This window comes from Amborella trichopoda, chromosome 9, assembly GCF_054954075.1.
Source record: "Amborella trichopoda isolate Santa Cruz 75 chromosome 9, AtrichopodaSantaCruz75HAP2 v2.0, whole genome shotgun sequence".
Taxonomy (NCBI): domain Eukaryota; kingdom Viridiplantae; phylum Streptophyta; class Magnoliopsida; order Amborellales; family Amborellaceae; genus Amborella; species Amborella trichopoda.
In genome coordinates this window covers 8,899,162-9,043,340 of record NC_142344.1, presented here as the reverse complement: position 1 = coordinate 9,043,340, position 144,179 = coordinate 8,899,162, and the positions used below count along the sequence as shown (strand labels likewise).

The 144,179-nt window shown below is 35.8% G+C and overlaps 8 protein-coding genes, 2 long non-coding RNA genes and 1 other non-coding gene across 15 annotated transcripts in view; 7 read left to right on the top strand and 4 right to left on the bottom strand.

Moving 5' to 3' along the window:
• LOC105421798 (pentatricopeptide repeat-containing protein CRR2, chloroplastic) overlaps positions 1–2,465 on the top strand; it is a 3,863-nt gene extending 1,398 nt beyond the window's left edge. Inside the window, exon 1 of the mRNA XM_011630623.3 lies at positions 1–2,465. This exon is cut by the window's left edge and continues 1,398 nt beyond it. Coding sequence (XP_011628925.2) covers positions 164–1,993 — 1,830 coding nt within the window. The 5' untranslated portion in view covers positions 1–163 and the 3' untranslated portion in view covers positions 1,994–2,465.
• Positions 2,466–5,472: 3,007 nt separating this feature from the next.
• On the top strand, positions 5,473–5,544 carry TRNAD-GUC (transfer RNA aspartic acid (anticodon GUC)). Its single transcript has one exon. It is a non-coding gene; the product is annotated as a tRNA-Asp (tRNA).
• Positions 5,545–9,226: 3,682 nt separating this feature from the next.
• Positions 9,227–26,716, top strand: LOC18424191 (DNAJ heat shock N-terminal domain-containing protein). 2 transcript variants are annotated; one of them, XM_011630622.3, is made up of 4 exons: positions 9,227–10,115; positions 17,674–17,868; positions 26,118–26,215; positions 26,352–26,716. In XM_011630622.3, the coding sequence occupies exons 1-3, from the start codon at positions 9,423–9,425 to the stop codon at positions 26,136–26,138; spliced, it is 909 nt and encodes a 302-aa protein (XP_011628924.1). In that variant the 5' UTR covers positions 9,227–9,422; the 3' UTR covers positions 26,139–26,215; positions 26,352–26,716. The 2 variants fall into 2 exon arrangements, with proteins under 2 accessions (XP_011628924.1, XP_088703838.1); XM_088847712.1 differs by having other exon boundaries at positions 26,325–26,716.
• Positions 26,717–29,330: 2,614 nt separating this feature from the next.
• On the top strand, positions 29,331–31,928 carry LOC18424190 (serine/threonine protein phosphatase 2A 57 kDa regulatory subunit B' beta isoform). Its single transcript, XM_006828782.2, has 2 exons — positions 29,331–30,742; positions 31,567–31,928. The coding sequence occupies exons 1-2, from the start codon at positions 29,642–29,644 to the stop codon at positions 31,891–31,893; spliced, it is 1,428 nt and encodes a 475-aa protein (XP_006828845.1). The 5' UTR covers positions 29,331–29,641; the 3' UTR covers positions 31,894–31,928.
• Positions 31,929–47,490: 15,562 nt separating this feature from the next.
• Positions 47,491–52,092, bottom strand: LOC18442723 (Big1). The gene is made up of 3 exons (XM_006852935.4): positions 51,786–52,092; positions 48,504–48,586; positions 47,491–48,118 (listed from the first exon to the last, which is right to left on the bottom strand). The coding sequence occupies exons 1-3, from the start codon at positions 52,014–52,016 to the stop codon at positions 47,980–47,982; spliced, it is 453 nt and encodes a 150-aa protein (XP_006852997.3). The 5' UTR covers positions 52,017–52,092; the 3' UTR covers positions 47,491–47,979.
• A 13,270-nt stretch (positions 52,093–65,362) lies between these two features.
• NRPB1 (RNA polymerase II large subunit) lies at positions 65,363–75,012 on the bottom strand. Its single transcript, XM_006828781.4, has 14 exons — positions 74,610–75,012; positions 74,041–74,304; positions 72,605–72,913; positions 72,340–72,498; positions 71,830–71,991; positions 71,527–71,747; positions 71,301–71,442; positions 70,848–71,183; positions 70,421–70,707; positions 70,072–70,330; positions 66,818–69,918; positions 66,632–66,703; positions 66,213–66,248; positions 65,363–66,121 (listed from the first exon to the last, which is right to left on the bottom strand). The coding sequence occupies exons 1-14, from the start codon at positions 74,691–74,693 to the stop codon at positions 66,019–66,021; spliced, it is 5,535 nt and encodes a 1,844-aa protein (XP_006828844.1). The 5' UTR covers positions 74,694–75,012; the 3' UTR covers positions 65,363–66,018.
• An 11,253-nt stretch (positions 75,013–86,265) lies between these two features.
• Positions 86,266–93,380, top strand: LOC105421825 (LYR family of Fe/S cluster biogenesis protein). 2 transcript variants are annotated; one of them, XM_011630765.3, is made up of 3 exons: positions 86,266–86,330; positions 92,656–92,774; positions 92,873–93,380. In XM_011630765.3, the coding sequence occupies exons 2-3, from the start codon at positions 92,669–92,671 to the stop codon at positions 93,013–93,015; spliced, it is 249 nt and encodes an 82-aa protein (XP_011629067.1). In that variant the 5' UTR covers positions 86,266–86,330; positions 92,656–92,668; the 3' UTR covers positions 93,016–93,380. The 2 variants fall into 2 exon arrangements, with proteins under 2 accessions (XP_011629067.1, XP_020517340.1); XM_020661681.2 differs by having other exon boundaries at positions 92,651–92,774.
• On the top strand, positions 86,266–94,951 carry LOC18424188 (methionine-S-oxide reductase). Of its 3 annotated transcripts, none has more exons than XM_011630620.3 (3): positions 86,266–86,330; positions 93,551–93,843; positions 94,346–94,951. In XM_011630620.3, the coding sequence occupies exons 2-3, from the start codon at positions 93,830–93,832 to the stop codon at positions 94,707–94,709; spliced, it is 378 nt and encodes a 125-aa protein (XP_011628922.1). In that variant the 5' UTR covers positions 86,266–86,330; positions 93,551–93,829; the 3' UTR covers positions 94,710–94,951. The 3 variants fall into 3 exon arrangements, with proteins under 3 accessions (XP_011628922.1, XP_020517339.1, XP_088703837.1); XM_020661680.2 differs by having other exon boundaries at positions 86,266–86,467; XM_088847711.1 differs by having other exon boundaries at positions 86,266–86,569.
• An 8,106-nt stretch (positions 94,952–103,057) lies between these two features.
• On the bottom strand, positions 103,058–104,102 carry LOC18424187 (uncharacterized protein At1g76070). The gene has a single exon (XM_006828779.4). It carries the CDS (start codon positions 103,966–103,968, stop codon positions 103,234–103,236), a length of 735 nt encoding a protein of 244 aa, XP_006828842.1. The 5' UTR covers positions 103,969–104,102; the 3' UTR covers positions 103,058–103,233.
• Positions 104,103–116,026: 11,924 nt separating this feature from the next.
• On the top strand, positions 116,027–119,216 carry LOC148780352 (uncharacterized). Its single transcript, XR_016040094.1, has 2 exons — positions 116,027–116,450; positions 117,802–119,216. It is a non-coding gene; the product is annotated as an uncharacterized LOC148780352 (long non-coding RNA).
• Positions 119,217–120,905: 1,689 nt separating this feature from the next.
• LOC148780351 (uncharacterized) lies at positions 120,906–124,303 on the bottom strand. The gene is made up of 2 exons (XR_016041328.1): positions 124,203–124,303; positions 120,906–121,389 (listed from the first exon to the last, which is right to left on the bottom strand). It is a non-coding gene; the product is annotated as an uncharacterized LOC148780351 (long non-coding RNA).
• Positions 124,304–144,179: the final 19,876 nt, after the last annotated feature.

Genomic DNA, 144,179 nt, shown 5'->3' with positions numbered 1-144,179 from the left:
GTTGGTGGTGGTGTTTTGGATTTCATCTATTGAATTGCAGGGAATCGCGCACTCGCTTTGCCACCCTTCGCGATGTTATAATGCATATATTCCCATCATCAGAGAGAAAAAAGACCCCTCTCTCTCTCTGACACACACTGAATAGGTCCATCTCTCTCTCCTGATGGCCTTTGGGGTTTCAATCCGGCTCCCAATTAAACACGGGTTTGTTAGAGGAAGAGCTTTCGGCTATTTTCCTGACAGGGGAAATGGATCCTCCTTCCTTGACTCTTATGAATACTCTCAGTTGTTGCAGAGTTGCAGAGACATAGAAAGCCTCAAAGCGGTCCATGCCCAAGTTGTTACAGCTGGTTATCAGAGCAACATGTATCTCGCAGCCAAATTGATCGAAATATACAGAGATTTCAGTGGCTCCATGGAAGACGGGCGCAAGGTTTTCAATAATACGACAGAGAGAGATTCTCAGTTGTATAACGTATTGATACGAGGCTATACAACCCATGGTTCATATATGGAAGCCATTAGAGCCTATGATGAAATGCAAATGCAAGGGTTGAAGCCAAACCATTTCAGTTTCCCATTTGTGCTCAAGGCCTGCTCAGCCATGGGAGACTTGGAGAAAGGCAAGGAAATTCACAGAGATTCTATGATGGCTGGCATGAATGGTCATACATATGTATGCAATGGGCTTATAGCCATGTACGCAAGGTGTGGAGACCTGACAAATGCTCGTCAAGTCTTTGATGAAATGCCTGAAAGAGATGTTATTAGTTGGAACTCCATGATTGCAGGGTATTGCCAAAATGACCACCCGAAAGAGGCATTGGAGCTCTTTCATGGCATGTTACTTGGATTTAGAGAGGGACTTGATGGGGTAACCTTAGTGGCCATTCTCCCTTCGTTGAGCCAATTATCAGCCTTAGGTCACGGAAGGTGGGCTCATTGCTACGCAATAAAGAATGGCTTCGTGGTTGATGTGGTCTTAGGCACTGCACTGGTAAACATGTATGCCAAATGCGGTAGATTAAGTGTTGCTCGATTAGTGTTTGATCGCATGGCTCAAAGAAATGTGTTTTCTTGGAACGCATTAATAGGAGGTTACGGTGTGTATGGGCTTGCGTCTGATGCATTAGGGACATTCTCTCTCATGCTTAAGGCCAACATTAGCCCCGACGCTATTACTTTTGTTTATGTTTTGTCGGCCTGTGCGCATGCGGGCTTGGTCGACGACGCTCGACAGTGGTTTCGGGCCATGCGCGATGACCACTCGCTCGAGCCATCGGGGGAGCACTATGCGTGCATGGTCGATGCATTGGGGCGTGCTGGCTTGTTCGATGAGGCCATGAGTATCATCAATAGCATGCCCTTTGAACCGGGGGCCGATGTTTGGGGCTCATTGCTTGGTGCTTGTCGTATACACAAGGACGTAAGCCTTGCAGAGATAGCGGCAGAGCGTGTTTTGATGCTTGACCCGTTGAATGCAGGCCGATATGTCCTCGTAGCAAATATATATGCCGCTTCGGGGATGTGGGATGAGGTAGCTAGAGTGAGGACTTTGATGAAAGAGAGAGGAGTTAGGAAGCCTCTAGGGTCCAGCTCGATCGAAGTTAGACATAGGGTCCATACATTTGGAGCCAGAGATGAGTCCCACCCTTTCTCTAACAAAATTTACGAGAAGTTGACATGGTTAGAGGGGGAGCTTAGGGGCATGGGTTATGAGCCAGACGTGAACTCAGTATTGCATGATGTGGGTGAGGAGGAGAAGGGGGAGATGGTGGCTAGGCATAGTGAGAGACTGGCAATTGCCTTTGGCCTTATCTACGCGAGCCCTGGCTCGACAATAAGGGTCACCAAGAACCTTAGGGTATGTGTTGATTGTCATAGTGTGACAAAGATGATATCCAAGCTAGTGGGGCGCGAGATTGTGGTTAGAGACTCGAACCGCTTCCACCACTTCAAAGGTGGGGCGTGCTCGTGTGGCGATTATTGGTGAGGGTTATGTATAGCGGGTTCCTGGTTTGTGTTAAATGTTGGGCATGATTGGAGACAGGCGCCTGTTATAGATGATCGCGAGGCCTGTTGCAATGTATAGGACATGGGCGTTGGCTGCTTGGAATGGACAAGGAATTTCGGTTGCTAGAATGGATGTTGTGGGTGTGACGTGAGACATGGCTCGTTGCATTGTAGGGTCCGAATTCGAGGCATGGAATTGCCTTGGGGAAAATCCGAACTGTTGATTTGGAGACTTAGACTGGCGTTCTGAATTCTGATAAGGATTTGTTCCAAGAGGGATGCAAGAGCAGAGGGGGCAAATAAATTACCTTTTCAACTTGGTTTATAGTTGTCACTTTTATGGGATGAATAATCTTTTGGGGCATGGATGACGGCTCTTGAATTGAAGGGTTGTTGGTTTGAATTCGCTTACATAGATATAACATGTTTACAATGGTTTCATCTGCCGAAAATAGACAAACGTTAAGCTTACTGTTTATATGCTGTAGGAAGCCTATGGTGTTTTGAATCATTGATAAAAAAGAAAAGAAAAGAAGGATTACATAGTTGAAATAAATAAATAAATAAAGAAGGAACCCATAGAAAAGTAAAATGATAGCACGAAAAAAGTGAAAAATAAAATGAAATTCTATAATTGATGGGATGATCAGGACCACTAAGATGACCATGTTATTACAATATTCATGTGGATCATGCTGTTCTTTATTTGTTTAAAGTCACGAGCGGTGATATGAAACATTTATTAACCACATGAAAGATAGCTTGGAGTAAAGGCGAAGCTAATGTTTCATGGAGATTGACTATAATTTTTCATGATATGGGATATCCATGTTATTACAATATTCATGTGGATCATGCTGTTCTTTATTTGTTTAAAGTCACGAGCGGTGATATGAAACATTTATTAACCACATGAAAGATAGCTTGGAGTAAAGGCGAAGCTAATGTTTCATGGAGATTGACTATAATTTTTCATGATATGGGATATCCATGTTATTACAATATTCATGTGGATCATGCTGTTCTTTATTTGTTTAAAGTCACGAGCGGTGATATGAAACATTTATTAACCCCATGAAAGATAGCTTGGAGTAAAGGCGAAGCTAATGTTTCATGGAGATTGACTATAATTTTTCATGATATGGGATATTCTTAAAACTATAGTTGTTGAAATCCGCTATTGCTATCAGGAGGCTAATGCCGAAGCAAAAGGAGTTCACCAATTTTCGTTGGTGATTACTTCCTACCAATGACTTTGTATGTATTTTGTAATTTGTTTTCTTTTAATGGAAATTCTTTAGTCATTTTCAAAAAAAAAAAAAAAACAAGGAACCACATGAACGAGCCAGCATGATAAAATCCTTGATTACAAAAAGTATCCAAACTTCAACAGTAAATAAGCATTCGCCTCAAGCATATGCTACCCATTTGTTGGCTACTAGATGTGTTTCAGTCAGTTTCCATGATGTATGGAGTGCGAGAAAAAGGTGTATAGGTTTAGAACTGACATTTTCTTAGATTTTTCAAAACCAGAAAAACATACATGCATTTTGAGACACCATGCAATATTTCGATCCCCATTAACAGGCTCGAATATTTTGATCCCCATTCTTCTCAGATTCAGGTGCTGAGATTGGGATTTAACTCACCAGAAACTAGCAAACAAAAGGGATGCCTTCTCACTCCCCCATTCAAGGCATTTTCATTATCTCTTACTCAAAGAATCTAGGACCCAGCCATCTCTAGAAGGGCTATATACAACTATGCGTTTTTTGTGTTAAAGCAAGAAGTGTGTTAAAGGAAGAAGGAAGAGAACAAGACTTGCCTTGGAGATACATCAGGAGAGCTTCCAATTTTGGAATTTATGATCATAGGTGAAAGTGAAGAGCAAACAAGGGGGTGTTCATCCCTAACTATCATTAGTCATATTATATCTAGAAAGAGACTTGATTGTTACAACTTCTTAAACAAACATGGGAGCAGCTCCTGCCAGTCCAAGTGATAGATTTAAACACCATAACCAACATCCTAAAAATGTAAGGATAAGCATAGCTTGTTTCATCTCTTATAATCGCAAATGTTATATTATGCATAGTTTATATAAGGACGTGGTTAGCATATGGGCCAAGCCCGAACATGTAGAAATGCAGGCCCCTTAATAAATATATTTTTGAGATGGATTTTTGGACTTTATTTTTAAAGATATGTAATCTCTAACATGGAGATCATGAATATGAATAAATAAATAAATTTTAGAAATTAAAAATAATAACTCTATTAAGAAAATATTTGGACCGTTAGTTTCAATTGTCTTTAGATGGACCACATATTTGCATCCATCTTCAAGATGGATGTTTTATACTTCTAGACCGCATATGTAGAAATACAGTCCAACCCGCATGAAACCATTTTCTTTTATATAATATCATCTTATTTGCTTTTAATGGGCATTAATGTGATTGATATAATAACCAAAGATTGCTTTTGAAGGTAAAATAATGTGCATGTCCAAGAAATGATGTTGGAATATGCTTGTACCAAATGGCATTCATGTGTTTCTAGCATCAATTTTTTCATAGTCTTCGTTTTTTAAGGCCATAGTAAATGATGTTCCATGAACTTGGTTTTAATTCTCTCATGGGCTTCCCTTCTTATTTGGGTGCGGATTGTATAGAGCCTAGGCTATAAATAATCAAATTGGAGCCTACCTTCAAATAGTGTCGAGAAATGTGGTTTTAGTATTGGAAATCTTTTTGATAGCTTTAAAATATATTTACATCTTGATTTATAAAGTTTAAGGATTAAAAAATAGTGTAGATCGAGAAATATATGAAAACTTGAAAATCTTGAAAATTGACGGTCCAAAAATACGATACAAAATACACTATTTTCAAAACTGGAAATCTATTTTTTTCTCATGTCTATGCATCTTGATGTCGAGATGATCAATTTGATGATATTTGGGCATCAAAACAACCTCGGCTAGTGAAATTTATGAGGTAGGCTCGAATTTGATTGTTTAGAGCTGCAACTGTATATAAACTTTTCCCTTCTTATTTTATTAAGGGAAAAATTTATATAAGGTTGCAATCTTAAAATGTAGAATCATAGATGCAAAAAATCTATCAGAAATGTTGTTTTAATGTTGAAAAAATACTCTAATCTATCATCTCGACATCGAGATGTATGAATATGAAAAAAAAGGTTTTTGAGTCCCGAAATAGTGCATCTTGCAACACATTATCTAGACCGTCCATTTTCAAGATTTTCATATATTTATAGATTTACTTAATTTTAACTATTTTTAAAAATTAGAAATTTCTAATTAGGTATGAAAATAGATTTTAAGATAATACTAAGAATTTTTTACAACAAAATTTTAATGTGCGCCTTAATTGGATTGTTTAAGGTTAAGGTTACAAGCTTATACCGCCCTGTTTTATCACAAATAACAAGAGAGTCGTTGTAGTATAGTGGTGAGTATTCCCGCCTGTCACGCGGGTGACCCGGGTTCGATCCCCGGCAACGGCGTTTTTTTAATTTTGATACACCAATAAGGTGGACCTCCTTTCCAAAACTCTTTGTGTAAAGTGGACAGCTCTTCTATTTTGATCATTGAAATCTCCAATAACTAATATTATTATTATTTGGAGGTAGATCCGTGGGGATTACACGACCTTACCTTACCATTTTGAAAAGAGTCCATTTTTTTGAAAGGATTAGTAAGAGTGGAGGCTGTGGCCTTTAACTGGATCAGGTGGACCTACCTCCCTAAAATTTGGACTTCGTAAAGTGGAAGTGGGCTCATGTAGTTTGATCTTTGAAGTCTCCAATAAATATTAATATTATTATTATTATTATTACTTTTGTTGAGGTAGATCGGTGATGATTAAGGCTGTTACCATTTGGAAAAGAGTCAATTTTTTAAAAGAGTTAGTGAGAATCGAGGCCGCGACCTTTAACTGGAGGTCAGGTGGACCTCCCTCTCAAAAATTTGGGCTTTGCTAAAAAGATTTTAAAAATGAATGGATTGGTCATGGGCTCTTGTATTTTGATCTTGAAAAAGTATACCACAAGACTCTTTATCTTTGGTATAAGGTGGTCACAATTGATCTTGACTATTGAATATGAAATTCGATAGCTGCATTTATTTCATTGAACAAGCTTAAAATTTGAAAGAAATTCTCTCAAACTTTGTGACACACCCAAACTATCAAATTTCACATCACATGGTTTAATGTAATTGTGACCTACTTATATCAAAGGTAAATGCTCTTATTGCGGTCTCCAATGTTATTTTTTTTCTTTTAGGTAGACCAATGGAGATTACAAGTACGAGCTCCTTCCAAAATAAATATTGGACCTAAATTTAAAATTACTCTTATAATCTCAACTACTACAATCATGATTTTGAAAAGGATAGAAGTTTTGAATACATATGGTTTTACTCTTTATTTTTAGAACATTTTAAGACCTCTTTTAGATTAACTTATTTCCATGATGTAAATTTTAAACTCTTTTCTTTCTAGATAATCTTGATTTTCTTTCTAGATTCATGATGGTCATGATTCAGATTATCATCCTGTGACAACACTAGAATAAAAATGCATTACCTCCTGATCCTTTTCCATCCATGGCATAACTGATTACCTCACCATAACCTATCATGCTCCCAAACAGAGCATTAACCAAGTAAACAATCCATTGTCATGTTGGGTACATGGGGTCCGGCTCTTGCCTGCTGCAATATCCTATTGGCCTGCCCCTTTTACATTGGGAGATCCTGATCTCTTTATACAAATTTCTTTGCTTGACTGGTTAAGTAGCGAGTTTTATAAGTGAAAAATCCACTTGTGCCCGAGTTTTTACCTTCATATAAAGTTCCTTGCCAAATTTGTATTCGTGTTTTTCAGAAATGGCCATCTAACTGGCATGTCGGTGGTTTTGCAGTGACCAAGTCAGCCACTGAACCGGAGTGCGTCCACGGTTTAGTATCCAACGTCGCTTTGCAGTGACCAAGTCAGCCACTGAACCGGAGTGCGTCCACAGTTTAGTATCCAATGTCTCTTTGCAAGATGGATGGTGGATGTGTTGCCTGTTTAAGAGACAAATTACATGCACACAATTTCCCCATACAATAGGTGGGAACTTGGGATTTAAACTCTTTTCTTTCTAGATAATCTTGATTTTCATTCTAGATTCATGATGGTCATGATTCAGATTATCATCCTGTGATCACACTTGAATAAAAATGCATTATCTCCTGATCCTTTTCCATCCATGGCCTAACTGATTACCTCACCATAACCTATCCTGCTCACAGAGCCTTAACCAAGTAAACAATCCATTGTCATATCGGGTATATGGGCTCGGCCTCCGGCTCTTGCCTGCTGCAATATGCTATTGGCCCGACTCTTTTTAAATTGGGAGATTGGTTAAGCAGTGAGTTTTATAAGTGAAAAACCTACTTGTGCCCGAGTTTTTACCTTCATATAAAGTTCTTTGCCAAATTTGTACTTGTGTTTTCGAAAATGCCACGTCGGTGGTTTTGCAGTGATCAGGTCAGCCACTGAACTGGAGTACGCCCACGGTTTAGTATCCAACGTCTCTTTGCAGGATGGATGGTGGATGTGCTGTCTATTTAAGAAACACATTACATTACATGGACACAATTTCCCCATAAAATAGGTGGGAACTTGGTATATGTCTTTCGTGCAACTCTGCATATTCTGTCCATGGATGGGCCTGAATGTTATACACGTATACATGTGCACAAGCATGTATGGACATGGCAGAGGTTGTTCCCTGGTGACACAGGGAAATTGGGACATAAAATTGTACCAATGGCGTGATTGGCCATATACACGTCAATTCACTTAGCCTCAATATCTATATACACAACCCGGGGATACTCTTATTTGCCCATTGGGTGGCTAGTATTTGCATGGTATTTTGCTTCACAAATCCCTTTATTTGGAGTTGACTATACAAATTGGATGGCTAGACCGCTAGAGGTATTTGTGATCTCTTTGTATTAAGGTAAACGGTCTTGTAGTATCATTAGAGTTTTATCCAAACTATTTGGAGTTGACTACACGAATTATGTTATGCTATTTTGCTTTATCAATGGTCATACGATCAGTAAGACCATGAACTCCATATCTTTTTTCCTTTTTTTTTTTTATCGATGTCATTTTCTTCCCTTTACCTTTTTAAAGCATTCTACTTGAACCACATTGCACTTCCTGATCTATAATGTATTGGGTATGCAATATACATTGCTTGTCCATCTAAGTCTACTTTCCCGCTGCACATTGGAGCCACCCCTAAGTTCAATTGAATATATTCATTCTAATTTATATATTTATTTATCTTGTCACTCATCCATCTCAATATTCTCAGATCTGCTACACTTATATTATAGGTATATAGTTTTTTTACTGCTTAACATTCTATCCCATAAAGCAACGCTGGTCTCATAGCTGTTATCTAAAATTTCTTTTTAGCTTCATTAATATATGACGATCACATAAAACTCGAGTTACACATCTTCACTTTGCCTACTTAGCTTTAATTCTACGTGCAATATTTTCATCATTCTCACCATTTTCTTGGATTATTGACCAAAGATATAAAAAATACTCTCTTTAGGCACTTCTTGGTCATCAATCATGATTATTTTTTTAGTTTTACTCCTGTTATTACTAAACTTACAAGATTGTATCTTATTCAAAATACTTGCGCTCAATATAAAATATAAAATATAAAATATAAAACATTAGATGTATTTTTAAAAGGTGTGGTTTGCATAAAGTTGCAACCTTAAACAATCCAATTAAGACACATCTCTAAATTTTATCATAAAAATAAGTTTGATATAAAAAATTCTTAGGATGTTTAAGAATCTACTTTCATTTTTATTATAAAATTTTAAAATATAAAAATATTCAAATAAAGTAGATCTATAAACACATGAAAATCTTAAAAATAAATGGTCCAAATAATATATTGCAAGATACTATTTCAAAAGTCAAAATCTATTTTTTCTTTTCATATTCATATATCTCGATGTCAAGATGATCAATTAGAGGGTCTTCCAACATCCAAACAACTTACTTTTATGTTGTGGTGCACCTTGAATTCTACATTTTTAAGGTTGAAACCTCATATAAAGTTTCTCCAATTATGGGCAAAATGATAAGAGATATTTACGTGAACGTGCAGGACTGAGGAAGGAGAAGGGACTTGGACAAAGAAAGCACCAAATTTTTTTCCCCTGTTGAAACACACAAGAAAACGGTCATTTACTCATTGCGCGAGGGGAGGGCTAAAGAGAGTTGTCACCGCCACTCTCCTCGAGAGAGAAGATAGGTAGTTGAAGAGAGAGAGAGCAGTTGCAGAGGTCATCAATGGCGGAAATTGAAGAAGATCACTACCTGATGCTGGGCCTGCCCTCGGGCACAGCAGGCGCCAAGCTATCTGAAGCCGAAATTCGCAAGGCTTACAGAGCCAAAGCCCTAACGTCTCACCCCGATAAGCGGCCCAATGACCCCTTAGCGGCTTCCAACTTCCTAAAGATTCAATCTGCCTACGAAATTCTCTTAGATCCCATTGCTCGCAAAGCTTTTGATGACTTGCTTTCCCTAAAGCAGCAGCGGGTAGAGAGAGAAACCCTAACCTCTGCGAAGCGTCGCAAAATGATGGGTGATTTAGCGCAGAGAGAGAAAGCTTTTGCCTCTGAAATGGAGGGTCAAAGAGAGAGAGAGGAGGAGGATAGGGCTAAGAAGAGGCTTCAAGAGGAGATAAGCAGGATTAGGGCAACTCGTGCTACCAAAAACGCCGCCAATTTTGGTGGTGCTGCTAATTCTAGTACTCCTGATAATTCAGAATCTAAATCTTCTGCTAAATTTGGTGATGGGGGTGGTGTGGATAACACCAAGATTTTGAAGGTTTCATGGAACGATTTGGGGGAGGGGTACACAGTGACGAGGCTAAGAGAGGTGTTTGAGAGTTTTGGCAAAGTGGAAGATGTGCTTATCAGGCGTCCTGGGTCTAAGAAGAAGAGGTCAGCCCTTGTTGTTATGGGGTCGAGAGATGAAGTGGTAATAACTCTGCAACTTTTTTTGTTTCTTTCCATCTTTTTCTTTTATTTATTTATCCATTTTCTGTTTATTTTTCTATCAAGAAAGTAGCATGTTCTTCTTCATCACTATACCAGAAGTCTGTCTTCCTGTATAAATTTACACTGTCGGAGTTTTCATTTGTTTGGGATAGATAGGATTCTTCCTTTGGTAGCATGATTCTGGAGAATATTTAGCTTAAGTTAAGGTAACGATAAGGATTTGCTTGTCTACCCCTTTGAGAAATGGGTTCAGGGAGAGCTTTTCACAGTAGACCTGGGAAATGGGACTCGTGCCATCATTGAAATGAGAAATCAATTGATTCCAGCCAATTATCAGGGGAAAAAATAAAATAAAATCCAACTCACTTAAGTGAGCCAAGTTGCTTGGTTACTCATCCAAGTGTGTCTCATGCCTCTTAGACGAGGTCATTTCAGTACCTTGGCAAGAGTTTATTCCAGAAATGCTCCATGTTTGTTGCTTTTGCCTTTTTAATCGTGAGAGTTAAGTGTATAATCTCCATTTTTGTTGCTTTTGCCTTTTCAATCTTTGTGGTTAACTGTATAATTGAGCCAAAGTCGATAGTTAACTGTATATATCTTTTAGCCCTTTTGAATGATAACTATTAACCCTGGTAATAGCAGATTTCCAAGACATGGCATTCTAGAGGTATTTCACGAATTTAAAGAGATGAATGGAGCTTTCGAGAATTTTAGGACCTAAGGTTTAGAGTTTAGGCACTTGGAAGTCCCTTAGCCAAGATAGGGGCGTCTACAACTGGACAGCCCTAACAGAGAGGCAACAGGTTAGGGCTCTCTATGGTGTTTTTAGGGGTTTGGATTGGATACCAAACCCCCCTAATTGAATTATAAAACAATCATATGAATAAAACCTTTTCTAGGGGCTTTTGTATGTGTTGTTGTGTTTGTAACACTTCAAAATTATTTATAAATGAATTTGAAACTTGAAATTGAATTCCTAAAACTTTATAAGCTTGAAATTTGCCCAAAATCCATACAAAATTGTATTAGTAAATAAGTATTCACATAAACCTTCTGCATGCATAAATGCCATTTGGCTCATGACAACAATCTAGATCATATCTAGCAAACAAAGTCACAACTCACAAGAACTCAAAAGACTTGATAAACAAACCTTAAAGCATCTCAAAAAACTGATGAACTCAAAGTGGTAATTGAGTTTGACCATATTTACTCCAAAAAATGGAGTTTGATCATCACCACCAACTACATCTTCATCACCACTAGTAGCTGCTTCTGATTTTGGTGATGATGCCTAGCCATTATCATCAGAGTCAGCCCCTCCTCTACATTGTCCTCTTCCTCCCTGCTCTTCTTTGAGCTAGCCTCCGTCTTCTCATTCTCCTCTCTCTGTGTCCTCTACCTCTTCCTCCGAGATTGAGATCTAGTGGCCTGTATAGGGCTAGAAGGGGTCCAAAATACCTCACAAACTTGGCTTTGGGTCTAGCCCTTTCTAGGGAATGCTTTTTTATCTCCAGCATTGACCAACCACTCTCTGCTATCGTCCCCATTTTTCACCATAATCGGGGTATAATGAACGAAAACAAGGTCATTTCATCTCTTTTGTTTGAGCTTGTTTCGCTTATTTTTATGTACCATTAGATAATATACGAATGCATGATTAGAATTTAGAAAAGCATAATGCAAGTTATGGTTAGTAGGAGACTTGTATAGATGGATAATGAATCGGTTCAAAAAGTATCATCTTGAACATGTTGTAGTACTCACCGCGAAATGAGCTGTCAGTCATATTCATAATCTGCTTAGCCATATGCTGTAAGTGATGGCCCCTTCCCAATGATTTTGCCACCATAAATCTAGATTGTGTAAAAATAAATGGAGTAGATAAGTATATTTGGAAGCCAAATTAGAATATAGAAGTCAGAACAAAGTACTCAAATCACAAATTCAAAGTAAAGAAGTTTTGAAAGTACACTGATAGATCTTGGTCCTCTGTCTTATTGCCAAATCATACCCTACTGAATATCTATACTGAATATCTATGCTTATCCACATCCATTGAAACTTGCTCTTGGACACTTGGATCATGATTGAGTTTCGTGTTGCACAAGTCAATCTCGTCCATGAATTGGCTCTTAGCATCTATCCTATGGTTAATATAGAAATGATTAGGTTGAGATAATACCTGGCTAGGTGTAGAGGCCTCTCCAGTTCTGAGTTGCTTTTTTCTTCTATAATTTTCAAAAAAGGTATTTACTTTCATTGTTGCCAAAGTTCATCTTGATCTCGTCCTTGGCAACCTCCATTTCCCTACACACACACACATACGTACACATATATGCATATCTGCATACACGTGCACATATTTGTGTGTGTTTGCGTGCATGCGCGCGCTCGTGTGTGTCTCATTGCTGTTTCCTTCTCACTATCCACTGACCAAAATACTTTTGCAAATGAGTCAAAAACATCGACGGCATAGCAAAGCCCATTCTAAAAATGACTATTCAAAACAATGTTAATCCCTTCTTTCCTATGGGCCCCCCTTGGACCATTTGTTTTGGGCCCATTCTTCGGACATAAAATATAGCCTTGAGCTTTCCTTTTTGGGCCCCTATGGATTGTAGTGAGAGATTAGAGGTGGCAAATCTAGTCATCCTAGTCCTCACCAACTTGCTCTTTTCGGTAAATTTTCTCATCATGGCCAAGACCTAGCGAACAGGGTACATGCAACAAACTTACAGCAGTATAAATGGAAGTCAAGTAACATGAGTAAATTTAGAACTTTAGTAACTTGACTCAAGGTGTAGTAACTCAAAACTACAAACTTTAGTAACTACAAAAGCCAAGTTTTAACTTGACTCAAATTAGACTACTAAATGTTCACATGAAAAATTGAGTTACCTAGGCGTAGCTATATATAAATTGTGATAGCCTAGCTTTCTTCAATACTATCTCCACCACTTTCCTTTTGCTAGTAGCCTCAATTATGAGGTGTATGCAATGTGCTGCACAAGGTGACCAAAAAAATCACCGCCACTTCACCCTCAACATATTAACTGCAGCATACTGGTTGCAACCATGTTATTGACTAGTGGATCACGAGTACCTCCTTCACCTCTTCCATATGTTGATCCACTAACTTTAAAATAAACTGTGCATCAAGTTCATTATTCTTCTATTTCTCTTAGCATCGTGTATCAGTCATCATAGTGACCCCATACATTCCCCATGCATCCTTGTGGATCTTCAAAAGGTTACTTGTGGAGCTCCACCTTTTTTCTTGAGCTCATAGGTCCCTTGAGGTCATAGGTCCCATTGCTTCCAACATAGCTTGGAAGTTCAAGTTAGCGGGCATTGAATGGAATGCCTACTTGATAGAACCAACGGGCTGCAAACTGAGACACTTCTTAAAGCGTCTTTCTATATGGTGGTTTGCCCTTTTCTCATGCCACAGCCTTGGTATGAGGTGGGGGAAAGTAGAACCTATAGGCCCCCTTGCTTGAGGCCTCTTTTGCCCAAACCCTCTACATACTAAAGCCCCCTTTCTTGGCATATACATCTTTTTCTTCTTGTACTCCATATATATAGACACTCACTATATCATTATATTTCTTTCCTTGCCTCTTATTTCTTCTTTTGGACCCCTTGCAAATGGCCCAACATCTCTCTCCTAACATTATGAGGCACGTAAGTGCATAGGGTTAAATCCCTTCTAATGCCAGTGAGATGTTTTTTAATATATTTATACTGGAAATATGACTCATTTTTACAATATCTACAGACCACCCTGTTCTTGTCATTAGGGTTGGGACATGATCCGTATTTCCAATGTAGATCAACTGTCCTACTTTAACTAGAAGAAGACATGCATCCAAACCTGAAATTGCACACAATTCAAATATGGAATCAAGTCATCCACATTTACTTTAGGACTCTACGATGCGTGCAATCAAATTCAAGTACTGAATAAAGTGACCGACTTTTAGAATATGTGGTCAAATAATCCACTTTAAGAAGATGTGGTAACTAACGTAAAATAATGCAAACAATCAAATTCAAGTACTGAATAAAGTGATTGACTTTTATAATGTGGTCAAATAACCCACTTTAAGAAAATGTGATCACTAAACGTAAAATAATCTTAACCCGATTTCAAGAAGAAGTATTTATTAACTTAAAAATCTAAAACCTAAATTATTGATGCAAGTGCAACAACTCAAAGAATACACTATTTAGCAATTCACAAAAATCAAGCATCTAGTCTAAGATGCAACCGATCAAACCTAAGTAAAGAATCAATAAAGTAACCCAAAGTAGATAAATATTTAATAATCTATAAAATCATTACTATAAAAAATCACAAAACAAAAAAAATGTAATCAGCCAAAAATGTAAGAAAGTTAGCTAATACCACATCAAATTTTAGAAAGCAACCACTCAATTACTGAAAGGGGTAATAGAGTGGAAAAAATCATTTTATTGCCATTTTTCACTCTTTGGACAATTTAATGAGTAAAAAAATTTAAAAATCCATTTTTTTGAGCAATGACTTTTTATTAAGATTGGTTTACCCAATATAAACAAAGTATCAATAAACTCAAACCAACACCTACTCTTAAAGCCAAACTTGAGAAAAAAGCAGAAAAAACAAAAACCAAAAAGGAAAGAAGAATATATCAAACCCATGGTACACAAGTTTCACCAAACCCTAATCCAAATCTTCTAATATACTAATATTTCAAAATCCAATCGGTCTTGGCTCGAATCTATGACCTTTGGTTGCCAAAAGGTGTCTTTTGCAACCACTTGAAGCTAAAATAGTATCGAATTGCTTACTTTTTGATTTTGTAAGAAATCGAAAACAAATGGTGTCTTTTGCAACCACTTGAAGCTAAAATAGTATCGAATTGATTACTTTTTGATTTTGTAAGAAATCAAAAAGTATGGATTTTTTTTCAATCCCGAGAATATTCCAAAAAATCAATATGTTTTTCTCTCTCTCTAAAAGGCTCTAAACTGGTTTTGGTGGGGTGGAACATAGTTACCAGGATCTTCTAAGGAGGGTTTGCTTCCTTTGTTGGATCTCGTTCTGGCGCTCTGAAACATGGATCTCGATTCCGGGTTATTCCTTGATATTAAGGATCTTGATCCTATGTTAATGGGACCCAGATCCCTATATAAAAAATCATCATTTCATGAGTAAGCAGAACCGTGATTCCACCAACATAGAATCGAGTATCTTATGCTTTATGTCTAAGTTTCGGCGTCATATTTTTGGGTTCATATACAATGGAGTATAGATCTTCATTTCTCTATGACCTACAAACTTTCAAAATACCATGATTTCCTGTATATTTACAATTCACAGCTTTACAGACCTTGTGAGTTGTGACTTGTGACTTGTGTCAAGTTTCAAAGAAAGGCAACAAGAGAGGGGAAGGAGAGAGAAGAAAGAAGTTGGGATGAGATACAAAGGGTAGTCATGTTGCGGTTCTATTGAGGAATGAGGTTATGAAAAGTACGATAAATATTCTTGACAATGTTAATTGGAGATAGACTACAACGTTCCCTTAGGAGATTGAAGAAAATAAGAGTCCAAAAAATTTCCCAATGAATGTATCTCTTCACCAGTTGACGAGAGAGCTAGAGGGAGAGAGAAAGAGAGAGATCATTGAGGATACAAGGCTCCATTTTTGCCGAAAGACTTATTAGGTATTACATCACCATATTGGCTTTTAAGTATCACTACTCATTTGTGAAATCTTACTCTACGGATAATAAAAAGTCCAAGAGATTTTCAATGACATGATTCTTGTTTACTTTGATACTTGAGTTTGTCAATTTGGAAAAGTTAAAAATATTGTTAAATGGAACTTGCTCCCAGATTACAATACAATGGATAATTGAACTTCGGGAACCTTGATCCTAACACAGCGGAACACGATCCCATGCTCTAAGGGATCCACTCCCACTCCCTTGCATATATGGCTCTCGATCCCTTAATGACCCCTAAAATTGGGGATCGCGATCCATACATTTGGCCATATACGGAACTAGTTCCCTCGACCACAGAACTTTGAGCTTCCTTGTTCCGTGCTTTCGCTCCCTATGCTAGAGCTTTTTTTGCTCCTGCCCTAGGTAACTATGGGGTTGAATGCCCCCCCCCCCCCCCCCCCCCTTTTAAAGGGGTACAAATGACTTTTTTTTCCTTGGCTGAGTGCTTAAAAGTCCCCCCCCACTGAGTGCATTGAGGCCATCTAGGACAAGTGGGCGCCTAGGTCTGTTTGCTTCCTGCCCTGCCCTGGCTGCCTGGTGGCCAAATTCTCTAACACTGGTGTTCAATGATTTCTATCTTTTGCTGGGCAGGTTTGACTTTAAAGGTCCTTTCATTCCGAGGTTATGTATATGGGGATTTGGGTTTGGATAGTCTAGAATTTTCTCATTCTAGTCCCTTTATCGTGCGCTTTTGAGTGTCATTAGCTGTGTTTGGCTCAGCTTGGTTCAGGCATATGCTGGCTCTGCTGTTTGGCTGGTTGATACCCCAGAGAAGGTTCTTGCTCTGGATCATCTTAACTATAATCCTATATTTTTGTGTCATGTATGGATGATAGATCGACAATTAACTATCATTTATAGATAGGTTTGCAAGAATTACCTTGTAGTTCTATTCTTACCTTGTTCAGCATGAATGAGCTTTATGCTAGCTGCCGACAATTCTTCTAGAATATTGGATCTTTAATGTTTGCTTCTAAGCTGACCTTTTGGAAAATTCGCTCTCTTGCAATCATTTGGATGACCTGAAAGTAGAGGGAGATCATGCCTTTGATGGAAATTGGAGACCATAACATGCACACGAAGAAATTATCAGGGATGCACTCACCTCATGGGCATTCGGAAGAAATTTTGATGTATTAGTGGTCTGCATTTATTTTGACACCATTTCTAGGGCATCGTCCCACTCCTAAGATCCATTGATAACCCTGGAGACACTTAGAAGTGTTGAAGTTCTTTTGAAGGCTTTTGCAACACCTTAGACTAGAATTATGGACTTAACAATTCCATAATTGTGACTTTTGATCACATACTTTGTTGGTCAATAAGTCAACTGACCCATGACCGACTAGCAAAATAAGTGGAGAAGGATTATTCAAGGTAAAATTTTAGAGTTTCTTCTGATAAGCTTCTTCTTAAAATCATATGGTACATTCAAACTCCTTTTTCTTAAAAAATGAAAGTCTTTTTTTTTTCAAGTAGTTTTGAAGATCATACCTTTAATACATTTTTTAATCAATTGGAGTGTTTTCCAAAACCCGAGGTTTTAAACGGAGTTTTACTAACTGTGCTTCTAAGTTTTACATTACGTCTTCTCTATTATAGGGCGGTAGTTGTAGCCTGTTTGCATCATTGACTTGTTTGTTTGTTTACTTGCACTTACATCTTTATTAAAGAATCTCTATTTGGTAATGTGCCAAGCTTTTCTGATTGAGCTCCTTATTATGCTGGCAAACTTAACTGATCAGAGTTATTCCAATTTCCAGATTGCTGCAACACGAAGTGCGTGTGGGGATCTCTCAAACCCTTTACTTGTGCTTCCTCTTTGTCCTACTGCAACTAGCTCGTCTGACACTTTCCAGAGCAAACAAGTTGCGCCTGACAATCATCCAGAACTCCATAACATTGTTGGAGCTGGGTATCACGCATATGAAGATTCAATTCTCCAGAAGCTGCAGAAGGTATGGAATGTTGCAATATAAACTTATAGCTGTTTACAATGTAAATCATTGCTCATATCAATGCAAAGCATTTGGTTCAGAAAATTTTATTAAATTTGTTTTTCATATTTTCTTTGTGCGATATGCATGCTATTGTGGTTTGTCATTTTGCCTGTTTCTGTGGTAGAGACAATTTATAGCAAAGAATGAAGACTTTGGGGCCGAAGAACTCTTATGGCTATTGGAAAATAGAATCCTAGAACCATCTGACCTAATAAATTTTGGACGCATATTTTGACAACGTTTATCCTGTCTTTTTGTTGCCACCCTCTATTTCTTTGTTGATTTTGTGCATAGAACATTGCCACTTGTTCCCAATGTTTGTGAACGTATATAGTTCTTTGGCATTTGTTTACTTAAATGACATGCTAAGTAGTGATAGTATCAATGATAGTATTAATGAGAATGCTTGTTTAGGTGGTGGTTGGTTACCTTTTAGTGCTAAAATCTTGGTGCTAACTCCCAATTCGCAAATTGAACTACACAAACTTTCTTGTACTCCTCAATTAGTCTATTGACCCCTGTATGAAGGGTACTCCTCTTCTTTTTGATAAGTAATAACTTCAAATTCATATTAGAATTCAACTTGATCTGACCCCAACAGTAATAGGGTCCCTCATTATTATCTTTTTCGCCATACAGCCAGGGTTTGCATGGGAAACCTCCCCCTTGTATTAATCTGAAGAGAAAAAACAGAATGTACATTAGGCCCGAGTCTATGAAATCTGTTGTTTATAGTCCAGCTGTGAGTATGAATTAAAGAGTTCAAGTTTCTATGACGTGCTACTGATTTTCATTTCACTTCTTTGCTGCCAAACTTTACTTCAATTCTTCATCCATGTTTTGCTGCCATTTCCGCCATCCATTGCTTTCCAAGTATACTTTGCTATTTCTGTGCTAATAGCATACATTTGAAGCATGTTCATTTTCCTGTTGGTGTGATACATTGAATTTTGTTACACATTGTGCTAACTGTACATTTGCCATACTATGTGTGGAGCTCGATATTTCTTCTTTAGTGGAATGCCTGTATCTCCTTGTTTATCCTGATGGCATATATAAGCTCTCACTTCTTTCATGCTATACTGCTATGTTGCTATATCATCCTGTGTATTGTCATTCTCCTCTGCTTGTTCTTATTATCTCCTTTGTGTAATGTACCGTTCAAGTACTGCATCATGGACTTTGTCGGGCATGTAGGTCTTGTTTTGCAACATGGTTTTAAAATGCGTCCGCATATGGCTCTGCATCAGAACTGACTGCAAATGCGCTTTTGATCTATGTGGCCGCATATGCGCCGCATCGTAGCCGCATCCCGCATCACACCGCATCGCATCGCATCCCCTTCTGCCGAATTTTTTTTCAATTTTGCCCCTCGGGAGGGGCAAAATGGTCTTTTTGACCATCCAAAAATGGGGGAAACTGTTTGGGGGGTATTAAACCCCCTAAACGGTGATTTCCAGCCATGGCTTTTTTGCATCAAATCAAGGGAAGAAAAATTTGGCGGAAATTTATTTTTCATTCAAATCTTCGATTTGGCGGTCGTTTGATACTTGGCTGTTGATTTGATGCTTTTGATTGTTAACTTGGGGATGTTAGGGTGAATTTGTGATAAGAAATTGGGGTTTTAGAGGCCGTAAAGAAATCGAGCACTGCTTCACAGAGTCGGTAACTTTTTATTCCTTTTTGTACAGTAATACTGTAATACTTATTTTTGGGTCAATGTCTTCTTCCCAATCTTCTAGTAATAAAGATCCGGCTTGGAAATATGCTAAACTAAAAAATCCGAAAGATAGAAATTGTGTGATATGCTTACTCTGTGGAAATACTTATATGGGTGGTATTTTTCAACAAAAAGAGCACTTAGCTGGAATTTATGGGAATGTAAGAGCATGCCCACAAGCTATAGATGATATAAAAAAGGAGATTAGAGAATATTTGGATAGATTGAAAAAAGATAAAGAGAAGAAAAAAAATGAAAAGAAAAGAATTTTTGGGGTTTTGGAGCCCGGAAGTGGTTTGCACAGGCCTGCAGTGATATTTTGGTGGGGTAATGGTGATTGGGCCTCCTCTTTAAGCTCATATCATGAGCTTAAATGGTCCAATCATGAGTTCAGATCTGGATCTGAGCATGGTTGGTGTCGAGGATGACTGAAACGTGAACCCAATCCAGCCGGAATATTCTCATCTTGGCTGGAAAACCTGCTGTATTGTTCTGGCCCTGTTTTCATTGCTGAAATCTCTGATTCTTGCTGGTTTTCTGCCACTTTTTTTCTTTTTCAGGGAGAGGCCATTTTGGAGATCGTTTGCCTGATATTTCTTGTCACTTTCGTCAGTTTCAGCATCTGAATGTTCTCTATTGGATCGCTGTCCCTGTTCTGCAGATCCTTTGATTCACACCTTTCTTGAAGGCCTACTAGATATTCATATCTTGAACCTGAAATAATTTCTGCTGTGCGCAAATGTTTTGCTAGCTCAGTTTTGCTTTACCTTTTCTCTCAACCACTCTCCATTCCTGCCTACGAACCTCCAGCTGTTGTTTAACAACAGCCATACTTTGCTTGGATTAATGCTTGTTCTCCAGCCCATATTGTTGGCAATATGGCCTAATCAAGTACAGTTAGCACATGGTTCCAAAATGAACTTGCATTTGATGGCCGAAGCATTAACCAACCACCATCTCTTAAGTTGTCTATTAGCTATTAGGGATCTCTGAAGTGGATTTTTATCCTCCATGCTTACTCGAGAGTATTCCAACTGTCTGCGGTCCTTTGTTGAAATATCATGGGGAAGGGCTTCTCTGCTGCAACTTGACCTCGGGATGAAATCCTCAAATAATAATGAGGTAAATGAATCCGTTCTGGGATGGTGCTAAGGGCTGATATTTCTGGTAATTTTGTACCATTCCATCTCTCTTAATGTATGCATTGGCAATCTATGCACCAGGGTCTTTCCTCAAGGACTTCAATTAAATCTTCCTTATGTTCAAACCAGAACAGGATGCGATCCTTGCCCATTCGCCTGATATGTAATCTCCTTCTGGGTAACCAAATAGATCCAATGCTTTGAGTGGCATAGTGCCATTAGGGTTTGAAGCCCAAAAAGTATCCAATGAAACTTGGTTTGTATTTTTGTTTTGCTGTGCATACGTCTTCCTTTTCAAGGCTTACCATGAGTTTCCCATTAATATTTTGACTCTGGGTAAGAGATATTTGAGTTTCCCATTAATATTTTATGACTCTTGGTAAGAGATATTTGGGAAGCCCAGCAGGTTGTATTCAGCTTCTACACCACTGAAAAAATTATTTCGATGCTCTATGTTGATGACAAGCGTGGCATCTAAGGCCTGTTCTTCCTTAATGATGCACGACTCTATATTCTCAGGTAGGATGTGGAAAGAGGATAGCTTGTTTGAGAGAGGGTTTGGAGGAATTGATGATGGCAGGGATATGGTATTAGTGGTGGAGGAAGGTCTTGGTGGATGCTCAAGGGAGATGGGGTTGAGGTGGGGGTGGAGGTGGAGAATGGTGATCGAGGTTAGGGGTTTGGATTGAGTGGCTCACCCCAATTCTGATGTTATTAAATGAAGTGGCATCTTGGTTATGTTGCAGTTCAACTTCATTAAAACTTGCTTTTAGGGGGTATCGAAGCACCCATAGGACCATAACTCCATTTTGCCTGAAGCACCCATAAGATCACCACTCGATTTTCCCCTCATCTCGGAGACTATAAATCTTCTCGTTTCAAAACAGTATATTTGGCAATTTTCTTTCTATTACGAGGGAAATATTTTACAAGGTCTTGTACGAGCCAAAAGTAGTTATGTGCATGTTGTGGGGTAGTTCTGTAATTCTCTGTATGTTGTATTTTTGTATGTTTCTTTGGTTGTATGTATGTATACAGTGACATTTATATATAAATAAATAAGAAAATACTATCTCATTAATTTTTTTGAGTATTTTATCACAACTTGCTCATGGAATCAGAGAAATTAAAGGGAAAGTTCTATAGGATGGCTGTTAAACTATGCATAAGAAATAAGAAAATAGTATTTCATTAATTTTTTTGAGTATTTTTTCACAACTTACTCATGGAATTAGAGAATTTGAAGGGGGAGTTCTATCGGATGGCTGTAAGACTAGCCTTGCTTTATGGTACAGAATGTTGTGCAGTTGAGAAACAACATATCTATAGAATGGTTATAGCTGAGATGAGGATGTTGAGATGGATGAGTGGCAAGACAAGGAATGATAGAATTCGAAATGAATAAATTTGAGGAAACTTAGGGGGTAGCTCCAATAGGCTATAAAATGAAGGAAAGTAGAAGTAGGTGGTCTGGTAAGTGCAATGTCGGTCTAAAACAACACCAATTAGGAGGGATGATTTGGTTCAAGCAAAAGGCTTTAAAAGGGCAAGGGGAAAGGCCCCAAAAGACATGGATAGAAGTAGTAAGAAAATATATGGTGACCTATAGTCTGACTGAGGGAATAACCCTTGATAGAGTGGAATAACAACACATGATTTTTGTAGTTGACCCCAAATAGTAGGGATAAGGTTCGGATGATGATGATGATAATGACGACTCATGGAATTAGAGCTATCTTAGAATTTAAAGGTCTTATTTCTCCTTGGAGAGAGTACTTTTTGAAAAACAAATAACTCTTTGCGATTCCTCTAGCGTCCCAGTTGGAGTCGGGGTTACAAGATGAATTCCCAACCATTGATTTCCAGACATAATGAAGCAAGGATGTATGAGCTCTTTTTCCAGGATCTTCTGTTTGAACTTATTTTAATCCAAGCTTTTTTTCCAAGATCTTTTGTTTAAACTTATTTTTATCTTAACAATATTTATGTTATATATGCTTCTTACTATGCATCTTTTTCGTCTTTCTAGTTGTCTCTCATTTTTTCCTCTGCCTCAGAGCAGAATTGCAAGGGAGCTTCAATCATCTCATTCCTTAATGGTGTCTAATCTTGTGAAGGTAGGTATAATTAGGAAGGATTCAGGTCTTGTTCAGGTCTTGGGTGATTTCCACACCATGTTGGATGCTTATGTATTGAATTGTATATTGTGTTTTGTTTTTAGATCATCATCATGATCGTCAAAGCCTTTTCCCAACTAATTGGAGTCGGCAACATGAATCCTGGTTAGTAATTCTGCTCTATTAAAGGCCAAACCCTCAGTGAGGCCATAAGTTCCCATATATTTCTCACTACTTCCAACTATGTCGTTTGGGATCTACCCCTTTGTTCGTTTTGATCCTTCCACTTGAACTAACTCGCACCTTCTAGCAGGTGTTGTACTGGATTTGCACCACACATGGCCAGCCAACCTAAATCTACTCTCTCTCATTTTATCGCCTATTGGTGCCGCACCTAAATTTTCCCAAATATATTCCTTTCAAATTCTATACCTTCTTGTCTTGCCACCCATCCATCTCAATATCCTCATATCCGCTACACTCATTTTATAGAGCATATTGTTTTTTGTCCGCCCAACATTCCGCCCCATAGAACAAAGCTGGTCTCACAATTGTCTTATAGAATTTGCCCTTCAGGTTCATTGGTATGCAGCGATCACATAAAATTCCGGTTGCACATCTCCACTTCGTCCACCCAGCTCTAATTCCATGTGCGACATCTTTTTCAATTTCTCATTTTTCCTGGATTATCATCCCAAGATATCGAAAGTGCGCTCTTTTTAGTATTCCCTAGCCATCAATCTTAACTATTTCCTCATCTCTACTCCTGTTATTACTAAACTTGCATTCCATATACTATGTCTTAGTCTTGTTAATTTTAAAACCTTTAAATTCTAGAGCATCCTTCCAAAGTTCTAACTTTGTGTTGATGTCGTTTCATATCTCATAGATCACCACTATGTCATCTGCGAACAACATGCCACCATGGTACCTCATCTTGTAGGTGCCTAATTAAGTCGTCCATAACTAATTAGGAAGGTGTATAACCTTGTGACAGTAGGTTTAATTAGGAAGGGTTCAAGTCTTAGGTGTTATCCGCCCATGTTAGATGCGTCTATACTAAATTGTATATCATAGTTTGTTTATTGTTTACAAAAATAAGAAGTCGCTGCTCGCTAGTATTTTATACTGAGCACTTTATACAGGCAATCTACTTGTTATGAAGGTGGATGTTAAATCTTTTTGGGAGTTTCTAGATTGTGCTGGAGTGGCTACATTTGGAATGCTAGAATTTATTGAAATTACAATCCTTTTTTGATGAGTGAAGTTAGCTACTTTGAGAAAAGGACGTGAAAGAGAAAACAAAGGGAAGAATTCAAAGAATCCATAAATAAATGAGTGGTAAAACTCAAAATGGAATGTTGGGGTTTTAACTTCTGAACATGATAAATTAGATTGCATCCATAGTGATTGATTAAGGGTGACAGGCCTTATGTTATTTATTCTTATATATGTTAATGGTTTTTACTTTTCAGTGGGCTTTGCGGTTTTTTTGTTGCATTTTTATAAAGGGGAAATTATAGATACCCCCCCTCCCCCAATTTCAACTTTCTACACATCCTACCCCCAATATTTTTTCTGCTATACCCTAAACCCCAACACTATTTTTCCTTGTATTTACCCCCCAATCAAATAGTCAAAGCATTTTGAAACCAAAATGCCCCTTTTTTTTCTCTTTTTTTTCTTTTTCAACTTATTTTTTTATATTTCTCTCTCAAACTCTCTTTCTCTCTCCACCCGTTTCTCTCTCCATTTCTCTTTCTCTCCACCCGTTTCTCTCTCCATTTCTCTTTCTCTCTCCACCCGTTTCTCTCTCTATTTCTCTTCTCTTTCCACCCGTTTCTCTCTCCATTTTTCTTTCTCTCTCTAACCTCCCTCACTCTTTCTCTCTCTATCCTCCCTCATTCTTTCTCTCTCTACCTTCCCTCACTGTTTCTCTCTATCTTTCTCTCTACCCTCCCTCACTCTTTTTCTCTCTCTACCCTCCCTCATTCTTTCTCTCTCTACTACTCACGTACCCATAATGCGGTCCAGCATAAGGGTGTGCCGGACTGCATTATGGGTATTTGAAAGTTACTGGAATCCAATGCAGTCCGGCACATTTTTGTGTTGAACCGAATTTTTTTTTGCGGTACGACACGTTTTGTGCTGGACCGCAAATATTTTTTTGGTTCGGCACAAAAACGTGTCGGACGGCATTATGGGCATGTGAGTGGTAGAGAGAGAAAGAATGAGGGAGGGTAGAGAGAGATAGAGAGCAAGTGAGGGAAGGTAGAGAGAGAGAAATGAGTAGAGAGAGGATGGGTGGAGAGAGGTAGAGAGAAAGTAAGAGAGGGTCACGTGTCTAAAACGACAGAGAAAAAAGGGTAAGGGAAGGAAAAATGGTATTTTGGTCTCAAAATGCTTTGACTATTTGATTGGGGGGTGTTGGGGGTGGGGAAGGAGGGGGGGGGGGGGGGGGGGGGGGTAAATACAAGGAAGTATAGTGTTGGGGTTTAGAGTATAATACAAAAGTATTGGGGGGTAAGATTTGTAGAAAGTTGAAATATTAGGGGGGGGTGGGGGTATAATTTTTCTTTTTAAGAAAATCTGCCAAGTTTTGGTATTCTATACTATAATTTGTCCTCCATAGTTGTACTTTAGAAATAGGATCTTGAGATAGATGAGTGGCAAAACAAGAACGGATAGAATTTGAAATGAATACATTCGGGAGAATTTAGATGTGGCTCCAATAAGTGATGAGATGAGAGAGTAGATTTAGGTGGGCTGGTCAATATAACACTTGTTAGGAGAAGCGAGTTGGTTCAAGTGGCAGGCTTAAAAAGGGAAAGGGGTCAGATTAAAAAAGATATGATTGGAAGTAGTGAGAAATTATAGTGGGACTTGTGCCCTCACTAAAGATATAGCCCTTGAGAGAGCAGAATGGTGGACCAGGATTCGTATACCCGTTTCCAAATAGTTGGAAAAAGCTTTAATGGTGGTGATGATGATGATGATTTTTGTCCTTTAGAATTGCTTTGATTAAGTGCGCATGCAGCTAGCACTGAAAATAAATGCATCTCTGTGTACATATTTTCCTTATTTGGGAGTTGTGCTAGGTTTTCTCATATGGAGTTACTTTATTATTATTCTTGCTAAATTTTTCACATGTTATCCACCATAATTAGTTGTACTTTTACTGAGTTGGGCTCACGATGTTCATGATGCTTTCATCTATTTGTTAAACAGGCAGCCCAAAGGAAGAAGTGATGTGCAAACATAAGAGGCATATTCGAAGACCATTATCCCACCCCCAGTTTATAATCAAGCTTATGATATGGTCAGAGGTAATTATACCTCGGAGCTAAACCCCTATTTCCTTGACATTGTTCCGCTATGAATTAGTATCGATACTATTTGTTATTATTATTGTGATGCCATGAAAATCTGTTTTAGATGACTATTGAGCAATTTGGTGGACAGGCGTCTTTACTGTGTCTCTGGCCATTTTGCTTAAAAAGTTGAGGTTTTGTAATTGAAGGGGAGGAAAAGAGTTACGTGCCATGATGTTGGAGATGTTTTATAGCACACCCACAAGGAATGCTTGGATGAGTTGCATTAGATGCAAGTAATGGGCCACCGCCTCAGCATGCCAATGAAACATTACATCTCCTGTGTAAGATGTATATGCATGCCCTTGAAAGTTAACAAGATACTTGATCATTCAAAGAATTCCTTACGTATAGTGTTCGACCTTTGTTTTACTTGATTTGTTATGACTGTACATGAAAATGAAGTCTATGATATACTTGTGAAATCATGAAGGTGTTGATTCTTGTGTTGCTTCATTCTATCATTTCATTCCGAGCATTGTGCACACCACTCAGTTGAATTACAGAGTTTTGCCAGAGGTAGTTATCGATTACCCAAACGGAAAAAAAAGGGCTTTGCAAGGGATAGTTGAGTAGTTTTAGTGAAGTGGAAGGCTTTTGGCTCATGCTATTAAAAATTTAAAATTAATGGTGTTTTGTCTATCACCTGATTTTGGTGGGTGTGAGTTTGAAGTATGCTTTGCCGCTCTGACTTTATGCTGATATTTCATATGCCTAACATGTGTATTGGACCTTCACAGCCAAAACTATTATTGTAACTTCTTTGTGGCTGATTGAAATTTCATAATTAAAGTTAAACATGGATTTTCAAGCCATCGTTGACATTGGAACTAAGCTTTCCAACAAAAGTCTGGTGTACTTCGAGTACAAAATGGGCACTTTATACAAACCTCACCCTTTAAATAATTGAGCGGATGAGAGAAATGTTTCTTATAAGGGGATACTTTTGTTTTAAAATATATCACTTTTTGATTTGGAAGGTAGCTGCAAAAATAAGTAGTTTGGGGTTAGTATTGTGGTGCGTATGCCTAATCTAATATTTGAGAAATTTTGTTTTGGATTTTATATCGTAACAGTGACGTAGCTTCAACCACTCGATTTTAAATCTAACGGTTAATGATGATTGCGACCTTCTTCTATTAAAAATGAATAGTCTCATTGTATACATTTCCAAATTTTAATGGCAAGATCCCGAGATCAATTACAACAACATTGATTTAAAGATTGTTTCAATACGAAACTTGGGATTCTAGTGAACTGACCTCCTTTATATACAATTCAAGCAAATAGGCATTATATTGCAGATAAATCACAAAATAGTTACCAATCTAAAAATAGAAAAATGAAAATAGAAAAATAGAAAGTCAAAAGAGCAATATATGGCGTAGCAAGAATCAATAGTTTAGACATCTATGCAACACAACGAAGGGATGCGAGAATACGAAGCTCAGACTAGATCTAAATCCAAAGTGAATATTCTGCATATGCCTTAAGAAGGTTGTTTGAATACAATTTTTTTCTACTCTGCACTTATGAAGGACTATTTTCTGATACTATCTGTAAAAACATAGCATATTTTCTGATATCATGAAAAATTATATAGCTTTGAGATGAAAATTGAAAACAATTAAAAACTGACGACATGAGCGGGCTAGGGCATGAAGAAAGAGAGCAACAAAAGAAAGAGAGAGAGAGAGAGAGAGAGGCCGGTCACATAGAAATAAAAGTGGGGGAGAGGGGTTCTGTGTACACCCATGGGGTGGGCTGAAATTTTCTTAAAAAACCAGGGAAAAACATCAAAATGTGGAGTACCATAATTCTCCATGTTTCGAGATTTTACCCTTTCCCAAACTGGGTAAAGCACTGGCAACTCAAAAAACAGGGTGTTCTTTTCTGTTTTCTCAGTTACCAAAACAATGCTTAGGACAATAAAATTTTGGTCTTAAGTTCGATGATTTACATTCAAGTGGTCGTCGTAGTGATGCTAGCAACTAGCTGACCCAAATAGTTGGGATAAAGCTCGAATGATGATGATGGTCGTTGTTGTGGTGATGCTGCATAGCTAACTTCTAGCCTTCCATGTTTAGTCAATTTATTAAAATTTGAGATTAAAATTTGACTGTACATGGGCGCATAAATATTTCCATGTTCTCTAGAAAAATGTGCACCGCATGTGTCTAATAGATTATGAGCTCTCTACCAATACTTATAATGCTTTTGAACTCTTCCAAAACGCAGACTAAGCACATAAATTAGAATATAAAAGTACATCTGCGGTCAAGAAACGGGCTGTAGGCAATGGCAATCAAGGTGGTGGGTGGCACAACTAGCTATTAGAGTTTTACTCTCACGAGGTCCAAATTATACACTAAATTGAATATGCTCAGGGTCCACCATCTTAGCACAATGTGATTTATCTATTCATTTAACTAAGCAGATACATTAGGTTGTAGAAATGGAAGAGGATAGTGACTTGAGAGAGAGAGAGAGCAGAATGAGTATATTTTCTTATGCCATAGGGTCTCATTTGAAGCTAAGATTTTCCATAGAAGAATTGGTGATTTGTGTCTTATGTCTATGCATGTGGGTGGAGAAAGTGTGTTCTCTCTCTAGTGTTTATATATATATATATATATATATATAGAGGAAAAGTTTTAAAAACGCTTATAGGCGAAAATGAATAGTATTTTACGCCACATGTCTGTGGCGGTTTATTGAACGAATTTACAACAGACGATGTGTGGTCCGTGGCAATTCTACGTGTTTTTTGATTGCCACAGACATACTAGGTCTATGGCGGTCTCTAATCCTCGCCATCCAAAAAAATCAGATGGCACCGAGCCTATGGGCAAAAATACAGTTCATTTTTACCCATAAACATTGCGCAGTGGCTTCCATATAAACCATATATATATATATATATATATATATATATATATATATATATATATATATATATATATATATATATATATATATATATATATATATATATAGGCAGAGGGAGAGAGAATGTTTTGTACCTTTTTCCAAAAGAACAAGATAGCCATTTTTTTTTTCCAACAAGAAGGTGGTTGCATGAAACCGGCCGTAGTAGTATTTTATGATTGAGGCGGCCAAGTGTCATAGCTTAAAATATGCCATCCTCCCAACCTGTACCATGGCTGTTGTGAGCCACAACCAGCCATGCAGATACCCTTGTAATCCCCGATCTAAACCCATGAAACCATCGAAGCCACCATGCACTTTGGATTCTCATCCATAATGGAGAAAAGAGAAAACTAAAATCTTTAAGATAGAGAGAATAAAACAACAAATTCTAACACTTGGAGAGCCTAGGCTCAGAGAAAGAGAGACAGAGAGACCCAGTATTGCATAGCCATGGGAGCTCAGACTAAGGCCGCAAAAGCTTCCCCTAGTCCCAGCCCAAGCCCCAACAAGCAATCCACAACTCTCAAATACCTCTTCACACTAGACTCTCCCTCTAACAAATGCACCACCCTCATAAACAACCCAACTCTCCATCACCATCTCTCCAGAAAACCAGACCTCGACCCCATAACTGCCGAGCTCATCACAAAGATCAGCTTTTGCAACTTTGCCTTCACATTCACTGACCCATTTGAGTCCCCAACCCAACAAGACCTCAAGCGCCAAAAGCTCTGTGAGATTTTAGACTACCTTAGAGCGACCTCCAAAGACAAGCACCCTTATCCTGACTCAGTTCTCTCTGCATTTTTCTCCATGTTTTCTTCAAATATTTTCCGATCATTACCGCCTCCACCACCCACTGCAAGAGAGGCACCGGACCCTGACCAAGAGCCCGAGCTCATGCCCATTGAACCCATGTGGACCCACCTCCAACTTGTGTATGATATCCTCCTTAAGCTTGTTGTGTCACCACAAATTGAGCCCAAGGCAGTGAGGCACCACATGAATGAGGCCTTTGTCCTAAAGCTCCTCAACTTGTTTAAGGCTGAGGATCCCCGAGAGAGGGAGAGCTTGAAGAACGTGTTCCACAGGATTTACTCGAGGTTCACGTTCTATCGATCATTCATGAGGAAAAGTATGAGTGATGTGTTCTTGCACACTGTGTTCGAGGGGGAGAGGCACCCTGGTATAGGAGACTTGCTAGAGATATGGGGGAGCATCATCAATGGCTTTAGTTTACCACTAAAGGATGAACACAGGCTCTTCTTAATGAGGGTTCTTGTGCCCTTGCATAAGCCAAAGGGCTTGCCTATCTATCACAGGCAACTTGCTTATTGTGTGAGCCAGTTTGTCATTAAGGAGCCTGGGCTTGGGGGTAGTTTGATTAAGGGGATCCTCAAGTATTGGCCCCTCACCAATTGTCAAAAGGAAGTCCTCCTTATTGGGGAGATAGAAGAGTTGGTTGAGCACACAGACCCTGGCGAGCTCCGAAAGCTGGGGTCCTCTCTGTGTTCACAGGTTGCAAAATGCATGAATAGTTGGAATTCTCAGGTGTGTAAGGTGTTTTAGCCATCTAACTGATCATTTTTCCTTTTTGTTTGGAGCTTCTGATAATGAGATTGGATATATAAGCACTATTCAATTAGATTCTATTAGAAATTAAGCTATGCATATTTGTGCCAAAGAAGTACCAGAACAGGCAGATGACCTCTAGGGAAGCCCTAGCAATAAAATCACACTGCAAGGACAGATAAGGAGAGGAAACAACACTCAAAGTCAGACCACATCGTATTTATAATTTTTGAAATTTAAGTAGTAATATCAAAAATATCAAAAGAAAGTACTTTGAATTTTTGTCATTTGTAATTGTCCTGCATATTAATATTAGTTAAAAAATATTATGAACAGACTTTTGAATTATATGTTTTATAGGCATGGCAAGGATCTCGGTCGATCTACCCATAAAAAAAACCCATAAGTAATAACCTCACAACCAATAAAGAAAATAATAACTTTGGGGAAAAAAAAATGGTAATAACCTCATAAAAAATCAAGACAGATTTTAGGAACTTTTGTTCTTTTCTTGTTTTTTTCTGAGAAAAAAGTATTTAGAAAATTAATTTTTCAAGATGAATGTTTAATTTTATTTCCACATTTATCTTTTTCTAAAATCCTTTTATTATTTATTTTATGTCCTTTAGAAAATCAAAACATTTGAAAATCACCTAAAAAATTCCAGAGAACAACAGGTCACTGTGTTTAACCCATGTTTAACATAAATGAGCCTAGGAGCATTGTTCCTCTTTACACAGTTGAAAAGGTTTAGCAAATTTACAGCATCAAGAAGGAAATGGACAATGGGGATTTTTGTGCAGGTAGCAGAAAGGGCATTGTGTGTGTGGAACAATGAGGCATTTGTGAATGTGGTCTCTACGACAATGGAATGTGCATGGCCAACTATGGTAGATGCCCTTGAGAAGAACTTGAAGTGGCATTGGAGCAAAACGGTCCGGCAACTAACAATGAGCGTGAAAATGATGCTAGAGGAGATGGAACCCGTGCTGTACATGGAATGCTTGGAAGGATCAGGCAAGAGGGCAGCTATGGCAAATGAGGAGGATATGAGGAGGAAAGAGAAGTGGGAGAGGCTTGAAATTGCAGCAGCCAATTCCCTACAGCCATGTATATGTGTATCCCAATGATAGTCAAAGTTAAATACCTCATTCAATTTCAATCATCATGAATAGCTACTTGTAAACAGGTGTGCAGGTTCAATACTTCGATAAATTGATACAATACTTTTAGAAAATGATACAAAATCACATAAAAGGTTGAGTGTTAAGGACACAAAGCTCTATAGAAAGATATCCTCGCTTCTAACTCCAAATCCTCCTATTCACCCTCTTACGAGGGAACAAAGATTCTCTCGAACTCCATAATACGAACCGATGGAACAATAGCAAGAAGCCTCCTAAACCGAGGACAGTATGCCACTTTGGGCCACTTTGTAGTAGGATCCTGAGCAGATGTCCCCGTCCAAGGAGAGGCTAAAACCTAAGAAAAATACTGATGTCAGGGGCAGTTTTAACTGCAGAATACAGATACTCTTGCACTACAAAATACTTTTTTCTTTTGCAGTTATAAGTTGAGGAACCAGATACATCAAGTTGCTCATAGAGTATGGACAAACATAGAGGTGTTTGGACAAAGACCTTCAAATGCCCTAAAATCAGGTTTACTCCCGGTCTCCGATACACCATATGAATGCAAATGACCAAAACATCACTTGTAGGTTGTGAGCAAATGCTACAATAGCAATGGAAGCCTATAACTGATACCCAAAAAAAAAAAAAAACCGCAGCAAATATTTCATACACCACCAAATGCACAAATATTATCAATACCCACACAGATTTGCCAATTGAATTTGGAGAATGCATAAGACGAAATGCAAGTCTACACCTTTGGGGGGGACTACGCATAAAAGTGCTGGTCCTGAACCTGTCTTTCAAAAACTGTGTAACGCATCACGTCTTTAAGAGGATATCTACCATGGATCAAATCCAACTTTCTACCACTTCAAAACATAAAGCTCTCACAAACAGGAACTGTGCACCACCCCTTGTGATACATGCTGCCTTCATCTTATCTGGGAAGATGAACAAAAAGGAACTTTCCCAAAATGTCTCCAATAGGGAGGGTACCACCCCACATCATTCCAAACCAACCACCACCACCACCACCCCCCACCACCACCTCTCCTTGTACTCAAAAGAATATACTATCTTCTTTGTTTCACTATCCAATTCAGCAATTTCTCTACAAGTCCTTTAGAAACCTACACCTCCTACCACTACCACCATGACACGCGTCTTTTACTTTCAACTTGATACTGCATTACCAGGATCTTCTTAAAATGGGTAACAAAGTACAATTCTCAAAATTTGGGGCTCATTTGTTATTGAAAAATGACTTGAAGCTTCAGATTTCCATGCTCTTTCCAATCTAATCCATGGAAAGTAGCCGGGGCCCACTCCTTGAATCCCCAAAGAAACTTAAGCTTTTAAACAAAAAACTTTTGTCATTTTAGTTACTCATCAGAAAGAACATTATTACTACTAAACTGTGAGTAATCACCTCGAACTGTTACATTTTATTCTTTTTTTTTTTCTGGAATCAGTAACTTTTTATTCTTTGATTACCCTGGTAAATAACAAGGCCATGTTAAGCTGGTCAACCAGCAATTTCCTAGAAGCCACTTTAATACACCTGGATTCTTTCTTGTGAAACACCATTACTCTGAAAGATTCAATCATCAGCTCAGAGGCAGAAAAGTGTCTTGATCATTAGCAATATGAATAAATAATACTCTAGGGTTCAGTTCAGCAAGTATATCTAATTTGTTCTTGTCACATGTTATTATATATTCAATCAATCTTATAACTCACAGGTTAGATGTGTTGGTACAGCGACTTTGGTATTTGCTTGCTTTCTGGTGCTGCTTGACCTTAAATCCTGGAACCAGTCGGAGTATTGGTTTGGACAGTTCAACAATTTCATCAAGACCCATCAAACCAATGTAATCAATGATGGAGATCATTCAACTAGTCCTAGTTTTCTTCTTTTTTTTTCGGGGGGGGGTGGGGAATCAGGTTATCTTTCTCCTATTTTAACTTTTTTCTTCTTTTTTGGTGGGATGTGGTCAGATTTGAATAGAGGAGAGTGGCTACTCTAAAGTTTGATGGGTGGTCTGGTCTTGTAAATGCTAATCAACCGACAATTATGAGAAAAGGTTCCCTAGGTTATTTGCTTTTCTTATTTGACTTCTCTATTCAAATAAGAGAAGTCATCCTTGAGATATCCAAGTCATCATTTATATCAAAAGCATATCGCGGAATTAGTGCTACTGTTTCATAGCATATTGCATGATAGATACACACAAGCAACAAAAATTAACTCAATGGATGCTATTTGAAGTTTGAAGAACATTACAGTTTACCAACATTTAACAATAAAATAAGTCAAATCTTCTATAATTTCCCATAGTTGTTCAAAGGCTGGAGACTAATCGAATATGAGAAATACAATTGAAAAGTATTTAAAGTATCAAAGAAAATAAATGCTTATTTTCAATAATTGACATGAATTGGAACTTAAAGAACAATGTTCTGTTTGAGTTGAGAAAAGCAAATGGAACTGAAATATCAATATAGCATTCTGTTTTACAATAAACACAAAATTATCTAGCAGTTCATATGATGATTATCCTGTCCTCTAATTTGAACCAGTTAGATTACAAATAACAAATGTACATGGGCTATACATATTGTGAATCTCCACATGAACTGGTGGCTTCGATATAGGTCCTCTCCACATGAACCGGTGGCTTCCATATAGGTCCTCTCCACATGAACCGGTGGCTTCAATAAAGGTCCTCTCCACATGATACTGCTGGCTTTAATATAGGTCCTAGTCCCAGAAGCCATGGCACCCACCAAGTTTTGTACAACAACACATCACCTCTAAGGCACGACAATTACATACTGCCATTAGCTCCAGTCATCTCTGCCCCATATTCCCCTCCGGATTAAGATTAACATATAATGAACAAAAAGGCCATAAAAATGCAAGCCTAAAATTCAGAACAAAATGCTCAATTTTTCACGCATGACAAAACTATAGAGTTGATCAACAAAGCCGTTTTCTACCATCATTTCCACAAATTTCTCATGTTTCTTTATCTCACCGGCGTCGCTGCTGCTCTAGCACCATCTCGCACGTACGTAAAGTAAGCCTCAAACTTGTTTCTTTCATCATCTTCTTAAAAATTTATAGCCTTAATCTCAAACAAGGTGGAAGCCAAAAACTCTATACATGTTCATATCGTTCAGTTTATCCGGCCTTTAAAAGTCCTAATGGGGGCGCATGAGCATTCTATAAATATGAGGCCTAATTTAGAACATATAAGATTGGATGGGTCTATGTAGCTTCCAAAAGGTGGTACGCCCCACCCATAGGGACCACCAAAGGGTGGCATGCCCCACCTATAATATATACCCATAGGATATATTAAAATAAAAAATAAAATATATAATTTTTTTATTTAAAGATTTGATAGGAATAGATCTAAAAAAGGGAGGATAAGGCTTTAGCTTATCTCTTTAAAGCTTGATGGTGGATCAAGGAGATAGATGCCTCAAATCTTTCGGCCCACAAGTCTCCCTAGATCAGATCGACGGTCAAGATTTGACCCAACGAATTGAGGTTTCTCATAAGTCTCCTTAGATCGACGGTCTAGATTTGACCCAACGAATTAAGGCAAATCCCAATACATAGAAAATCTATAAAGAGAGGCTCTCCCACCTCATAAAATCTCTACACCTATATTCTCTTCTCTCTCTAAGGGTTTATCTCTCTTATAGGTCGCACACCCCACCTAGGGCTTCAAGATATGTGGCACACTCAAGTAATCTCTCTCTCGTTTTCAGTTTCTAAACTGCACACCCAAGCTAAGGCTAGCTTGTGGTGGTTTGATTTTTGGGTAGTAAAGGGGATGATCCCTTTGCTAACAGATCTCTCCCTCGTTTTTTATCTATCTCTCGTCTCTCCAAAGATCAAGCCAACTGGTAGCACGCCCCACCTAGGGCTTCAATATAGGAAGTACGCCCAAGTAATCTCTCTCAAGCTAAGAGAGCATGCCCAAGTTATCTCTCTCTCGTTTCTAGTTTTTAGATGGCACACCCAAGCTAAAGTTATCTTGTGGTAGTTTGATTTTTTGGTAGCAAAGAGGAGGATCACTTTGCTAGTAGATCTCTCATCTTTCTTGATCTAACTTTTATATCTCCAAAGATCAAGCGAAAGGGACTTGAGGCCTTTTATGATTGGTTCTAAATTACCTTCTTTTACAAAAATCACTGCTAAATTATTCATTATTTGTCACACCCCAAGAATTTACAATACTGTTATTCCTGAGATGTGACAGGCAAAACCGATATACATCTATTGATAGGATAAATTTACAGTGGTGAGGTCTTACAAAGTAAATAAAGAAAGCTAGCACAACAACAGTATCTTCCAAGGTTGATCTTGACTAGCACTCAAAATGAATCCGCAGTTATCCTGAAAAATGTTTACCATAGTTTGATGAGTTTGGCTACTCAGTAAGTGATCATCATAATTCTAAAAATAATTATGATTGAAAGATATCAATATTTTCCAAAATGAGATCTATTAACAGAAATGCATCAACAGTTTCACTTTCAATAAATGCATAATTAAGTATAATTCGAGTACTTGAAATGCTTATAACACTTTTAACGGCAGTACATAATTCAAAGGATTTCATAAAATACCCTACTGGCGTCCCAAGTAGGTCACCTATATACCCCATCAGCGTCCTGATGGGTCCACTTAATCCCTATCGGCGTCCCAGATAGGTCCACTTAATCCCTGCAGGTCCACTTATACCTCACCGGCGTACCGGATGAGTCCACTTAATCCCTACCGGCGTCCCAGATAGGTCCACTTATACCTCACCGGCGAACCGGATGAGTCCACTTGCATACTTAAATTATTTCTAAATCTCTTTAAACATTCGAAAGCAGCAATATCATGTACTCAATATATCACTGAAATCATTAATATGAATTTCGCTGAAACCATTAATAACAGTCACTTTCAATAACATTTCTAAAATAACCAATCAAATATTTTGGGCTCAAATTTAGAAAGGTGGCAGTTCGTAAAGACGTTATAGCATAATTGCCAATTTAATATATATAGAAAAACTCTTATAGAAATTCAAGAATACGGAATTATCACAATCTATGAGATATCAATTCACAAATAAACATTTCACAACAATACTATAATCAATTGCAAAAATGCCAATTTTTTTTTTAAGATAATAAGGCAGTCATTTGCACATGAATTTTACAATGTCTAAATATTCAAAACAGTAGAAAGAAATATCACAATTTTACTAAAAGCAGAAATATCACATTTATTTCTAACAATAGACGAGAAAAATAAATAAATTTATTTTTCTAATTTATAGCATTCAAAATTTCTAACATAGATAAAATATCACAATTTTTATTAAAAAGATTAATTTTCAAGATAATGAGGTCACGTGCGCATAAAATTTATCGCGCCTAAAATTCATGATAATAAGCAGAAATAAGTATTTCATTTCATTTTTTAAAAAGAATGGATTATTTTTCGAGACAATGGGGTCACTTACACACAAAACTTATAAAATAAAGATCCTAGACGGAAATATCACTATTTATTAAAAATAGACTATTTTTCAGAAAGACGATGTCACTTACACACAAAACTTATAAAATGAAGATCCTGGACGGAAATATCACTATTTATTAGAAATAGACTATTTTTCAGAAAGACGATGTCACTTACACACAAAACTTATAAAATAAAGATCCTGGACGGAAATATCACTATTTATTAAAAATAGACTATTTTTCAGAAAGACGATGTCACTTACACACAAAACTTATAAAATAAAGATCCTGGACGGAAATATCACTATTTATTAAAAATAGACTATTTTTCAGAAAGACGATGTCACTTACACACAAAACTTATAAAATAAAGATCCTGGATGGAAATATCACTATTTATTAAAAATAGACTAATTTTCGGGAAGACGATGTCACTTACCTAAAATATTTGAGAAGGAGCTTCCGATAAAAATTCGGCTAGGGAGAGGAGTTCACTGTGTTTCGACCGGAGCGAGAGAGATCTCAAAATTTTCTAGGGTGGGAGTGCTCACCTCCCCTATTTAAATTCTTATAACGTATTATTATAATATTTTACTACGCTCTACCTCATACCTGAGGTGTCGCGTTAAGCGTCTGCTTTTAACATACGAAAACCACGTCCGCTAAAGGACGTGGCCAGCTGCAAGCAGCAGGAGGCAAAAGCAGGCAAAAGCAAAAGTTTAAACCAAAGTAAAAGTTTTGAAAATAGTGATGGTCCCTAAGGACCATCATACTCAATCAGACCATCACCTATTAAAAGCATCTTTTCTCCTTTTTTTTTTTTTTTTTTTGAAATTTTAGGATTGTTACATTCTTCCCCCCTTAAAGAAATTTAGTCCTCTAAATTTGTGTACCTGATTACTGAAAAAGATAGGGGTATTTTTCTCTGATTTCGTCTTCTCGTTCCCAAGTCGACTCTTCTCTTGAATGGTACTGCCATAATACACGGACCAAAGGAATCTCCTTGTTACGCAACACTTGCACCCTTCTATCCAGTATCAAAATTGGCTGCTCAATGAAGGATAGGTCCTTCCTGATCGGTAAAGGTTCATATTTTAAGATATGGGACGGGTCGGGCTGATATTTTCGTAGTGAAGATACATGAAAGACATTATGGACATTTGCCAATTCGGGTGGTAAGGCAAGTCTATAAGCGACACCTCCGATTCTTTCCAGGATTTCAAATGGTCCGATGTAACGTGGGCTCAACTTTCCTTTCTTGCCGAATCTCATAATACCCTTTATTGGTGAGATTTTTAGGAAAACTCGATCACCTTCCTCAAATTCAAGATCTCTCCTTCGGTTATCGGTATAACTCTTTTGCCGACACTGAGCTGTCCTGAGCCTTTCACGAATTAATGTTATTTTATCTGTGGTTATCTGGACAATTTTGGGCCCCAAAAGCTTTCTTTCACCAACCTCGTCCCAACATATGGGTGACCTGCATTTCCTTCCATACAGGGCTTCATATGGTGCCATCTGAATACTGGCTTGGAAGCTATTGTTATAAGCAAACTCAATCAGGGGTAAATGGTCATCCCAGCTTCCTGTAAGGTCAATAACACAGGCCCTCAGCATATCTTCCAAGGTTTGGACGGTCCTCTCCGATTGTCTATCAGTTTGGGGGTGAAAGGCAGTACTAAAGGTGAGTCTCGTCCCCATGGCTGACTGTTGTCTAGCCCAAAATTTAGAAGTAAACTGAGAATCCCTGTCCGATACAATACTGACAGGAACTCTATGCAACCGCACTATTTCCTTAATGTACAGCTGAGCCAGTCGATCCAAAGTGTACGTCGTGCGAATCGGTAGAAAGTGGGCAGCTTTGGTTAACCGGTCCACAATGACCCAAATGCTATCATGTCCTGAATTTGTTCTAGGCAAGCCAGAGACAAAATCCATAAAGATGTGCTCCCATTTCCATTCTGGCACCGGTAAACGCTGCAACAACCCAGCGGGCCTTTGATGTTCAGCTTTTACTTGCTGGCATGTTAGGCATTTAGACACAAATAGTGCTACCTCTTTTTTCATATTATTCCACCAAAAGGTTTTCTTCAGGTCTTGATACATTTTAATACTTCCGGGATGTATTGTATAACGAGAATGATGTGCTTCTTCTAAGATAGCTTTTTTTACACTCTCATCCTTCGGGACACAAACCCGACTTTTGAATCTTAGCAAATCCTCACTACATATAGAGAATTCATCTCTCTTTCCTTGCTTCACCTCTTCTATAATTGTTATAAGCTGATGGTCTTTCTTTTGTGCCAATCGAATCTGTTGGATTAATTGGGGTTCCGCCTTAATATTGGCAATCATACTTACCACACCATTAATGGACGGAGTTGGATGCCAATCCACTATTTCCTCTAACAATCGCATTTCTTGGATCATTAGATGAGCTAAAACTCCCGTAGATTTTCTACTTAGAGCGTCGGCCACAATGTTAGCTTTTCCTGAATAATAATGGATTGTACAATCCTAATCTTTTAAGAAATCCATCCATCTTATCTGCCGCATATTTAAATCCTTCTGAGAGAAAAGGTATTTCAAACTCTTATGATCCGTGTATATTACGAATTGCTCACCATATAGATAATGCCTCCATATTTTCAAAGCGAATACTATTGCAGCTAGCTCCAAATCATGAATTGGATATTTTTCCTCATATTCTTTCAACTGTCTGGATGCATATGCCACTACTTTCCCATATTGCATTAATACACAGCCTAAACCTTTATGTAAAGCATCACTATAAATCACAAATCCCCCACTCCCTTCAGGAATAGTTAAAATAAGTGCTGAAGTTAATCGAACTTTTAGTTCTTGAAAACTCTCCTCACATTCACTTGTCGACTCAAATTTGACATTTTTCTGTGTCAATCGAGTCAATGGGATTGCGATTCGAGAAAATCCTTCTACAAATTTTCTGTAATATCCTGCCAATCGCAAAAAGCTTCGAACTTCAGTCCCATTACTTGGTTGTTTCCAATTAACAACGGCTTCAACCTTTGAAGGATCAACTGATAGACCTTCTTTTGATATGACATGTCCTAAAAATGTCACTTGTTCAAGCCAAAATTCACATTTACTAAGTTTGGCATACAATTTCTTTTCTCTTAATATTTGCAATACCATTCTTATATGCTGCTCATGTTCTTTCTGATTCTTGGAATAAATTAAAATATCATCGATGAATACCACAATAAATTTATCCAAAAAGGGGCCTAAAGATTCGATTCATCAAATCCATAAATGCAGCCGGTGCATTAGTTAATCCAAAAGACATAGCTAAAAATTCATAATGGCCATACCTTGTTCTGAAAGCTGTCTTGAGTATATCTTTACTTTTAATATTAAGCTGATGGTATCCAGATCTAAGATAAAATTTTGAAAACACTTGTGATCCTTGTAATTGATCAAATAAATCATCAATTCTAGGTAATGGATACTTATTTTTCATTGTCACTTGGTTCAACTGTCTATAATCAGTACACAATCTCATAGTCCCATCTCTCTTTTTGACAAACAGTACTGGAGCACCCTAAGGTGACACACTGGGCCTGATAAAACCTTTATCTAATAATTCTTCCAATTGTTGTTTCAGTTCTTTAAGTTCTGCAGGAGCCATTCTGTAAGGTGCCTTAGAAGTTGGTGCTACCCCTGGCAATAATTCAATGGAGAATTCAATTTCCCTGTCAGACGGTAATCCTGGCAATTCTTCAGGAAAAACGTCGGGAAATTCTTGGATAAACGGAGTGGTATCCAAATTTATTTCTTCCTTCCTATCTTCTTTGATATATGCAAGAAAGCCTTGACACCCTTTTTGAAGGAGGCGATTAGCTCGAATACAAGAGATTAAATATGATGGGGAGTCTTCTTTGACACCATTGAAGTAAAATACTGATTGATTCGGAATACTAAAAGTAACAATTTTCTTATAACAATCAATACTTGCATGGTATGCAGAAAGCCAATCCATGCCTTAGATTACATCAAAATCTTGAATTTCCAAGAGTATCAAATCAACCAACAGTTCCTTTTCTTCTATCTTTATTACACATGATTTGTATATTATATTGGTGTTAATTGAATCTCCCATCGGTGTGGCTACCTCTAGAATGTATTCTAATTGTTCTAGTTCTACCTTTAAGTGGCATGCAAAGTGTTGTGACACAAATGAATGAGTAGATCCAGGATCAATCAAAACATGAGCTACTTTTTGGAAGATAGTAAGAGTACCTTGGATCACTGATTTTGAGGCCTGAGCGTCTTGCTCGGTAATCGCAAATACTCTTCCCTTCATCTGAGGCTTTGGAGCTATCTCTCCCTGCTTTGGAAGCTGTTGTGTCTGTAAGCTAGGACATTATTTAATCTGGTGTCCCAATTTTCCACATTTAAAACAGGCTCTGGTATTCCAATAACAAGGGCTTGATCCATGATTTTTCCCACATTTTCTACATGGTTCTATTGGGTTTTGAAATGGCGAGGGCCTTGGCTTCTTGTTTGGCCTTTCAAACTGTTGTCGATTAGATGATGTAGGTCTAACATGACTGTTCTGATTTTTCGTCTTTTGGCAATCTTCAAAATCGTTTTCGACAATTTGGGCGCGATCCACTATTTCAGCATAAGTTCTTAATTTCAAGACTGATATTCTGCTTCTAATAGCTGGCCTGAGACCCCTTTCAAATTTCTTCACCTTTCTTGCCTCATTGTTAATCATATGTGGTGCAAACCTGGCCAATTCAGTAAACTTGGCCTCGTACTGTGCTACTGTCCTATTTCCTTGGATTAATTCTAGAAATTCCATTTCTTTTTGGTCTCAAATAAAATTTGGGAAATATTTTTCATTAAATGCCTCTAGAAATACTTCCCAAGTCAAGGTTTTATTTTCTTTGACCAATACTCCTTTTCCCATTCGCCACCAGTGTTGTGCCTCACCTTCTAACATAAAAACTGCCAAGGCCAGCTTCCTATCATCAGGACATTCTATAACCTCGAATATTTTTTCCAATTGCATAATCCATCCCTCGGCTTCCAGTGGGTTCACAGCACCCTTAAAAGAAGGTGGGTTTAATTTCTTAAATTGTTCGATATTGCTCCCACCATTTCCTGTAACTGACTGCCTGGGTGGATTGTTGTTTTTCATCTGATGTTGCATTAGAGCAACCATATTTTTCAAGGCTTTGGGAATTCCTTCCATATTGGCTTCAGCTATTCTAGATCTTAACTTTATCCCGATCTGTACACACTATAAATGTGTTTTTTTAAGTACATTCTTTTTAAATTTCTTAAGGATCTTAAACCTATTGCTCTGATACCATAATTGTCACACCCCAAGAATTTACAATATTGTTATTCCTGAGATGTGACAGGAAAAATATATATACATCTATTGATAGGATAAATTTACAGTGGCGAGATCTTACAAAGTAAATAAAGAAAGCTAGCACAACAACAGTATCTTCCGAGGTTGATCTTGACTAGCACTCAAAATGAATCCGCAGTTATCCTGAAAAATGTTTACCATAGTTTGATGAGTTTGGCTACTCAGTAAGTGATCATCATAATTCTAAAAATAATTATGATTGAAAGATATCAATATTTTCCAAAATGAGATCTATTAACAGAAATGCATCAACAGTTTCACTTTCAATAAATGCATAATTAAGTATAATCCGAATACTTGAAATGCTTATAACACTTTTAACGGCAGTACATAATTCAAAGGATTTCATAAAATACCCTACTGGCGTCCCAAGTAGGTCACCTATATACCCCATCAGCGTCCTGATGGGTCCACTTAATCCCTATCGACGTCCCAGATAGGTCCACTTAATCCCTGCAGGTCCACTTATACCTCACCGGCGTACCGGATGAGTCCATTTAATCCTTACCGGCGTCCCAGATAGGTCCACTTATACCTCACCGGCGAACCGGATGAGTCCACTTGCATACTTAAATTATTTCTAAATCTCTTTAAACATTCAAAAGCAGCAATATCCTGTACTCAATATATCACTGAAATCATTAATATGAATTTCACTGAAACCATTAATAACAGTCACTTTCAATAACATTTCTAAAATGACCAATCAAATATTTTGGGCTCAAATTTAGAAACGTAGCAGTTCGTAAAGACGTTCTAGCATAATTGCCAATTTAATATATATAGAAAAACTCTTATAGAAATTTAAGAATACGGAATTATCACAATTTATGGGATATCAATTCACAAATAAACATTTCACAACAATACTATAATCAATTGCAAAAATGTCAATTTTTTTTAAAAAATAATAAGGCAGTCATTTGCACATGAATTTTACAATGTCTAAATATTCAAAACAGTAGAAAGAAATATCACAATTTTACTAAAAGCAGAAATATCACATTTATTTCTAACAATAGACAAGAAAAATAAATAAATTTATTTTTCTAATTTACAACATTCAAAATTTCTAACATAGATAAAATATCACAATTTTTATTAAAAAGATTATTTTTCAAGATAATGAGGTCACGTGCGCATAAAATTTATCGCGCTTAAAATTCATGATAATAAGCAGAAATAAGTATTTCATTTCATTTTTTTAAAAAGAATGGATTATTTTTTGAGACAATGGGGTCACTTACACACAAAACTTATAAAATAAAGATCCTGGACGGAAATATCACTATTTATTAAAAATAGACTATTTTTCAGAAAGACGATGTCACTTACACACAAAACTTATAAAATAAAGATCCTGGACGGAAATATCACTATTTATTAAAAATAGACTAATTTTCGGGAAGACGATGTCACTTACTTAAAATATTTGAGAAGGAGCTTCCGATAAAAATTCGGCTAGGGAGAGGAGTTCACTGTGTTTCGACCGGAGAGAGAGAGATCTCAAAATTTTCTAGGGTGGGAGTGCTCACTTCCCCTATTTAAATTCTTATAACGTATTATTATAATATTTTATTACGCTCTACCTCATACCTGAGGTGTCGCGTTAAGCGTCTGCTTTTAACATACGAAAACCACGTCCGCTAAAAGACGTGGCCAGCTGCAAGCAGCAGGAGGCAAAAGCAGGCAAAAGCAAAAGTTTAAACCAAAGTAAAAGTTTTGAAAATAGTGATGGTCCCCAAGGACCATCATACTCAATCAGACCATCACCTATTAAAAGCATCTTTTCTCCTTTTTTTTTTTTTTTTTTTTTTGAAATTTTAGGATTGTTGCATTATTTCTTGAATGAATTAGTGAAAAAGTCACCACTATTATACTTATATTAAAGTGGTTTATCATCTGAAGTTTGCTACATATAGAAATCTATTTATATAAAATAACAATAATTATTTTCCTTTTCCATTTTAAAACACCAATATATTAGTTGATAGCCTGTAGACCCCTGCGAATTAAAGTATCAAATTATCTAAAGATATCCATCATCCTATTCAACATTGAGACTGTTATTTTTTAAGCTTTGCTTCATTGGACTACTACTTGAATATATATAGTAAAAATAAAAAATAAAAAATAAAAAATTGTCTCTATTCAAAATTAGGAACCATAAACAAGCAAGGACATTTTGTTCATTCTCCTATTTAAGCAAACCGAGACAAATCAGTAAAATACCCTTGATGGCCGTTAGCTTTTTTTTTTTTTGGTAGTTACCAATGGTTATTTAGGATTAGCAACACAAAAATCGCCTTTTTATTGTAAGTAATTATTCCATATTGCTAGTATGAACATCCAAAGGGTATTTTGTCATTTGTTCAAGCCACTCAAGCGAGGTTAAATTACCAAAATGTATTCTCTTGTAATGGTTTCCAATTCTAAATAAAAGCACTTTGGTTATTCTGAACTGCAAGTTTAGTAATAATAGCAGTAGAGACGAGCAAGTAGTTAAGATTGACATTAAAAAAATACAAAAAGAGTGCACTTTTGATATCTTGGGTCAATAATCTAGAAAAATATAAAGACTGGGAAAAATGTTATGCATAGAATTAGAGCTAGGTGTGCGACGTGGAGATGTATAACCATAATTTATTGATGCATACCAATAAAGCTGAAGAGGAACTTCTATAGTACAACTGTAAGGCCACCTTTGCTTTATGGGGCGGAATGTTAGATGGTCAAAAAACAACATACCCATAAGATGAGTGTAGCTGAAATTGATGAGTGGTGAGACAAAGATGGATAAAATTTGAAATGAATATATTTGTGAGAACTTTGGTGTGGCTGCAATAGATAATAAGATAAGAGAAAGTAGACTTAAGTGAACTGGTCATATGCAGCAGAGACGCAATACAACACCTGCTACGAAGTGCGAGTTGATTTAAATACAAGGCTAAAAAAAGGCAATGGGTAAACCCAAAAAGACATGGTTGAAAGTAGTGAAAAAAAAGACATGGGGAGACCCTTGATAGCATAGAAAGACGGACTAATATTCATATAGCCAACCTCAAGTAGTTGGAAAAGGGCTCTAATGATGATTTTTCTAAGAAACCCATGGTTGAAATGAAACTTGAAATTAACTCTCTCAATATTTAAATAAAATAATATGCAAGATTTAATAATTTTGTAAAATAATGTGACCCTTTAATCACTATTTACATTTTATAGTCTTTCTTCTTTGTAGTCCCTTTTTTCTTGCTTTTCTCCGGGTTCCATGAATCTCTGGAATAAAATGAACGTTGTGACATCTTTGTGGAAGACGCTAAGCTTAAGTAGCATTTGAACCCAGTGAGAGTTATGATTTAGTGGATTTCTTGTTATTGAGGAAAATATTTACGAGCAGTTTTATTTAGTGAGAGTTATGATTTAGTGGATCTCTTGTTATTGAGGAAAATATGTATGAGCACTTTACTTTAGGTTCTTGTGCCCCAAAATCATCACCACCTTAAATAAAAAACATTGAGGTTTTTATGGATGGACACTTTTTATGTTCGCATATTACCATTTGATGTCATTTTTTCCAAAAACTACAATGACCACCCTTCCCTGCAGCTTTTTATTATTTTTTTATTTTTTAAATTGGCCTCGTATCTGGTTTTAACAATACCAGACAGGAGGCTTAAGACAAATGACGCATTTGTCAAGTAATGTCAAGCTAGAGTGGTGTTTGGTATTTTCAGTATCGGATAGCTGCTTGCAGCCCTTCAAAAAGCAAATGTGCCCATTCATGCGCCCATTTCATTCTTGTTCTCCTTAAAATCTCAACCAAAATGCCTCAAATTTGTTCCGAAATACTGGTAATTTATTCCATTACCAAAGTCCTATTGAAATGTTGAAATATTTTATTGTTTAAGTTAGGTTTTAGGATCAACTATTAGGTTTCTTAACCCCCAAACCCCAAATCCGTAATTACTTGTATTTTTTTTCAAAATAATACACAATTATTATACATTTGTGTAATTTTTTTGAGGATTGGACCAACTATTAAAGCCCTAGAGTTTGATTCAATAGGTACAAAAATGATGACAAATTAAAAACATTGAATCCAACAAGGAGATGAAAACTATTTGATTAGCACCTTATAGATGGCCGCTCCGCAGAGAGAGAGCTCTGGATAGAGAGAAATAGATAGAGAGATAGAAAAGAAGAAATAATGGGAAAAGGGCTGGATGGGGTTTTGGGGCATTTGAACAGATATCCGGTATCATGAAGACCAGACACGTTAGAATATAAGTTCGACTACACACGAGTAATGTCTGGTATAACTAATACTAGACAACCAAATAACAAAAATTATGATATACCAAACGCCAGACTGTATAAAGTAGCCCCTCTTGTCTTGGATAGTAATTATCCGATAAGAGGGTAATTTAGGAATAAATAAATAAATAAAAAATAAAAAGTGCCGCATAAGATAGAGCGCTTCTCGTAATTTTTTTAAAAAGTTACATCAACTTGTAATAAAAAGGATAATGGTGTCCATACATAAAACGCTCTAAAACATTTTGTGACCTTGCGCCCAGCGAAAATATTAAAATGTTGTTAAAGGGCTGTTTAATCACAGATACACTGAGTGAGAGAGTCCAAGTAAAAAACTTCATTCACTCCAAATACGTATGTTACATACATCGCCTCTTCTAGATTGTTCAATAACGCAAAACGTGTCTCTACAAATAGAGATTCTATTACTAACTACATACACAAATACATGATACGATACACAAATACATGATACTAGAATGGATTGGGGCTTTGGTGATAGTATTGTTGAGTCTCGTGATGAAGTCTCTAACTCCATTCTCATCAAAAAACAGGGATCTAAATCCCCATTTACTTGCTATTTTTTAAAATACTTACCTAAAAAACATGAGCACACAAACACAACCAAACATATTGAAAGAGAAAAAAAACATGAGCACACAAACACAAACAAACATACTAAGAGAGAGAGAGACTCTTAGACTCAGTGAACGCGCAGGAAAGAGGCCGGGGAATGTAAGGGGGAGTAGCACCAGAATTTGCGGGGCGTAAGTGTTCACATATTGAGAGAGAGAGAGACTTAAGACTCAGTGAACGTGAAGGAAAGAGGCCTGGGATGGAAGGGGGGAGTAGCAGCACCAGAATTGGGGGACATAAGAGTTCTTTGGAGGATCCATGTATTGAAGTGGAGGCTGATTCAAATACGCAAAACGGCTCCTGGTCCACCTGACATTCATATGCAAACACGAACATAAATCCATCTGGTGGCAATGGGACATTCAAATGCAAACACGTACATAAATCCATCAGGTGGCAATGGGGTGGGGTCGAGCCATCAACCTGTCTGGATTCAAATATTGGACCCATTATTTGATTCGGGTTAAGTTTAGTTTCAAATGCATTATATACCTTATCAGGTTGGGTCAATCCGGTTTGGATCTAGATTGACCCAACCTAATGATTATATATATTATTATTATTATTATTTCTATAATATAAATGATTTAATAATAAAATTAAAATTTAGTTATATAGATCCAAACCTGACCCGATCGCTTGCTCACTCTGTCTCTTAGGTAAAATGACCTTGGATAATCAGACAATGACTTACCAGTCCTTAATCCCAACCACTTGTTTGGGGTTGTTGTTGATCATGGAATCCAAAGATTCCTCAAAATGCTTGTACTCTTCCTCCTGCACACCCTCAACACGTCATTAATAGAACATATGGTTTTTAACTTTGTTTGAGTTAACGTATAAATGAGTCACCTTTTAAAAATCTACTTTTGAGATGGATTTTTTAATTTAATTTTAAAATATACGTAAGACATCATGAATATGAAACAATAAAATAAAATTTGAAAATTAAAAATAATAGTTCTATTAAAAAAACATTTGGATAGTTAGTTTCAATTGTTTTTAGATGAACCACCTATTTGTATTTATCTTTAAGATGGATGTGTTATACCTTGGACCGCATATAGTCATGCATGAAACAATTTTCCATTTTTTAAAAGCGAAAGATCTCATGCTCCTGAGGGAGCAAACCATCTATTTAATCTCTTGACAAAACCTAATCTAGGAGTATCTATAGGACCCCAAACTTTCGGGAATCTCATCAACCCATGCACAATACTTAATAAAAAAAAACTTTCCAAATTGCATTATCTGTAGGCTTAAAAAAAATAATGCCTCAAGCTTGAAAGAGGCGATTCAAGATTGAATAAAAACTATCTAATATTTTAAGGTGCGTTTTGTATAGAGCTGTTGAGAAATGTGGTTTCAATATTGGAAATCTGTATGATAGCCTTAAAATATATTTTTATTTTTAATTATAAAATTTAATACTTAAAAAATCGTATAAATCAAACATATCTATGAAATCTTGAAAATTTACAGTCAAAAAATGCGTTACAAGATGCACTATTTCTAAAGCTTGAAATCCATTTTTTTTTCTCATATCAATGCATCTTGATATCGAGATGATCAATTTGAGGATATTTGAGCATGGAAACAACCTGTTCTAGTGAAATTTCCGTTTCACCAACCAGTCAAGGGGTCGAACCTCCAAACCAACCTAGTTTTCATAAGTTTTGGAAGGAACTAGATTTCAATTTTTAAAACTTAATTTTATTAAAATCCTATTTTAGAAGGGGTTCATATAAAACGAGTGCAGTTGCGGGACCGTGACAAAAAAACAGAACCTCTCAGCCATCCATTGCTGTCATCTAGCAGATGAGTTGATGTGTTTTTTTGTTTTTCTGTTTTTTTTTTTTCTCTTTTTTTTTTGGTTATACGTACATCTCCCCGCGACGTTTTTTTTTTTCAAGTTGCCCGACACTTTTTTTTTTCTAAGTTGCCGAAAGCGCTTTATATATATATAGGATATTCTAAACTTCACAACCTTTCAAATTACAAAGGTTCAAGATAAAGAGAGCCGTGAAAGGTGGATTTATTAATTTTGTTGTGTATTTTTTTTTAAAAAAGTTATTTTTGTAGGGTAAATATAGAAATAGTACTATAAAACAAAGGATTTTTGTCATTTCCATAAGAGATAAAATTGAAATTTCAACTAAGGACAATGACACTCTAACTTTCAAAATGTCATTGTATTTTTGTTAAAATTTCAAATTTGCCTTCGTTTAATAATAGAGTGATCTATTTAAATAATTTATAATAAAAAAATAATGATTGTTTTGATAAATATACCCTTCACAACCCTTTCTAACTTGAATCTTTGTATTTTGAGGGGCTGTTAACTCTAGACAAACCCAATATATATAAATAATAATAATGATCTTATGAGACCCTCCACAGCTATGTGTGTAGGACCCCAAAGGATCACCATTAAATTTGGCACAAATCTCTAAAAAAATTATTACATGGGGGTGGGATTTGAGTTTTTTAAATGTCTGTGCCAAATTTAATTGTGATCCTTTAGAGTCCTACATGGTATGAGAGGGTATCATAGGATCATTACTCATATATATATATATATATATGGAAAAAGCTGATATTTGCTCATATAAACATATGGCTCAGCGGTCCAAATTGAATCTTAGCCAATCTGACATTCACTACCTCATTTCGTGTTTGAATTTTAATTTCATTTCTACAAATCTAAATCACTTGAAAATTTGGGCATGTAAATTTCTCATCAAGGCATACCTAATAAAATTAAAAAAATTATTGGCAAAAAAATAAATGACCAAAATACCCCAAAAATGATTCAGGGGTATTTTGGTCAATTTATTTCATATAAAATATTTTTTTGATATTTTTCAAAGATTTAAATATTATTTATAAACACACTCCTAAAATTTCAAGTGATTTGGATTTATAGAAAAAAAAAATTAAAATTCAAACACTACTAAACATCCATGATCGTCATATCGGCCCAGATTCAATCTGAGCCGTTGGGTTCATATGTTTAAGTGGGCTAATCCCAGCTCTTTCATCTATATATATATATATATATATATATATATATATATATATATATATATATAAAAGTTGGTTTTATATATATATGATAAAATTTCCTGTGGCGTTTTTTTTTTTCTTAAGTTGCCCGACGATTTTTTTTTCCATTCTAACTTGCCCTTTTGTCTAACAATATCAATATCAAATATATGATAAACCCTGCACGCTTCTTAAATGCATTGTGGTTAAATTAAAGAAGGGGACGCACTACGTGGGGATTATAGTACAAATTTACTCCCTCAGTAAAAAGACCAACTTGGGATGACTTTTATTAATTTAAAATTTTAGAACTACCTAATTATCACAAGATGATTATTTTCAGAAGTTAATATTTTAAATTCAAAATAATCCTCCCCAAATAGGTAAAAACCATCCCAAATAGTTATTTTTACAGAGGGAATAAACTTATATTGTACTCCGCCAGGAGTGCGTCCCCTTCTTTAATTTAACCACAATGTATTTAAGGACCATGTGCGTTTATCTCTAGTGTTGTTATTATCAGACTGGAAGGCAACTTAAAAAAATAAATAAAGTGTCACGGGAGAGGTGTGGTCCTGATAATTTTCGAAAGAAATAACATTAAATGATAATAAAAGAACACAAAATATAATAATATGTAAAAAGCTATTTTTTGTGGGCAGTTCAATGGGGAGGAGTTTTCTACCTTTAGTAGGAATGTAACTCAAAATATTGTATTTTTTATTTATATCATATAACTTGCACTTATTAAGTACTTCTCTTTAAAAAAAATTAATTGTAGCAAAATTTCATACTTTATCTATTTGAATAAAAAGTTTATCATTTGGAAGAAGAAACTAAAAGAATTTTATTCCAAAACTCTGGACCAGAAACTCTAAATCCACCCATTCCAATTGTTTTCTAGAGAGAGAAAGGAGATACGGTTTCTCACCATCAAGGTACGCGCCTTAATCCGAGCAGCTGCCTTCATGGCGGCCATAAGGTGCTCTTCTTCTAGCATTCTCTTCCTTCTCCAAAACCTCTCAATCTCAGCCCTTGTTATGCTCACTCCAACGGTGGATTTCGCAGCCTTTCCCGGAAAAATCTTATCATAGTCCTTTTTTTCCAACATTCCGCCGAAATTCTTAGTCACAGGCTTCACAAGCATGGTCCAAACAAACATTCAAAAGAGATGGTAGCTTTGTAGGAAGAAGAAGAATAACAAGTTGAACAAAGAGCGCCTTGCCTTGCCTCGTGATTAAGAATTCTCTCTCTCTCTTCCCTTATCTACTACTCTAACCTACCGTTCAATCTAACAGCAGTTGATGATGCATGCACGTCCATATCATTTCCTCTAACTACCCACCTCATTTACTTACTCCCACCCATCGTTCATAAAAATAGGCGGGTCGACCCGGGCCTTTCTGGGTTATTTGGACTGGCTGTACCCGGCTTTGGTGGTCAAGCTCGGGATCCTAAAAAACTATCAAAAAAGTTTATTAAAAAATCCAATAATAAAAAAAAAATTTCTTTCTAATGTACTTTTTTAATTGGAAAGTATTTTACCCAGGAATATTCATTTTTACATTTTCCTGTCTTAAAAACATTTTCGCAAATTATTGATCATCGACATTAGAGCTTTTTTCCAACTATTTGTGTTCGGCTATATGATTCTTAATTCACCATTCTGCTCTAGTAAGAATCATGCTCTCAGTGAGGCCATAAATCTTCATATTTTTTCTCACTATTTCTAAGTTCCAATCATGTCTTTTTGGATCTCTGACCCTTTTTGAGCCTTCCACTTGAACCAACTCGTATTTCCTAACAGGTGTTGTACTAGGTCTGCAGTGCACATGTTTAACCCAACTAAGTATACATTCTCTCATCTTATCGTCTATTGGAGTCCCCTAATCACGAATTAAAATTTCAAATTTTATTTTATTTAAATGCACGTGTTTAATTTCACTTTAAACACAATTTTTTTTTTTTTTTTTTTTTTGAGATTATTTGTATTTTTTTGGTTTTTTAACACTTTTTAGCTTGCCCGATATACCTGCCCGACTTGATCAAGGTTTCTCGGACCTAGTCGGCCTGGCCCAAGGCCAGGAACCGTGCCAAGTCATGGTTTCCTACACTGGTCCCACCAGGACATTTGAGAAGGACGGACACTTCGAAACAAGTTAAATTTTCTATAGTCCGTGGATTAGCTTACGGACAAAATGATAGGGGATAATATACCATGATCGTTGCCGTTCATGCAATTTGCTTGATGAATGGATTGCATGATGAGAGAGACGGATCTCTATTTCGTGGCCGTACATTCATTGATCGGATGGTGGAGGGACCATAAAGCATAGGCTTTTGATCACATTATTCCATCCTACAGTATGCCTCCAGCCTACTCGTCCAAAAGCCAAGGTTCATTATAAAAATAAAAAAAAGAAATTTTTTTTATAGAACCCCAACTCCTCGTATTATTCACGATAGACTCTCATTTTGTTTTTCTTTCAAGCGGCATAAAAAAATCTCCAAAATTTTTACCGTACCTCTCGTCTTTTATCTCCTTCTTTTATTGACTTTTGATCATAAAAATTAATTCCAATATATCTTTTTATACCATTTCAATCCAAAAAAAATTTTAACTCTCTTTTTTCCTTTCCACTTATTAAAAAAAAAAATTGAGTTGAAATAGTAATAATAGATGATGGGATAAAATGAAATCTTTAAGGGTTCATTAAAAAAAAATTTGAGTTGAAATGATGATAAAGAGATGAACTCGTAAGGCGAAATCTTTAGGAATTTCATTAAAAATAAAATTGAGTTGAAATGATGATAAGAGATAAAAAAGTAATGTGAAATATTTTAGATTTCTTTGTACCGCTTGAAAGAAAAACGGGAGAGCCTACAATGAAATAATATGATGAATTAAAAGTCTGAGTGAAATTTTCCCCAAAAAAGTGGCACGGTCCGAATCAGCCAATCCGGGTCCTTCCTGCTTCCTTAAAAGGGTCGTGCCTCGACCCGTTTTTTAGGCTCATCTATTTCACCAATGGTTTAAAAAACGGATCGGTGACCCGGATAGGGCACCCAAAAAACCGATCCGGATCTGCGAATCGACGATTCGGATCGGGAATCGGGTGAATCGGTCAGAATAAAGCTTAAAAAAAATCCGAAAAAATTATTAAAATTCATTATAAATATTGTTTTTTAGGAATTCAATAAGAAATGAGGGTACTCCATTAAATTTTCATGTTTTTGAATGAATATGCGAATATTGATATGTTCTTTCCCTGCATAAACCGCCATTCAGCATTTAATTTACATCACACAAAAGGATAAACATAGAATTATCATGAAATAAGTATATCAACATACATGGACTACAATAAAGCATAAAATTAGTAACATATGATCTAAAAATAAAATGATAGACGACGTTATTGTTCTTCTTGGTCACGCTGGTGCCATTGATTGAATTCGTTTAACAATTCATTGATTCGATCTAAAAATGAATCATCGATATTAGCAGGCGTCTGACTATTCCCAAATCCTTGAGTGTTAGTGTTTTGTTGTGTTCCCAATCTAAAATCCCCGAAGCTTGTTGTAACAATCCTAAAATTTCAAAAAAAAAAAAACAAAGGGGAAATGATGCTTTTAATAGGTGATGGTCTGATTGAGTATGATGGTCCTTGGGGACCATCACTATTTTCAAAACTTTTACTTTGGTTTAACTTTTGCTTTGCCTGCTTTTGCCTTTGCCTGTTGCTTTTGCTTTTTGCTGCCTGCTGCTCGCCACGTCCTTTAGCGGACGTCGTTTTCGTATGTTAAAAGCAGACGCTTAACGCGACACCTCAGGTATGAGGTAGAGCGTAATAAAATATTATAATAATATGTTATAAGAATTTAAATAGGGGAGGTGAGCACTCCCACTCTAGAAAATTTTAAGATCTCTCTCTCTCTGGTCGAAACACAGTGAACTTCTCTCTCGAACCGAATTTTTTTATCGGAAGCTCCCTCTCAAATAATTGTGGGTAAGTGACATCGTCTTTCTGAATTCTGAAAAATAGTCTATTTTTAATAAATAGTGATATTTTTGTCTAGGATCTTTATTTTATCAGTTTTGTGTGTAAGTGACCTCATTGTCTCGAAAAATAATCCATTCTTTTTAAAAATAAAATGAAATAATTATTTCTGCTTATTATCATGAATTTTAGGAGCGATAAATTTTATGCGCACGTGACCTCATTATCTTGAAACATAATCTTTTTAGTAAAATTGTGATATTTTATCTATGTTAGAAATTTTGAATGCTGTAAATTAGAAAAATAAATTTATTTATTTTTCTTGTCTATTGTTAGAAATAAATGTGATATTTTTGCTTTTAGTAAAATTGTGATATTTCTTTCTACTGTTTTGAATATTTAGACAATGTAAAATTCATGTGCAAATGACTGTCTTATTATTTAAAAATTGACATTTTTGCAATTGATTATAGTATTGTTGTGAAATGTTTATTTGTGGATTGATATCCCATAAATTGTGGTAATTCCATATTCTTGAATTTCTATAAGAGTTTTTCTATACATATTAAATAGGAAATTATGCTAGAATGCCTTTACAAACTGCTACCTTTCTAAATTTGAGCCCAAAATATTTGATTGGTTATTTTTGAAATGTTATAGAGAGTGACTGTTATTAATGGTTTAAGTGAAATTCATATTAATGATTTCAGTGATATGTTGAGTACATGATATTGCTGCTTTCGAATGTTTAAAGAGATTTAGAAATAATTTAAGTATGCAAGTGGACTCATCCGGTTCGCCGGTGAGGTATAAGTGGACGTATCTGGGACGCCGGTAGGGATTAAGTGGACTCATCCGGTACGCCGGTGAGGTATAAGTGGACCTGCAGGGATTAAGTGGACCTATCTGGGACGACGATAGGGATTAAGTGGACCCATCAGGACGCTGATGGGGTATATAGGTGACCTACTTGGGACGCCAATAGGGTATTTTGTGAAATCCTTTGAATTATGTACTGCAGTTAAGAGTGTTAGAAGCATTTCAATTACTCGGATTATACTTAATTATGCATTTATTGAAAGTGAAACTGTTGATGCATTTCTGTTAATAGATCTCATTTTGGAAAATATTGATATCTTTCAACCATAATTATTTTTTAGGATTATGATGATCACTTACTGAGTAGCCAAACTCATCAAACTATGGTAAACATTTTTTCAGGATAACTACGGATTCATTTTGAGTGCTAGTCAAGATCAACCTTGGAAGATACTGTTGTTGTGCTAGCTTTCTTTATTTACTATGTAAGACCTCGCCACCGTAAATTTGTCCTATCAATAGATGTATATATGTTTTGTCTGTCACATCTCAGGAATAACAGTACTGTAAATTCTTGGGGTGTGACAATTATGGTATCAGAGCAATAAGTTTAAGATCCTTAGGAAATTTAAAAAGAATGTACTTAAAATCATATTTATTGTGTGTACAGACCGAGATAAAGTTAAGATCCAGAATAGCTGAAGCCAATATGGAAGGAATTCCCAAAGCCTTGAAAAATATGGTTGCTCTAATGCAACATCAGATGGAAAACAACAATCCACCCAGGCAGTCAGTTACAGGAAATGGTGGGAGCAATATTGAACAATTTAAAAAATTAAACCCACCTTCTTTTAAGGGTGCTGTAAACCCACTGGAAGCCGAGGGATGGATTATGCAATTGGAAAAAATATTCGAGGTTATGGAATGTCCTGCTGATAGGAAGGTGGCATTGGCAGTTTTTATGTTAGAAGGTGAGGCACAACACTGGTGGCGAATGACCAATACTCCATAAAACCTTGACTTGGGAAGTATTTCTAGAGGCATTTAATGAAAAATATTTCCCAGATTTTATTCGAGACAAAAAAGAAATGGAATTTCTAGAATTAATCCAAGGAAATAGGACAGTAGCACAGTACGAGGCCAAGTTTACTGAATTGGCCAGGTTTGCACCACATATGATTAACAATGAGGCAAGAAAGGTGAAGAAATTTGAAAGGGGTCTCAGGCCAGCTATTAGAAGCAGAATATCAGTCTTGAAATTAAGAACTTATGCTGAAATAGTGGATCGTGCCCAAATTGTCGAAAAAGATTTTGAAGATTACCAAAAGACGAAAAATCAGAACAGTCATGTTAGATATACATCATCTAATCGACAACAGTTTGAAAGGCCAAACAAGAAGCCAAGGCCCTCGCCATTTCAAAACCCAATAGAACCATGTAGAAAATGTGGGAAAAATCATGGATCAAGCCCTTGTTATTGGAATACCGGAGCCTGTTTTAAATGTGAAAAATTGGGACACCAAATTAAACAATGTCCTAGCTTACAGACACAACAGCTTCCAAAACAGGGAGAGATAGCTCCAAAGCCTCAGATGAAGGGAAGAGTATTTGCGATTACCGATCAAGACTCTCAGGCCTCAAAATCAGTGATCCAAGGTACTCTTACTATCTTCCAAAAAGTAGCTCATGTTTTGATTGATCCTGGATCTACTCATTCATTTGTGTCACAACACTTTGCATGCTACTTAAAGGTAGAACCAGAACAATTAGAATACATTCTAGAGGTAGCCACACCGATGGGAGATTCAATTAACACCAATATAATGTACAAATCATGTGTAATAAAGATAGAAGAAAAGGAACTGTTGCTTGATTTAATACTCCTGGAAATTCAAGATTTTGATGTAATCTTAGGCATGGATTGGCTTTCAGCATACCATGCAAGTATTGATTGTTATAAGAAAATTGTTACCTTTAGTATTCCGAATCAACCAGTATTTTACTTTAATGGTGTCAAAGAAGACTCCCCATCATATTTAATCTCTTGTATTCGAGCTAATCGCCTCCTTCGAAAAGGGTGTCAAGGCTTTCTTGCCTATATCAAAGAAGATAAGAAGGAAAAAATAAATTTGGATACCACTCCGGTTATCCGAGAATTTCCCGACATTTTTCCTGAAGAATTGCCAGGATTACCGCCTGACAGGGAAATTGAATTCTCCATTGACTTATTGCCAGGGGTAGCACCAATTTCTAAAGCACCTTACAGAATGGCTCTTGCAGAACTTAAAGAACTGAAACAACAATTGGAAGAATTATTAGATAAAGGTTTTATCAGGCCCAGTGTGTCTCCTTGGGGTGCTCCAGTACTGTTTGTCAAAAAGAGAGATGGGACTATGAGATTGTGTATTGATTATAGACAGTTGAACCAAGTGACAGTGAAAAATAAGTATCCATTACCTAGGATTGATGATTTATTTGATCAATTACAAGGATCACAAGTGTTTTAAAAAATTGATCTTAGATCTGGATACCATCAGCTTAAGATTAAAAGTGAAGATGTACTCAAGACAGCTTTCAGAACAAGGTATGGCCATTATGAATTTTTAGTCATGCCTTTTGGATTAACCAATGCACCAGCTGCATTTATGAATTTGATGAATCGGATCTTTAAGCCCTTTTTGGATAAATTTATTGTGGTATTCATCGATGATATTTTAATTTATTCCAAGAATCAGAAGGAACATGAGCAGCATGTAAGAATGGTATTGCAAATATTAAGAGAAAAGAAATTGTATGCCAAACTTAGTAAATGTGAATTTTGGCTTGAACAAGTGACATTTTTAGGACATGTCATATCAAAGGAAGGTCTATCAGTTGATCCTTCAAAGGTTGAAGCCGTTGTTAATTGGAAACAACCAAGTAATGTGACTGAAGTTCGAAGCTTTTTGGGATTGGCAGGATATTACAGAAAATTTGTAGAAGGATTTTCTCGAATCGTAATCCCATTGACTCGATTGACACAGAAAAATGTCAAATTTGAGTCGACAAGTGAATGTGAGGAGAGTTTTCAAGAACTAAAATTTCGATTAACTTCAGCACCTATTTTAACTATTCCTGAGGGGAGTGGGGGATTTGTGATTTGTAGTGATGCTTCACATAAAGGTTTGGGCTGTGTATTAATGCAATATGGGAAAGTAGTGGCATATGCATCCAGACAGTTGAAAGAATATGAGAAAAAATATCCAATTCATGATTTGGAGCTAGCTGCAATAGTATTCGCTTTGAAAATATGGAGGCATTATCTATATGGTGAGCAATTCGTAATATACACGGATCATAAAAGTTTGAAATACCTTTTCTCTCAGAAGGATTTAAATATGCGACAGATAAGATGGATGGATTTCTTAAAAGATTATGATTGTACAATCCATTATCATTCAGGAAAAGCTAACGTTGTGGCCGACGCTCTAAGTAGAAAATCTACGGGGGTCTTAGTTCATCTAATGATCCAAGAAATGCGACTGTTAGAGGAAATAGTGGATTGGCATCCAACTCCGTCCATTAATGGTGTGGTAAGTATGATTGTCAATATTAAGGCGGAACCCCAATTAATCCAACAGATTCGATTGGCACAAAAGAAAGACCTTCAGCTTATAACAATTATAGAAGAGGTGAAGCAAGGAAAGAGAGATGAATTCTCTATATGTAGTAAGGATTTGCTAAGATTCAAAAGTCGGGTTTGTGTCCCGAATGATGAGAGTGTAAAGAAAGCTATCTTAGAAGAAGCACATCATTCTCGTTATACGATACATCCCGGAAGTATTAAAATGTATCAGGACCTGAAGAAAACCTTTTGGTGGAATAATATGAAAAAAGAGGTAGCACTATTTGTGTCTAAATGCCTAACATGCCAGCAAGTAAAAGCTGAACATCAAAGGCCCGCTGGGTTGTTACAACCTTTACCGGTGCCAGAATGGAAATGGGAGCACATCTCTATGGATTTTGTCTCTAGCTTGCCTAGAACAAATTCAGGACATGATAGCATTTGGGTCATTGTGGACCGGTTAACCAAAGCTGCCCACTTTCTACCGATTCGCACGACGTACACTTTAGATCGACTGGCTCAGCTGTACATTAAGGAAATAGTGCGGCTGCATGGAGTTCCTGTCAGTATTGTATCGGACAGGGATACTCGGTTTATTTCTAAATTTTGGGCTAGACAACAGTCAGCCATGGGGACGAGACTCACCTTTAGTACTGCCTTTCACCCCCAAACTGATGGACAATCGGAGAGGACCATCCAAACTTTGGAAGATATGCTGAGGGCCTGTGTTATTGACCTTACAGGAAGCTGGGATGACCATTTACCCCTGATTGAGTTTGCTTATAATAATAGCTTCCAAGCCAGTATTCAAATGGCACCATATGAAGCCCTGTATGGAAGGAAATGCAGGTCACCCATATGTTGGGACGAGGTTGGTGAAAGAAAGCTTTTGGAGCCCGAAATTGTCCAGATAACCACAGATAAAATAGCATTAATTTGTGAAAGGCTCAGGACAGCTCAGTGTCGGCAAAAGAGTTATGCCGATAACCGAAAGAGAGATCTTGAATTTGAGAAAAGTGATCGAGTTTTCCTACAAATCTCACCAATAAAGGGCATTATGAGATTCGGCAAGAAAGGAAAGTTGAGCCCACGTTACAGCGGACCATTTGAAATCCTGAAAAGAATCGGAGGTGTCGCTTATAGACTTGCCTTACCACCTGAATTGGCAAATGTCCATAATGTCTTTCATGTATCTTCACTACGAAAATATCAGCCCGACCCATCCCATATCTTAAAAAATGAACCTTTACCGATCAGGAAGGACCTATCCTTCATTGAGCAGCCAATTTTGATACTGCATAGAAGGGTGCAAGTGTTGCGTAACAAGGAGATTCCTTTAGTCCGTGTATTATGGCAGTACCATTCAAGAGAAGAGTCGACTTGGAAACGAGAAGACGAAATCAGAGAAAAATACCCCTATCTTTTCCAGTAATCAGATACACATTTAGAGGACTAAATTTCTTTAAGGGGGGAAGAATGTAACAATCCTAAAATTTAAAAAAAAAAAAAAAAAGGGGAAATGATGCTTTTAATAAGTGATAGTCTGATTGAGTATGATGGTCCTTGGGGACCATCACTATTTTCAAAACTTTTACTTTGGTTTAACTTTTGCTTTGCCTTTGCCTTTGCGTGTTGCTTTGCTTCTTGCTGCCTGCTGCTCGCCACGTCCTTTAGCGGACGTGGTTTTCATATGTTAAAAGCAGACGCTTAACGCGACACCTCAGGTATGAGGTAGAGCGTAATAAAATATTATAATAATATGTTATAAGAATTTAAATAGGGGAGGTGAGCACTCCCACTTTAGAAAATTTTAAGATCTCTCTCTCTGGTCGAAACACAGTGAACTTCTCCCTCGAACCGAATTTTTTTATCGGAAGCTCCCTCTCAAATAATTGTGGGTAAGTGACATCGTCTTTCTGAATTCTGAAAAATAGTCTATTTTTAATAAATAGTGATATTTTTGTCTAGGATCTTTATTTTATCAGTTTTGTGTGTAAGTGACCTCATTGTCTCGAAAAATAATCCATTCTTTTTAAAAATAAAATGAAATAATTATTTCTGCTTATTATTATGAATTTTAGGCGCGATAAATTTTATGCGCACGTGACCTCATTATCTTGAAAAATAATCTTTTTAGTAAAATTGTGATATTTTATCTATGTTAGAAATTTTGAATGCTGTAAATTAGAAAAATAAATTTATTTATTTTTCTTGTCTATTGTTAGAAATAAATGTGATATTTTTGCTTTTAGTAAAATTGTGATATTTCTTTCTACTGTTTTGAATATTTAGACAATGTAAAATTCATGTGCAAATGACTGCCTTATTATTTAAAAATTGACATTTTTGCAATTGATTATAGTATTGTTGTGAAATGTTTATTTGTGGATTGATATCCCATAAATTGTGGTAATTCCATATTCTTGAATTTCTATAAGAGTTTTTCTATACATATTAAATAGGCAATTATGCTAGAATGCCTTTACAAACTGCTACCTTTCTAAATTTGAGCCCAAAATATTTAATTGGTTATTTTTGAAATGTTATAGAGAGTGACTGTTATTAATGGTTTAAGTGAAATTCATATTAATGATTTCAGTGATATGTTGAGTACATGATATTGCTGCTTTCGAATGTTTAAAGAGATTTAGAAATAATTTAAGTATGCAAGTGGACTCATCCGGTTCGCCGGTGAGGTATAAGTGGACGTATCTGGGACGCCGGTAGGGATTAAGTGGACTCATCCGGTACGCCGGTGAGGTATAAGTGGACCTGCAGGGATTAAGTGGACCTATCTGGGACGACGATAGGGATTAAGTGGACTCATCAGGACGCTGATGGGGTATATAGGTGACCTACTTGGGACGCCAATAGGGTATTTTGTGAAATCCTTTGAATTATGTACTGCCGTTAAGAGTGTTATAAGCATTTCAATTACTCGGATTATACTTAATTATGCATTTATTGAAAGTGAAACTGTTGCTGCATTTCTGTTAATAGATCTCATTTTGGAAAATATTGATATCTTTCAACCATAATTATTTTTTAGGATTATGATGATCACTTATTGAGTAGCCAAACTCATCAAACTATGGTAAACATTTTTTCAGGATAACTACGGATTCATTTTGAGTGCTAGTCAAGATCAACCTTGGAAGATACTGTTGTTGTGCTAGCTTTCTTTATTTACTATGTAAGACCTCGCCACTGTAAATTTGTCCTATCAATAGATGTATATATGTTTTATCTGTCACATCTCAGGAATAACAGTACTGTAAATTCTTGGGGTGTGACACTTGTCCATCCTTCATGCTCACTTGCACTGTCGTGCTCATCCCTACACTGTTGTTGTTAGGACTCGATATGTGAATAATATTGCTGGGATCACAATCATCATCTCTCTCATTTTCTCTTTGAATAATATGGATTAAAAAAAAAATTAACAAATTTTCAAAAAAATCGATCATGGATTAAAAAAAAAAAAGCACAAATTTTCAAAAAATTCTATCATGGATTACAAAAAAAAATTCGATCCTGGGATTAAAAAAAAAAAATCACAAATTTTCAAAAAAATTCTATCATGGATTACAAAAAAAAATTCGATCATAAATTAAAAAAAAAAAATCACAAATTTTCAAAAAATTCAATCATGGATTACAAAAAATTCGATCATGGATTACATAAAATTCGATCATGGATTACATAAAATTCGATCATTGATTACAAAAAAAGAAAAAGCATAAAAAAACAAAAAATTCCATCGTGGATTACAAAAAAAGAAAAAAACAATTCGATCATGGATTAAAAAAAATTCAATCATGGATTACAAAAAATTCTATCATGGGTTACAAAAAAAAAAAAAAAAACAAAAAATTCGATCATGGATTACAAGAAAAAAAAACAAACGTTTCGATCTTGGATAACAAAAAATTCGATCATGGATTACAAAAAATTCTATCATGGATTACAAAAAATTCGATCATGGATTACATAAAATTCGATCATGGATTACATAAAATTCGATCATGGATTACAAAAAAAAACAAACAGAAAAAAACAAAAAATTTGATCGTGGATTACAAAAAAAGAAAAAAACAATTCGATCATGGATTACAAAAAATTCAATCATGGATTACAAAAAACTCTATCATGGGTTCCAAAAAAAAACAAAAAACAAAATATTCGATTATGGATTACAAAAAAAAACAAACATTTCGATCATGGATTACAAAACATTCGATCATGGATTACAAAAATTCTATCATGGGTTACAAAAAAAAAACAAAAAACAAAAATTCGATCATGGATTACAAAAAATTATATCATGGGTTACAAAAACAAAAAATTCGATCATGGATTATTAAAAAAAAAAAAAAACAATTCGATCATGGATTACAAAAAAATCGATCAAGTAGAATCGTCCAGTTCTCTCTAGAACCGAACGATTCCCGTTTTTTTCGCCGATTCGATCCGTCCATGACGATTCCCGAATCGAACCGGGCGAATCCTGTTCGACTCGACGTTTTTTTAAACACTGTATTTCACTGTTTTTTAGGCTCATCTATTTCATTGTTTGGAATCGGGCGATTCTGAGCAAAAATTTGACTCGATTATCAGAGAATCAATTATTATCGTGTTTTTCATTGTTCATGAAATTTTTGGAACCCCTGCAGGGTCGAATCATTGTTTCTCTCTCATCGCATAAAACCAGAAATTTCACCTCAAATTGCAAATTTCTCGAATTTCTCATGAAACCTTAGAGCAACAAGGCCCTGTAGAGAGAGATTTTTCTCCAATATCATTAAAAGTCACTTTCGAAAATCCTAATCATCATCAAGCTACTTTTGATCGGCTGAAACCAATGGTTTAAAAAACGGATCGGTGACCAGGATCGAGCTTCCAAAAAATCGATCCGGATCGGCGAATCGACTATCCGGATCGGAAATCAGGTGAATCGGTCCGAATAAAGCTTAAAAAAAATTCGAAAAAATTATTAAAATTCATTATAAATATTGTTTTTTAGGAATTCAATAAAAAATGAGGGTACTCCATTAAGAATTTTCATGTTTTTGAATGAATATGCGAATATTGATATATTATTTCCCTGCATGAACCGCCATTCAGCATTTAATTTACAGTATTTCGTGCTCATCCCTACACTGTTGCTGTTGGGACTCGATATGTGAATAATATGGCTGGGATAGGGTGGCCTCAGAATCATCATCTCTCTCATTTTCTCTTTGAATAATATGGATTAAAAAAAAAAAATAACAAATTTTCAAAAAAATCAATCATGGATTACATAAAATTTGATCATGGATTACATAAAATTCGATCATGGATTACATAAAATTCGATCATGGATTACAAAAAAAAAAAAACAAAAAAAAACAAAAAATTCAATCGTGGATTTCAAAAAAAGAAGAAAACAGTTCGATCATGGATTACAAAAAATTCAATCATGGATTACAAAAAACTCTATCATGGGTTACAAAAAAAACAAAAAACAAAAAATTCAATCATGGATTACAAAAAAAAAAACAAACATTTCGATCATGGATTACAAAAAAAAAACAAACATTTCGATCATGTATTACAAAACATTCGATCATGGATTACAAAAAATTCTATCATGGGTTACAAAAAAAAAAAAAAAGAAGAAAAAAAGCGATCATGGATTACAAAAAAAGAAAACAAACATTTCGATCATGGATTACAAAAAATTCTATTATGGGTTACAAAAAACCAAAAAATTCGATCGTGGATTACAAAAAAACAAAAACAATTCGATCATGGATTACAAAAAAATCGATCAAGTATTACAAAAAAATCTATCATGGATTACAACAAAAAAAAAAAAAAATAAATAAATCCGTACGGACTCGCCCGATTCACTGTTCGGACTCGCCGATTCCGTACAGTGAATCGGCGAATCACTGTACCGAATCGTCCGGTTCCCTCTAGAACCGGACGATTTCCGATTTTTCAACCGATCCGGTCCCTTTTTGCGAATTCCGAGTCGAACCGGGCGAATCCGATTCGACTCGACGTTTTTTAAAACGCTGGCTGAAACCATTGGAAATGTTTCCAAAGACTTGAAGCCGTTTCTCCAATTATATTCGAACCAAGTACACAAAAGCCTCAAACAAATCTACAACCTTGAGAAGCTTCAATTCCGAGAATTGAGAAAAACAGTGATGACAGAGTAACCATTTCAGGGCTTTCTGGTCAAATATTAGACAATATTCTCCCCCACTGGTTGAAGAGAGAAAAGTTCCTAGAAAAAGAGGTCTTGCAACTTTGAAAATCCTATCCGAGTTGATCCACCCTATAGATCCGTATCAAAGCACTAGATTGCCGATCCCATTCGGTCTGAATAACTGATCTGAAATGAAGTATCACGCCTCTAAAAATGTCAACTTCAAAGAATACAACCACAAAAAATATAGCCTAAAAGAGGCGCTCTAGCGTATCACCAACTACAACTTCCTCGCTTTTGCTTCAGAGAATGTCAGGCCTTCACAAAATTACAGTGGCACTGAGCAGAGTCTCTAGGGAAAAACATATCAAGCTCTCTCCATCTGTCTCAATAAAATACAGCATCGAACAAGGTAATCCATACAAATTGTTGTATATTTGTCAAGACATAGTCCTAAACGAGCTTCTTCTTCCCCTTGCACAGTCTCTTCACCAGATCAGTAGCAACGAAGCTGGAAACAAGGTTTCCTCCCCCATAGGCATTATCTAGTGCTCCCATCATCCTGGTTGCTGAACTGAGGCGTGTATTGGCTCGTGGATGATGGAGAGTAACCAGGGGACGTTGGCGAGTAACCCTGACTTGGACTGAAACCCAAAAAGACCAAGTTAATAAGCAAATTATAAATAAAACAGATAAGTAGTGCTTACTGCTCAGAAAGGGATTGATTAATGGCACCTGTAATTTGGAGAACTTGGGCTGTACTCAGGAGGGCTGCATTGAAATATAACCATATAGATCAGTAAATAACTAAGTAACAAACATCGGCCTCAGTTAAATGCTAAGTTTTATCCTTTTCAAGTGGAGAGTTGGGAGGTTAGTGTTTTCTCTCCTTTTGCCTGTTTGTAATTAGGCAGATCTCATGATTTATCTCACTTGAATTTGGTCACAACCAATCCCACAGTTTTCCTTTTTTTTAATAAAAACCTTCCAATACCAGAAAAATGATACACGTCAAACAACTATGAATAAATATCAAAATATATACTCTAATTGACATGCAACAATTACGGGCAAAGATGCACTTGCCTACTACAAGAAGAAACTATCTCAACATGACAGAATAAAGAAATCTTATGCAGTATAGAGCCCATTACCTGCTAGGGCTATATGATGGACTTGGCGGGGAGTATGATGGAGATGTTGGTGAATATGAGGGTGAAGTTGGGCTACAACAGGGAAAACAATAGTTAGTAACACCTAAGACATCATTTCATGAAACAAATAAGGGAATTTGAAAGAAACCAAAATCATGAGAATACCCGTGGGTTATTTGTGTTTACCTGTAGTTTGGAGATGTTTGGCTGTAAGGACTGGAAGGAGACATTCTTGGACTGCTTGGAGAATAAACAAGAGAGGGACTATACTTCGCCGAAGGGGGATTGTAACTCGGAGAAGTTGGGCTATAGCTTCGGGAGGTCGGACTATAGCTTGGCGATGTAGGGCTATAACCAGGAGAAGTGGGGCTATAAGCAGGTGAAGTGGGACTATATGAAGGTGAGGTTGGGCTATAGGAAGGTGAGGTTGGGCTATAGGAAGGTGATGTAGGGCTATAGGAAGGTGAAGTTGGGCTATAAGAAGGCGAGGTTGGGCTATAAGCAGGCGAAGTTGGGCTGTAGGCTGGCGAGGTAGGGCTATAGGCTGGAGAGGTAGGGCTATAAACCGGAGACGTAGGACTATAGGCCGGAGATGTAGGACTATAGCTCGGTGAGGTGGGGCTATAGCTAGGGGATGTGGGGCTATAGCTTGGTGACGTGGGGCTATAACTCGGTGAAGTGGGAGAATAAGATGGGCTTGTGGGAGAATAAGCAGGAGAAGTTGGGCTATAGCCAGGAGAGCTAGGGCTATACGTAGGCGAGGTTGGGCTGTAACCGGGGGATGTGGGGCTATACCCTGGAGATGTGGGGCTATAGCCAGGAGATGTGGGACTATATCCTGGAGATGATGGACTGTAGCCTGGTGATGAAGGGCTATATCCTGGTGATGATGATGGTGAGAATGCCATACCACCCACATAAGGAGAGAATTGGGCATCAGTTATTGGTGAGGATCGCATGTTTGGACTGAGAAGATAAGGTGACATCATGCCTTCATGATATGGGGTCCCTGTCATGGGTGAGCGAGATGGCGTCATGCCAAAATCCATGCCTTCCATGTAGCTAGGAAGCTGGAGTTCAATGGCTTGTTGAAGCATCTGATCGTTCAGATACAACGCGCAATCTCCAGTTCCAATGGGAGCAAGCTGCCCAAGCATGATATTTTCAGTCACACCCCTCAAATGGTCAGCCTCTGCATATACTGCAGCATCCAAAAGGATATCCACAGTCTCTTCAAATGAGCATCTCATCATGGGGCCTGTATCATTTCGGTTAATGCCATGACGGGTTATGGCCATCAAATGGCCACGATATGTCATGGTGTCACAAAGAATGGCAAGATGCCTATAGTTCACATAAGACCCATCAAATGATATCACAACCCGAAGCTCATCCAATAGAGCTCTCCTCACTGCCTCAATTCCAAGAACTTGAATCACTTCGATCAAGTGGTTACTTGTGGTCCTTGTGGCATCAACTTCCTCATTGCACATAACAGCCAAGAGATTGACCCCTTCAGTGTCAAGCATCCACTCTATCTCAGGCTTAAACCCTTCATTTTCATCAAATTTGTTGATTTTACCGGACTTGATGAACACCTTGTTAATGTCAGGTATGCCACGGAGTGCCATTTCAGTGAGCATGTTGCTCTCAATCTTCTTGAGGAAGACATCATCCTCAGAGGACTCATCTTGGAGCTCCCCTTTTGGGGCCTCATCATTCATGATGCGGATTCGTAGAATGAGCTTTTCAGCATTGTCATCATTGAAGATACAGGTTAAATCATCATCAAATTCGAGATTAATCTTCTCTGCAATGTCTGCCATGCTCAATTTCTTATCCACCATCATTTCTCGGTTCAATTCTATACGGAGCAACCAAGGCGAGATTTTCTCTGGGGCGACCTCTTCATCAGGCATTTCATAGTAAGACCTCACGAAATCAACATCCTCTTCAATAATAGTGCTCATGGGGTCAGGATCATACCAAACTTCTGTTGCCTCAGTCACACTGCGAAGCGTGGTGTATTCTAAAGCACACTGAACGTTCTTGGCTTTCTCCTTGGTTTTGTTGACTTCATGCTTTAGGTAAACTGATAATGATGGAGTTTTAATTTTCTTAGCGACATTTATGATTTCCCTCAACCTCGGAACACCAAGTGTGACATTCTTTGCACTCACACCAGCATAGTGGAAGGTGTTCAGGGTCATCTGCGTAGCAGGTTCACCAATGGACTGAGCGGCGACACAACCAATCATCTCACCTGGTGCCACCAGAGACTGCAAGAATCTAGACTCTATCTCACCAATAACCCAATCAAAAGCTTCACGAGTGAGCCTATATTCTTTCAATACACGCTTGCTAGCAAAAGTACTACGAAGGAGTATGTTGAAAAAGAGTGTAGCATTCTTTTGAGCCTCTATACTCATCAGGTCATCACCTGGAACAACTTTAAGTCTTTCCTGAAGCTTATCAACTGCTTCCACAATCTCCATTGGGTGCATATCAGAAGGTCTTCTTAAATCAACCTTAAACATTTTCTGAGCATTCCAAATCAGCCTCTTGAGATTCACAGGCATGGGCCAAGAGTTATCACCAGTAGTGGTGATCTCAGTGCCCAACTGGTGCCTGTCAGCTTCTAGCTTCTGGACTTCAGCATCAAACACATTTTGGAACTCCCGGATGGTTTTCAAATCTTCAACATGCTCAGGCAACATATAGCTTGGGCTCCAGTTCTCTTGGTCAATCTCATACTTATAGACATTTTCAAACTCAGCTCTCTTCATTTTCAATGAATCAAGCTTCTGAGACTCAATCCAAACAGCATCCATACCATCCTCCCCATAAAGAAATTGGATGACATCTCCCAAGGAGTTCCTCACAGTTCCATCATATTTAACCATAATATCCTCCATAGCCTTTACAAGCCGCCTCTGTATATACCCAGTCTCAGAAGTTTTCACAGCAGTGTCTATTAGACCTTCTCTACCACCCATGGCATGGAAAAAGAACTCTTGGGGGGTAAGACCACGAAGGTATGAATTCTCCACAAAGCCACGACTTTCAGGACCATAATCATCTTTTGTAAAATGGGGTAGTGTGCGGTCATTGAATCCAAACGGGATCCGCTTTCCCTCGACATTTTGCTGCCCCACACAAGCAGTCATCTGTGAAATGTTGATGAAACTTCCTTTCGAACCTGCTGTGACCATAGCTTTCAGGTTGTTACTCTCAGATAAACTCTTCTGGGCACTGCTACCAGCATCATCACGAGCCTTATTTAACACCTGCAAAAATCGAGAAAGCAAGTTAAGTTTTTCTTCTTTTCTTTGATGCAGTAGGTATAATTCTTCTTCTTGTTTTTGGGCAACTAGAAGCTTTGAGATTTTGGATATCCATACAGAAAGCTAACTTTTCCAACATGAAGATATTCAATTTACCTGGTTGACTCTGTTCTCGAATGACTCCATCATAGTTCGCCCAGGTTCAGCCTCCAACTGTTTCTCTTGTGCAGCTTTGATGAGTTCTTTGACTTCATTCTTAGCTTTGGAAATGGTTTCATTGATTTTCTCCATGGTTGCAGCATCGGCAATTGTATCCCCTATACCAATACTGAACGCTTGCTGCAAAAGCCAGTAGTTAACAAGCCACTGTGTATGCCCCAAAAACTTACGGGCTGCATCTGGTCCAACCTCTTCCCTGAATCGTAAGGCAAAAGTTTAGTAACACTTGTGAAAAGGTCTGTGTGTTAAATTACAGTTCATAAGTAAATTATGAAACCAGGCCTACCAGATAACATGAATAAGACTTCCAGATGATGTCCCAAGAGTCTTCTTGCAAAGAGTTCCAGAAAGAAGCTCCCCTCTTTCTATTCGAACACAGGTATCCCCAGGAGTTATAAAGCCCGATTCTGATTCTGAGTGCCATGCTGAGTACCTTATCAGATTAATCTGTTTGGGAATGATAAGATTGAATACTTGCTTCCCAGTCCAAAGAGGTCTTGGCTTCAAAATAGCTGGAGCAGGTATTTTCCCATCAAAATCCTCCCACCACATTAGAATGTTCATGAAGACATCCTGCCAGGAAACAGAAAATTTTTTTTGTCATATCTGGCCTTAATTATAGTAACCCAAAATATACCTACAAATTATAAGACTACTACAGCCCGTTGAGGCACATAAACACAATAAAGAGAGAGAATTTATGATTTTGTTACCTTTTCGATAAAGGTATCCCTTTTGGTGATCTTCCTACATCCCAAGAGTGTATCTTGGACAATGCCCATCACTGGCCGATTAGATTGAGGGGAGACTATGCATTTTGGAACCATCATCAACTCAAGCACTTCTGCTCTCGTTTCAAATGACTGAGGGACATGCATATTCATTTCATCTCCATCGAAATCAGCATTATATGGTGAAGTCACAGACAGGTTCAAGCGAAAAGTCGAGTATGGCATGATTTTGATTCTATGACCCATAATGGACATTTTGTGCAAGCTGGGTTGCCTGTTAAAGAGCACAAAATCTCCATCGTTCAAGTGCCTCTCCACCTGCCAAATGCGTAGTTATATAAGCACAACTTATAAATAGAAATAGCAAAAAAAAAAAAAACAGCTAAAAAAGGACCATGATTTTAAAAGAAAAAAAGAGAGCTAAAAAGAAAACACCTTGTATCCCAACTCAAGATGGTGATCACCGCTCTTTTTCAAGTAACGGAGATCCAGCCTCTGGCCATCTTCCCTTATAATGTACTTGGCACCAGTTTTGCCAGGAGGGGGATGAGGCCCATATTCTACAAGCTCTTTCAATCTGTACGATAAGCTAGTTACTAACTGGAGCTCAAGCAATCATATAAATGAAAATAAAACAGAGAGCAGCAAAGATATCCAGTACCTCTCTATGTTATATGGGGTGACTGTTTCTGGATATGTTAAGTTGAGCGCAATACTCCAAGGCACTCCAAGTTCGTCAATGTTAATTGTTGGATCAGGCGTTATGACTGTCCGCGCTGAAAAATCAACACGCTTTCCCATCAAATTACCCCTGATACGCCCTTCTTTGGCCTTCAACCTGCTGCATATAGATTTGATGGGACGCCCAGATCGCTGTGTGGCCTGAAGGGCACAACAGAAAAAGTCTGAGGCTATACAAATGTTAATTTCCATAAAAAACAGAATGATCGCATGACATGCCTACCCTGGGCTGCCCAGGGAGCTCATTGTCAAAGTATGTAGCAACGTGGAACTGCAATAGCTGAGCAAATTCAGAGATAATATGCGCTGGGGCTCCATTTTTTTCCTGCCGTTTAAGATTCTCATTGTGTCTAATGACCATAGCTAGCTGATGAGTAAGATCATCCTGAGAAAAGGAACCAAACTTCAGTAACTTCAAACAAATTCAGTCAAAATATGAAACAAAGAAGCTTGAGCAATGTAAAACATAAGAAATTCAACAATAAACCAATAGAAGTCGCCACAAGTTCGATTGAAATGACCAAAAGCCGCATCATTTTCCATATGAATATCCCATTCCAGTTGCTATTAAACCCAAGGGAGCCAGAAAAACAGTAAAATAGCTTACTTTTAATACAAGTAACGGGAATCCTAAGAATTGGCAAAGTTCCATCATATGAAGAATATAAGTTATTCTAGTTCTGTTTTCAAACAAGCAAAGGTAGTTTCTAAAACGTTCACACAAGAAGCTCACCTCACTCCGTGATGAGGTATCCATCATTACAGAAGGTCTCACAGGAGGAGGAGGGATCGGCATAACTTGTAAAATCATCCAATCTGGACGGGCGTATTTGGGATTCAAGCCTAATAATTGGCAGTCTTCATCAGTTATCCTCTTAAGAACATTTAGAACCTGCACAATGCAAGCAAATTAGTAATTACATATCAAAAGAACATGCATATAAAAAGAAAAATGATTATGATGAAGTATATGCAAGACAGAGAAGAAGAAGCATTACTTTTTCTGCAGCAAGCTGCTGCTTCCTCTCAACTGGCTCAGGAAGCATTTGTTCCTGTTCATCATTTTTCTTGCGTGGAAGCTTGTATTCAGCAACCATTTTCATACCTTCAATAGTTATTTTTGGCTGTTGTGCACCACAACCTCCATGTCTCTTCTTCTTCACCACCTCCTCCGAATCTTGAGCTTGGTCCTCATCAATGTCATCACCACCTTCACATTTTGTTTTGTTCTTACAACAATCCAAAACCTTCTTGAGTCTAGTTTTAGGGTTTCTTATCTTCAGTGCCTGTTTGAATCTATGGTCCTCCTGACCCAGGGAGATTTCACAATTGAATGAGAAAACTTGCACATAGAATTAGAAAAAAAGAGATCATCCATGTTATACCGATAAAAATCTTATAACAGATTATAGAAGCAAGAAACACTCATTACAATTTCTGAAAGACAAAAAATATAAAGCCAAGTAAGGGCATGATGAGAAAAGAAATATACAATGCATGAAGAGGAGGAGGAGGAGGAGCAGGGGGGTTGGGGGGGTGGTGAAAGAAGTGACTCATAAGGAACAAAGAAATGAGACATATAAGTGTGCAAAAAAGTTTATTGTTCCTTTGAAATCAGCTGAAGAATTTCAATGACTGACACAAATGCCTTATTTGGACTTGAGTAAACTCGAAATCACTTTAGAAATCTGATTTATGATATAAGAGTTATAATTGGCCTTATCTCTTGGTACACAGACCCAACAAGGGCACTAGATTCAGTTAGACTAGTTATAGTATATGGATATCCCATCGAGATGAATGGATTCCATTGAAACCTAAATAGACACTGACGCCTTTTGTTTTCTGCTTTCTCATCCAAGATAACACCCCTTGAATGTTAAAAAGTAGGTGCTTCACGTACGTGATACATTACTACAGCATTTAAGAAAATTGCTAATGTTACTAAGAATAATAACGCATTTTTCTGCCATTTCCATAGGGTAGATAATAGGGCAATCAATTCACTTGTGTACCTAAAAAAAGTTCTAGAATAGTATGGAAATCTGATTACGATCAATTCTATCTTTTATTTTGATTGCTAGCTATCAATTCTTCATGTTTCCTTCTCTGAATTGGTGTAAAGAGCAACTTGCTTTTATTGCAATCTTCAATGACATATCCAAGATGAACCTCCAAAAGCTCCACAGAGATTGTTGCCCCAAAATACCAGTAAACAACACCCAAAAACTAATGCACTACATTGTTGATATAACAGTAATCCACAGAGATTGGTCAAACCCAGTATCAAATACACTCGAACCAACGTCACTCGAATACCAACAACTTAAACCCCAACATTAACATTAAGACTCATGAATCTCCACAACAATAATTCTCAAGAGCTAAGCAACATATCCAGCGAGCATGGAGTTAATAATGTAAGGCATAGTACCTCATCGGCAAGTATACGAGAGCAATTGAAACAGACACAGCGCATAATGCTAAGAACAGTCTTGAGAAAGCCAATATGAAACATGGGTTTCGCAAGCTCTAGATGCCCAAAGTGACCAGGGCATTCTGCCATGTTTGCTGTGCAAGTATCACACTTCATCTTTCGGTCAATGGTGCCAAGCCTAGGGTCACTTAGACCGCTGGGCTTTGGCTTCCCCCTCTCCATTGTCTCACTGTGCTGTATTTCCACCACCGACATATTTCTCTGCAAGAAACCCAAAAAGAAAACCAGAAATCCATAAATCATCATAGAAACCCTCAAATCCTCACAGTTGCAGAGAACCAAAGAAACCCAAATCAATATAAAAACCAAAAGAAACCTATAATTTTCCAGAAACAAAGGGAACTATGAAACTATGACGGAGATGGTTCACAAGACTTGCGCTTTCAACCAAATTCCATAAATCATAGAAAATTCAACCAAATTTCATGATCAGCTATACGGACACTAGAATTTCCTGAATTGCAGAGAACATAGAAACTTCAACAGGGATAGGTAATAGAGCTTACGATCTCTTCAGGGCTGAGGATGCCAAACTGCACCACCCTCACCTTTGCGACCTCAGCCGGTGAATAAGGGAATCGCATATCCATGGTGAAACGTTTGAAAAAAACAAAACAAAACTCTGAATGGAAAAAAGTATTCTTGAGAGAGAAACTAACAGTTCAGCAAGGTAGACTGGTTTCAAGAGATGTGCTCCTTTATTGATGAAAAACCCTAATTTACGACAAAGAAGAGGAACCAGAGATTGAAAAAAAGTGAAAAGAATTAAGAGTTAGAGAGAGAGTGAAAGCTCGTAGTGCGAGATTACAGAAAAGTTTTGCGTTTTTTTGAATGTTTTTCTTCTAGGCGTTTTAGGGTTCTTTTTAGAGAGAGAGCGGAGGAGAGGCTGTCTGGGCACGCAGGCCACTCAAGGAAAGAAAAGAGAGGGGTTGGGCCTCTATTTATAGACGCAGCAGGGGCAAATGAAACCGAAGTTTCAGCTCTACTTCCAAAATGACTAATATGCCCCTCTCTTTAAAGGTAAAGGATTAAAGGGCGAAACTGCCCTCCATTTTGGGTGTCCGGTTTTTGTTCAATTTTATATGACGATAATATCGTCGAGGGTAAATTTAACCACGAGTTGTGAATTAGAAATGAAAAAAGTTCGTTTCTTTTGGTCCCAGTGGAAAAAGATTACATGGGGTTACAACTTGGGAAATAGGTTACATAGGTGCACCTAAAAAACTACTAGAAAATGTTGTTTTTATGTTGGAACCCTCTCTTGTTAGAATTTAGATTGGAAGAGAAAAAAAAATAAAATAATATTAATGCAAAATTCACCATCCAAAAAAATTCAAGTTGGATTTGCATTTTTTTTATGGCATTTTCCTTCGTCTCCTTCCACCCCTCTTATCCTCTCTCTCAACCTCACTCTCTCTCAACCCTCTCTACTCTACGTCCCTATTGTCTCTCTGATCTATCTCGCCTCTCTGCTCTCTCTCCTATGTCACCTTTATGTTCTTATGACAAAGCCCTCTTTCTCTCTAGTTTTTGTGTTGAGCGAGAAACGAAACTTGAGAGAGAGAGTTGTTGCAAGGATATTGAAACCCTGATCTCTATCTCTCGCCCCTTTTTCCGTCTCCTCACCTCTCTGCACATTGAAGCCCTAACCCTACACTTCACTCTTTCCCATACTTCTCCTCTCCCTCTCCTTACTTTCCCTCACACCCTCTCGGCACTTTCCCTCTCCTCACCTCTCTGCACATTAGGAGCAAGCAAAAGCCCTAATCCCATCCCTTCCCTCATTGAAGAAATCAAGTCAAGAAGACCAAGCACGAAGTAAGCAGCAAGAACGGGAGGCATATTTGCACTCCTCTCACAAAAATTTGAATTTTTTCAGATGGGCCGTCTCTCACAAACTCATGAATAACAGAAACGCCCTAAACTATTTTCTCTCTCTAAACTTGAATCACGAAACACCAATCACCCCAAATCCCATATCTATGACAACCGTCCATCTTTTGCTCCCAAGCTTCAACACCGAACCCCAAATCCCATATCTGTAAAATGGCTAAGGAAAAAGAGTTGTATGGTTCGAAATGGAAGAAAATGTATGACGAAGAAGAGTTGTAGAAACTAGGATTTGGGCTTTGGCTATAGTGCCATTTTTCTCTTTAGATGTCAGGTGCAACTCATTCCACCACCATGCTTGGCTGCCTACATAACTACAACACCAGCTTTGAGTGAGGCAAGAATTTTCTCTCTCTCTCTCAAATGGAACTAGTAGGACTTGTACGAGGAGAGAACGTATGTTATTGTAAGAGGATTGCAAATATGCCTCCCGTCCACCCGTGCTTCAGCGCCCTGTCCCTCTGCGAAACTCATTTTAATATGTGCACACCATCCAAACAGTCCAACAAACTAATAAAAAAGATGATAATATTTATTAATAAGGTTGAGAAAAATTACAATTTTTTTCAATAGGAAGGTTTTTTATTTGACATCCAAACTGACCCTTAGGAATATTAAAAAAATACTAATTTTTTTAAAAAAATATATGTAAAGACTGGAAATTATTTTAACAATAAATATTTATTTTTATATTTTTCAATTTTGTAGATTATTTTGAAAATATCCCCCTCATAAATTATTTTTTAAAGTCTATTTTTTACTATGTTTTTAACCTCACTTTGAAGTGTTTTGCTTAATCTTACTTTAAATATACAATTTCTTCTTTTTTTAAGATTTTTGATATTTTTTTAACTTTTTTTTTTGTGCTGCTAATGTACTCGGCACTAATCAGCCGAGTTATTTAGACTCCGCCTGAGTAATCGGCTAGGACCATGATCGATTATTTGATCTGAATCGCACTTCCAACACTAATGTCTTGAAACCGTGTCAAATTTACACCATCCAAATAAAATTAATCGTGTAGAATATTACAACATTCTTTCTATATTTAAGGTCGACATTTTATGTAACTCTTATGTATGAGAAATGATCCTATAGGACCTTCCCCCACTCATGTATGTAGGACTCCAAAGGATCACCATTAAATTTGGCACGGATCTATAGAAAAGTCAAGTCTCACACCCATGTAATAACTTTTTTAAAGATTTATACCAATTTTAATTGTGATCCTTAGGGGTCCTATACACATGGGTGGGGGAGGGTTCTATAAAATCATTACTCTTTATGTAAACCTCACGCTTTAGAAATTTCTTTTAGGAAAATTTAATGTTGAATTGTCAAAAATATTCTTTTTTCCTTTTCCAAAATTGCCAAGTTTTGCCTATGATGCATGAGACTCTTAGCCAATGGTTTCAAGCTTGCTAGTGGCTGCCACTTCTTTACACTAAAGTGCCGCCAACTCTACCTTCCTACTCAAGGCATCAGCCACGTAGTTCGTCTGTCAAGGCTTATACTCAAGCACCATATCAAACTCATTAAAAAAATCTTGCCACCGTGCCAGCTTTGGTATGAGTTTCTTCCAAAGGGCAGTTGTATTATTTTATTTTATTTTATTTTTAAAGCACTATAGGGGTTGAAAAATCACCTATCTAGATCCAAAGTATTGGATATGAAAGGTCATTAAGCTGCCTCTCTCAAAAATATCCTGAAAGTCCAATCCTCACTAATTTTCCATTTGTAAAATATATTTTTAGAAAATTATGTACTATAAGACCATTTACTTTTAATACATAAAAGTCACAATCAATCATAGCCATTAGATGTGAAACTCCACGTCTTGAAGTGTCACAAAGTCTGAAGAATTTTGTTTTGAACTCTGTAACCATTCACTGACATATCCTGGGCCCCCCAATTTCACTTTTAGAAGTCAACAAGATTTATGACCTCCTTGCACTAAAAAATAAATGGTCTTATTGTGTGCTTTTCTTTGTAGAAAAAGGTATTATTTTGTATAATTTGATGTTTGTCCTTTATGCTTCATTTTTATTTTTCGGCTATCAATTTGGCCAATCTTGAATATGGTAAGGAGGGAGATTCCAAAACCAATTCCAAATTTTTAAACACTACACAATAGTGGGATTTAATGCGAGAATGTTCTCATTGTATAATTTGATGTTTGTCTTTTATGCTTCATTTTTATTTTTCGGCTATCAATTTGGCCAATCTTGAATATGGTAGGGAGAGAGATTCCAAAACCAATTCCAAATTTTTAAACACTACACAATAGTGGGGTTTAATGCGAGAATGTTCTCATTGCATTGATTTATGTCAAAGTCTTATATGGTCATGCAAGTATATACTCACTAAGAATCTTATTTAGGAGTTCTTCTTAGGACTCCAATTTCGCACATATAACCCTCCCCAATTTGCAGTCCACCTAAGAAAAGAAAGAAAAACGAAAAGCCACATTCCGTATATGCTTAAAAGAAATAATGGCGTCAGATTGAATGAAAGACCATTTAATTTGTTGATAGTTTTATCTATGCCTTTGGAAATTTTAAATTTAATTTTTTAAAAAATTTCTATATATGGTTTTTCTAAAATGGATCCCAAAATTCCGGATTAAGAAATGAACTCTTAAAATATGTTATTTACTCAAGGGAGTAAGTGTGCAATGTGCTCCAGCAAGACATGCTCTTAATTAATTATTATAAAAATTATTAGTTGGCTCTCTTATAGTATTTACATAAAGATTTATATAAGGTCAACCTTGCATTTGTTGAAGCAAGGTGCACTTCAACATCCATCTCGAAGATATGTTATGAGGTTGGAAAACACTCCAATTGATCATCTCAACCTCAAAATATATGAATACAAAGAAAAAAAAGAATAACATCGTAAAAATAATGTATCTTTTAACAAATTATCTAAACAATTTATTTTCAAGATTTTCAAGTGTATATAGATCTGCTCGAACTATATCCTACTTGAACATTTAAATTTTATAAGTATGGATGACAATAGATTTTCAGGCCATTATAAGGTTCCAAACACTGTAACTACATCTCCAAGTAAAATTTAAAGATACGTGTTACTTCTACCGTCTCAACTCAGATGAATAATCTTTGCCTCTTAAAATATTATGAAGTGATATCATGCCAGGAAATTATTGAAAGATTTTGAAAGTAGTTGAATTCATGCAATGCTAGATACCATTTATCACAAAACGCACAGATTGAGTGGAAGCACTCCAACATGATGATGAATTTATTTTGATTGAATCAACTCTTTTGAACTTACCAAATTACTCTATTGCCTATTTACAAGGAGCCAAATGTGATCATAAAGAGGCTTGAAAACATAACAAGGAATTTCCTTGGGAGGTAGGAGTGCTAATGGATTAGGTCGTATCCTGACAAGACTCGACCTAAAAAATAAAAAATCTATATATGTAACTATATTTGAATATATTTCATAAATTGGTGGTCGAAAAAATAGAACAGGACCCAAACCCGAGTAGTACTCGGGTCCAAGATTTGGACCTTGCTCCAGGTCTGATTTTTGAACCCATACCTAGAGCCATATTGGGTCTACCCCTCATGTTCCGTGTCAAGTCTGGGTCCATCGCCACCCCTATTGGAAGGGAGCCGGAGGAAAATATTGAGTGATTGAGATTGTGATATCGTAACTATGGAATGTGATTGATATCACATGCTGTATTTTCTATATATTTGTAGATTGAGATTGATATCACACGTTATATTTCCTATAGTTTTGAATAGTGATTTGGATAGTTTGTTGTACATTCCAAAATTAGGATCACTACAATCTTGGAATTGATTGTGACCAAATTGTATATATTATGTTGTGATACTCAATTGAAACATACATATGATTACGGATTCATAACATGGTGTCAGAGCTATAGCATAATCCTTGATAACCATTGCAAGGTCGCGAGTCCTTGATTGCCATTGCAAGGTCTGTGGCTGATGTTGCAAAGCGCTTGAAATTTCATATCAAAGTTGGGCACATTTTTTATTTCTTGTTCCTGTTGTGGTTTCATTCCTTTGCAAATGGTAGTTGGGGTCAACGTTCAGCACATGAAAACAGAGTATCCAAGCTTAACATCCAACGCGTAGAGAGAGCATAAACTACTCTTGTCATTGCACGTGATTGCCCTCCCTCCTGGTGTGCAACTATTTGCCATTAAAAGTTGACCATTTGCAAGACCTTGGTGTGCAACTATTTACTTACTAGCAAGCATGCCTCTTTATCCTGTGAAGGAGATAGCAAAGTAGGAGAAGAAGAAAGGAAGAGTCTAAATGTCTAGTGTTCTGCTGCTCTTTCTTTGTTTCTCTCTTTAGAAGGTCCAGTTTTTTTTTGTTTGCCACACCTTGCATGAGTTTGTGCAAGCTTTTAGTGCAATATGTGACAGCGGGTTTATGCACAAGTTTGTGCAATCCTGTTGGGTACTTATTGTCGTTTTTTACTTGTAAATTTGTGCAAGTTTTTAACGCAGTTGATGACTGCTAGTATGTGCACAAGTTTGAGCAGTTTTGGGGTAATTACTGCTATCTTTGGTACACGAGCAAGATTTTGGTTACTGTTTTTTTAGTTCCTTACTGTTATTTTTTTGTGCACAAATAAGTTTTGGTGCCAGCTCTTCCATTGATCGAAAAGGATTAGCTCATTCAAATGGCAGGTAGTGGGAATAATGATGCAACGAATGAGAATGTCATAGTCTCTTCACAATTTTATTTACACCATTCTGACAATCCAGGCATCACTTTGGTCACAAACCCTTCAATTGGTGATAATAATTCTACTTGGAGACGAACTATTTTGAAAGCCTTAAATGTAAAAACTAAATTAGGCTTAATTGATGGAACAATATCTGAACCTGAAATTGGCTCTGCTAAGCATGGATTATGGCAACGATACAATGATATGGTCCATTATTGGATTGTGAACACACTTTCGAAACCTCTTTCAAATAGTGTGATTTATATTGAGACGGCGATAGTCGTGTGGCTCAACCTTGAGCAAAGGCTTTCCCAAAGCCATGCACCTCAAAAGTGTGAACTCAAGAGGTGAATAGCTACATTAGAACATGAGCAACACCCACTTGTTGAATATTATTCCATACTTAAAACTTATTGAGATGAACTCGCATCCTACACCACTGATTCCAAGAAAGTAGATGACGAAGAGGAGATGTTATACCAGTTTTTAATGGGGCTTCATTAGTCATTTAAGGCTCCGAAGCCAAATTCTTGTTATGGAACCATTGCCAACTGTTGGTAAAGCCTACTCTATCCTTAATCAAGAAGAGAAGAGGAGGCTTTTGCAAATGACATCGAACACCCTAGATGCGGTGGCTCTTGCAGTTGGCCACCCCTCAAGTTCTCGAGATGCAAGAGGAGCCAAAGCTAAGAGCAAAGAAAAATGTGAACGTTGTGGAGTGATTGGCCACAATAAGGCACGTTGTTTTGAAATTATCGGATATCCACTGAATTGGAACAAGCAGAAACGATTCATGCAAAGGCAAGGAGCGGGTACTTATAATGGGTCACGAGCCACACAAGTCCATGTTGATGCATCTAGTGCGGTGCCTAGTGTTGCCACAACAACTTCTTCTCCTTTCCAGGGAATTACAGCAAAACAATATAGACAACTATTGAGCCTACTTTTAGTTGATTATTCTTCCACCTTTGCCAACCTTGTAGGTACTATCTCTTGTCATGCAAATTCTACATTACCATCTGATACTTGGATTATTGACAGTGGGGCATCTGATCACATGACGCCTCAACTCTTTTCCCTTCTTAACACCAACACACAACTCTCTTACCTTCTTGACACCACTATAGTATCAACCCTGTCACCTGTGAAATTGCTAACTGGACACATATAACCCATCACACACAAAGGAACTATTTACCTAAATTCTTGCTTGAGATTATTTGATGTTTTATGTGTTCCATCATTTAATTTAACTTATTTTCCATTAGCAAATTGACCAAATCGATGAATTGTGCTGCTATTTTTTTCCCAACCTTCTGTGTATTTCAAGACCCTGCCATGAAGAAGCTGATTGGAGTGGGTGAAGTTCGTGATGACTTTACCATCAGCCTTGTCAACTGTTCGAAAGAAAACCCAATCCTATGGCACCATTGATTAGGTCACCATCTATGCAGTGACGTTCTCATTATTCTCATGATTTTGCTAATTTACATTCTTGTTTAAAAAATTGTGAAGTGTGCCATTTGACAAAATAGACAAGGTTGCCTTTTTCCATTAATACCAATAGATGTCACAAACCATTTAAATTGATGTATTGTGATATCTCGGAGGGGAAGGGGAGGGGGTTATAAAACCGCATCTTTTGCAGGGGCACACTACTTTCTTACTATTATCGATAAGCATTCATGTTACACATGGGTTTATTTGATGTGTTATAAGTCCGAAACGACACATTTTTTAAAAACCTTTTGTGCCATGGTAAAACTCAGTTCCAACGTCAGGTTCAACCAATTCGAACTGACAATGGGACTGAGTTCTTGTCTCTAGATATGCAATTTTTGTTTTTTCAAATGCAAGGCATCCATCATCAACGAACTTGTGTCGACGCCCCTCAACAAAATGGGGTGGATGAACGTAAGCACCGTCACTTGTTGGAAGTATCCTGTGCCTTGTGCTTCCAAGCCAACTTACTGTTACAATTTTGGGGAGAATGTGGGCTCACTGCCACATATCTTATAAAAATCTTGCCTACACTTATATTGTCTAGTCGGACCCCTCACGACGTCCTTCTTAGTTCCAAGCCATCCTATACTCAGTTATAGTTATTTGGTTGTCTTTGTTATGCCCACGATCATGTACTTGATAGACACAAATTTGCTCACAGAGCATCTCGTTGTGTTTTCATAGGATATCCTTTTGCACAACGTGGGTACTGCATTCTTGATCTTGAAACCCACAAAATATTCACATCAAGAGATGTGTCTTTTGAAGAGGACATATTCCCTTTTCGTGAATCATCATAACAAGAGCCTGAAGCAACCACAATATTACCTCTATCCATAGCAGACAATGGTACTTTTTAACTTTGAACTTGATTCTGATCCTAATTCGGCTCCTATCACATCTCCTCATGTACCTGCACTAGAACCCCAATAGGAACCATCATTGAATGAACCTAGATGACCCACACGTGTTCATAACATGCCGACACGGTATAAGGATTTTGTTTGCTCTATGGTCCATCCAGAAGTTTCGACAACTTCACCCACGACACAAGGCTCTTCAGCAGGTACTCGTTACCCTCTTTCCAACTTTGTTTCTTACGCTAAATTCGCACCACTACATTTTGCTTTTCTTCAAGCTATATCTTCTCAGGAAGAACCCAGGTCCTTTGCCCAGGTGGTTAAGTTCTCCCATTGGAAAACAACAATAGAAGTTGAAATTGATACATTACAACAAACAGTACTTGGACATTGCAGCCCCTGCCTCATGGTGAGAAGCCCATTGGATGCAAGTGGATATATAAAATTAAATAGAAGGCCGATGGAACCATTGAACGATACAAAGCTTGCCTTGTAGCCAAAGGATATACACAAGTCGAAAGGCTTGACTATCATGAGACATTTGCAGTAGTAGCAAAGTTGGTCATTGTGTGGTGTGTACTTACTCTGGCATCCATCAGAGGATGATCCCTCTATCAGCTTGATGTACACAATGCTCTTTTGTATGGCACTTGCATGAGGAGGTTTACATGCAAATTTCAACGGGTTTGCTCGACAGGGGGAGACTCGAGTTTGTCGACTTAACAAATCTTTATATGGGCTCAAGCAAGCCTCTCGGCAATGGTTTGATAAATTTTCTTCTATTTTGTAATCTAATGGCTTTATTCAATACGTTGCGGATTATTCACTATTCACCTTAACTGCTGAAAAGACTTTCATTGTTCTTCTGGTTCATGTTGATTATATTATCGTCACTGGTAACAATAGCAGATTCATTTTGTTGTTCAAAGGGTTTCTTCACTCCAAATTCCATATCACGGATTTAGAAGGTTTGAAAAAAATTTTGGGCATAGAAGTCGCCCGTTTCCAAAGAGGAATATTTATTGATCAAAGAAAATATGTTCTTGATATTTTGGTCAAAGCTGAACTCACATGTGCAAAACCCGTTGCTTTTCCCATGGACTAACACCTTCAGCTTACTGCCACAGATGGTGATCTCCTTCGGTATCGATGTCTAGTGGGACAACTAATTTATCTCACCATCACAAGGCCTGATATATTATATCCGGTCCATATCCTTAGCCAACTTAGGCATTGTCCTCGTCAACCTCATTACATGGCTGCTCTTTGTGTACTTAGATATCTCAAAGGAACACCTTCATTTTGACTCCTTTTACCATCCAATTCATCGTTCCAATTAATAGCTCACTGTGATTCCAACTGGGGCACCTGCCCCATGACCCGGAGATCGACTACTGGTTATTTTCTTCCCTTGGTACTTGTCCAATTTCATGGAAGACTTAGAATTAACCAACAATATCACGACCTTCGGCTGAAGTTGAGGATCGTGCTATGGCTGTAGCTACATGTGAACTCGTGTAGGTCAAAGCCTTACTTCAGGACCTTGGTGTACCTCACCCTCATCCAATGTGCCTATATTGTGACAACCATGCTGCTCTCCATATTGATTCCAACTTGTGGTTCACAAACGAACTAACCATATCGAACTCAATTACGATCTCATCCGAGAAAAAATCCGTCTAGGCATTCTCAAAACCACTCGTATTTACTAAGCAGCAAGTCGCAGACATTCTCACCAAAGCATTAATTCGCGAGCAATTTCAATATCTTTACAGCAAGTTGGGCGTTACGGATCTTCACGTGCAACTTGAGGGGGAGTATTGGGCGATTGGGATTGTGATATCGTAACTGTGGATTGGGATTGATATCACATGTTGTATTTTCTATATAGTTGTAGATTGAGATTGGTATCACATGTTGTATCTCCTATAGTTTTGGATAGTGATTTGGATAGTTTGTTGCACATTCCAAAATTAAGATCCTTACAATCTTGGAGTTGGTTGTGATCAAGTTATATATATCATGTTGTAATACTCAATTGAAACATACATACAATTTACCAATTCATAACAGACAAAAATTGGTACCGCCTAGTACATTGAAATTTAGTTTTGTGCACCTAAGCAACAAGGTAGTCTTATTATTGGAAGGCTCAAGCATATACTTACCCAAAAAAAGAAGAAGGCTCAAGCATATGAATAAACAATAAAGCCTTAATAACAAGTGGTGTTGGCATGTGTTTCAATATCACCGCAACATCAGAAGCAATTGTTGCAAACCAAAAATCGTGTGGAGAGTTATGGTTTGTTGATCAAAAGTTTCAATTCCCGTTGCAATGCATCTTCATTTTGGAAAGGAATTGATTACTATAAATCTCTTTTGGGAGGTATATCAGAATACTTGTTAGTGATGGAGCCAATTATGCCTTCTGGTCTCACAAGTAGCTTAGAAACACTTCTCTTAAAGTAGTTTTTGAACTTGTATAAAAGAGTTATCATAAAATATAATAAATAGACGGGACAAAAGTTTTATACCGACTGCTAACCTAACATTAATGAAAGAGTATTAGACTATAATTCTATGCACAAAACTCTTATTTCAAGACTAGGCGAAACTGCAACTGGGAATATAAGACTCGAATATAGAAGATCTAGTCATGTAGTGGGTGTGCAATTTATAGCCTTGCAAACTATGCTAGTTCAATGATATATTAGATATTATCCTTTTAATGGGTCTTGAGCATCTCGGAGTTGACGCCTTCGGAAGACTACTGGGTTCGATTATCTGAGAGTTGATGCCTTCGGAACACAAGTACTTTTGGCTCTCGAGGCATCCAAACGGCACCTTAACATTCAAGGATGATAATTCATGGGGAGAGGGAGAAAGAGAGTAGGCAGTAGGACCTAGAAAGATAAACCTCCCCGTTTTTCAACTGCAGATGTAGAATTGCAATTAATTTCTGTATTGAGGGCTTTTTTGTCCAATTTTCAGCCGCCGGCGTTGACCCAGGGGTATTTGTGTCCCTTGAAGAAAAGAAGAGAACCATTCCAGTAATTTCGTGTCTTCTCCACGGGTATCAAAGGAAATTGTGCCCCAACCCTGTTTCTCTCTCTAGACCCAAGGACTTCTCTTTTTTCTCTTTAGCTTCCAACTTCTCGCAACCGTGCTCGAAAAGTTACAGCTCAAGGGAGGGACCCAGGGACCATTTTAGGTTATTTTTATCACCAGGTAAAATTTTGATATCTGCTTTTCTCTCTTATATGGAAAATCAAATTTCTTATTTTTGATTTCATGATACATTTACTAGAGAGAAATTTCATGATTTGTTTAGTTGAGGGAGAAAAAGCTGGGGAGAGAAATGATCAGTGAGTTGTTGTTTGGTATATGTTATTTGTGATTTGGATTTCTAGATGTACATGTCACCCACAAAACAGAAGAAGAGAAAATTAGAAGATAGAAGAAAGAAAGTAGGAACTTTTTTGGAGTGGATTTAAATCAAGAACTGTGAATGAATTTTTAATTTTCTAATTTTTTTTGGCATATTGGGATTTATTTTGCCGGAAAAAAGTGCAGAGTGTTCTGCTAAAAACCAGTTATTTACTTATTTATGCTATGCCTTTCGAAATACAATCATGGAAAATTAAGGAAAATCATGCCAAGTTGCCTGATTTTTTACTTAATTCTAGAAAACCCATCTTGTTTTATTCTATTTCCTCATTATAGAAGAGGTTTAGCTATGTAATTGAGTTAATAGTTAGTTGTTTGCAGACACAAAATGCATTGACACTCAAGGCTTTGTAAATAAACTATTGGTTGTGTGCCTTGATTCCATACTAAGTTAGATGTGTCTCCAATGGCTGGAAAGAAATGGCCTAGAGCTATATGTTTTTCAAAGAATAGAAAGAAATCGGTTGTGTTAAAGAGTTTTGAAAATGGCAGAGCCATCAAACACATGCAATTGCTTGATATTGTTTAGGAAATCATTTATCTGGTGATATAAAGAAAGAATAAATAAGGCATGATAATTTGGGGTTTTGTTATGGACCTTGAACTTCGCAAGAGTTGAACCAGTTCAGTTTTTCTGCTAGACTGTTTGATAAGCTTAAGAGAAGTTTTGCCCTTTTTGATAGGCCTTTATCTGCACTGATTGTTCACGAGTTGTGTATGGTGGAGAAAATCACTCATCACATCTTTTAATGAGATGGTGGACTTAACCTCACAAGGAATTCCATATCCAAACCAATTGCCCCTTTACTGTGATAAACTTATAATGCCTACTAATATGCAAATATTATGATGATGAGAGCAATTTACTTTGAACATTGGATGAGAAAATGCCAGTTTAGTATCATGTGACTAATTGGGTTGCTAATTTTATAATTTAGCCATCTTATGCTGCACATCGTTGGCAGCATCCACTATTTAGACATTATGATACTCTTTATTCACTATAATGACTACTTTTTTCTGCCCAAAGTATACTTTTATAGTTGCATGTGATGTGAATATCTGTGTGGGTTAGTTCCGGCTCCCGAATCCAACACTTATCTCATTCGGAGGCCCTTTTTTTATGGGGAGCGCGATCCTTTTTCTAGGAATCTCGGTCCCTTATTTGTGGGGATCTGGATCCCCCTAATCAAGGAGCTCGATCCCTCTATTCGTGGATCTTGATCCCTGTCATGTAGATGTTTAGGGCGAAGGGAAAATACCTCTACATGGTCTTTATTGATCTAGATAAAACTTATGATAGAGTACCTTGAAATTTGATTTGGTGGGGGTTGAAAAAGAAATCTCTAGCCACTACATCGACTTGGTGAGAGATATGTATGATAAAGCACTAACTAGCATATGAACAATTAGTGGAGATACGAGTGAGTTTTCAGTGATTGTATGTCAACATTAGGGATCGATATTGAGCCCATACCTCTTTGTCTTAGTTATGGACGACTTAACTAGGCACTTAAAAGATGAGGTACCGTGGTGCATGTTGTTCGCAGATGACATAGTTTTGATTGATAAGGCCCGAAACCACGTCAACACAAAGTTAGAACTTTGGAGGGATGCTCTAGACTCTAAAGGTTTGAAAATTAGCCGGTCTAAGACAGAGTATATGGAATACAAATTAAGTAATAATAGGAGTAGAGACGAGGAAGTAGCTAAGATTGACGGTTAGGAAATACAAAAAATAACGCACTTTCGATATCTTGGATCGATAATCTAGGAAAATAGAGAGATTGGGGAGGATTTCGTATATAGAATTAGAGCTGGGTGGGCGAAGTGGAGATGCACAATCGAAATTTTATGTGATCGTCGCATACCAATGAAGCTGAAGGGCAAGTTCTATAAGACAACGGTTTTCTCTATGGGGCGGAATGTTGGGCAGTCAAAAAACAATATGCTCATCATAGAATAAGTGTAGTGGAGATGATGATTTTAAGATGGATGAGTGGCAAGACAAGGAATAGAACTCGAAATGAAGAACATACAATAAGAGTAAAAACCAAAGAAAAATAATTATTACAATTTGAAAAACTAATGTTGTAATAACTTAATGTTCATTAATTCCTTTAAAATTGAAAAATAATTGTTGTTAGTTTATAAAATGATGAGCATAACTGACATTATAACAAACTATGCACCTCTTTCTTTTTGACCTTTGGAAACCATTCTGGTGGCCACAACACCTTGTGTTAATATTTATAATTTATTAAAAAACTAGGATTTTAACATGGAAATAATGTAATAAGCAAATTTGTCATTGCAAATACGAAACAACATTAGAGATTCCAAAAATTGCCTTTTCCTGATCTGCCATTATAGCGCCATAAATATTCACCAAGAGCCACTTAAAATTAGGCAAAGGACTTTCATAGACAATAAACCAAGATCTATCCCTCAATACATGACAAAGGCTATTCAAAAGAGAAGGATCCCACAAAACGGCTTTCTCCGAGCATCTCCCAAGCCCCAAATGTTCCAACGAACAATCTTCATGGAAAACAAAAGACAAACCACATCCAGTGGAAAATTCCTCACCTGCGGACATGGAAAACAACTGGCTAGAATCTTTGTCTCTTTCACTCTCGTCATTGATAATGATGATACCCCCTCCACCTGTGCCAGCCCTCCTGGCAACCACTCTAGAAGAGGAATGAGTGAGTGTACAACACCTAGATAACCTCCACTGATTTCCAAAAGAAACCATCAATGTCTCTCTACTGTTTATCATATGTCACAGACTAATGATGCCTCTGGTGTACCAATATAGTAAAATGGATTACGTAAGGAAAGGTGCTTCTACCAAAGGCCGAAATAAACAGTAAAAATAACAATACCAAAAAAATACTATTTTCCTATGTGAAAGTAAAGAGTCATCGGGCCCCACAACCCTTACAGATTGAGCTTTTTTGAAAGGTCCTTCACCTCTGTTATCACTTCATTGGTTTCAACATGAAGAAAAGCTATTGAAACAGTATAAGGTTCTGCATATAGTTCTAATGCTACAATGAATAATAATGAGAACATGTCATTTTATGTTACCTCGTGCCTAGCTCCATCAGCTTTTAACAATTCAAAATCCACTCTTTTTTTCATCTTTGAAATACTCATATTATTCAAAAGAGAATATTTGAATTTTTTATGTAAAAAGTTTTTCCAAGTAGTCTGTTTTTTGATGGGATCAAGGATATAGTATGTTTCTCTAGAAGCATCTTCATTTCACTTCTCGACACTTGCATGTTATAAATTGTGTGAGCATCATCATGAATAATTCTCAGTTCTCCATTGCTGGAGTGAGTTGTAGCTTGAATTTATGTCAAATTTTCAACAATTTTGCCATGTATTGCATCCTCTAGTGCACCCAATGAGTATTCGATACCACAGTTGTGTGTCGACATGAGAAACTTGCTCCAATTTCTCTTAGGATCAATATGCACTCCATATGTGATGGTGATCCCTTACATACGAAGTTTGAGATCCCATGAATCAGTGTTTCAAAAAAGCGGACCGCAGTGCTTGGGCGGCCACCTAGGCGTTTCTGGGGGCCTAGGCGCATCGCCCAGACCTAGGCGCCCAAAAAAAGTAGATATCCCTGGGTGCCCGGGAACCCGCCTAGGCGAGTGGCCGCCCAGAGGCGGAAATGCCCCTCATTGAGGGTATTTTTAGGTCATTTTTTTAATACTAAAAGTGAAAAATTGTGGGTTTTAGGTTCATTTGAAACCTAAAACCCAATAGAGCCTATTTTTGAGAGAGAAAAAAAAAAATTCTACTAAGCCGCTCGGGTTCTGGGCGTCCGCCTAGGCGCTGAGCGGCCTTGACCCTCCCGACTGCCTTGGTCCTGCCTTGCGTTTTTTGAAACACTGCCATGAATAGTTTATTCAAGATCCACATTACAAAAAGTTCGCGATCTCTACGTGACAGGATCGAGATCCACAAATATAGGGATCAAAATTCACAAATAGAGGGATTGTGCTCCCGAATTAGGGGTATCCAGATCCCTATGAATAAGGGGTCAAGATTTCTGGGAAAAGGATCAAGCTCCCCCAAAAAAAGGGGGTCTGATTGAGATCCCTGGTTTGGAGCGCGAGAGCTGGATTCAAGAGCCAGAACTTATGTCCTATAGGGGTGATCCCGATAATTATGATCGTAGCATCTTAATATGTCCTTCTAAATGTTATTGGTGTTAAAATATGCAATATAAACAAAAAGAGAGAAAACATGTTTGCAACTCTGTGTTTGCAAATTAAATATGCAGATGAAAACTTATATTCCATCCACATTTAACGTTCAATGTAAAGATTTTTTTCTTTTTTTGTTTGCTGATCTATGGTTGCACGTTTAACGGGCAGATCAAACCTCAGGATATCTTTATTCTCGTGATTGTGTTGTAAGCACTGTTTACCTATGTGAGGCCATCCGGCCATCTATTTTGGATTGTTGCTACTCTTGTTGTACTTGTTATCCCAAGCATATTGAAATTAATCCGAACCCTATCTGACATTATATTTGAAGAATACCTTAACACTAGGATTTGGGGGGACTAGCCTTGTGCATCTGCTAATTCGCTTGCACAAGCAACTGGGTAAGATTTGAAAACCATCATCATTAGATCGCTTAAATCCTTAATAGCTTCGGCTAAACTTTGATGACATCTGGATTTTTCATTAGAAAGACAAGGATGATTTTCACATATATACTTTTGTTGGACATTGGATCCCCTTAATAAAGTTTCATGGACATTGGATCTCTGGTCACAAAGAACTGATTCCTTTTGAAAAGGACTTGCAAATGTTTTTCAGGCGAACCTTGTCATAAAGCATGTGTGCATCTCACATGTGGGTTACTGTGAGGCTTGAAAATATGTGGATATGAAATAATTTGACCATTAATTACAACAGCTGTCTCTTAAAGTTTTGTGGCATTTTGATTCATAGAGAGGGAGATTTATAGGTTTTCCTTATTTTCTTGGAAATCTAGTTTGGTAATGTTGAAATTGTTCACCTTACCATTAAGTGTCATATTCTACAGCAATATTTAGTTTGGCTTATTTAAAGAACATTGATTGAAATTTTGAGATGTTTGTCATGGACATGTATGTGGTTAGCGATTAAGGTTAGGGTGAGCAAGGATTTTCAGTTTTGACCATTTATGTGTTGAATAAAATTCCATTTCTGGACTTAGGTTAGCCACGTTAAGTTGGAGGTGATTTCAAATCATTTGCATATTTAAAGATTTTTTTTCCATTTGTAGAAATTTCTGAACTGTTGAAAGGATGATTAAGTCTGTAGAAATTTGATATTCAGACTTCAGCTGGTTGTGGATAATTAAAAGTAGTTGCGGTCAGGTTTATTTTTCCTCCTTGATAAAGAATATACACTCAGTTTCTAGAAATTGATGGCAGGAAGTCCGTAAAATGAATAAATCTAAGCATCCACATAAAGAAATTTGGAACTAATCTTTGTATATCTCATTCGACAGTATAATGAACTGAATTCTTTTTGGGGACATAAAGTTGCCTGAGTGAGATTAATGGAAATGACATCAGATCAATAAAGGCAAGTAATTCATGACGATTTGGATTCTAAAGGAAGTGAATACTCAATGGAAGGGTTGACAAATGCAATGCTAGATTGTTTGCAAAAGGTTTTACATGAAGAAGACATTGATTTCTTTGATAGGATATAACAAAACACTGCTCTATAAGTTTGTTTCTTTGGTGTGACAATTTGAGAGTTTTCTCTGCAGCGATTGCTTTGGTTCAGGATGCCAGTACTTTGGCACTCCGAAAGCTATTTCTGAAATATATTGGGATGAAAAGCATCCATGTTCATCTTTTGTCTAGTGGTTTTTGGTTCGAGTTCGAAAAGAACAAAAAGAAAAACAAAGTTTGGCCCTGAATTTCCCTATGCAAAATCTTTTCTTCACTACTTAAATCTCACAAAACCATGAAAATATATTTCATGGACAGTTCTGAACTGTGGAGGTGTTTTTTTCTCCCAGTTTTTCCCTTTTCACTAGGCTGTGATGAACTCACAATACATATTGTCTAGGGTAGAGAGTCCATTAGTATGGTTCTCCCCTTAGACTTGCAGGCATTCATTGTTCGTGCTCGTGTCTTAAAGCTCTACAGAAGTGCACTAAGGAGTGCTCGTCGAGCACCGGCTCATGCTAGAGGTAGAATATGCAGTATTATTGCCAAAGCATTTTGGATTGGTTTGAGTTCCAATTGCTAAGAGGCCAATTGTCTAAATTGTGAAGTAAAATGTTTGCAGCCGAGCTGGACCAAACAATGAGGCAAGAGATTGAAAAGAACAGGCATTGCAATGATAAGCAGAAAGTTCGGTTTTTGATCAGTGAAGGTTTACAGAGGTTGAAGGAACTGAATGAGATGCTTGATATGCAAGGCCATGGTTGAAGGACGAGTGGATCTTCTAAGTGGAGCTCTTTCCGATGCTTCCTTTCATGGAATTTTGTTGTTGGCATGCGTATGATGAGCGAGAGAGAGAGAGAGAGAGAGAGAGGGAGGGAGGGAGTTTTCGATGTGTCGCATTCTAAGGGAAAGCAACCATCGGTATTTATATGTTAGAGAATCTGTAGCAGTGTTATGTTATACTGTTAGAAAGCAGTTTGAAATAGGTTTATTGAGCAGAAGTTTTGGATGCTTGAAGCTATTGTAGCAATCTAATTGCAGGAATTTCTTGTATGAGGTGTAGTGAAATTGCCGTGAATTTTGTGTACTTTCTTGAACTGAAATGAATTATCTGGTGGAATACCATCCATCAATTTTGGTCTTCCAAATCCCAGTTTTGGGTATAATTTCCACAGTTCATCAATTCATAATTGGTCTGTCTTTCTTTAATTTTGTGGAATTTTCCTTTTGATTTTTGTTTTAATTCTACTTTATTTTTATTATGTCCATATTCCTCTAACCTGCATTCCTTGCTTGGCAGTCAGGAACAAAGTTTGACCTCACCTTCTAAATAAGGCATTTAACCAAAGAATTTGGAGCTTCATGACACCATCCTTTGAGTGACTGGTCGACATTCTGTACTACATGATTGCTGATCTTGAGCTTCATTAGCTATCATATAACCATACAGGCTGTCCAATCCATTTGTCAATAAGGAAGCTCTCTCTCCCATTATTTGTTTAATCTCTCTTCAAGTTCCTCTCCATCCTCGCAGGGCACCAGCTCGGTCTCAGTGTCATCCTTTGCCTGATACCCCTCCATGTCTTTTTACAGGTAATAATGCCATGATATTCGTTTATATCATCATTTTAACTCTCTCTCTCTCTCTCTCTCTCTCTCTCTCTCTCACACACACACACACACACACACACACATGCACACACTAGATTGTTCTACTCAAATTTTTATCGTAAAATTTTGTTATCGTGGATTAGTCCCTCATTTGAGGGAGCTCCATTTATGATATAGTATGTTATGGTGGGGAAACCCTGCCCAGTCAAGTGGCACTCCATATCTATTAATGCCCTCTCATGCGCACATCTATACGCACATGTATGCATGTAATATCTTTTTTTGGGTGGGTAAAATATGTAAGTTCTTCTCTTTTCTTCTTATGGATGAATATGTATATAAGATATAAATACCCTACGTGCCATATCTTAGTGATTAATTTTGTTTTCTTTTTTGGGGTGGGGGGCTGGGGTGGGGGGAGGAGAGAGTAGTTCCCCGTCTTTGCAATTATCTGATTATCATATTTCATTTTTATGGATTACAGTTGTAAGGAATGTGGGGCAAGTGTAAACCTCAACAGCAACAACCTCTTCCCTCCAGATGCTTACTTTGAAGCAGGCAACAAGGGAACTCTTTCCTTCTCTTCAATAGACACATCCAAGTTTAAGCTTGAGCAAGAGGACAAGATCATGCCTTTCTTTGAGACTCTGAATTATTGGGGCATTCAAAGGAAGCGCACCAAGATCAAGTGTTTGGCTTGTGGAAAATTGGTTGGCCATATTTACGACGATGGTCCTCCGCTCACAAACAGCACAGGTCAGTTTGGCATGGGCCCCAGCCAAGTTATCCCTAGGCTGCCTAGGTATAGGTTCAAAACCAAAGCTCTTAAATTGGAGTCGCACATCTAAGGGAAGAGAAGTTGCCTTCACACATGACTTGCTAATTTTTTATCATTTGGAAGACTTTATGTATGTTCTTGTTGATTGGGACAGGGTTCCGTTCTATACTATGACATTGGATTTTTGGTTTAAAACTTGTTTATAGTAGCTTGTGTTGTGTAATGTTTATACCTCTGTATAAATGTGATGTAAGGGGCATGGAACTTTTGATGTAATTTTGAATTTTATTTGATCCTGAGAATGTTAGATCCTACTCTTCCAATGGTTCGATTATATGGTGACTTGATAGTTTACCAGCAAGTAGCCCATATGTATGAAAATATAGAGAGATGGAGAGTGAGAGGGGTTTACTAAGTTTTTAGGGTTTCTTTTCACGGAGCAAAATGGTAATACATGGGATGTTTGGATATGAAGTCGAAAATGAACATTTTTTTTTAAAAAAAGAATGCATGTGGAAAGCTTGGGTCCAATACCCATTCCACATAGCCTGACTAGTCATTTCTTGTGTTGGATTGGGCTTAAAAATTTGGGAGACTCGGACCATTTTGAGGTTTTTCATCTTCGAATCACCAAACTCCTGATCTAGTCCGAGTTGGAATTCTAGATTGGATAGGCAATTTTTGAAACTTTGCTCTAAATGGTTCCTGTTGACTCCAGTTTTAAAATTGGGTTGTGTCATGGTACTCACATGAGCATTTCTTTAAGGTATTTAATCGACACTTGAAAGTCTTATCAATAAGGGGTAAAGTAGAAATTATTGATAGAAAGAAAATTATTTAATAATTATGATGGAGAATGAAATAATCCCTGTAAGTTGTGACATCATATATATGGAGTAATGATTATTTCTTAATCATAAGTAAAATGTTACTAGTTTTTTATAAAAATATTTATCTTATCATTCTTAATGACAAAATATCTTTATTAAAAAAAATTCTATTACAAAACAAGGTGCAATGAGTATAAAACTATATTGAATACATTAAGGAAATACTCATATGTATAACAACCCTAATATAACCCTTTAAAATTTGATATTTGAATCTCATGCTTGATTTTTCTAGTGATAAAGATTGATTACTGACGTTCAAGAATTCCAAAAATATGCTACTTAGGTTTTGTTTGGGACTTTGAAAATTATTTCCTAATATTCTTCCTTCGAATCTCCAATACTTTCCAATGATTGATGATCAAATTGATGAAAAACCATGCCATCATCTCCTTTTTTTACTTTATTTTTGGGAAAAGTCTTCCAACAAAATAAGTAAAACTGATTTTCTACGGATGAATCTTCTTCACTCCCAAGCATCTATTCTCTTGCAAACCCAACGGCCTCTCTCCTACTAGCCCTCAAAATTTTCAAAGAAGCCAAAAGATATTCAGAGTATACTGTCTATTTACTCCCTCAAGTAAACCCCATTGAGGATTAGTTTTAGGACTCCAAATTTTGGGGGTATAACTTCTTTAACAATAGATTAACCTCAATAGAAATACTTTCTAACAACACCCTCTAAGCACGTGAAAAAATTAATGTCTCAAAATTGAATAAAAACCGTCCAATTTTTAGAGGGTGAGATCTAATTGTTAGAAAACTCAAATTGTTATTATTATTTTTATGATAATCATCTAATGATTCTAAAGTGGTTACCAAAATTTCAAATTGAAAAAAAAATCCACCCATGTGGGTCATCTAATTGAGGGAATATAAGAAAACTATGCTCTTGAGGGAGCATAGTATACATACTCTTAAAAAAAATCATTACCCGTGATCTAAAAGGGCCCTTAGTTGCTATGACTAAATTTGAAAAAATAAGGGAAAATAGTGCTCCTTGAATTAACATTCAAAATCCTCCTACATAGGGAACTAACCACCTCAAAAATCCAATTATGAGGTAGGTGAAGGATTTTAATCTCCGACTCATCTTGAATTATGATCCTTCAATTAAGATTTGATTCTGGGCACTAAAAACTTCAACACCCTTAGATTCAGCATTTTTAAACTCGAATTTGGGCCTAGAACAAATGGGCCAAATTTTGAATCAACAATTCAGACTCGACTAAGTCTTTAAGAAATAACAAAGAAATTTTCAGAACCGGTTAGACTTGGCTAGTTCTTGAGACTTTTCTTTTTCTTGATGGAAGTTACTTCATCATCATCATCGCTCAAGTCTTATCTCAATTATTTGGGATCGGCTACAAGAATAATGTTCATTTATTCTTTTCTATTACGTAAGTTTAGAATTCATGATAAGATACGACAAAATTTTACGCTGATTGCGTACCTAACGCAACCCATCTCCTTAACCCATGCTTAGGACGGTTAATGAGAAATTTAAAGTTCTCACCCGTAATAAGTGAAATTACTTCAATTTATTATTAATAAAAGAGGAACACATCTCGTAAAAAGCAAACATAAAAGAAAATCAAGATTCAAAAGAAATACACAAGAATCTCATCCCCAAAACAACCCTTGATTAGCCAGCTCATGAGCACCTCCATTTGCTTCTATATAAACATGTTCCATACATCTTGATGTACTATTTTAAAGATTTAAAATCTTTCGTTTCTCTGTATCCATACATCTTGATGTTGAGATGATTAATTAGATATTTTTCCAACATTAAAACAACAACCTTTTACAAAAGATTTTTGAGGTGTACCTTAATTCTACATTTTACAATGTCAAACTTATACAAATTTTTTTATTTCTATAAATGCTACTAAGATTTTGGAAGTAGGTGGAGTTGCAAAGGTGCAAGGGACAAGATTCCATAGGCCATCTAGTTTATCTTCATGACTGGCACTTGATTTTTTATATGTGTGATATGTTAATGGTGGGTAGAATGTTATGTTGAGGATAACATGTACTTTGATGAATCTCTCTTTGGACTCTGAAATTCTATTTATCATTGTATTTAAATCTACTGATTAGGCCCGTTTGGCTCTTTAGAAAGAACTTTTTGGAAGTTTTAAGAATTTTTTATACCAAAATTGTATTGCATGACAAAGTTTTGTAGGTGCACCTTCCTATCATTGTTTAATAATGCAACTTTATTCTATAGGTACATATTTTTGAACCCTAGAGAATTGAAATTTAGGTTATTTTTAGTTTTAGAGCTTCTAAAAGGTTGCATAAAGAAATAATACAACTAAGCATCAAGAGCTCCAAAGAAGAGCATTAAAACTTCAAAGTTATCCTGGGAATTTTATTTTATTCACTGTAATGAGAAAGCGTAGTTGTGGGAACTATGGGTGTAACACCACGGTCCCACCTTAGGACCTTGATCTTGCGGTTCCTTTAAGAGATCTTAGAGAGCTGAGTTTAGAGAAATAGGGATCTCATTCCCTACAAAATGGATCTCGGTCTATATGTTTGTAGGATCATTCTAGAGAGAGGAGCTATACTATGCATCAAACTACTACTTCTTTGTGTGGTATTATAGATTTCATCATAGTTTACTAGAATTATAGTATTAAAATATTTCAATTTAATATCATAATAAGCCAATTTATAGGGGCTGTCACTTGGAGTGACGGTAAAAGCTCGAGTAACCAGCATAAGAGTGCGGGTTCGAGCTTTTAGAGCAGCCACTTTGTGCATAAGCCAAAGGTTATGACCGTTTCTAGTCCACCCCTCCTGGGACCTTGCTTTGGCGGAAGCTAAGGCGTGGGATAATGGATTGAGCGGGCATTGGCTTGATCCTAATTATATCATATAGCATTAATTGATTTTGTTTTATGTATAGTGCAACTTAGATCCCTCCAAATCAAAACTTCGATCCCAGTAGCTTAAGATCTTGCTCTTAGGTATCCTAATATCTATCTCTTTAACTTATTGAATGTACGGAAGACAATCCTAACCCAAGGAGCTTCTACCCTATAACTGTTTGGCCTTCTCCCAACCCCAAGGAGCTTCTACCTTATAACGGTTCGGCCTTCCCCTAACCAATCCTGCTCTGAAACCGGCTTCCACCTCGAACAACAGTGAGGTTGTATAGAACAACATAATTGAGTCAACTGCGATGAGAAATCGTGGTAGAGAAGCTCTTGTTGAGTTAATGCAATAAGATATCAATTAACCGCAATGTGAATTCCTGGTAGAGGAAAACTTCAAAACTAGGCTAAAACGATCTCCAAATCTGAACAAACACGAACCGACACACGTGCTCAATCTTGACCTAAAGGCACAAGAAGCTCTTGTCGAGGTATGCAATAGGCTCTTGTTCTTTTTGAAGTATTCTAACATCTCCCACTTCACTTTTCACATTAGGAAAATGATGCATTTGTTGGTGTTACACTTTTGAAAGCCTGTTTGTACTGAAAATATTGCCAATAGAGGGTTCAAATTCAAAATAATTGTGGTGAACCATGCCCTCAATAGAGTTGGCAATAGGCCGGTTAGTCCGGGCCTTTGCCCAACCCTAGTCCATGCATGACTGGCCCAGCTCAGGCCTGATCAAAGAGGCTCCAGCCTTGGCTTTGTCCGGGCCGAGCGGGGCCTTTATAGATGAAAAGTGAGGGCAAAAAAAAAAAAGAAAAAAAAAGAAAATTGGGCTCGGCCAGATTGTCGACGCCTTGGCCAAGGCCCAAGGTGATCTGGCCTCGGCCAATGTGGGTTGACCCTGAAGCCGCGTTTTGTAGCATCGATGTGTATGTCATGCATGCCATGTTCAAATGCGGCGAACGTGTTTTTTATTGGTAGGACACCCAAACTTTATCAATTAATTGAGTCTAAGTCAGATGCAACCACAAGTGACTTTTGGGGATTCAACCTAATATCGGCCCTCCTTAAATTGCTAGAAGTTTCAACAGTGGGAGTGGTTTAAATGCACTGAGTACGTCTCCACCGTTGATTCTCTAATGGAGACGAACCATCGTAATCCCTATGAGATGAATCATGGTTTTCTTTGTCCCCATTTAACAAAATGCTGGCCTGATTTGGGTCAATGGAATTATGATGCCTCAATTAATTCACCTTATAAAAGTGCAGCAGCTCTTTCAAAGTCCATCTCAGACACTTCGATAATTTCTCGACTACCACATCTTGAATCTGGATTTTTTTTTTTCTAAATTTTGAACAAGATGATTTTAGACTTATTAAATTGGACCATAATTAATTCTGTTAAAATAATGAGAAATGATCTTATGGGACCCTCCCCCATCCATACCCATGTGTGGAAGATCCCAAAGGATCACTATTAAATTTGACATGGATTTATAGAAAGTCAAGTCTCCACACCCATGTGATATCTTTTTTAGAAATCCGTGCCAACTTTAATGGTGATCATTTGAGGTCTTACATATATGGGTGAGAGAGGGTCTTATAGGATCACTACTATAAAATAATTCATTTTTAATATTTAAATCTATTAAAACTTATATATATATATATATATATATATATATATATATATATATATATATATATATATATATATATATCAAAAAAAGTTTATAAAGAGCCGATGCTCTAAACTATCAAATTAGAGCCCACCTAAAAAATTTTACTAGAAGAGGTTGTTTTGATGCTCAAATATCCTCAAATTGATCATCTCGACATCAAGATGCATGGACCGTGAGAAGAAAAAAAAGGATTTCAAGTTTTGAAAATAGTGCAACTTGTAATGTATTTTTGGACCATCAATTTTCTCAAGTTTTCATAGATCTGCTCGATCTACACTATTTTTTAAGCTTTAAATTTTATAATGAAAGATGAAAATATATTTTAAGGCTATCACAAATATTTTCAGTATGGAAACGACAAGTCTCGGCACTACTTGAAGGTGCACCTTTACGTTGATTGTCTAGAGCCTCAGCTCTATATAAACCGCAAGAGTCGATGTGGAGCATATTTTTTAAGTCTAGATCACATTTTCTTTATCTCCTGTAATTGTGTGATTGTCCTCTATATATAGATGTACTTCTTGATGTAAACATTCATCTAAAAATAGTGAAGATGTAGCCCGTTGGGCTTTGGATCCGTGAACGTAAGGCTTCGGCCTGAACCACGTAAATGTCATGTTCTCTCTTCTTCTCTCTCCACTTTCCATTTTATGCTCCCACAAATTCTAACAAAATAGACATTCAATACTTAATTTTGTCGTGGAAACTAACTAGGAGAGGACTTTCACCCTTGTATGATACAAGACTTTTGGAAGGTTCCTAAGCACTTATTGGAAGGTTCCTAGCAGAGTAATTTTAGTACAATTTGAATTTTGCATCCACAAAAACTAAGATTTGATTGTTAGAAGGTTCCTGGCAAAGTAATTTTAGTACAATTTGGAATTGGAATCCACAAAGACTAAGATTTGATTGAGGTGTACATGGTGGAACCATAAGATTACTTGAAAAATTTAGGATCCACTTTACAGTAAGTAAATCACCAGGTCAGTATTTTTCATGAGCATATATGGATTTTCAACCTTTTCAACCCATAAACTATATTGACTAAAAAGAATTTCTAAATTACATCCTCTATGGGCTTGAGACAAATAATGCCCCAAAATTGGATAGAAACCGTCCAATTTTTTGAAGGGTGAGATCTAAGGTTTTGAATATGTAGTCATCTAGGTGTTTTTAGGTGGTCCCCAAAATTTCAGATAAAAAAAAATCATTTCGAAGGTGAGATCTAAGATTTTGAATATAATCATCTAGTATTTTTTTAGGTGATCCCCAAAATTTCAGATAAAAGAATCTTCAAAAGTTAGTCTTTTGCATGGGAACATGATCATCTAGTTTTTACTCGCTCTTTTATATTTTTGGTAAAAGAATGATCATATACTGAGCACGGTCAGATAAACTATAGGGGAGGATTTTTTCCGATTTGAAATTTTGGTGACCACTTTAGAATCACTAGATGATTATTTTTTCAAAAAAAAAAAACTCAAATTGGGACACTATTTTTATAAGTGCTTAGAGAGTGCAATAAAAAATTCTTTTTATTGAAATTAATCTGTGTTAAGAAGGTTATTCCCCAAAATTTGGAGTCCTAATCCTAAATGGGGTTTTTTTTACTAGAGGGAATAAATGGCCAATCTACTCCTCCCAAGGTGTAGATTCTCTTTTGGGATATATCCTTTGGACCCGGAGTAGATTTTCTTTTGGGATATATACTCTAGACCTGATTTGTGGCCAAGCCCACATGCGTATGTGGGCCTCTGAATAAATTTTTAAGGACATGCAATCTCTAACGTGGAGAAAACAGCCTCTTAATAAATTTTAATACTTAATTTTTAAGGACATGCAATCTCTAACATGGAGAAAACAGTTGTAAAAACAGCCTCTTAATAAATTTTAATACTTAATTTTTAAGGACATGCAATCTCTAACATGGAAAAAACAGTTGTACTGTTAGTTTTCATTGTTTTAGATGAAACACCTACTTGCATCCATCATTAAGATAGATGCTTTAAAATAGATGTTTTACACTTTATGGGCCGCATAGGCAAAAAGAAGGTCAAGCTTGCATGAAACAATTTTCTATATCCTTATACCATTTCTTCTAAAAATAAATAAGGTTGCATTCTTATATAAATTTTTCCACTAAATAAATATAGAAAAGGCATAAATAGATAGACGATAATAAAAGATTAGGTCATCCATTAAAAATGGATATGTTTCCGTAATCTTTCCATACAAGATACAAGATGAGATAAACTCAAATTCTATAAATTTCCCTTCTATTTATATATATTGGGATTTTGATTGATGAAAACAGTACATGCTAAATCAGGGAGAGGGGTGGGTGGGGTCAATTAAATTGGGGATATAATTTTACATTAGAGTATAAAATTCATAATTTTTTGGGTTGGATAAAAATTCATAATTCAGCAACAAACAATGAGAGAGAGATATCATACCAGATTTATGGGAACAGGAACATTAGATTTATTCTTTTTTCTTGGGGTAAGTAACATCAGATTTATTCTGAACTAGAAAATATGACAATTCATAATTCAGCAACTTGAAGAGAGAGGGGTGAGGGGAGAGAGAGAGAGAGATCACACCAGATCTGAAAGAAACAGTAAGATCGGAGAGATTGATTATTAGATACTAGTACATCCAGTTTTCTACTGTTTGCTGGAGAAATCCTAGCCGTCAGATGTCAACAATGGAAAGCTTGGGCACCGTCAAAGAGACATCCGAAACGTCATCCGACATCGGACGGCTAGGGAGGTCCACGAGAGCTAGCATTATATAGCTATTGTGTATGCTGTACAGTACACAGACAAGCCATCCACGGTTCCTTCTCAAAACCGACCGTCGAAATCAAATGGCCGGCGCAACAAATCCAAATCCAAATCCAAACCAGAAACTCTCTACACTAAAGTCTATAAAGAATTCGAAATTATTCAGAATTTTCAACTTCCAAACAAACCTTTCCCTTTACAACAACGCCATTAACAAGTGGAATATCTTTTTCAATGGGGGGCAAACGTAAACCCAATCCAATATTAATTTCCCCTTTCTTTCGATCAAAACAATTTAACCACACGCGAAACCTCTCTCTCTCTCTCTCTAACATTCTCTCTCTTCAATCTTTTGTACGCAGTGTAAGGGGCAGTGGCGGCTCCACCGTTCTTCGTTTCCAAAGATTGACTTCCTTTCTGGGAACCACCGCCGCTCCACCGGCCACCACAATGGGACAAGAAAACGCCACCAAAGGCTCCTCCCGTTCTCGCTCTACCTCCCAACCACTTTCTCTCTCTTCATCCGAGTAATACTCTCTCTCTCCTCCTCCACACTCTTTGTCTCCTCCTCCCTCGTCCACCATCGCCGCCCTCCAGTCAAAGTTGGCCAAACCCGGTGCTTCTCTCCTGCTCGAAAATCTCATCATCTGACCCAGATGAGGCGGAAATGGCTCTGAAGCAGGCGGCGCCGCCTCGATCTTTCGACCACCTTTCTTTCGCTGAAAAATCTTGGACAGCTCTATCCCCTTCTTCTTCGGCTCCTTCATCTCTGGTTGATTCTTCTCGGATTGCTTCTTCTCGGATCGCTTCTTCTCGGATCGCTTCTTCTTGTGCTTGATTTGGCCCATGCATGAGACTTTTGGTGAGGTTGGCTCAAAACGGTGGCTATTGTTGGTGTCGATTTTACGACGAGCTTCTGCTGGAATCATGGAGACTATGGGACCTGAAAATCCTTTTCCGGTATTTGATCTGAGCTTTGAGGAGCTATCCAGGCGTTTTTCGTGGCCTGGACTACAGGGGACTTGCTTGGGTAGGAAGGCGAAGAGGCCACCTCTACGCCCTTTGAAGGCTTTCTCCATGCTTCTTTGTCTCTCTCCCCCTCTTTCTCTCTCTTGGTTTTATCTATCTAGCAAGGGATTTTGTGGGATTTCTTTCTTTAATCTTGCGCCGAAGGCTGAGTTGCAGATTGAAGAAGGGCTCTCTCTCTCTCTAACACACAAGAAACTTTATGGGTTTTCGTATCCCACTTGCTCTCTCTCTAAAACCAGGAATTTTCATGGGTTTCAAGGACTTCTCTCTAGATTGGTGCTCCTCTCTAGATTGGTGCTCTTAGATTCAAGTATTTGGTTTCTCTCTCTAGGAATGGGATTAGATTCAAGTATTTGGTTTCTCTTTCTAGGACCTGGTTTTTTATATAGGATCAGTATTGGGACGCTTTCGTTGTTGTTTTCTTTTTCTAGGAGTTATCTTCCCTTTAGTATTTGGTTTCTCTCTCTAGGACCTGGTTCTTATATAGGATCAGTATGGGGACGCCTCCGTTGTTTTCTCTCTCTAGGAGTTATCTTTTAATATTGGGTTTCTCTCTCTAGGACCTGGTTCTTACATAGGATTAGTATTGATATGCTTACGTTGTTATTTTCTCTCTCTAAAGAGTTATCTTTTTTGGATAGTTTAAACGTGAGACAATGTGCTAGGTGAGATTGCCAGGTCAAAGTGCGACCGGCCACCGGCCTTTAATATTGGCCTGTTCAATTGAAAACTTGAGCAATATAATATGATGTAAAATGAGAGAGTGTTGTGTAGTCCAATGACTACGTTTATTTGGTACTCTTCGGATCTTGTGACTTGCGGTTTGTGATTGATTGGAAGAGGGCCGACGAATGTTGACAGGAGTTTAGCTAATTCCAAGTTCCAACCACCACTTGTGCAACGAGATAACCACCACTTAGTGCAACAAGATGAGTTAGTTTGGACTATTGAAAATCTAACCACGATTACTTCTCATTTTATAGTAATCTCCAGTTTTCAAGATGGTGAAATTTGAGGGGTTTTTCTTATTTTCTTTGTTTGAGAATCTTTTGTTAGACAAGTATAGAAAATTTCGTCATCGAGTTTGGTTTTATTTATTTATTTAACTATTTCAGATCAACTACACAAATCCTGATATGCTGTTTTGTTTTATTAAGGGTCATACCTTCTGTAAGATTATAAGTCTCACATCGTTTTTTCTTACTTTCAACTATGTCCTTTTAGGGTTACCCTTATTCTTTTTTAGCCTTCTACCTAAACCAACTTGTACCTCCTAACATATGTTGTCTTTCTAATTATTTCGGCTAAGCTATACGAATCGTGGTATATTATTTAGCTCTATCAAGACTATTTAAACCAACTCACACCTCTTAACATGTGTTGTTTTTCCAACTATTTCGAATCAGCTACACGAATCCTGATATGTCTTTCTGTTCTATCAATGTCATACTTTCAGTGAGACCATAAATTTCATATATTTTTACTACTTCCAACCATGCCTTTTTTGGCCTATCCTTACTTTTTTTTTAGTCCAACTTGTACCTCCTAATATGTATTGTGCTAGGTCGACGCAACACATGACCAGCTCACCTAAGCCTATTTTCTCTATCTGATCACCTATTAAAGCCATACCAACTACAAAATCTATCCCTTGTTATCTTGTCTCTTATCCATCTGAACATCTTCATTTTAATTACACTCATCCTATGGGTATATTGTTTATTGACCGTTGACCGTCCAATATTCTGCCCCATAAAGCAAAATTGATCTACAAATGTACAAATGATTTATCGTTAAAAATAAAATTCATACAAAGTTTTAGTTACATTTGTTAAAAAAGGAAAAAAAAAATGAAAGTATACAAAAATACCATTTACTTTTAGTACAAAGAGCTCACAATCACTATTTTCCGTTGGATATCATATCGGGTGGTTGCAAGTAAATGGTCTCACAATATACAATATAAAAATAAATAAAATCATATGAATTTTGACTATTTCTATTTTTCAAATTTTCATGCATGATTGACCAGTTTTCTACTTTCTCCCTTTTTTCGGATAATTTTTGTAATAATAGAGGCATTTTGTTATTTGTTCAAACCTTTTTGGATTTGAGTTTCAAAATGAAGAAATCTAACCCATGAATTTTGAATTTTTTTTTTCTTTCGCTTCTAGGTTTTTAAAAGAAAATTTATCAAAATACAGGTCACTTTTCAACTATTTAACATTTTACCTTTTTTCTATTGTTCCAACTCAATATCATGTCATTTTGATATTAAACTAAAACATATAGGTAAAAATATTAAATAGTTAATATCTTATGTGTATTTTGATACATTTATTCTTTTTTAAATTTGAATGTCTCTGATTTTAAACAATTAAATCATTATGCAAACATTTCTGTCTTTTGCCTTCAATTTCACTGAATTAGAAATCCAGCCAATGCAAATGGCCCCATTCAGCCTATCCTAATCGTATACCATAGTTCTTCCACACTCTTATTTTTACCTTTATTTAGACTTTAGAGTTTAGAGTGCATGAGTTCTGAATCTACATTACCGATTAAGATATATTTTATTCAAATTTTAGAGTATAGAATATAATGATAAAACATGATTCGTGCAGCCGACCTCAACGAGTTAAGATAAATGATTTTGCCTTTTTCTTTTCATTCTTTTTCACTATACAAGAAATGAGGTCCTCATATCTACATTCTTTTTTAACCATGTCTTCTCTCTCATCTCCTTCTTCCATGGGGTTGTTACCATATATAAAAAAAAGGTTCACTTAAAAAGATTGCCGTCTCTCTTGAGAAGCTGAGCCCTAACAGAGGGGATATATTAACGAGTAGATACCGGTGAATCAGGATTCCTCTTGTTTCTTATTTAAAGTTAGGTAATCATCATTCTTGCATTTTAGGTGGTTGTTTCGAGCTTTTATTAAGCTTGTTTTAAATGACCCCAACAAAAAATTACAAGGGTGAGAGAGTTCCGCGAAATGACGAGAGGAATTACTTCACATCTGAGAGTCACAGTATAGGCGATCAGAATGGTGGGTGCGACAACATGACTTTTAAAGTTTCATTACTAATAATGTTGATTTTAGTATATATAAAAAAAAGCATCTCTAGATACATGAAACTTACCATATATGTATTTTGCGTATTATGGTATAACATTGTGGTATAAGCTAATTTGAGCGTTTTAAAACTTGGAATTGGGTTTTTGATGGCCACCCAGATCGACCAGACTGGAGATTTGGATCGGCTAGATAATGATCTGGATAAGTCAAACCTGTGGAAAATTGGTTAGTAAATAATAATAATAACATTAAGGGGATACGGGAGTGTGGGAGGCACCTAGATCATCTGCGTATCGGATCCGATCTGGATCGTTGGTTCCCGATAACTAACGCTGGTTTTAAAATTCAGCCCTGACTATTTACTCCAAAGATTTCTATGATGGACTCTCTTAACAGATCTTATATAGAGAGAGAAAACCAAAACTTAATTAGTGAACGCATGACGATTTGCAACGCTACATCCTAAGCCCAAGTCCTACCTCTCAGCAGACTCACCAAGAGAGAGAGAGAGAGGACTGTTGCTTTAACTTGGTCTTTGCTCCACATGCGTAGAGAGAGAGAGAGAGAGAGAGGCCGGCGGTTTAATTGGGCAGGCGAGTAGCATATGGGCATTGGCACGATCCAAGACTACTTCATTGCTTTCGAGGGTTGGGATTTATTGTTATTGTGGAAAAAGGTGTTCTTGAGGCCAATTATTTATGATTATTCAAGGGAAGGCCACAACGTATGCATTAAAGAAATCGTACCTAACCTCATTTCCGCGTTAAAGGAGGACAGGATACAACGGACTGGGTGGGTGTCCAATTCAGTGAACAAAAAAAATTGTTCAGCAAAATATTACAAGAGTAATTTTGGGGGATCTGAAAATGACAGGCCCATTATTTTGTTTGTGGTGACAAGGCTGTATTATTTCCAAATATGAGCTATAACGTATACCTTGACCTTCTTCCATCTTAAATCCGGCTCTTCTTAGGTTAAATTTTTAATGCGTGAAGTATGCATAAGGTGTCTACCTTCTCTTATTGAAGTCTATTATTGAAGTAACTTATGCCTCAAAACTTACTATGTCGAGAATGGGCTTTCCGTCCCACAAAGTCTTCCAATGATATGAAAATATGGTGTTATCCCCAATTATGAAATTTAAAAGTCTATAAATGATCGAGCATATCTATTAACACTTGAAAATGTCTTGCAATGATATTGAAAATATGTTTGTTATTCCCAATTATGAAATTTAAAGGTCCATAAATGATCGAGCATATCTATTAACACTTGAAAATGGACGGTCGAGATAATGTGTTAGAACAGCCCCCCCTTTTATTTATTTATTTATTTCTACGAATCTTGAGGTCGAGATGATCGATTTGAGGGTTTTCCAGCATATAAACAACTTTCACCAGGGGGTTTCTTATGTGCACCTTACTCTTATAGTATAAGGTTGAGACTTTATATAAACTTTTTTCATTTTTAATATACATTGAAGTAGTGTTGGAAAACATGTTGCTTCAAACTTGGCAGGGTTTTAAAAAACATTGATCTGGATCCTAATCACTTGATCTGCCCCACCTTTTATTCTTTATTAAAAAAAATTTAAAAAAATTTTATTCTTTATTAGTCAATTCAGTCAATGAGATCGTTGATATGGACCGCTGAGCTTTGATTCTGACCAGTATTTAAGACGGACGATCTATCCAAGTGATCTATGTTTTCCAAACACTGAGACTAGGAGTTCTTGCCCCGAGTGAACTTGTTGGCATGTGGTCTAAGTCTATGTCCGATTGGAGTTGCCCCGATTCCAAATTTTAGTAGGGAAAAGTATACAATAGGATCATTTATTATTGGTACAATACGATCGCAATTACTTTCAATTTTTTAATGTAAAATCAGGGGTAGTTAGGAGTGTGTTATTGATCAGACTTAAAGTCATAATTTTTTTTTTAAACTTTGTAGCTCAACTCATACCGTTAAATTTCACATATGACGGCAAATAATAAGTATAACCTCCTATACCAAAACTAAATATTCATATAACATACATATGTCACTTATTCAAATAGAGGCCAATGCACCATTACAATATTCAATGCTATAGGTAAAAGAGGTGATCCAGCACCAAGGCCCTGTGTGTAAGACAGTAGTTAGTTCTGAATAATGAGGGGACAAAAGGACAAAAAGCTTAAGAGAGAGAGAACCATTTTTTTAGATCCCAGAGACAGATAGAGATCTGGGATATGGATAAGGTATAGACAAGAGCGATGACAAAATTTGTGTCTCATGGCCTAAATCTCTAAGGGAAGCAAAGGGGTATGGAGGTGAAATTATAAATGTGCAGCCACTCTCGAGTATGGAAGAGAAATTATACATGTACAGCCTTGACTGACAAGCCTTTCAATTCCTTTTCAGGTTTTAGAACTGTATAAACCTCAAACAATAAAAAGTAAGGCTCTCTTTTAAAACTTGTTATGATGCTTTGGAAATCTATTTTCATCGCTGATTATGATTTTAAGCTTAAAAAATAGTGCAAATTGATTAGTTCTATAAGTACTTGGATAATTTTAAAAATAGACGGCCCATATAATGTGTTACAATATGTCCTCTATTTAGGATTTGAATTTTTTTCATATTCACATATCTCGAGATCGAGATAATTAATTTTTTTGGCATGTAAACAACCATATCTAGAGGTTTTTTGGCATGTAAACAACCATTTCTAGTGGGTTTTTAGGTATATCTTTGCTCTAGCTGGCTTTTCATGGATTTTGGAGCTTTTTAACATAATATCATAATTAGATATACTTTTCAAGACTATATATTAGGAAATGTATATAATGAGCCCATTTACTTTTGATACAAGGAGGTCACAATTATTATTGATAGTTGGATTTGAAATTGGGTGGTTGAAAATGTTTTTCATTATTTGAATACAAAACCTAAAATAAAATTTCTTGAATGTTGCACTTTTTTCTCTTAAATTTCACGTCAAGTGGCCAAGTGAATTTGACTTCTTTGTACCAAAACCAAGTGAATTTGACTTCTTTGTACCAAAACCTTGGTTTCGTAATATACAATCCCATGTATTTAAATCACAAGATTCCTGGATCGATTTTGTGTTGGGGTACCCCTTCTGGGATCCCATTAGCTATTGCACCTTTGTATGGGGTGCATAATATACAATGACTTGCTAGGCATGTCATTGAAGTTCTATTTAAGCCCAAAGTAAGGGCCAGGGTTTCTTTAGTGTTCCTCTTTTCCTTTTCAAAAAAGATCGAGTTGAAGAGACTTGTAACCCGAGAGAGAATTTGTCTCTTGGAAGATACTTTAATTCCAATTTTTTAGTAGATTGATTATTATTTTTCGTATGGATATATCTGAAAAGGTGAACCACATAAATCTCGTGTGTATTTTTTTATCTATTAATATTTATTTATTTATATACTTTTCCACTCATACTCACACACAAAACTGTTTGGTGTCTTGTCCTATAAAAGTAAAGGTTATGTTGTGCATATTCGTATATATTGTGAGAAGGCTCGAATAGGTGAGCCCAACTATGAGGTTCTCCACACATGATTATTTGCGAGGGGCATTAATCACATTGGCCCTCTTTTATAAATCACTATTTTTTTTTTATTATTATTAGTTTTCTCATTCTCATCCATCTTTAGCTAGTCATCTCTTCCGCCACCATTCCCCCTTAGGTTTTTTGACCAGCCTCTTGGCGATGCAGCTTTTGTCATTCCTCTGAATCTTGCCCATGATTCCTTAAAAAAAAAAATTTAAAATTTCATATAAAATCCTGTTGATTATACTTGTCAAAAAAAAAAAAAAACTGTTTATTCTGTTAATATTTCTTCGTGATTGATTATTATGATGATGAGAGTAGCGTATACCACCTGACAAATAGTCAATCCCTTTCTTCAAATGGGGTTTGTCAATCTTGTTGAGAAGGTGTTTGAAAAGGTGATATTTTCTCGGATGGGTAATGAGTTTTGAGAATATGGTTTCTGGGATTTTTTCTAGGAAAATGTTGTCAAGTGATTAAGATATAGAGAAGACATTGTGTTTTTTGGCTGTATCATCCATTGCTTGAGACATATAAAAGAAGGACACGGTTAGCATGCGGGGCAAGCCCACACATGTGGAAAGACGGGTCCCTTAATAAATCTATTTTTGAGATAGATTTTTGAACTTAATTTTTAAGGATATCTAATCTCTAAGATAAAGATTACAAATAAAAAAAAAAAAAAAATTTAAAATTAAAAATAATAATTTTAGTAAGAAAACATTTGGACCATTAGTTTTAATTGTTTTTAAATGAAACACATATTTGCATCCATCTTTCAGATGGCTGCTTTATACTTCTCGACCACATATGTAGAATCCGGCCCGCATGAACCAATTTTCATAAAAAAATCAGTGTAAGACATTAACATATGGTTGAATACCAATGAAGACTGGTTGTTTACCGTAGTTTTAAGTTTGGTTTTGGAAAAAGCAAAAAAGAGCAACACGAGAGAGAAAGAAGAAGAAGATCAAAGAGTAGAGGGTTAAAGTGGGGCAATTGAATCCATTGATCCGGTCAGGGTTTTTAAAAACCGAACCGGGAGGACAAGGAACCCATTGCTCCTAGTCGAACCGGTTGATTCAGATCGGTTAGGCCCTACCGAGCTTGAAAATGATTTTGAAAAACAACAAGAACTTTTAAAATCAAACTAAGTCGATTTGTGAAAAGAGTTGGTGAACATATTTTGATTGAAAAAAAGTTGTGAATATCGAGAGTCTGGTTCCTATTTGCGTACCACACTATCATTTTGCAATTTAAAATACAATGAATCTCTAAGAAAATTAGAACTAAAAAAAGTAAGAACAATTGAATCTAAACCCTACCCAACAAACATGCAAGAATAAAAAAATCTAAGCCCTGCCTATAAACTTTATTTTTTAACAATAAATCTTATAAAATATTTTGGATTTCTCAAAATTATTTAGGAAAACCCCAAAATGAAGACAAAAAATTGAAATACACATACAGATTCGTTCATGGGTGTGAACCGTTAAAAATCCTATATATAAACTTCTTTTTTTTTATTTTCTTGAAATTTCAAATGAAAACCCTAATATATATATGGGAAAGTTTATATAGAGCTTAGGCTCTAAACAATCAAATTAGAGCGTACGTCAAAACTTTCACTAGAAGAGGTTGTTTTGATGCCCAGATATTATCAAATTGATCATCTTCACATCCAGATGCATGAACATGAGAAGAAAATGGATTTCAAGTTTCATAAATAGTGCATTTTATAACGCATTTTTGGACTGTCAATTTTTAATATTTTCAAGTTTTCATAAATCTTCTCGATCTACACTTTTTTTGAAGCCTTAAATTTTACAACTAAAGATGAAAATATAATTTAAGCCTATCACAAAACTTTCCAGCATTAAAAACATATTTCTTGACACTATTTAAAGGTCGGCTCTAATTTGATCGTTTAGAACCTCGGCTCTATACAAACCGCATCATATATATATATATTATCTAATGCCTAAGTAAGACGACCAATAAATTTATTCAAAACATAACTTTTGAGAAAAATAAAAAATAGAGAAATGAAAAATAAAGAAAAACATAAATGCATAAAATAAAAACCAAACATTTTGCTTCATTTAATAGGACCTTACAATGTGTAGGCAAGGAAGGGTTCAAGAGGTGAAGTTGGGGCAAGAAGAAGATTTAAGTTCATACAAGGCCTGTACTTGTTTTATTTTGCCACCACGGGAGGAGGATGAAAAGTCATAAAGTTATGCATGCCATTCAGGCTTCTCGTGTAACCGGTGGAACATGTACCCCGTGTAGTCTAGGAGTGGCGACGGGTAGGGTTTGGGTCTGGCTTGGATCTGAAAAATAATATGGGACCCGGACCCAATAAAATAGTGTGGGACTTAGATTCGGACCCAACTAGACCTGATCAGATCCGAACTCAGACTGAGATTCGGGTTCAAGATTTGGACCCGAGCTTGACCCAACAGGTCTATTTTTTTGACCCATACCTAGATTGAGATTGGGTCTTCCCCTCGAGTCTCAGATCAGGTCCGAGTCCATTGCCACCTTAGTACCCAACCTCTATCTTGATATAGGGTTGAGATCCAACGTTGTGGATCTAAAGTTGGTGAAGGCCCAACCCTAATTAGAAGGGGCCGCCACTCTATCAGATCATTTCGTGTTTTGAAATAGTTAAGGTCACACATTCAACAGAGTGAGAGAGAGATAAAATATATGGAAGGGGGTGAATACAATGCGGTATTTTAACAAATATGTTGGTACTTGTATGTGGCCATACAATCCGCACGAGATCCGAGATATTCAATCTCCCTTAAAATAGGACTTGTGGATATTCAAAATCTCGGATCTTGGTTCTTGGATACCAAGATGTTGGGGAGACTGAATATCTCCGATATTAGTGTAGGACACCGTCGTATGTGGACAAGAAGATTTATTTTGAAAAATATTTTAAAGAATTTCTAAATTTCATAACATTAGCTGCTTTTGTCTTTAATTTTCATGTTACTCGTATTTCCTAAAAAGAATCGAAATAAAAATTTCTTAATTTCCCCTATTCAGATTTTAGAGTTGAAAACCCTGAAAAAGTAGAGGCATTTCAGTAATTTAACCCACCCTGAACAAATATGAAAGTTTTCATGCCGGTAATAATTTTGTAAGATGTTTTACCTACTTCCCTCATTCCATACTACTAACTTTTTTGTTTTTATGCAAAATCAATATTTTTACTATTAAAAATAAAAATAACAAATTTTATCATTCCCAAAAAAAAGAAATAAATTTGCCCCCTCTCTTTCCATTTAAGCTAGCTTCTTCGAGAAAGATGCAGAAATAGAAGGAAAATAAAAGTCTAAAAAATTTTAAGTTGAAATCCATTAAGAATTCTGAGTTTTTCAATAGACATAAAAAACTTAGATTTTTTTTTTACTGGAACTGATATAATTAGTGTTTAGTGACTTTGACATATCCATACAATAACTGCCAATTATACTTTCATCTTGTGCCCTCTTTACCTATCCATTTTTTCACACCATTTTTCCCAGAAAAATTCGAAATATTCATGATAAGTTGACTCACCTAATTTTTGGCTCATCCGAATTTTTGACTAAATTTTTTGTCTCCATCTTTTTCGGACAAAACCGATCCATACCGGGATTTCAAAATACAAATGCAATGCATTGTTATTCCGACTTTCTCCATCTTTTTCGAATAAAACCGATCTTTACCGTTACAAAACCAAATTATAACTTATGTAACGCACTTTCCATCTTGTATCCCATACTAAACCAACTGTCACGACAAAAGAGCCAATATGTGCGAGAGAAATATACCTAATCTACCTCAAAATAAAATCTGACAGTTTTCTATAAAACTTAACAAATACAAAAGAAACGGGAATTTCTGAAATAATTCCTCCATATCCAAACGTACTCTTTAATGGCCTGTTTGATAAGTGGAAGTTTCTGAAAGTGGGAGTTAAATGTCCCACTTTCATGTTTGATATTACTATGTAGTAGCTGTAAAGTGGAATGGTGACCTTCCATACAGTTTTTTAGTGTTAAAATGGATTCATTTTTGGTAGACATCTATTCTATAAAAAGTGATGGAATAAGAGCATTTTTATGGAATAACAGTCTTCCATAATTTGTAGGAGAGTCCTTCTATTCTCAAAAACTCTATGGGTCAAACACATGTTTAGAAACCTGAAAATCTATTATATGAAAATAGATTACATACAAATATTACATTTTTATTTGGGTACACTTTATTAATAAAAAAATAGACAGAGATTACTTGATATTTCCTGATTTTTTTGTGAGAAAGTCCCTTACATTCTCAAAAACTCTATAGGTCAAACACACCTAAGGCGTATTTCGAAAGCTAAAAATCTATTATATAAAAATAGATTATATAAAAATATGACATTTTCATTGTTTAGATACACTTCATTAGTAAAGAAATAGAAAGAGATTACTTGAGATTTCTCAAAAAATCAAAAAATCTATTAGAGTGAAAAATCTATATACTCATTTAACGGGTAATCTCAGAAATCTTTCGGGTGGAAGGTGAAAATTAACGGGTAATCAGTCAAATTTGTCAGGAAGGTGAAAAATCTATTACCCATTTAACAGCTCATCGAGTGAAAAATCTATTACCCATTTAACAGCTCATCGAAAAAATCTTTCCTACGTCTCTTTTTACCCAAAAGATATTCACCTCCTAAACCAAAAAAATTCTTCAAATTCTTCAACGAGTAGTTGAAATGGGTAGTTAAAAAGCGCTAGCCTGTCTTAAGCAACCAATAGCTCATTTTTCAAACATAATCTCATGTATATTTAAATTTCAAAAATCAGGAGCCCCATCTTCTGCCAACAAAGTTGTAGTTATTGTTTATTTATCTTCTGATGGTTTATTTATCTTCTGCAAACAAACGGTAGCTATTGTTTATTTATAGATATCCAATATTTAGTTTTTTTTGTTCTCTTTTAAGATGAGTTTGTTTATTTTTTGGGATTTATTTATTTATTTTTTTTGCTGTTATTGTTTGCTGTTAAATTTGAAATACTTGAGTTCACTCACAGAGAATCATCAAATCAGTGTGTTTGAATTATTTTTTTCTTTCAAAACTTTTTAAAATTAATTTATCTCTTCAATCTCCTCTAATGCCCCAACATAAGTTCTCCTCTAATCCATCTCATTTAGTCATGAAGCCTTCTAGGTTAGTAGCGAAATTTGTTTAAACTTTTTTTTTTTCTTTTGAATTTGCAGATGGAAGTTTTCTGGAGAGAGATGATCGAAAGACTTTAGCACAAGAAAAAAATATGATGGCTTATCATAATAAAAGTATGTTATTCCAAAGTGTTAACATCTTGAAAACATGTGATTCCAAGTCAAGATACAAAGGCATACAAAAGGTGTGGCAAATTCTTATGCCTGATACAATTATAAAGTTTAAGATACATACTAACAGGGATAAAGTTTAAGCTACATGCTAATAGAAATTGTACGCTCAACCGTGTATTGGGTATAAAGCCAAAAAAGAAAAAAAAAAAAATGTTGGCAATGCATTTTCCGTATTTGTTCTCGACATAGCCAAACAGTAACAATGTATTTTCCATGTTGCATCTAAATACCACCCAAACAGTGACAATCCATTAATATATTTCACAGACAATATATTTTCAGGTATCCAAACGGCTTCTCATACTCCTTTAGCGAGAGTGTGCACACCAAAATCTTGCACAATGACATCATTGAATTTTGATGAGAAGAATGGATGGGTAAAATTTCATGTAATATAAACTTGTAGAAAAAAAAGTAAATTCAAATACGAAATGAGGTAGCGACTATCCCAGATTCAATCTGGGCCGTTAGACGCAGATGTAGCCATGAGGTAGTAAGTTTAGTTTAAAAAGGCTATCTTTTGAAATAGAGAATTACATTTATTTATTTATTTATCTTGTAATTTTAAAGCTTTACTCCTTTATACTTAAAGAAAACATTTTAACTCTTTGAAAAAAAAAAAAAATCCAAGTTCATACATTATATACTTTTTTTAGTTTTGGAAGGAGACTGCATGTTTCCGGTAGTAAATAATTTGCAAAAAAGGGCGTGGTTTGTATAGAGCTTGGACTCTAAACAATCAAATTAGAGCCTACCTTTAGATAGTGTCAAGAAATATGGTTTCAACAATGGAAATCTTTGCGATAGCCTTAAAATATATTTTCATTTTTATTTATAGATTTTAAAGCTTTAAAAAGGGTATAGATCGACAGATCTATAAAATCTTGAAAATTGACGATCAAAAAATTCATTACAAAAAATCAATTTTGTTCTTATGTCCTTGCATCTTGATGTTGAGATGATCAATTTGAGGATTTTTGAACATCAAAACAATCTCGTTTAGTTAAAATTTTGAGGTAAGCTCGAATATGATTGTTTAGAGCCTCGGCTCTATATAAACTTTTCCCTTTGAAAAAGGCAATATATTATAACAAATGGTCCAAACCTAATGGAAAACGTGACGTTATTTTGGTTAGATATTGATGGAAATTTACTTTTGTTTTGAGTATATGTCAAGCTGCTTTTATGTAAGGACAAGTGAAAGCTGTAGTAAGGTAGTTGTATATCGACTTATATGATGTGGTAATTGTTAATGCAAATATCACACTTTCAACCAATCGGTTTCTGATGGCTTTGGAAAACAAAAACGATAGATATTCCTCCCAAGTTTTAGAAAATATTTTTTCATTGATGAATATCTTCTCTCCTAGGGAAGCTCCTTCCCTTTGAGGGATAAGTTCCTCTCTTTTAGGGATAGGTTCATGACTCTATGGTCTGAGCGGCAGGGAATTACAACGTGATATATTAACATCTTGAGTTCTATTTTTATCATGGGCAGAATATTATTTTCTTACATAACTATCTTAAAAAGATAAGTTCTTCTCCCTCTCTCGAACATATGCATCTCTCTTTGGGAAAACAAGTTCTAGCAGTATTTGCCAAAAATTCAATTCGAGTATAATCACAATCCATTCAAATTTGAAAATCAAGCCCTGTCAAATTGCACATGGCAAATTTGGAAAAGTAGTTTATGCGTGGGCAACTTATGCCCAAGCCACTAACCCCAAGTGGCCCATACCTAATTTTATATTATATAGTTATTGTATATAATGTAAACTTATTAAATTCCTTGGTTGCATTTTAAGAGCGAGATTCTTTCTCAACAATTTTTCTTTATGCAGCAGGGCTTGCTACGAACTCACTACTTTTGCCATACCCTGTTATTGTGGTATATGTTGGGGAGGGTGATGACTACATCGTCAAGTAGTATATGTTGGAGTGGGTGATGACTACATCGTCAAGAAGTATGTGTTGGAGTAAAAAGTATATGTTGGTGTGGGTGATGACTACATCGTCAAGTGTGAAATTCGCTGCCGAGTTGTTAGTGACCAGTCTGGTGATGTCAAAGAGGAGCTAATTCGCTGCAGAGTTGTTAGTGATCAGTATGGTGATGTCAAAGAGGAGCTTGGGGAGGCAAGGGCCAGGTAATCACATGCTATCGTAGATGACCAATGTCTTCTGGATACATTCTATCATAGAAGAGTGGGTCTTCTGGATAGATCAAGGGGAAGAGGGACAGAGGAGATGGCCAATATCTTCTGGATAGATCAAGGGAGGAGGGGGAAGAGGGTGGGCTTAATGGGAACAAGTATATGGGCTTAATGGGAATATACTTGGCTGGTAACAAGTATATGGGCTCAATGGGAACCAGTATAGTTGCGCTGGTAGGGATGGATCAACGAAAAGAGGGTGAGCTTAATGGGAACAAGTACAGTTGCGCTGGTTGGAAGCAGGCTTGGGAACGAGTGGAGAAGTTTGATGACATCGAGAGCACTGAATATGCTACTCTTAGTTATATTGATTTCGGCGATGATATACGTAAGTTGAGGATTTCATCGATTATCTATGTTCACTCTTAGTTATATTGATTTCAGCGACGATCTATGTTCGGAAGTTGAGGATTTCGGTGATTATCTATGTTCGAGTTGAGGGGAGCTTGTATTGTATATCCGGTTAATATAGAAGGTGTATGTTGTAATCAGTAATTATGGGAATAGTACAATTATTTTTTTCATTTCCTAATAGAAATGTTCTACTCCCTTTTGTTTTCTTGAAGAACATGAAATTTTTTTTTAGGGAGAATGTGAAAGGCCCTTACTGTTCTTCTAAAGTTTTAACGATAATGTGGAAGTTGTTCTTGCTTTGGATAAATCAAATATCCAAAATACAGATAAAGTGGAAGTTATTTTTGCTTTGGATAACTCAACTATCCAAAATCCAGATCAACTTGGTGAACTTATGGCAAGTTTTTTGAAGCATATGGTCAATGCCGTGAAAGAGTAGGGGATGATCTTTGAAGTATCCAAATTGGGGATTATAAAGGAGACACATCCAATCTGATGAATGATGATCTACTATTTTGGAACTTTTTTGAGTGAAAATGGTGATCATGTTAGTACTTGTTAGGGTGCTGGATATTTCTTAGTCTCTCTTTTTGGGGTCTGGAGGAGAAGGTGAAAGTTGCCTCTCTTTTTTGTGTTTGGAGATGGTGAGAGGGGCCGGAGAAGAAGAAAATTTAATGAAAGATTCCTGAAAACTACTCCAAAACTTGTTGCCTTATATTCCTATCTGAAAATCACGCCAAACGTCTTGTCTCATATCTTCTACACCTCATATGGACCGAATTCTATTTCTTAGACAACACGAACACCTCTCTTCCTTAGAAACTGTAACTCTAGAGAATCTGAAAGACTCTAGAGAATCTGAAAGTGGATGTTAGATTATTTAATGCGAAAAATATTTCATGCTACTAAGGGAGCATACAGTATTTACTCCCAAGGGTTGAACCAAATTGTAGAGTTTCTCTCTAAAAATTGAAAAATAAAGATATTTTTTAAAAAAATATTTTAAGATAGTTTCTCTTTCTAAAATTTTAGGTAGTCTCTCTTTAAAATTGGATATAGTTTCCGTTTCTGAAATTTTAGTTTTCTTTTCACTCTAAAATTTTTAGATAATTTCACTCTTAAACTTTTGAGATAATTTTTCTCTTTAAAATTTTAAAGATAATTTCTCTCTTAAACTAAAATTTTGACATAGGTTCTCTCTAAAAATTTTCTAAGTATTTTCTCTATCTAAAATTTAAAATTTTGAGATAGTTTCTCTTTCTAAAATTTTTTAGATATTTTCTTTCTCTAAAAATTTTGAGGCGCTTAAAATTTAAAATTTGAGATAATTTCTCTATCTAAAATTTGATAAATTTTCTTTGGCTAAAATTTTAAAATACTTTCTCTTTCCCAAATTTACAATTTGAGACAATTTCTCTCTCTAAATTTTTTGAGATAGTTTGTCTTTCTTAAATTTTTCAAGTACTCTCTCTCTAAAACTTTAAATTTGAGGTAGTTTTTCTCTAAAATTTTTCAAATAGTTTCTCTCTAAGATTGAATATTTGAGATAATTTTTCTCTTAAAAAAATTTGAGATAGTTTCTCTCGTGAAATAATTGTCAAGTACTTCCTTTCTCTAATATTTAAAATAAGAAATAGTTTCTCTCTCTAAAATTTAAAATTTAAGATATTGTCTTTCTCTAAAATTTTTGTAATAGGTTCTACTCCTAAAAATGTTTAGGTACTTTCTCTCTCTAAAACTTAGAATTTGAGATTGTTCTCTCTTTAGACATTTTGAAATAGTTTCTCTATCTAAAACTTTTCAGGTACTTTCTCTGTCTAAAACTTAAAATTTGAAAAAGTTTCTCTCTTTAAGACTTAAAATTTAAGATAGTTTCTCTCTTTAAGATTTAAAATTTGATATAGTTTCTCTCTCTAAGCCTTAAAATTTGAGATACTTAATTTTCAGGTACTTTTCTCTCCATAAAACTTAAAATTTCAGATAGTTTCTCTCTCTAAGAATTTTAGGTACTTTTTCTTTATAGAACTTAGAATGAGATGGTTTCTCTCGCTTAAATTTTTAGATCGTTTATCTCCCTAAAACTTAACATTTCATATAGTTTTTGCCTCTAAAATTTTTGAGATGGTTTCTCTTTTTAAAAAATTTCAAAGCACTTTCTCACTAAAACTTTAAATTTGAGATAGTTTTTTTTTCTATAACTTTTTTAGGTACTTCTACCTCTAAACTTTGATATAGTTTTCTTTCTAATTTTTTTTGATATTTCTACTTTTTAAAACTTAAATTTAAAATAGTTTCTTTCTATAAAAAATTTGAGATTGTTTCTCTCCGTCTCAAAATTTTTTAGGTAGTTTCTCTCTAAAATTTCAAGATACTTTCTCTTCGTAAAATTTAGATAGTTTCTATTTCTAATTCTGTTTAGGCAGAATTAATAATTTGTGAGGGTAAAGGCAAATATACATTTTTCTTTTTTAGTTTGAAATGAGAAAAATAATTTCTGTGAAAAATACACTTATATCCCATATTTTTTATTGAATGATTGGTGATATAACACTACTACAATCAAACATAGTATCTAGTTGATTGGAAAAGAGACTAGTATGTTGCACGTGTAACTTGTTATCCAAATATCAAATATCTCTCCATCTAAGAAGACGCTCCTTTACTGTTGCTAGTGGTTTAGTGGCACCACGCATCATAAGAACGAAGACTCTGTAATGGCTTCATCTCTCTATCTAAGAAGACGCTCATAAGAACGAAGACTCTGTAATGGCTTCATCTCTCTATCTAAGAAGACGCTCCTTTAGTGTTGCTGGTGGTTTAGTGACACCACGCATCATAAGAACGAAGACTCTGTAATGGCTTCATCTAGATTGCAAGATATTGACAGTTAGAGAGGTGCAGCTAATACTTGTGCGATCAATAACACAAACTCCAAATTCTGATAAAAGCCTTCTTTTAAGTTTTATACTTCCCTTTTTTCTGTAAATATCTTTGCAAATCAAGGCTATTTTTTTTTTTTTTTTTTTATCTTTGTAAATTTGACCCTTTAGTGACATCTATCTAACCCCAAATTCTCACAAAACCCTCTTTCAAGTTTTGTACTGTAAATATCTTTACAAATCGAAGGCTTTTTTTATTTTTGTAAATTTGACCCCTTAGTGTCATATCTCTAGAAAAAAAAGGCTGAACTTAATGGTGTTGCTCCAATAAAAAACTTAAAACCACTATTTATTTTAAAGGAGATTTTAGGGGTTATGGTCTTTACTTTCAAGTGGGTTTCTTTGGGTTTCATGGTTCTGGTGATATTTTGGGTTTTTAGGTGGGAGTTTTTGCAGGATATTTTGAGGTGTTTAGCTTTTAGAGAGACAAAGTTATTAATGGGAGGGATATAGAAAAACCTTTTGGAATGACAAGATAATTTTGGAACGATAGAATACAAAATCTGTTTTTTTAGTATTTTCACTTGCTATCCAAACAGTCAAGCTGACTAATAAAAAAAGATGATTATATTTCTGAATTAAGGATAAAAAAACTTACAATTTTTTTCAAGGTTTCTTTATTTGACATCTAAACTGACCCTAAAACGTATTTATCATTGAAAAATATTTTTAATAAAACAAGGTCTTAAAGATCATTGAATTTATCCTCACAATTGAATAACGTTATGAAATAATTATGATTTTTTAAAAACCATGCAAGAAATAAATAATTCAAATATATTATTATGACAAACACGATTATAGGGAGACCAAAAAATTTTAAATGCTATTTTAAATAGTAAAATCAAGATTGATATAGGGAAATGAAAAAATGTGGGAGAAAGCTAAAGAAGATGGGATCAAAATTCATAATTTTAAAAAAATTACTCAAGTATCTCCCAAAAAAAAATTTAACTCTTATACATACTTCATTACATATTTTTGCTAAAAATATAATATTATAGTTACAAAAGCAATTTAATGTTCAAATAGTTGTAAAAATTTAAAATATAAGAATTATATTTAAAATACATATAAAAGAATCATTTAATATAAGAATCAAGAAGAAAAAATAACCATTTTTCTTTAGCATTCATGATCAATGCACCTTACCTAATAAGATAAAAGTAACTTATAAAATAAAATAAATACATTATTTTCCACTAGAGAGACCAAAAAAACATAATCCATTTGAAAAATAGCAAGAGAAGACTAAAAGAAAGAATAACATAAATAAATAAGTTATATGAAATTAAAATAAATAGTAATAAAATAATTCAATAAAATAATAATTATTGTTGTTGTTGTTATTATTATTATTATTATTATTATTATTATTATTATTATTAGTCTTTTCATATAAAATTTAACGCTTCAAAAATAGTGTAGATCGAGCAATCTAAAAAAAATTGAAAATATTGAAACTTGACGGTCCAAAAATGTGATACAAGATGCACTATTTCCAAAACTTGAAATCCATTTTTTTCTTATGTTCATGCTTCTTGGTATCGAGATAATCAATTTGAGGATATTTAGGCATCAAAACAACCTCTTCTAGTGAAATTGTTTTAGGTGGGCTCTAATTTGATTGTTTAGAACCTCGGCTCTATATAAAATTTTTTCTTTTTTTAATATGATTCAAGATATATAAAATTTGATTCTTTTTTTTTTTTCACATACTTTAATATCTTTTATTTTTTAATTATAAATTTTGAATTATTAAAACCTATTCATAAATGATATGTGGTAACTTTTCGTACTATTTTTCATTTGCATTGTCCCTCTTGATTCTTTTATTTAAAATAATGTTGAAAGTCTTTTAGTCACATGTAGTCTTTTTTTATGACAAATAATATATCTGAATTATTTCTTTCTTTCTTACTTTTTAAACAAATTTTATACTTCTTAACTTAATGCAATAGAAAAAACACGACTTATTGAAAGTGCACATCTCTCTCACATTCTAGGTCATTATTTTCTATGCGCAACAAAAATCCCCCAACCCAAAAAAAAACATACATATTTTTATTTATAAAATTTATCTGTTTCACTCAAGTTACTATTTTCCAAATCTATTTTTAATGGAAAACATGTGAGTTAAAGAAAGAAATACGGGTTAATCTCACCTCTCACCCCTCACCCCTTCTCTCCCTCATATACTATTTCCTGATCTCTTGCAATCCCTTTTCGTTAAATCTCTCTCCCCTCTCTTATTCTTAAAATTAAATATTGAGCAATATATATAAATTCTTATCACTCTTTTATTTATACTAAGATTAATGCTTCTTGAGTATACGTTAATAGGCTAATATATTAGATAGAGGTATTAATAGGGCCTAGTGTTTTAAACTAATATATGGGATATTAGCATTAATAAGACACTGCATAAAATTTTAAATTATTTTTATTTATATAATTTAAATTATTTATTTAAATCATATTTATTATTTTAATTGTATGTCAAATGGATCCATGTTAATTAATAATATATTAAAATTAATATTTACTATCATATTTATTATTAATTAGTAAAATATTCAATTGTGAAGATAAATGCATTAAATTCTCTCTCGAAGACCATGTTTTAATGAAATTTTTTCAATGTTAAATATATTTCATCTTTCAAATATCAATGTATTCTTTAAATTTAAAATATTAACTAATATAGTATAAAATAAAAAACACTTAAAATCGATATACCTCTTTAGTCTCTTTCAAGGTCCTAACATATTTTATCCTCCATTGTGATCCCTACGCTTTGTTCGTTGAACAAACTTATCTTCAACTTTTAGTTTTTGAATGATAGCATCACAAATTAGGTGGAAATTATATAGAGAAATGCTTGAAAAGTTTATAGAAAAAAACTTATCACAACAAAAAAGTATGTTATTCCAAAGGATGTCATATTAAAAGCATGTGATTCTAAATTAAGAATATTTTTTAGAAAATAGAATTTTGTTTTTTTATGTGTTTCTATTTTTTTTTTTGTTACTTCTTTATATGCCTCATACTTCTACAAAATATGTGCATTCGCTTGTCATGTATGAATTAAAACGGGCTTACAAAACATGTACATTAATTTGTCGTGTATGAATTAAAATGCTAGATTTATGTGGCTTTTACACCATGCTACTTGAAAGTGCGGAAAATATAATCTATATGGCTAACTCATTTTGCAACAAAAAGACGAGCATTTCAACATTTCCGAAACAAATCATCATACTAGCAAGCAAAAAAACAAAAACAGAAAAGTGAGAGAAATGTACACTATTTACAGCAACCCATTTAAATATTAATTATTTTAAAAAAAACTCGTTTATAAATTAAAACAAAACCCTTGAGGTTAAACAACGCATTAGTTTTCGTGCAAAAGGAGAAGCATTTTCACACTTCTGAAACATATCATCAAATCAACAAAATGTAGAAATGTGCTTACTATTCTTCAATAAAAACATCAAGACACTAACAAAAAAAAAAACTATTTTCCTCAAGAAAAAAGACTTTGCCACAATACATTTTTGTGTGAATAGATGGAATAAATTTACAATTTTTTTCAAAATTTAAACCCCCCAAAAGAAATAAATAAAAATTTCAGAACCTGCATTTTCCAGCCCCAAAGAAACCATATAAATTACTGAAACACAATGCACTTCATAAAAAACGCTAGAAATCATATAATTCCCTTATTTTGAAGCCAAAAAAAAAAAAGCAAATATAAGAATCATAGAAACTGCATTTTTCGACGCCCAAAAAATCCAAAAAAAAAAACAATGTTCAGTTTACAGAGTGAGATTAGAGTGCAGAGCCATGGAGATAGTTCGGAAATTACCATCAAATAAAGTATATAAATTACTCAAACACAATACACTTAATAACAAATCCTACAAATTGCATAAAAATACCATCAAAGAAAGCCGATAAATTATTGAAGCACAATACACTTAAGAAAAAAATCCTAGAAATCATATACTCCCCATAGTTATAAGCAAAAAAAAAAAAAAAAGTAACCTCTATTTTACAACCCCACAAAAACCCCAAAAACACAAATGTTGAGTTTACATAGATTTAAAGAAATATGAGTGCATAGCCATGTTAAGAGTTCCAAAAATTCCATCGCTAAAACAATTTTTTTAAAAAAATATGTCTCATAGACTTGAAGGTTCTTTCTCGGGGGCTTTTTTCTCTGGTTTGTTTAGTAATATATAATCTCTTTACTATCTCTCTTCAGAGTTTCGAAAATTCCATCACTAAAAAAAAACCTCTTCCAGACTTGAAGGTTCTTTCTCAAGGGCCTTTGTTCTCTGGTTCCGCTCACTTCTCTTTACTTTTAGCTCTTATATTTTGTCTCTCCTATGGTTCCGCTCACTTCTCTTTACTCTTAGCTCTTATATTTTATCTCTCCTATGACAATAGTAATGTATAGTCTCTGTACTATCCCTCTAGAGAGTTCCAAAAATTCCATTACTAAAACAATTTCTTTTTCTTTTTCTTTTTTTAAAAATGCCTCTTGCAGACTTGAAGGTTGGACTTTGTTCTCAGGTTTTCCTCATGTCTCTTTACTCTTCGCTTTTGTATTCTCTCTCCTATGGCAATAGTTGAAATTATAGCATCTGCATATTCCAACCGCAAGAAAAAATCCTATAAATTATTGGTACACCATACATTTCATAAACAGCCTTATAAATCTCATAATCCCCACAGTTTTAAGCCAATAAAAGTAAAACATAAAACATCCAAAATTTCCATTACAAAAATAGGAAAAGAAATAAATAAATAATACATCGTGCATATTTGAAGGTTCTTTCTCAACGGCCTTTCCTCTCTGACTCTTATCACGTCTCTTTACTCTTGGCTCTTGTATTCTCATTTTTTTAGCAAAAAGAAAGCATATAAATTACTGATACACAATACGCCTCATAAAAACCCTAGAAATCATATAATCCCCGTATTTTTTAAGACGTAAAAAGGAAATATAACAATTATAGAACCTGGATTTTCCAGCTCAAAAAAACGCAAAAAACAAATGATGAGTTTATAGAGCCACGTAGAAAGTTCTGAAAATTCCAACATAAAAAATAATAATAATAATAACAAATACCTCTCATTGATTTGGAGGTTCATTCTCAATGACATTTGTGTTGGATTTGGTGTTATCCAAAATCACCAACATAAAAGGAAATCTCATATTTTGTTGGATTGATTATGATTAATCCATATGGAATTGACATACGAGATGAAAGTGCAGAGAATTCGTGTGTCTAATTTAGGTCACCATATGGGAATGGTGGTTCCTCTAGCGAGAGGGAGGTAAAGCCTCCTCTGCATAAGATGTGATTTCCTCTTAGAGAAGAAAGCTTCATTTGAACAAAAATATTGTGATGGTGCCTCTTTTGGACTCTCGAAGATAAGATGCGATTTTTTCCTAGAGAAAAAAGCTTCTTTTGAACAGAAACATTGTGATGGTGCCTCTTTTATACTCTCGAAGATTGAGATGATTGTTTATTGTTGAGAAGCGGTTCTCATGGAGATTTTAAGTGATTTTCCCTTTTAGTGAGGTAAAGTTTCATTTGTTCTCAAAGTTGTTCTCTTCTTAGAAAGTGGCCTATGAAATAGAGATGACAGATCGGCAGTGGTACCATTTGCGATAGCAGGTTTAAATGGGTTTGCTTGACTTGGGGTTTTTTGTCGATGTTTGTTCTAAAATCTTTGTTGTAACTTTTATTGGTATAGTGGATTTCTGTTTGTTGTGCCCATAGATGTAGCCCTTTTGGGGTGAACCACTTAAATCTTTGTGTTCTTATTGTATGTGTTTCATGATTTATTTATCAAATATTGACCCATCAGGTTTAGAGCTTATGTCTTTTAAAGAAGAAAGTTTCCTTTAGATAGAAACATTGTGATGGTGCTTCTTTTGGACTCTCAAAGATTGAGGGCTTGTTTCTTGCAGAGAAACGGTTCTCATGAAGATTTTGGATTATTTGCCCTTTCAGGGAGATAAAGTCTTATTTGCTCTCAAAGTTATTCTCTTCTTAGAAAGTGGCTTATGGAATAGAGATGAGAGATCAGCAATGGTGCCGTTTGGGAGAGCAGGTTTAAGGGGTTTGCTTGATTTACGGTTTTTTGTCCAGATTTGTTCCAAAATCTTTGATGTAACTTTCATTGGTATAGTGGATTTCTGTTTGTTGTACCCATGAATGCACCCCTTTTGGGGTGAACCTCGTAAATCTTTGTGTTCTTGTTATATGTGTTTTATGATTTATTTATTTCTCGTACTTTATTTGCTAAATATTGACCCATTGAGTTTAGAGCTTCCGTGCACAACACTTGGTATCAGAGCCTGGTAGCCTGGTTTGGGTTTTTGGTATGGCGGTAAAGGTTTCGAATGTAATGTTCGAGGTGAAAATTTTGATGGCAAACACTATTTTTCAGCAAAAATGATGAAAAAAATTTATTTGGCAAAAGATAAAGAATTTGTGAAGCTATCCAATGGATGTTGGATTTGGTGCTATCCAAAATCAGGAAATCTCATATTTTGTGGGATTGATTATGATTGATCCATATTATGTGGGATTGACATATTTTCTTATTTTGTGGGAATGAGATATTCCCATATTTTGTGAGATTGAGATTGATATTGATAAGTTTCCTAAATGAAATAGAAATCCAAAAAGATTATGACTCTTGGATTTATCTCTTAATCTTTTGAGATATATGTTATATCAATATGAATTTTTCTATTTTGTGCGGATACCTAATTATATATATGGGATGAAAGTACAGACAATTCATGACTCTAATTTGAGTCACCATATGAGAATGGTGGTTCCTCTAGAGAGCGAGGGAGGTAGAGTCTCATGTGCATAAGATGAGATTTCTTCCTAGAGAACAAAACTTCCTTTAGACATAAACATTGTGATGATGCATCTTTTGGATGCTCGAAGATTGAAAGACTTGTTTCTTGTAGAGAAGTGGTTCACATGGAGATTTTGGGTTATTTCCCTTTTTATTTGCTTTCAAAGTTGTTCTCTTTTTAAAAAGTGACCTACGAAATAGAGATGAGAGATCGACAGTAGTGCCGTTTGGGAGAGCATGTTTAAAGAAGCTTGTTTGACTTGGAGTTTTTTTGGCCTCTTTGATATAACTTTAATTGGTATAATGGATTTTTGTTTGCCGTGTCTATAGATATAGCCCTCTTGGGTAAACCACATAAATATTTATACCCTTATTGTATGTGTTTCATGATTTATTTCTCACACTTTATTTGTCAAATATTGACTCATCGGATTTAAAGCTTCTATGCAGAACACTTTGTTCACTTGCTTTCCTCAAAGTCTCTTTATTCCTAATTCTTGTATTCTCTCTCCTACGTCAATAATAATGTACGGTCTCTCTATTATCTCTTGCTTAACATTTATAATAAATACATATTCCCCCTCTCTTTATATATACATGTCCCATCTCTTTACTGACATTTATAATAAATATGTATTCCTCCTCTCTCTATATATGCATGTCCCATCTCTAATAAATATGTATTCCCCCTCTCTCTATATATGCATGTCCCATCTCTACATAAATATGTATTCCCCCTCTCTCCATATATGCATGTCCCATCTCTTAATAAATATGTATTCCCCCTCTCTCTATATATGCATGTCCCATCTCTTAATAAATATGTATTCCCCTTCTCTCTATATATGCATGTCCCATCTCTTAATAAATATGTATTCCCCCTCTCTCTATATATGCATGTCCCATCTCTTTCCCCAAACTGACATTTATAATAAATATGTATTCTCCGTCTTTATATATATATGTCCCATCTTTTTCCCCAAACTTATCATTTGTCTCTATCTTCTCTCTTAAATGATTCATTGTTTTTTGGATTTTTTCTTTTTTAGGCACATTCTCTCTCCCTCACTACTTGCTTTATACTGGTGGTGTTTTTTGCTTTGCTCATAGTTTTTAGTAACATTTGTCCAAATAAAGAATCAAACGGTCTGATGCCATATTTCTACAGTATTAATCCTCAAAAACCTATGGTTATCATGAGGATGTAAGCAACAAAAGAAACTTTTTCTAATTTTTTCTATTTTACAAAGCTAATAGTTTTATAGTATTAATCCAAAAAAAACTTGTGGTAATCATGAAGACATGAGAAACAAAATAAACTTCTATTACGGTATTAATCAAGAACTAAAATTTGGATTTTTAAATTTTGAAAATGTTCAAGGATGCAAAAATGCAATTTTTGGACTTTGAAACTCCAAGATTTCAATTTTCAAATAAATTTTGTATTTTCAAAATCTAAAATTGTGGGGATGCAAAAATGCAATTTTGGGAATTTTAAAATAAAAAAAATTCAATTTTCAATAAGTATAATTTTCTCAAAATCCAAAATTAATATTACATTACTAAAACAATTTTTTTTAAAAATAAAAACCTCTTGCAGACTTGAAGGTTCTAAGGTTGCTCTCCTCATGTCTCTTTACTCTTCGCTCCTGTATTCTCGACTTTGTTCTCTGGCTCTCCTCATATCTCTTTACTCTTCGCTCTTGTATTCTTTCCCCAATGGCAATAGTAGAAATTACAGAATCTGTATATTGCAGCCCAAAAACAAAAACTATAAATTATTGACACACAATACAGTTCTTAAAAAAACCCCTATAAATCACATCCCCATCGTTTTAAGCCAAAAAAAGAAACAAAAAACATCTAAAAATTCAATTACAAAAACACGAAAATAAATAAATAAATAACACCAATCAAAGTCTCTTGCTCTCCTCAAAGTCTCTTAGCAACCTTTGTTCTCTTGCTCTCCTCAAAGTCTCTTTACTCCTAGTTCTTGTATTCTCTCTTTATTCCTAGTTCTTGTATTCTCTCTCCTATGCCAATAGTCTCTCTTATTCCAATAGTAATGTATAGTCTCTCTACTATCTCTCACTTTCTTTCTTTCATTTTCTTTTTCATTCAAGAAATGATTCGCTTGTCTCCCTCTTGTTCTTTATATGGCAATGCCTATGTTCTTCTGTCTTGTAACGCTTCGTTTTCTTCAAAGCCCCCTCCTGCCAAATTTTCATACGTTGAAAAAACGGTTGGCTTCTCTCGCTTGTTTCTTGCTAGCAATTCTTTGTTATATTTCTTGTTTCTTGCTAGCAATTCTTAGTAGTTTTGCTAACAGTAATGTCCATATTCTTCTTCTCTCTTTTGACCCTTCGTTTTCTTCACAAGCATCCTCAAATCCTGCTTGACATCTCGAGCCGTTCATCGTTTTCTTTTTTTTTCTTTTTTTTGACACTTGTCAAGTAGATAACCTTTCGAAACCTCTGGTTAGTAATGTATCAGTAGATATGGTTTTAGAACGGGAGTGACATCGGACATAGAAGGAGGGGTGGGTGACATGAGAGATGGGAAAATGTTAGGAATGTATTAGTAGGTATGGTTTTAGAATGGGAGTGACATCGGACATAGAAGAAGGGGTGTGTGACATGAGAGATGGGAAAATTTTAGGAGTTGCACCTTTTTAAAATTTAAGAGAGATAAATTTGGAACTCAAAAGAGTAAAAAAGGATAGTGAGATATTTTAGGAAAATAAAAGCTTTTCAATAGATCTATAAAGTACCGTAATGCTTAGCATAGTCATTAAAGTACTGTAATGTGATAGTCATTACGGTAATACGACTACTATGAAGGCTATTTTGATTAAAAAAATCAACTTTCATAAACTTTGTCCGTACCATTTTTCTTCAATTTTGATATTTTTTTACCAAAATAGTCTTCACCGTAGTCGTATTACTGTAATGACTACCGCATTACATTACTTTAAGTGTTGCAATGACCAGGCTAAGCATTACGATACTTGAAATTCCAGTAATTTTCCAATAGTATTTTAAGACTTATGGTCTTTTAAGTACCGTAATGACCAAGCTTAGCATTACGATACTTTAAATATTGTATTACTCAAATTTCTAGGTATTTCGGTACTTTAAAGACTGTAAACGCGTCGTAATGCTCAAAATTCAAATTGGTTGAAATGCTACAAAGTACATTTGAAATATGTTAAAAAAAAAAAAGAAAAGGGAAAGACTTCTTACCTCAAAGGAGAAGTTCGATGAGATGTGGCAAATGGAGAAAGAGACCTAGTGAGTATTACGGTCTTTAAAGTACCGTAATACATAGCCTAGTCGTTACTATACTTAAAGTATCGTAATGCAGTAGTCATGAAGGTAATACGACTATCGAGAACGTAATGCATAGCCTAGTCGTTATTGTACTTAAAGTATCATAATGCAATAGTCATTAAGGTAATATGACCACCGAGAATGCTATTTGATAAAAAAAAAAAGCTAAAATTGAAAAAAAAAAAAAAAGTGTGGACGAAGTTTACGAAAGTTGAAGGTTTTTTTCTAATTAAACAAAAATTTAAATATATTTATGATAATTTTTCATTATTGTTCAATGCTTTTAAGGTATCCATATACTAATTACAACTCAAAACTTTTGGCTATGTGTATTTTTTACTCAATCTTTTGTTTCCAACTTTTTCGAATAAAACCGAATTATTACCGGTATGTCAAATTACCGATATATTGATATTCTGACACTCGCTTCCTACGAATGGAAGTACATAAAAAGTCCTTTTTAGAGCAAAGTGTTAGCGAGGAGGGAGGGAAAACATTAAAAGCAAGAAAAATTAGTTAACGAATGGAAGTACATCAAAAGTACTTTTTTGAGCGAAGTGTTAAAGAGGAGGGAGGGAGGGAAGGAGACCATAAAAAGCAAGAAAAATTATTTAAGTAATTTTATATTCGGGTGTAAAACTCATTTCATACATAACATCGAGATACAATTCCTTACAAAACCAAATTATGATTCTCATGTAACCCACTTTCCATCTTTTATTCCATACCAAACCAAGAGTCATCGGATGAAAAATCTCCCAATCTAACTCTAACAAAATCTCTGGATATAACTCAAACAGCTGACAGTGTTCCATGGAATCAACAAAGCCTTGATATAACTCAACAGCTGACAGTGTTCCATGGAATCAACAAAGCCTTGATATAACTCAACAGCTGACAGTGTTCCATGGAATCAACAAAGCCTTAGGCGAAAAATCTCCTAAGCTCACTCAAACAGCTGACAGTGTTCCATGGAGGAATCAACAAAGCCTTAGGCGAAAAATCTCCTAAGCTCACTCCAACAGCTGACAGTGTTCCATGGAATCAACAAAGCCTTAGGCCAAAAATCTCCTAAGCTCACTCAAACAGTTGACAGTGTTCCATGGAATCAACAAAGCCTTAGGCGAAAAATCTCCTAAGCTCACTCAAACAGCTGACAGTGTTCCATGGAATCAACAAAGCCTTAGGCCAAAAATCTCCTAAGCTCACTCAAACAGCTGACAGTGTTCCGTGGAATCAACAGAGCCTTAGGCCAAAAATCTCCTAAGCTCACTCAAACAGCTGACAGTGTTCCATGGAATCAACAAAGCCTTAGGCCAAAAATCTCCTAAGCTCACTCAAACTGCTGACCGTGTTCCATGGAATCAACAAAGCCTTCGGCCAAAAATCTCCTAAGCTCAATATGTGTGAGAGAGTACGAAGATTGAGAGAGTAGGAAGATCTCTGAAGAGCTGAGACTCCTTTAGCGACAGTGACTGCACATCAAAATCTTGCACGATACCATTACCATTTTGTGTAATTTAGCCTCTCTCCTATACGGTCCACGACAACCTTCTTATGGTGGACGAAACAAAGGAATTGCCAAGTTGAACTATCGAAACCCAAGTCCCAAGTGATTCATTTATTTTTTTTAGTTGGTTTTTTTGTGCCTAACTCACTGAGATTCCATCCAGTAAAAGGGAAGAATTATAAATCTTCAAAATAATCGATAAAAATATTGCAAATAGAGCCCTTGCGATGGCCATAAGTTCCCCAAGAATGCTCGTTCCAAGTTCGAAGTACCATTTGTACAAATAAGAATCCCCTTCCTTATTTGATTTCTTCTTCATATAGGAGATGAGTACCAAGAAGACAGATAGCCTTGGACATTTCAAGAAGAGGTAGCTTATGAGGGATGTGGAGGGGAGGGGTTTAGAGAAGAAGGGCAGCGTGAGAAGGGTTTGTGCCAGAAGAAGAGAGAGTGAAATATGAAAACATGAGTCATGGGAATAAACTTATTCATAGGGAAAGGCTGTTGAAGATATAGATAAGAAGATAAAGAAAATACGGAATATTTCTTATATCTTCCCAAGTTAAATTTAATGAGGATTCCTATCAATCTACTACCTCTCCTCTGGATCCAATTCTATTTCATCTCTCTTCCCTATAAACGAGGAACTCAAAGAATGTCGACGTTAGGTTATTTAATGCCAAAAGACTATGTTCGTAAGGGAGCATAGAGTCTATCTATTCCCAAGGGTAGAACCTAATTTATGAGTGCTTTTAGGGCCCCAAATTTTGGGATACAACATCTTCATTTTCCAGATTGAATAGATCTAAGTATCAGACAACTCAAAATCCTTTTCTTTTTGTTTTTCTTTTGAAAATAATGATCTAGGGATTCCAGTTCCCAAAATATCTGATAAAAAAATAAATAAAACTCCTAATAAGGTCTTATACCCGAGTAAATAAATATATACCATGCTCCTGCAGAACCATAGTGTACATGCTAATCTTTAATTTCCCCATTTTTACATTAGGGAAAGGTCTATATACTTCCCCTAAAGCATAAAAAATATATACTTCCCCATCCAGGAATCCAATTTAGATCAAGTGAGCCACTGACCGTTTGATTTAGATCCAACGCTTAGATTGTTTTATTTTTAGTTTTTTCTCCAAATTGTATGAACGTGAAATTTCGTACGTACCATCTTCTCAATGGGGCACGCCTAAAAAAATATTAAATTTTTTTAATAAAATATAATAACAAAAATACCCATTGAATCTTTCATGGGATTTGATCATTTATTTTATTGAGAATATTTATTTTATATTTTTTACAAGTGCAAGTTTAAGAGAGGAGTGGACACCCAAATTTTAGTGTCAAAATATTTTGTAAAAGAAATTAAAAATAAAATAGTGTAGAGATATGACATTGTGATTGGTGCCATCTCAGCCGTCCATTCAACATGGACTGTTGAATAGAGGGAAGTATATAAGTTTTATGTAGCAAGAGAAGCATAGAAAGCTTGCGTTTTATATTATGGGTGCGGTTTGTATAGAGCTGAGGTCCTAAACAATCAAAATAAAGCATACCTTCAAATAGTATCAAGAAATGTGATTTCAATATTGGAAATCTTTTTGAGCCCTAAAGTATATTTTCTTCTATAATTATAAAATTTAAAGCTTCAAAAATAGTGTATATCAAGCAAATCTATGAAAACTTGAAAATTTTGAAAATTAACGGTCCAAAAATTCATTACAAGATGCACTATGTCCTAAACTTGAAATCCATTTTTTTTCTCATGTCCATGCATCTTGATGTCGAGATGATTAATTTGAAGATATTTGAGCATCAAAACAACCTCTTCATAAAATTTTTGAGGTGAGCTCTAATTTGATTGTTTAGAGCCTCGGCTCTATATAAACTTTTTCCTTTATCCCGTAACAGCCACATTACTCCGTTTTAGCTGCCCGACAGTTAGATCATTATAATGAACATTATAACATTTCTACAAGAAGAGGGATAGGCTTGAGTAATTGTTATTTGAATTATTATTTTTTGACCAAAGAGTAATTGTTATTTGAATTGAAGGTAAATTTGCCATCTCAAATTTGTTACGTCTGATCTTGGACATGACCCCTTGTGGTCACCTAAACCTATATAAGGACTTTCGTGGCCGGTATACACCATCTCCATGCTACTCTCTCTTTGCTACTTCCAACCATTGTTATCAAATTTGTTTTGTTTTGGCTAAAGAGCTTGAAGCCTTCAGATTTTAAACATAAATCAAAGCGAAGAGATGTGTGGTGCTGCCGCTTCAGTCTGCTTCGAGTCCGCTTTGGCTGAAGCATCAAGCTGCTTTGGTTAGAAAAGAAATACCTATATAAAAGTTTTTTAAAAAAAAATTATTTTTTTAAAATTTTTATTTTTTTCATTATTTTTATATATTTTATAAATAAATATCTAATTTATTTATATTTTAAAAAAAAGTTTGAAGTTTTCTCCCGAATCGACCGACATACTGAATTGTTTCATTTTTGTCACCAAACAGAAAAAGACTCTGAGGCGAATATGACAATATTGCTACTGATAGATAATAGAGTAGATGAAGGGAAAACTTCCACATGTATTTTGAGACGGGCAAGCTTTCTATGCTTCTCCTACAGCATAGAAGTTCTATCCTCCCCCTTATCCAACCGTCCATTCTGAATGGAGGGTTAAGATTGACACAATCACAATGTCACGTCTTTACACTATTTTATTTTTAATTTTTTTATAAACTATTTTGATGCCAAATTTTGGACGTCCAATCTTCTATTAAACTCTCACTAGCAATAAATATAAAAACAATATTTTTAATAAATAAAATGACTAAAATACCCCTGAAAGTTTCAAAGATATTTTGGTCATTATATTTTATAAAAAATTTATTTTTAATATTTTTTATAGGTGAGCCCCAATGAGAAGATGGCACGTACTGAATTTCATATTCATACAATTTGCATAAAAAAACTAAAAATAAAATACTTGAGACTTCGGATCTAAGATCAAACGGTGAATGGTACTCTTGATCAAAATTGGACGATTGGATGGTAGGGGGAGGATAAAACTTCTATGCTGTAGGGGAAGCATAGAAACCTTTTCCTTTTGAGAGAGCAGAGTGTCAGGGATTTTTTAGAAAGAGAAAGAATTATTTTGCTATACATCAGGTTAAGCAAAAATTTTGAGCATTTATGCTTCTCACCCTCAAGCACAAGTAGAAAAACATAAATTAGATTTTTAAAAATTAAAATGATACAAACAACCCAAAAACTCCACATTATAGTTCACCAAAAATGCTATCAAACCAACCATATAGGATGGTCCGTAGAATTCCCCAGTATTTCAATTTAATTTTTTATTCCCATTGGGTTGAGCTTCTATTTGTGCAACCAAATGTCACGCACCTATAAAAATATCGAAACAACAATTTTGTAAAAAAATAAAATGATTAAAATATCACTAAAACTTTGGGATGGATTTTGGTCAGGGTATTATTTTTTTTGAATTATTTTTTATATTTTTTTACTTATGCACCCCATTGTGCACACGCCCTCTAGCTTTCTTCTTGTTGTGATTTTGGAAAAAAAACTTAAATATATTTGAAGGTTTGTGTTACATTTTCAAAATGACAAAACAATCTTAAAAAATGAGAAAATCCACATTTCCCATTTTTAGACGTTTAACTCTTCCATGGTGGGGAGTAGAAGAGTGTATTTCTTGTTTTTTAGAAATGCCGACTTCCCTTTACTGTAGCATTTCCAGTTCTCAAATTAGAAATTACTGTAGTGAATTGGAAATTTTCCATTCAGAAAAAAATATCAAATTGCAAGAAAATCAGATTCCCTTTGAATAGACAAAGTTGTTGGAAAATTTGATACCCAAATTCTCCACAATGCCCCGAAACCCGTCATGGAGCGACTGGGGAAAGGTTCACTGGTTGTGAAACCAAATTGTTGCCCTATATTCTAAGCTCACGACTAGGTGGTCAGGGTGATAGGGTATTACAACATGACATCTTGAAGATTGGACTAGGGATAAAAGATAACTTGCAGTTAAAATACTAAATTTGATAACACTATCTTTTACCAAGCTCGTTGAGAAAGAGAGAGAAAATGTGTGTATAAATTTGATAATTAAAAAGATGGGGGAGAGAGAAAGACTAAATTTGTTCTAAATAGGTTGACCTCCATATTTACCTTATAACACTCTTTCACAATAGTGGTAGCACCCCCATACTTTAATCATCACATTATGGTGTTCATTTCTATTGGCACCACTCCCATTAACTCTTTCAAAAAAACTAACTCCTAAACTATTTGAAAAAATAGGTAAGAGCTTTTCTTCCCATTGAATTACCTATATATATATATATATATATATATATATATATATATATGTTTCTGTCAATTGGAAGTTTCAGTACCAGAAGCTAAAATTTCAACCAACAAGAAGTGCACACTCCCCCTCCCCCCCAACCGACATAAAATCATAAGCTTTCCAAAGAATGAGTGAACTTTGGCCCCCACATAAAAACCCAAGCTTTTCAAATAATGACAAGTATGCACTTCTCTTGTTAGCTCACCCTCATTTTTCAGTTTTGTTCTTTTAAAGTGATCATATCGAGATGAAAGTTTGATGGTAAGTTAAACTCATTGGTACTTATTTATCAAAAATATAAAAAGTAATTTGAAAACAAAAAGTGACCGACTTAACAATTTTGGGTACTTTGTTCATATTATTTACCAATTTTTAATTCTTTTACAAGTGTGTGTAGTTGAGAAAACCAAAATTTTGGCCCAATACAATGTATAGAAAAAAATAAAACTGAAATACTCAAGCATGCTCACAAAACCAACCAATTAATTATCAGATCTCTGGATTTGTAACTTCTAGGTTTATCAAACACAATTTTCCATAATCCCGTGCAGTTTGATGCATGAATTGTCTTGAAACTTGTCCGAGTATGAGTGTTTTCAAATTCGGCTGAGTCTACTCGAACTCAGTCTAATTACTCGGCATCGACTTTGTGCTGCGGCGAGTATCCTCAAGTACCTCGGTACTCATCCTTTTTCAAAAAAAAAGTGTCCCCCGGTCAACCCAAATTTTAAATTTTTTTATTATTATTATTTTCTTTTGTTAGTAGGGAAGTGCCTTAAAGTTTGGGGTATTGCACTACTAATGAAAAAATTAAATAAAAATTAAAATTTGGGTTGATTAAGGGGTAATTTTGAAAAAAATAAAAAAAAGTCGGACGTTCTTTATAATTTCCACCTATAAGAGGAGCATTTTGTATTTGACCGGTATTTTTTTTTTTTTTTGAAATATGCCATGCTCATGCAAGTCCATTTGGACTTGCCGAAGTTACTTGCCTCGGGCCTGGACTGAGAACTTCCCCCGATGTGAGTCTAAAACATATCATCAAATACAATATTTTCCAGATCCAAATATCAAATCTTTAGCTTTCAGACTCCCCAACTTCCCAATTCCAGCTTCCAGTTGTCCAAGTGGCTCTTAAGGTGGGCAAAGAGGAACTTTTGGCCCTTATTATGGAGAATTGAGGGGAATGAGGGTGGAGACTGTTCATCCTCCCCTCTATTAAACGTACGAAACCATAGTGTAAAGTTTAAAGTTGTTAACACAACAAACTAAAACATCAAATTAATTCTTAACATTTAACACAAATCATGAATTTAATAAACTGTTCACAATAAATAGACGCACCCCAAAATGTTTATCTACCTGATTTCGGTATAGCACGTCGCTTAAGAGGTACGGCCGAGCATAAACAAATATTGCAGATTTAGAATTCATAATAGCCCAACTCTTTTACTCGGGCACAAAGCGGATTAGAAAAAAGTTTTAAGTCTTCATCCTTTTTAAATCAAATAAAAAATACTGAAAAATACAAAGTTTTTCCATATAAGTAGCACATGTACAGCTCCTATGGACTGCTGAGCCCATGAATTTGATTAACGAAATACAATTCCAAGAAACTTGAAGAAAAAGAAAAAGGAAAGTGACGGACCAAAGAATCCTTTATCTTCTTAACATTCTCCAAACTACCCCCAAACTGACTCTCTCTCAAAGCTCTTCAGGAATGCTTTGCAGAGCAGGCCTCCAACCACGGCTGCTCTGAACTTTCCTCATCGATCGCCTCTTCACCGTAGAAAGAAGCTCCTCTAGGGCAGCCTGCTTGTTCTTGCATGCCAGCATCTGCCTCAATTGTTGCTTCGTGACCGTGATCTTAACGCGCACCATCCCCGTCGAGCTCTGAAGCCTATTGGAGTTCTCTCTGAGATCAAATCTCACCGACTTGTTGGCCCGTGCTCTCGACGACGTTGAAGAGTTCAAGAATTCTCTCTCTTGGGTGCCCTCCATTTCCATCTCTTCTTCACCTGTCTCTCCAAATTTTTTAGAGTCTCTATTTTTTCTCTCTAAAGACTATGGAGTTTTCTCTCAGCTTTGATCTCTCTCTAAAAGACTTTGGACGTCTGTAAAGACTTTGTAGTGTTGTAGTTTGAGATTAGGACCTCCCTTCCTTTATGTAGTGGAGATTGCTTGCACATTGACATAGATTCATTGTTCTTGTATGGTGTATGGACAGAGAATAAAATAAATGGGGGGCTTCCACCGCCACCTCACATGCAAAGCAGCGGTTATTTCGTGGTGTCACATGATGCCTAGACAGACAAGAGGAATCCCTGGTTATGAACAAAATTCCCCTAGAAAATGAGATAATAACTGGTGTATCCTCAGTCATTTTGAAAGAGAGAAATTTAATAAATTATTCACCATAAATTAAATAATTTAAATCTTTATCTATATCCTTTTATTTAATTTCCAAACACCCATAAAAATATACATGGTCCTGAGTTTTGTAAAATGTTAAATAGTTAATCTCTTGTGAGTATTTTGATAAATTTTCCTGTTGAATATGATAAAAAGACCATACCATTCTTCTAATTGTTTTTTTTTTTTTGAAGGTTAATTATAAATTTTATTAGATAAAGGAGGAAAGCTCCAAAATTTCAAAAAAAACATAGAGAGGAAGAAAGAATAATACAAGAAATACTTCTCACTTCCGGAGATGATCTACCTGATTTCTAAATGCAACATAAAACTTTGCTTTGAAGAATGAAACACTGCCCGAGATCCAGACTAAACCACACCAAATACTTTTAGAGACATCCACCACAAAACCTTAACTACCCACCCAAACTTCTCAATTAGACACTCTATACACCTTTTCCTTCTGCAATGACCTTAGGGGTGGGGGTTAGGTTGTCGAATAACCTACATTCCCAATTAAACAACCAGAAAAACGTAAATAGGAGGGTGGCAGCGGCTCATTCTTCAAAATTTTATGCCCTTTTCTTTAAACACTTTACAAAAAAATTTCCTTGGACTTTCTTTTGTCATTTTTAACTTTTAAGGAAACTATCTCCATAATCCCTATTTTCAATTTTGATTTCTTTCTAAACACAAAATTTCAAAACCTATTTTCTAACCCTTAAATAACTTTATTTATATTTATTCCAATTTTTAACCCAAACAAATTAAAAAAATACATATTTTTTCTAAATCTAAACCATTTGAAAGTTAGCGTGGGTTTGGAAGGTAATCCTCATCCCGGTCGCATAGGTTTTTAAAGAGAAAAAACATTTTTAGAGAGAGAAATACAAAAAACAGTCCCTTCTCCCATCATCCTAGGCCATCGTCTCTCTCTTTCTCCACATATGAGTTTCCCTCTTGTTCGAAATGGTAGGTTAAAATGGGTGTGGTTCGGTCTGAAAGCGAGAGATTTCCAGATTTGAATTTTGTTTGAGCTGGGAGTGGAACATATCACGTCCCCTGTGGTAGAGAGAGAAAATAAAGAAGCCTGGGTCCTTTTGGAAGCTGTATTTGGAGTTTTTGTGAGAGTAAGCGAAATGGGTTTTTGTGAAAAATTGGGGTTTCAGTAGAGAGAGAATGTTTAGGTAGAGAGAGAACAAAATGGGCTCTAGAGAGAAGATGGTGGGGTCTCTAAAGAGGTGAAGATAAGGATAAGTAAGAAACGGCTTGAGGAGCTCCTGGGAAAGATAGAGCTTCATGGCATGTACGTTGATCAGATGAGAGCAGCTCATGAACACAAACGGTGATAAACACAGGGGCTGGAGGCCTGTGCTTCAGAGTATACCTGAAGGTGAATCATGTTTGAAAGTTAGCATGGGTTTGGGAGGTTAATCAGGGGAGAGAAAGGGAATCATGTCAAGAGAGAGGGTTTAGAAACAATGTTTTTTTAAAATTAATTTGGGTCAAAAAAATTAGTAAAAAATAAATAAAATATGTCTAAAGGGTTAGAAGATATAATAGAGTGAATTTTTATGTAGTAAGATAGGCTTTGCAACTTTAGGTCAATGGGAAAATGAAAGTTGAAAATGAGTTCAATAGAGATATTTTCTCTAAATTTTAACTATCAAACTATGGCACCCGACCTTTCTTTTGTCATTTTTAGAGGGATTGAAGAAGGGTGTTGTAGTTAAATCAGATGTCAATATGAGAGGAAGTTCTTCTTTTAGAAATAGTGAATATAAATGTCCATTGAAAGAAGCATATTAATGTGCTACAACGTGATGTTTTGAGTTACAGTCTTCTCTGTTGATCTACAAAAAAAAAAAAAGATTACATACTATTCGACCATTTATCTTTATTACAATGAGATCACATTTACTTCCAACCATTAGATGCCTAATTTGATGGCTTGGGGTGTATCACAAGAATTATTTTTTAAAAACAAATTGATTCTAGTCAATGACACAATTACAACTACGCAATCTGAAATATGATGGACAAGAGGAATTATTACCTCTTTATATCAAAAATAAATTATCTCCCTTTATACCTTCAAAACAAAAAAAAAAAGGTGTGGTTTCTATAACATTACAACCTTAAAAAATCCAATTAAGGCGCACCTCCAAATTTTATTATAACATGTAATTTTGTTGTAAAAAATTATTCGGATTATCTTAAAATCTATTTTCATTTCTAACTAGAAAATTTTAAAATCCAAATATTGTTAAAATCAAGTCGATCTATAAACACATGAAAATATTGAAAATGGATGGTCTAGATAATGTGTTGCAAGATGCACTATTTCTAAGACTCAAAAAAAAAATCATATTCATACATCTCAATTTCGAGATGATCGATTAAAAAAAATTTCAATATTAAAATAACCATCCCGAAACATTTTTGAGGTGCATCTATAATTCTACATTTTAAAATTGGAACCTTATATAAACTTTTTCCTCCTAAAAAAATACACGCAGCTATTTCGATATTAGCTCAAAGGTCAACTTTATAAATATGAGGGCATAACATGATTTATTTAGTATTTCCTTAAAAATAATAAATAATAAATAATAAATAATGAAAGGAAAGAAGAATAATGTAGCGGGTGAGAGAAGGAGCCAGTGGGGCGGGATGAGGAAACGCGCTCCAATCCAAAGAGAGAGAACCTCTCATCAATTTTCTCACGAGCGTTGAGTGCATCTCTCTCATCATTAAATATTAATTACTTTGCTTTCTTATAACCGTTAACAAACTGCAGGAATTTCACACTATAATATAATAACTAAATCCTTCAAATAAGTATAAACATCTATTTATTATTTCTTAGGTGCCAGAATAATCATCTATATTATATTTAGTTGGGAAGGCTAGTTATCAAGTGTTGTTTTGAATAGCTATAGGTAGCCATGTTTTTCAATTCATATATATATATATATATATATATCAAAATTGTTATTAATGTAATGGGATGAGGGTCAATTCCCTCAATCTAACGCGTAAATTGCAGCTCATAGACATCAATGCAATGCAATCAAAAGATTGGACTTTGTGGATTTCTAACAAATAATGGTCTACCAGGTACATACTCCACCACCAACTCTTCAAAACAATATATTAAGGTGGTATCTCACCACCACCATCATCAACGCTTTTTTTCAATTATTTGGGTAGGTTATATGAATTTTGGCCCGTTATTCTGCTCTTATTCTGGGTCATATTCGGGTATAAGTCTATACCCAGGCATAAGTCCACATATCTTTTCTCGCTACTTTCAACTATGTTCTTTTAAGTATTACCCTTTGCGTTTTTTTAGCCTTCTATTTGAATTATTTTAAGTCTACCTTTTGCTCTTTTTTAGATTTCCACTTGAATTATTTTAAGCCTACATTTTGCCCTTTTTTAACCTTCCACTTGAATTAACTCGGACCTCCTAATATCTGTTGTATTGTCTTGTCCAATGTGGTCAGATTTTCTTCAGGGTATTCTTCAGTTTTGTGAGAAAAATTAAGCAATTCAAATTCGCTTCAGAGTCTTTTTCACTTTGGTAAAAAAAATGAAGCAATTCGGTGTTTTGGCCAATTCGGGAGAAAACTTAGAACTTTTTTAAAAAGATTTAATATAAATAAATTTGATATTTATATATATATATATATATATATATATATATATATATATATATATATATATATATATATATATATATATATATATATATATATATTTAAAAATAATGAAAAAAAACTAAAAATATAATTTTTAAAAAATAGAAAAATTAAAAATACTTTTATATAGATATTTCTTTGTTTAGGCCGAAGAAGCCGAAGCTTCGGCCAAATCAGCCCATAGTAAACCAGAATCTTACCGAAGCGGCAGCACCAGACCTCACTTCACTTTGGTCTTGGCCTATAGGTGCTGCCTCAGTTCAGTTTGGTCTAGGCCTATAATCCATCACTTTGGTCTAGGCCTCTAGGTGCTGCCTCCCTTCACTTTGGTCTAGGCCTATAATCCAAAAGCTTCGACTTAAAATCTAAAGCAAATTTCCATCTATCTTCCCCTACCCTTCCCCATTCTCTCTCTCTCTTTGGTACGTTAACTTCGATATGTTAGATGTGGGAATGGAGGGTAAGACATTGTGAGGCA

What these genes read in the sequence shown, in the direction of transcription:
- NRPB1 (XM_006828781.4), bottom strand. Translation starts at nt 74,693, where the DNA reads ATGGATATGCGATTCCCTTATTCACCGGCTGAGGTCGCAAAGGTGAGG. An exon ending in AGCTCCCTGGGCAGCCCAGG is followed by an intron (nt 71,748 to 71,829) that starts GTAGGCATGTCA and finishes TGTGCCCTTCAG; the next exon opens with GCCACACAGCGATCTGGGCG. An exon ending in AGTCTTATTCATGTTATCTG is followed by an intron (nt 70,331 to 70,420) that starts GTAGGCCTGGTT and finishes CTTACGATTCAG; the next exon opens with GGAAGAGGTTGGACCAGATG.
- LOC105421825 (XM_011630765.3), top strand. Translation starts at nt 92,669, where the DNA reads ATGGTTCTCCCCTTAGACTTGCAGGCATTCATTGTTCGTGCTCGTGTC. An exon ending in AGCACCGGCTCATGCTAGAG is followed by an intron (nt 92,775 to 92,872) that starts GTAGAATATGCA and finishes AAATGTTTGCAG; the next exon opens with CCGAGCTGGACCAAACAATG.
- LOC18424190 (XM_006828782.2), top strand. Translation starts at nt 29,642, where the DNA reads ATGGGAGCTCAGACTAAGGCCGCAAAAGCTTCCCCTAGTCCCAGCCCA. An exon ending in TGAATAGTTGGAATTCTCAG is followed by an intron (nt 30,743 to 31,566) that starts GTGTGTAAGGTG and finishes ATTTTTGTGCAG; the next exon opens with GTAGCAGAAAGGGCATTGTG.
- LOC18424191 (XM_011630622.3), top strand. Translation starts at nt 9,423, where the DNA reads ATGGCGGAAATTGAAGAAGATCACTACCTGATGCTGGGCCTGCCCTCG. An exon ending in TGGGGTCGAGAGATGAAGTG is followed by an intron (nt 10,116 to 17,673) that starts GTAATAACTCTG and finishes TCCAATTTCCAG; the next exon opens with ATTGCTGCAACACGAAGTGC. An exon ending in TTCTCCAGAAGCTGCAGAAG is followed by an intron (nt 17,869 to 26,117) that starts GTATGGAATGTT and finishes TTTGTTAAACAG; the next exon opens with GCAGCCCAAAGGAAGAAGTG.
- LOC18424187 (XM_006828779.4), bottom strand. Translation starts at nt 103,968, where the DNA reads ATGGAGAAAGCCTTCAAAGGGCGTAGAGGTGGCCTCTTCGCCTTCCTA.
- LOC18442723 (XM_006852935.4), bottom strand. Translation starts at nt 52,016, where the DNA reads ATGTTTGTTTGGACCATGCTTGTGAAGCCTGTGACTAAGAATTTCGGC. An exon ending in TTAAGGCGCGTACCTTGATG is followed by an intron (nt 48,587 to 51,785) that starts GTGAGAAACCGT and finishes GAGGGTGTGCAG; the next exon opens with GAGGAAGAGTACAAGCATTT. An exon ending in GTGGTTGGGATTAAGGACTG is followed by an intron (nt 48,119 to 48,503) that starts GTAAGTCATTGT and finishes TATGAATGTCAG; the next exon opens with GTGGACCAGGAGCCGTTTTG.